This window comes from Rhinolophus sinicus, chromosome 3, assembly GCF_057876585.1.
Source record: "Rhinolophus sinicus isolate RSI-liver-muscle chromosome 3, RSI-T2T, whole genome shotgun sequence".
In the NCBI taxonomy this organism is placed as follows: domain Eukaryota; kingdom Metazoa; phylum Chordata; class Mammalia; order Chiroptera; family Rhinolophidae; genus Rhinolophus; species Rhinolophus sinicus.
This window is the reverse complement of record NC_142503.1, coordinates 178,445,819-178,569,232: the sequence shown is the minus strand read 5'-3', so window position 1 is coordinate 178,569,232 and position 123,414 is coordinate 178,445,819. Positions and strand designations below refer to the sequence as shown.

Below are 123,414 nucleotides of genomic sequence, written 5' to 3'. Positions count from 1 at the left end.
TAAAATACCCCTCCCAATTTAGAACCCCTCACGACTTGCTTTACTGACCCCTCACATTTATGCAAAACCCTACTCCAGCAAGTAAAGGCCATTTTCTCCTTTCCTTTTACTTGCAGTTGGACATTTTTCATAAAGCTTCTTTCCAAGAGTCGACCTGAAGTGCTTTGCACATTCACTGGCTGGCCTCTTATTCACATGCATTTCCCCAAAAAACAGGTAACTTGTCAGTGAATCTATACAAAGTAATGGTTCCCAACATTTGAGTATAAATATTTTAACATAAAAAATGTCTTATTTCTCACTGATATTTTACTTTTAGAGAACATAATGAATAAATTCAGCAACTTGACAAAACGAACTTTAATAATCTCAACAGTATCATATATTTGTTAAACGGTAGTACATGTTTTGCCAATTATTATTTGTTCAGTCTGCAGCAGTGGTGTCCCACCCGCGTAACATGAACCACCCCGTATAATTTTACATTTGTAGTACCACATTAAAGTAAAACTAATTTTAATAATATATTTTGTCTAATATATCCAAAATAGCATTTCACCACGTAGTCAATATAAAAATGAGATGTTTTATTCTATTTTTTCATAGAAAGTCTTCGAAAAGCATTTTATAGCTACAGCACATCTGCATTGACTAGACTTAATTCAGGTGTTCAAGAGCTGCATATAGCTAGTGGCAGCATGCCATATCGGACAGTGAAGGGTATAGACTTGGGTAGATTCTGTCTTTATAGTAACTTATGGCCCCTGGGGATCTGCCATTCATTCACAAGTGGGAACTTCTGTTATGTAGCATCTTAACTATTCACTTGTTAAAATATAACATGGAAATAACTTTTTTGATGAGAGGCAGTTTAAAAAATCAGTTATACCTTTAGTATTTCTGGACTTAACTAAGACTATTCAAAGGTCAGATATTTAGTTTAATTTACATCCAGTATAAAGAACTGAGCATGAGTGTTTCTGTTCTGTCTTCCCTAAGATGGAAAGGGCTGTTGGTTGAGCTTCTATCTATGCATACTATACTACTAAACAATTGGCAGTACCAGGCTAAGTTACAGAAAACTATCTAGTTCCTCATTGGAAAGATGCCAGAAAATGAATTTTTAAGCTTTGGCTGATTATTCAGTTTCTCTGAAAGTCAACATTTCTGATTTTAAGTAACAGCTTTTTCCATTCTTTTTAACTCAAGAAAGCATTTATGGAATATCCTGTTTAATATGCTGAGCTAAACTCTGGAGTAGACCCGAATAAATAAGCAATACTTATCCTCAAAATGCCATCTAATTAATAGGAGGAGGTAGATGGAATGGCCTCTATCTGGAATGATCTCCCTACTTTATTTAGCCATTACTGACAATATTTTAGATATTCCTCCAGGAAGCCTTCACTAACCCAGCAAGTTTGGCTGGGAAAGATGCCCCTCCTAATAATACTTGTACTTTCTTTATAATTATCCTGTAACTTATGCACCATTATCCTTATAATTGCCTCATCTGTCTGTTACATGGACTGCAAGTTCCATGAGAGTAGGAACCATGTTTACTTTGTTCTCCCTTGTAACCCAGCACCAGCACAAGTTGGTACTCAGTATGTGTTGAATGAATGAAAATTCAAAAATCTCTCCACAATATAGAACTTGAATGAAACCAACAAAATAAAATTTAATGGGTTATCAGTCAAGATTTCCATTTAGGTTTAAAAAGTGTTAGATATATATAAGATAATGACCTGATACTCATTCAACAGATCTTTTTTTTTTTTTACAAGACTTTATTGGGGAACAGTGTATACTTCCAGGACTTTTTTCCAAGTTAAGTTGTTGTCCTTTCAGTCTTAGTTGTGGAGGGCACAGCTCAGCTCCACGTCCAGTTGCTATTGCTAGTTGCAGGGGCGCAGCCCACCATCCCTTGCAGGACTCGAGGAATCGAACTGGCAACCTTGTGGTTGAGAGCCCACTGGCCCATGTGGGAATCGAACTGGCAGCCTTCGGAGGTAGGAGCACGGAGCTCTAACCACCTGAGCCACTGGGCGGGCCCCAACAAATCATTTTTAAACCTATCATATCAAGCACTTTTCAAGGCATTGGTGATACAGAACTGTGTCCAAGAGTACAAAATTCTCTCTTGGAGCTTATATTCTAATGAATGGAGATAATTAAAAAAGTAAACAATAAACAAGACATCCATATTTTACAGATTAGCATTGTGAAGAAAATAATGCATGATGTGATCTAGTGGAAGGGCTGTGTTACTTTGGATTGAATGTGAAAACAGTTAAGTACAGGGAACAGTATAAGAAGACCATCAGTATGAAGGCTGGTGCACTAATAAAATAGAAATATTGGATCTAGATCAAAGAAGATACAAATTTCCCTTGTACTCTCCTATTCAGACCTGATGTGGAATGTTAGGCACAGTGTGATGTCATACTTTAAAAGGAATATTTATGAACTGTGAAGAAGTCAGAGGAATGTGAACTCCTTAGTCCTCACACCCCTCACCCCATTATATCAATTCTCCCTATTTGCTATCACTATCCACCTAGTAAAAACCCTGCAAGTGTCTCCTAGAGTCTTACATGTACCACACCAACCACATCCCAACTGATCATAAAGTCTAAATAAATGTTCCTTAGATGGAGTTCTTAAGTCTGGATCTTCTCTCCACTAACAGAGATAGTACCTCAGTGCCTGTTCTTTTTTTAGCATATAAATTGCCTCTTAACTGGTCTCCCTGAGTCCAGTCTTGTTCTCCACATTGTCGTCAGAGTTCTTTGTAAAATATAACTTTGTTCATCTGTAAGGTGATCATATTGTTTATTGTCTGAGCTGGGCACTTGAGCAAAAGAAGGCTCTATTAATTATGCTGGGGAGGAAAAAGGGGTAAACCGGGACTTCCCCAGCAAATCGGGACAGTCACCCTAATCATATACTCCCCTGCTTAAAAACCTCCCATAATTTTCCATTGCCCACAGGAAAAGCCAAACTATGAAACTATATCTGAGGACCTGTCTTCCTTCTACCTAGCATGTATCTTGGCCTCCGGCTACATGATCTTCTCTTCGCCCCAACACATCCTGCTCTAGGAAAGGTGTGGAACCAGATTGCTGGGTTTGACTCCCAGCTCCCCTTCCCAGCTGTGTAACACAGAGCAGGTTACTTAACCTCCAGTATTTCAGTTCCTTCTATAGAATGGGAACAATAGGATTAAGTAGGATGATACATGGAAAGAAAACATTAGCATTGTGCTAGGAACACACTATAAATGTTTGCTGTTATCTCTGATCAGATTCCCACAATTTTACAGATTAAAAAAAAAGCTTGGAGATGTGAAGTTGCCTAAAGTCGCAACTAATGGAACACGTTTTTCGACTGTATTGCAATACTTCCAGTTACTTGAGGGCAAGGAGCATCTTATTGCGGATTCTCCACCCAGCAAATACAGTGGTACCTAGCGCTCAGAGAATGTTCCAGGAGATTAAATGGTTACAGATTTGGAAAGACGCGCTGAAGAATAATGTTAAGTCTGGAAAAAGAGAAGAGAGAGTTTCAGGGGAGTTGACAAAATATTTTTGGAGTTGTGTGTAAGAGGAAGGGACCTAGGGTAGTTCTGGGAGAAATAAGGCCCACTGACAGACGACAGGAGGCAAATATTCCCGCTTACTAGAATAACTCTCTAAACAAAGAGCGCTGTGCAACACTGGAAGGGACTGCTTGCCCAGTCACTGCCCTTCAGATGGACCTGTCGCCAAGATGAGACAGGACGAAATCTGGACCTGGAAGCTGTCTGGGGACCAGGCCAGGGATCGGGGAAGTGGTCTTACAGACCCATCGGTGACCTCCTTGCTCCTGCCAGAGCCCTTCGGTTCCACGTGGTCGCTACCACGCACCCGCCAACCCTCGCGAAGGCCTCACTTTCCACGCGGGTGGAAAGCGAAGAAAGCCGTGGCGCCCGAGACCCAGCAAGTGGGCCAGCGGAGGCGGAGAAAACCCTGCTGGGCCGGAAGTACCCAGAACCGCTTCCGGGTCAGGGGGAAGGCGCCACCATGGAACCTCGCCGGGTTGCAGGGCCGACGGAGAAGCGAGGCATCTGAAGCAAGAAGAGAAGCACAGCACGGCAAGAGCCACCAGGGACGCGCAGGCCGGTCCTGCGGCCGCCGCCATGTCCGTGCTGGGCGAGTACGAACGACACTGCGATTCCATCAACTCGGACTTCGGGAGCGAGTCCGGGAGTGGCGGGGACTCGGGCGCGGGGCCCAGCGCCAGTCCGGGGCCGCGAGCCGGCGGCGGCGCGCCGGAGCAGGAGGAGCTGCACTACATCCCCATCCGCGTCCTGGGCCGCGGCGCCTTCGGGGAGGCCACGCTGTACCGCCGCACGGAGGTAGCGGCCCCCGCTTCCGGCCGCCCCAGCCCCTCCGCAGCCCCGCGTTCCCCGCGTCTTGCGACTGGTCCTCTCGTAGTGCTTGGGTGCCCGCAGGGTATACGTCCCAGGGTCCGCTCCACCACTCTTCCAAGTCACCGGCACTAGGGATTCGTTACATCACTGGTTTTACTTACTGGTCGTTTTTGTTTAACCCGGGGAACTGAGCAAGTCATTGAACCTTCTCTTAGCCTTAGTTTCCCCATCTATAAAATGGGATTAGTAATAACTACCTTAAAATAATCTTTATTCTTAAAGGTTATTTTGAGACTTAAACAAAGGTGCTTTGCAAACTGTAAGTTATAAAGTGGTCCATGTTAAAGTGTTGCCAAAATTATTTCCTCTCAGCTCTCCAAGGTCATGGTGGGGAAGACGGGCATAGCTTCAAAATTCCCACATCAGTGGCAATTCTGCTCTTTGCCATTGTCTTTAAGTTCAGATGTGAACACTCAATTGGAAATTTTTCTTGAAGAGTAGGGAGATCGTTTACCCAGCAGCGTTTATGCCTGGGAAATACTTCTTTGGTATATTCTATGCCGTTAATTCTTAACTTTAGAGGGCACAAGGACCCCTTTGAGAACCTAATGTAAATATAATCACCCCATCCACATTTTCACATATACATATCCTTTGAAGAGATTCATGGATAGCTGACCCCCAAGTTCAGAATGAAGACTGATCTAAAACCTTGCAGTGGTGACTCTACTTGCAAAAACTAACCATAAACTGATTTTGGTCATTCACGTCTTAAAACTTTAGCTTTAGAATAGTTAAGCATTTAATGAGAGAACATGCTGGGGTTATTGAACGTGATTCATCCATCAGTGAGCCATCTGGAGTTCTGGTGTGTGTTCCAAACTAGCGTAGTTTTAAGGCTAAAAGATGGAGGTGGTTGCAAGAGAATATCTTTAAGTGTTCTTTTTTGTCATAATGCCACATTAATGTATGATGTTAGTGTTAGTATTCTGTTTTCTTATTTGTACTCAATATGAGAAAGGAGATAAGCATTAGTATTCCTGTTTTATAGTAAAAAAACAGACTATATTCAAGTGACTTGCTAGCTTAAATTAGAAGTAAGTCTTGGACTAGAATGGAGTTTTACATCTCCTTGCCCAAGCCTTTTCATTTTTATGTTGAACTTGATTACAGAGATTTTTTTAAGTGAAATTTGGTTACACTTCCCCAAACTGCGTAACATCCATATCACCAAATATTTTTAGATCTATGAATTTACGAAGGTTTAATTAGAAGCAAACCTTTCCCTCAAGAAGCTTGTATTTCAGTGGGAAGACAAGTTGGCTCCGTTAGTAAACAAATAGCATTTAAGTTGTATGTGTATATAAATGAATGCACAAGTGTCGTTTCAGTGTATGAACTCGGAAAATTAAGGGAGTAGTTGCATTGAATAAATGTACAGCAGAAAGCTCATCAGGACCTTCCCAAAAAAGTTCTAAAGTCCTAGCAGAGCCATTCTAGAGGATGGGGAGAGTAATTTAGGTGGGGGTGCTCCTGATCTGGGGAGCAATATCAGTAAAGAATTAGAGATATAAAAGTGAATGCATATTGGGAGCTGCAGGTTGAGTTTTCATGAATAGAGAAAAACATGATGCATAAAAGTGACAGGAGATAGAGTTACAAAATGGGCAGCATGAGTTAAGTGAACCCAGAGCTGTCAGTCATGACTTATTTTTATCCAGAAAGGGTAAATGAAAACCACTTGAGAAATCTAATTTTATAAAATTAGAGGCAAATTTAGTATTTCTATTTTACAAGCATCTGTGGTCAGCTGTAGGTAACCACTCTCCAGTTCTCTATTTCTCCAACATTCTAGCCCTATTACAATTCTCATCATGACTAACAATCTGTCTTAATGTCCCTCAACATAATCTTTGAGATCTACTTCCATCCCACATTTTTACCTGGAATTGACATAATGCATATTAAATGTAGCAACAATGTAATAGCATCTTAATATCCTACAGTAAATAACGATGCTCAATTGTATACAGAACCTTTAAAGTCTGTTCATGTTTTGTTTAAAGAAAAAAAGTAAAAGCAGTCAGTCTCTGCCCATCTAGGAAGTTTTCTTTCTAGGTTTACAGATCGTGTGTGGATTCATTTGCTGCCAGGGAGGAGAAAAGCACGATACCTCTATTGCTGTGTTGTAGGATGACTCATTGGTTGTGTGGAAGGAAGTTGATTTGATCCGACTGTCTGAGAAGGAGCGTCGTGACGCCTTGAATGAGGTTGTTATTCTGGCGCTGCTGCAGCATGACAATATTATTGCCTACTACAATCACTTCATGGACAATACCACCCTGCTCATTGAGCTGGAATATTGTAATGGTAAGGTGGAATTCGGTGGGACTTCCTCTGGCAATACATTCTTGTGCCCTTACTTACCTTGAGGCGGACGGAAAAAGAAAAGGCATACACAGTGATAAAAACTTTAAATGAATGTCTTGAGTTTAAGAGAAATAGTTCAGGCCCTGGAGAGTTTGTACAAAATGTGATGTACAAAATAAAAGGAGTGATTTCCCCCCCTGCATACTTAAATTATGCCTTGTAATTATAGTTCCATTTTCAAATTACTTGTTCAGTTGGATTTTCTATTCATTTTTCAAGTTTTTTTCTTATGAAATGGCGTGAGTTAGTCGTTAAAGGCGTAGTGTGGCTTGATGTAATAGTTAATGAAATCTTACAGGTGATATTGATTTATGTTGACTTCAGCCAAAGTTATCCTATTAAAAAGTGGTCCAAAGATCATAACTGAATGAAAATGATAGCATAGTAAAGCATGGCCTTATTTATCTAGTCTCTGATTTCTTTGGACCTAATTGTTAAGAAATAGACTCTGAACCCACATCCGAGCTTCACAACTTTTTAGCTCTGTAACATTGCACAAGAAACTTAACTTTTCTGTGTCTCAGCTTCCTCCTTTCAATATGAGTTTGTTGATAACAGTACCTACCTCCTAGGGTTATTATATTACATGACTGTAAAGCTCTTCACATACCAAACATTTGGTAAATAGCAAATGTTTGATACATACTGTACTAGCTATTATTCTTCTTACTACATAAGAGAATCCCCAAAGTTCTTTCTTACGTTGCATGCTAAAGAGGTCCCAGCTATTCACTTAAATCTCTAAGAGAAAGCTCCTAGACTCTTAACTTTCTTGTCTAGACTCTTGTATACCATGATTGTGCCTGGTTCTGATCAACCTTCAGTGTACAAGATTATAGTAGAGATTTTTGAAGTAGCAGAAGCTTTAAGTAGTTAACTTCCTTTGTGGTCAGGAGGATATAGAACAAATGGTACACTTACTGAAACTCTGAGTTACTAAATTACGGGGGGAAAGAAGCTGTGAAATATAGCCAGGGCTAAAGTGTTATAGTTGTGGGTAAGAAATAAAATGAACCATGATCATTTGCAATCTGTAGTACTTGATAAAGGAAAGAGAAGCAAATTCAGATTTACTACACAGGAATGAGTGAATTAGTAAAGGGAGTAATGACTGGAAACATTCTAAGGTGTACCCTAAATTTCAGGAAACCTTTTCAATGTTAAATAGAAGGAAAAAGAAGTCTGATATATACCTGTATATACAAAACAATGCATCACAGGTGTAACCCAAATGTTCTAGTAGTCACACTGAGAGTTAAAAAAATATTACAATTCCTTTAAGAGGAGTTTCAAAGAAAATCATCTGATTTTAAAGACAGTCAAGATAATTTCTCTGATTTCCTAGGAATGGTCTTTACTCTCATCTTTTCAAAAATGTCATACTTCCTGTTTTTGTATTGAGCCTCTTCTAGCGAGGGGAATTTTTGAAGAATATTTCTAATACAGTCCATGAGCGATGGGAAGAATTTTATACTCATGTGAAGAGCCAAGAGGGAAGAAATAGTTTCCTTTGGAGAAGAAGCAGAATCTTTCATTTCCTTGTGATACCTGTTAAAACCCTAGTAGATTCAGGAGCCAATCTTTTATCTGTTAAGTAATTCAAACCTGTCTCTTGTTTAATTGCAGGAGGGAACCTGTATGACAAAATCCTTCGTCAGAAGGACAAGTTGTTTGAGGAAGAGGTAATTCACATTTCTATGGAAGGAAGCTAAAATTATAATGTATTGCATTCTGGTTCTGTATTAACTCTTCCAACAATGAAGAGTGTTTTTTTCCTTTTGTTCAGACTCCTTCCAGGCTCTGGTTGCTATTCATGAGAAAGGAAACCTCTAACAAGGAAGCTGTCTATAGCTGCTTCCTAAACGGTTTATCTCCACATGATTCTCTATGGGCTTTCTTTCCTGGTTCTATTACTGCATACTGGTACGCCCAGTTTTCTATACCTTTGCATTCTTCCTGGATTTCTTTCCACAAGTCTGTTTCATCATATTATATTTTATAATGACATTGGAACTATTTTATGTGACCTGCTCTTTCTTTTTGCCCCTACCACTTTTCTTTGCCTACTCAACCTACAAGCAAGAGATGTCAAATCATGTTGAATCATAACCTCTGGTTGTAGCTTCCTTTTTGTGTGTGTGTGTGTGTGTGTGTGTGTGTGTGTGTGTTTAAATGGAATTTTTTTGTTTGTTTCCAGTCCAGATATAATTTATTCTCTCTCTCCAGATGGTGGTGTGGTACCTATTTCAGATCGTTTCAGCAGTGAGCTGTATCCATAAAGCTGGAATCCTTCATAGGTAATGAGTTAAAAACTATGGGATGGATTCCTCCCCACCAATCCAACCCCCACCTTGGGTATCTTCCATCACCACTGTTATTTTCTTGATTAAGCAGTCAAGGCTTTTACATTGGTATATTTTAGAAAGGAAATAGTGAATAACGAGGGGTGTTAGTTTTACTTCCTGAATTTAAACCATGTTTGTGATCTAGGAACAATTTCCTCAGTAGCTAAGTACTGCTCAGTCATTTCTTTAAGAGATATTTTAGAGTTCATTTCATTACATTAATTCATCAGTAAAGTCTAGAAGCCACTATGAGAAGTGGTATTACATTGGTTGGAATTCATAGTAAATGCTTTCTCTGAGCAATAATACTTGGCAATTATTTTTTAATTCTATAATTAAGTTCTTTTAATTTAAATAAAAAACCTCTTTAGTTTGTATAATTAGCTGTGCAATTTTACTAGATCTTTGGGAGGGGAGAAACAGCTTTCTATTCATTTCTAGCTATAGGAGAGAACTATTATAAACATTTCCACATCGTTATATCCTTCTTGAGTCATTGGCCGTTGCTAGAGATTAATGTTGAAACTGTTAGTATTTCTTTTTTTGTTGGTCTGTTGTTAACATATTTCTTGATTGCTATTGAATGGCTGCTGTTGCATATTATTTTCTTTTCACAAGTTACAAAAAATATTGTTCTGATTTTTTTATTCACCTCTTTCAATAAAGGAAGCCAGAATGTGGACCAGGCACAGTTTATTTGTTTTACATATGGTCAATTCATCTTGAGAAAAATAGCCAGTGATTTTATTTAGGTGATCTACACAGCCTTATCATGTTGCTGTGGGGACATATAGCCTCTTCTCTTTTCTTAAGAGATTTGAAACTTTGCAACCAAGTGTTAAAATTGCCTGACTACCTCTAAATTCCAGGCATAAGTGGTAATTGAAGAGGCAGTGCACCCTATAGGAATTATAATTACCTGGGACACCATTTGTTTGTCTGACATTCTCAACTTTTCCTAATGGGCTTTGGTGGTGTGGGAGACTAGGTGTGCTGTGAAGCCCTGGAGGAGGATTTAGTTCTCTGCCTCCACTTCTCCCAAGTGTCCTTTTTAGTGTTAAAGTGCGTGTGCAAGTGATGGCCACTCTTTGAGATCCAATAACAGTCTGAGCAGTGGTGACACACTCATTTTTATTCTGTACTAATCCTGGGCATGGTGGGGCTAAGACAAAATAATTGACTATATGGGCTTACTGTGCAGCATCTTTTTTTTTTTTCCAGAGATATAAAGACATTAAATATTTTTCTGACCAAGGCAAACCTGATAAAACTTGGAGATTATGGACTAGCAAAGAAACTTAATTCTGAGTATTCCATGGCTGAGACAGTAAGTATGTGTTGCCCTTGTCGTACTTTTTTTCTTTCTTTTCCTTTCCAGCACCATGAGATATAACTGTACTCCCTAAATTTCACATGCTGTTTTCAGTATTCCTGCCAGTTCTCCATGCTTACAAAGCAAGTCTTCAGGAGTCTTTTTCCTTTGGCTCGGTAACGGGCATTTATATGCTCAGGTGTTCACTCAAGAGTCATTGTTCACATTACAGTTCTGACCTCATGGCCCTTTCTAGCACTGACTAGAATCTTTCAAGCAATAAAATGCTTTACCTTTCTCTCCAGCCTAGGATCTTAAGTAGATTTCACTTTATCTTTTATTTAATGTTTGAGCTGAGGATGTTAGACATCTCCTTTGAATTCTTCTGGTTCAGAAGCCCTGTATTACAAATAAAGGCTGATGCCCAGAGAATAGTCTGATTTTTGATATCACACAGTCTTAACTGCAGGGCTCCTTTCTCACCTGATCCTAAGAAATACCATTGGTGAAGAGTGGACGCAAGTTGGTCTTGATATATAGTGATAACATCCTGTTAGGATAGTGATAACATCCTGTTAAGAATTCTAACACCCAGTCATTACTCTTCTGGTTTCACAATGCTCTGTTCTTAAAAGAACTTGAAAATATAAATTAATGCAGTTAATTTTGTTCTGATGATGTTTTTCTGATAGTGTTGAGATAATGCCCCCAAGGATGCTGACAGCCAGGCTTGGGAGTCTCTGCTTCAGGGACTCTGTCTGCATTTATATGATGGCACCAAATGGAGCTTCTGAGAAAGCAGTCCTGTCCGTATATGAATTTTTCTCATCAAGAATAATCTGACAAATCCAAGATTTGACTTTTCTTAGCCAGTTAAATGCAAAGATGGAATTGATATGAAAATTTATAAATGCCATGTAAGCCATCTGAAAAAGTATTTGCTGATTCAAGATGGCTGTCAGTTTTCTTAGAACTTCTGGGGCCCTCATCTCTCTTGGGAGAGACTTGACCTCCATTCAGGACATTTTTTATTTCCAAACCCATTTTTGAATTCAAGAAACCTTTTCCATATTTGAAATAAATTCACTAGCTTTATTAGTATTACAAACGTCAAATTGAGCCGTTTAAAAAGTTTCATTACTATGCATTTCGATTAGAACTTTTAACCCCTTTATTCAGCTATCTTTTCCCCACTGCTGGTTTTTTGGGTTTTATTTTTTTTCCCTTGGGGAACTTCTCCTCCGTATGTCTTTATCTGTATGAAGTCTTCAGTGGGCCTTGACTGCCCATAGCCTCTGTGATCTAGGCCTCACAGAACTGTCGCGGCTCCCAAATTACCATAGTGCCTTTACTATAGAGATTAAGATTAAAAAGAGATTGTTCCTTTCTAAGGGGCCCAAGAAATTTGATGCGAATAAGATTTCTCCCCATTGTGGCATCATCTCATAAAAACCACTATGGAATATGCTGATGAATGCTTTATGGTTGTTAGTACTAGTTCCTGGGAAATTGAACTTAGTTGTTGAACTATTAATATGGTTACCTCAGAAAAGAAGTTACTCTTTGTTTTCTTTGTTGTACAGCTCGTGGGAACTCCATATTACATGTCACCAGAGCTCTGCCAAGGAGTAAAATATAATTTCAAGTCTGATATCTGGGCAGTAGGCTGTGTCATTTTTGAACTGCTTACACTAAAGAGAACATTTGATGCTACAGTAAGTTGATGTGTTTTCCCCACATTCTCCTTGTAAGTGGTACAACTTGATTGAGGGAATCAACTTCATTTATCCCTGAGTTTCTTGAACTGAAATCAAGTGTAGGCAAAAATAACAACTTTAGTCGTGTATTATTAAAATACTGTAGACTAGATTTATCTCCAACTTGAATTTCCCTTTGAAATAATCATAAGCAGTTTGAGCACTGTACTTGAAATTTGTTAACTATAATTTTAAAACTGGCTCTAGGATCAACGATGTGATGCTACAGTTTAGATAAGCCATTTCCTTCCTGTGCTTCAGCTATATCATTTTTTAAAAGCGAAGGCAAATTATGTAATATTAAAGTGTTTTGATCTTTTTTATGAAAAGTTATTCACTGACTCTTATTAAAGATTATTATTGTTTTATGGATCCCTTTAAATATTTTTTCTTCTTAAGTCCACTGTAAAGCAGTGCTTCTCAAACTTTAATACATGTAGGAAATCACCTGGGCATCTTGTTAAAATGCTGACTCTGTTTTAGTAAGTCTGGGGTAGGGCTGAAAGCTTCCAGCTGATGCTGATGCTACTAGTCCGAGAAAAATGAGTTTTGGAGTCATATTTTCACTGGAATTATAGCTCCTTTTTTTACTATCTGTAGTCTTGGACAAGTTACTTTACATCTCTGAATTGGTAATGATAACAACCTCTTTCTGTGGTGTTTGCAGTGGTTGAAAAAGATCAAATATATAACATGCCTGTCTAGCACATAGTGTTCTCAATAAAGGTTTTGATAGTATTATAATAATATTGTCATTATCATATTATTATTCACTACCTTGTCTGCTGGAGCAGAGTATCACCTGTATAACCATTATTAGGAAATATAAATTAGGAGGCAAATTAGTTGGCAAAGGAGGTACTTAAAGCCAAGAAGCATGGCTAACCTTACTTTCCTTTTTCTTGGGATTCAGTTGAAGGGTCAGATTATAATATATTCTGAGTATTATGCTATTAGCACATAGTCGTATCTCCATGTTGGCCAGTTGGCTTCATTCCGTCTGATAGCAGCAGTGCATCCCTAAGCATTGCTTGCTGATGCATACTAATAGTTATAAAAAAAGTCAGACCTAAGGCAGAACCATTACCACTTCTTTAAATACTCACAGACATCTCAGAGCCCCGGCTGGTAGATTATAATAATGTCTTCTTTGTAAAACCAAGAACAATGCAATCATTTTCTCATAGAATCCACTCAACCTGTGTGTGAAGATTGTACAAGGAATCCGGGCCATGGAAGTTGATTCTAGCCAGTACTCTTTGGAGCTGATTCAAATGGTCCATGCGTGCCTCGACCAGGTAAGTGTGACTTACGTATTGATTTCAGTTTAGTGTTTTCCCTCCCAGCTTTAGTGTTTGGGGTCTGACATAGGAGAACCTGCACAAAACCACATCCACGCCCCAGCTAGGATGTATTTGTGGCTGTACCCAGAAGAACGGGCGTTGGCAATTGATAGTTGTGTGCGTCAGCCAGCAAATTCTTTACTAATTTGTGAAAATGACTTTACCATTTAAATTTAGCTTCATTTTTGTGATGATTAATTTTTGTAACTTGATTTTATAAAAGTATAGTCATAGGTAATTTAGAGTTCTTAATGTGCAGAATGTTCATAGTTTTCATATTTCACAGTCTGCCTTGCACTGTAGCTCTAGGTCAGTATTCAAAGTATGGTCCATGAACCACAAGCATTAGAATCGCCAGGGAATGGGGGAGGGGTTTACAAGTAAAAAAATGAAGATCCCTGGGCCCCACCCCAGACAGACTACATCAAAATCTCCGTGATCAAAACCCAGAAATCTTTATTTGTAACAAGCTTATTATGTACTATGTATATATTGAAATTTAAGAGCTACTGTCCTAACTGAGCAAATGAGTAAAGCACATTTTCATTCACGTACAGTGTTGGTGATAATGAGATAAGCATGAAACATGACTTAAGAAATTATGTTTTTTGAAACAAAAGGGATAACAAATGGTGGTCTTTGAATAATTAACCAACAGCCTTCTAGAGGAAGTAAAATGCTTCTTTAGATCCCATTTTGCCCATTCCCTTTAAATTAAAACTAGCGCCATTTGTACTTTTTAGGATCCTGAGCAGAGACCCACTGCAGATGAATTGCTAGATCATCCCCTTCTCAGAAAACGCAGGAGGTAAAATACAAAGAATTTGCTCTGTTGTCTTTCCGTAGGTGGTTAACTGTTAGAGGCTTGATCAGAGTACCACAGAGAGGGTGGTGTTTCCTGACTTGGCCATTCTACTTTCTACCGACATCTCCGCTTGCATTGTTTGAGGGTAGCTTCTGAATTTTACTTCCTTAGCCAGTGCTGTTTTGTTCTAAATTTATACTGATGAGACCCTAGGTTGCGGTGCTCCCCTCGTCTGTGAGTTTTACTCTAGAGTTGGGGCAGTAGAGTGTATTAGTTAAGAGAGGGGGGCTTTGGACTGAAACATCCTTAGGTTTGTATCTGAGTTCTGTTATTATCTTTGTCAAGTTATTTAACATCTCTGTTCCTTAATTTTCTCCTCTCTAAAGTGAGGTAGGGTGAGGATTAAAGGAGGTAATTCAAATAAAGTGCTCAGCCCCGGGCCTGGCACAAGGTACTTAACAATTGTTAGATAGTGGTATAGATTTGGACCAGGCCTTTCTTTTTTAAGGTGTTCCTTTAGATGGTAGGTTAGAGCTGGAGGGGTCCTATTCAGATACCTTTTGCCCATTTCCCAAAGTCGAGCTTGATTGAGCCCTGACAAGTTGTTTCCTGAGATTTGTTCTGTGTTAGAGGGCTCTAGAGGTAGGAAGGAGGCCCTTTATCCCTCACTTCCTAGAGGAGGCTTCAAACCCTAATTTGTTTGAAGAAGTGTTCTTTAACCTTTCTTAAATGTTCTAGTCAGTATTTGATCCTTTTGTACTATTTTTGTCTTACTTCCCTTCATCCTTCCCTACCAGTTCTTTGTTTCTATACCTTCCCAATATTCAAACATTTACTATGCTCTTTTTCAAGTCTTGCCCTTTAGATTTCCACAATCTTTTCTTTTTCATTAGTACCTTTATTCTATTGTGTTGTTTAATTCATCTTGTCTGGTTCATTTTCAGAACAGCGTTTAGTGCCTAGAATTATGTGTCATATTCCAGATAAACTACTGTGCATGACCTTCCTTTTATGATCTGTGTGTATATCCAGGCAGTATCACCCGTTGGAGCTGAGGAAGCATATTTAAATGTTTTATCTGACTTAATTCCCAAGAGTGTAATCACTACTTTAATCTCTTATTTAAATATTTCCATTGATAATTTTTAATTGCAATTTGTATTGAGATAATTGTGTATTTACATGCAGGACTTTGTTAGAACTTTGTACTTTGATGGAAAAACGTAAGACAAAGAGCTTTCCAGGTAAAGCACAGGCACGGAAAGTTGTAGAACATATTCCGGAAACACCAAGTCCTGTTTTGCTAGATTAGTGCTTCTAGACTTGGGGCTCTCAAGAGCAACAAACACGTCAAGAGCTTTCCAAAAATACTGATGTCTAAGTACCACCCCAGGAATTGAGCTACGATTGATTTAACCCTGGGCTAAAACATGGGGTATAGTAGAAGGAAGGCAAGCTGGAAAGGTAGGCAGAGAATCTTGAGTACCAAATGAAGGAATTTGTGCTTACTTCAAGAGATAGTACAGAAGTATTGGATGGTTATGAGAGGACTGTTCATGTGATGAGAGATAAGCCTAAGTTATTTAGCAGTGCTAATATCAGTGTTAAGTCAGTATAAGACTGATTAAAGTAGATTGGAACTGTGCTGAGACCAGTTGGGAGGTGCTGCTATAGGCCAGGTGGGAAGTAAATCTGCCTAGATCGAAGGAGGTGAGACTGGAAAGGAGAGTGGGTATAAAGGGCATTGTATAGGTAGGATCTGTAAAACGTGAATATTGAAGCAAGAGAGAGAACTGAGTCAGAGATGACTGGGGTTTCTAGCCTCGCTCACTGGGAGACTGGAGGGTGGCAGTTACAGAAATAGGAGAGTCAGGAAGAAAAGCTGTATGGGAGAAAGACAATGAGCGGAGATTTAGAGATGCTGAGTTTGGAGAGTCAGTGGGCAGACTAGATGGAGATGTTGCGAGGAACTCTAGAAAGTGCGTCAGAGGTCCTCACGGTTCTCTGTTCCAGCCTGGGACATTTCTTGGCGATAGAAAGCAAATGGCCCCAAACTGCTGGCCCCCTTGTATTTAATGAATTGTCTAAAGCCAGGCCTATATAACTGTTTGAGTTGTACTGAGATACTTTCCTTAAGATATTATAATGTTGTAGGAGGCATATGGTTTATAGAGGATTAAATCTGTGAAATGTATTAAACAGACACTGGTGCAATGTAGGAACCTATTATTTCGCTCATATCTTTGCCTTTCTTTTGGTAGAGAGATGGAGGAAAAAGTCACACTGCTTAATGCACCTACAAAGAGACCAAGGTATGCTCAAGAGACTCTTGAAAAGTAATATGTCTTAAATTACCACCAGGGGATCTTTCTTTGTTGGGTCTGTGCATTGTTTGATCCCAGTAATTAGCCTTTGGCATCCTTTCAGAAGCCAACGTCTGCGTAAATGTCAGATAGTCTTTTCCGAGAAAAAGAAAGCTGTAATTTCACCCTCGTGCTAAAGTGGACATCATCACTATGATGGATGGTGAAAAGTTGAAAAGTGTAGGTGTTATGGACCAGACTGGAATCTGATCTGGCTGCGCTGTGATGAAGCCCTGAGGCAGGCATTGCGAAGCCTGCTATGATAGAGGGTTGAAATAAGTTGTCGAGAAAGAACATACTTTCTCATACCATAATTGGCAGTTCTTCTCAGGGAAAAGACTGGAAGCATTTTTCTTTGGTGCAGTTTTGATGTTAAATGTGTCTTTGTTCTGGGGGTTGTTGGCAGGTCAAGCACAGTGACTGAAGCACCCATTGCCGTGGTAACATCACGAACCAGTGAAGTGTATGTTTGGGGTGGTGGGAAATCCACTCCCCAGAAACTGGATGTCATCAAGAGTGGCTGTAGTGCCCGGCAGGTGTGTGCAGGGAATACCCACTTTGCTGTGGTCACAGTGGAGAAGGAACTGTACACCTGGGTGGTAAGTGAAAGCTAAGTACTTTAGAACAGTGACGTAAGTGTAATTGTTTATTGGGCCCTGGATGTCTAAGTATTTTGTCAGCTGAGCATGTGCTACGGCAGTGGGAGCGGGGGTGACGGAATGAATGTAAGCTCTTTTGAGAGAGTGATTTTGTTGTTTGTTTAGAATTCACTGATGTGTGCCCAAAGCCTGGTACTTATTAGGTCTCTTGTAAATGTTTTTTGAATAAATGAATGAACAGGAGAGGGACAGAATTAAAAGGGCGCTAAGTTTGGACTCAGGAGACTAGACTCTCTGGTTTATGGCTCGGTGATTTCAGAAAGTCACTTAATTAGTCTGTTCTGTTACCATGAGGTTCAGAGCAACTAGTGTCTGTGAAATAGCTTTCCAAACAAATGAAGCAGTGTACCATGTCAAGAAAATGCCAAGACCTCCATCAGTGTTTGAAGGTGGCTAGGTATATCTTGAGTAGGATATTCCTTTGTTCCCCTCTAGATTCCACCCTATCCCTCGTCGTCTTGAACAGATACCTGTATTTGCTGTCTATTTCATCTCCCACTCATTTCTTATTCACATACAGTGCAGCTTCCATCCCTGCTATTCCATTGAAACTACTCTTGACAAAATGACCTATAAATTGTGGAAACTAAGATGCTTTTTACAAGCAAGTTCTTACCTTGCTTGATCTCCCAGCAGCATTTGATACAGTTGACCACTCCCTCCTTGCTGAAGCTCTGTCTTCCCTTGGCTTTCCTCCTGTTTCTTCAACTGTGCCTTCTCAGGCTTGTTTTAGGCTGCTTTTCCTTTACCTGACCTTGTCTTAGGCCCTTGGTTTTCACTCTTCCTCCTCTTCCTGAGGGAGCTCATTTTTTCCAGTAATTTCAGAAAACTGCTCCATGAGGACAGGCTTTATTTTATCCCCAGTGTATGATAGAGTAGAAAACCTCAATTGATGATTGAAAGAATGAATGGATGGCTTGGCCTCTATTGTACAGTGTTCCCTTGTTATTTCCTAAAATACTGTCCCTTAAGGAACTGGCGCCTGGGTGGGCTGCCAGACATAGGGTGAAATGAGTGCCTAAAAACCATTTATATAAGGACTTACAGTTGAGTTACTGAATGAAAAGAAAGACTTACCTCTATAAATTGTTGGAAAGTCATTTAGGACTGTTCTCAGTGCTATATAGCAGCCTCTTTGAGGTAGCCAGATTCTTTATAACTGTTCCATATTTCTGGGCAACTGTTACCAAAATTTGTAAAACATCTAGTGAAGATTCCAAGAGACTGTACTCCTGCAGAAAATAAATTAGCCTATATAAAGAATTTTTTTTTTTCACCATCACCCATAATTAAATGGTTTACCTTAGACTTGAAGGAGAAAGAAAAATTGGAACTATGTCCTTTTGAGGCATGATGGATATCAATCTGGATACTTTTTAAATCTTTACCTGTTGGCAGGGGTTTTATACTACCTGTCATCAAAAAGTTTAATTCCCTTACCCATTGTTTTTTTCATTTCTAAATTTCCAGCTGATTTTTTTCCTACTGTTTTCCTTAATGAGAAGTTATAATGATGATTAGCTTCTGGCATGAAAAGTTAAAACTTCACAAGATCTCTTTATTTCACAGAACATGCAAGGGGGCACTAAACTCCATGGTCAGCTGGGCCATGGAGACAAAGCCTCCTACCGACAGCCAAAGCATGTGGAGAAGCTGCAAGGCAAAGCTATCCATCAGGTGTCGTGTGGTGATGATTTCACTGTCTGTGTGACAGGTAAGCCGTCAGCAGAGAGCATCCAAATGTATTGAATGTGGGGTATTGTACTTAATATTGTGCAGTTTTACTTGGGATTTTACAATAAAAAACAGTATTCAAAGAACCAAAGACAATGATCAGATATGCACATTAATAACAACAATTTGCTAGAGTATTAGGGGGTGATGAGCAAGGAGAAGGCAGGTTGATAACAGAGAAGAGGTGGGATCAGGAAAAATGTGTTGTATATATCCCAGGTGTGGGGAAAAATAACCTCACCACCTAGTCAAGTATGGATAACACTAAATCAGGAATCAAGAGCTAAAATTTAGTTTTGGTCTGAACATTACTCACTTTCTGATGCCTTAGTACTTCTCTTTTTCTCTATACAATAGAGATGGCCCCAGTAAAAGTGTAAGCCTTTCTAACATGTTAATACCGTGTTTCCCCGAAAATAAGACCTAACCGGAAAATAAGCCACAGCATGATAGCATGATTTTTCAGGATGCTTGTAATATAAAATAAGCCCTAATGTGTTTTTTGGAGCAAGAATTAATATAAGACCCGGTCTTATTTTTGGGGAAATACGGTAGGGCTTATTTTAAATTATGAGCATCCTGAAAAATCATGCTAGGGCTTCTTTTCTGGTTAGGTCTTATTTTCGGGGAAACACAGGTACTACCACTTTTTAAAAAACTTATTAACAGTACGCACGAACCCCTAAATGCGAACAGCTCTAGACCTGCACAGTCTCTCCTCTGGAGACCCCTGGTGTAATCATCTCAGAGGAGATCTTTGCCGGAGGGCGTCCTCATTCCAGTCCTGCCTCGCTTTCTGATTGGATGAAACAAGTCATTCCTTTGATGGGGTCTGCTTTCCTTTTGCAGATGAGGGTCAGCTTTATGCCTTTGGATCTGATTATTATGGCTGCATGGGGGTGGACAAGGTTGCCGGCCCTGAAGTACTAGAACCCATGCAGCTGAACTTCTTCCTGACCAGTCCCGTGGAGCAGGTCTCCTGTGGAGATAATCATGTGGTGGTTTTGACACGAAACAAAGAAGTCTATTCTTGGGGCTGTGGCGAATATGGTAGGTGCAGTCCTGTCTCGGTCCGCGTGTTCCCTGGCACACAACCTGCCTTCAAGTGCGTGTGCATCTAAACACGTCATGCAGCCTCTCCTTGCGAAGTGTTAATTCAGTACAAGAGAATCTTATAGAATGTTTTCATTGGGAAGAAGATCCTCATTTTAATGATTTCCTTTCTTATGTGTGTCCCAGGAAGACTGGGTTTGGATTCAGAAGAGGATTATTATACACCACAAAAGGTAAAATTAGAAGCAACTTCTTCCTAAAGACTATCTAGGTCATGTAGACTCCAGTAATATGTCTTCTTTCCCTGACTCCTCATTTCAAGGCGTTTGTTTCAGAAATATTTCCTATGTGGGACATTGACAATCCAGGATTCCTGTTTCAGCACTTGTCATCTGACTAAATCATAAAAAGTTGAGAAAGGATACAGCCACTGTGAACACTGGAGTCACATCTTACTTGGGGATGAGAGCTAAAATCAGCTAGTACAGTGTAAAAGTCCCATCGAACTAAAACACCCTGGAAAATTCTTTGGAAAGATACTGAAAAGCAATATACTACCTCTTAACCCAACACAGCCATTTTCCCCTCCTGTTTCTACAGGTGTACACCATATGAAATAGTTTGTATTTAGGGATCATGTATGAAACATAATAGCTAATTACTCTCATCACTGTGAGAGCTGGCACTGCAGGAGCTGGCACAGAAGCTGAAACCAGCTGAGGGAAGAGCACAGTCACATCTCTCACGCCCACCGTAGGGTACAGGCTTGCCCACTTGAAGGTTGACTGTAACTGACTATACCATTCTCTGTTAACAATGTTTATTTACATTTAAAAAAATTAAATATTTATGGGACCATTCTCAATGGGATTCCTGGCTATTCCTGTTCTCCTGAAAAGGCTGTAGTAGAAACTTTGAGGTTTGAGTTTTCAGGTATGCATCACATTCCCCCATCATTCTCTGGCCCTGTCTAGTTAGCTGCAGAGGGACATGAGCATCGGGAAGTCCTGGCTGGTACCTCAGTACTCTGTCACCTCACTTATAGTACGACCAGACTGGGACCCCACAGGACTACTGAGTTTCTTTTGTAATTGTCCCGGGGCCTTCTAGCTGAGGACAAAATCAGCGATGGAGTGAAGCTTCTCCTTTCCCAGTGTTATCTGAGGAGTTCTGAGTAGGACCTATTGTAAAAGAAACTTGGACCTGACTTATCTGTTTCGCCGACCTGGAATGGCTTTTTACTTTATTATAAAACTTGAGCTTCCTCTTGAAAACAGCGGCCTCTAAGCTATTGTGCGAATCTGAAGCAAATAAAGCAACCTTTACTTCCCTGTAGTCATTCTACTAAATGTAGGATGTCACTTTTGAAAGGATCTGAAGGTTTTTTCCTAATAGAGGTTATGTGTGGGGGATTTTTGTTTTCTTACAGGTGGATGTTCCCAAGGCCTTGATTATTGTTGCAGTTCAGTGTGGTTGTGATGGGACATTTCTGCTGACCCAGTCCGGCAAAGTACTGGCCTGTGGACTCAATGAGTTCAACAAACTGGGTCTGAATCAGTGCATGTCTGGCATCATCAACCATGAAGTGAGTACCTCCTTTGGTGTCCTAACCGCATTGTCAGAACTTCTTTGGGAATGCGATTACTGGTTAGTGACTGTGCAATTTGACTTAAGAATAAGGTGAGGATCTCACAGACATTATGTTCAGCAAAAGAAGCCAGCCACAAGAGTACATACTATATAATTCCAATTATATGAAGTTTAAGAGCAAGCTTTTAACTTACAATGTCAGAAGTTAACATAGTGGTTACTTCTGAGAGGAGAGGCATAGGTATTAACAGAAGTGGTGGGAGATGGATTCTAGGATGATAGGAATGGGGTGTGGGAAGTAGTTTTATATGCATACAGAAAAATGTATCAAAAATGCATACCAAAAAAAGCTATGCAATATTTTACAGTATGTTATACTTCAATAAATAAATTGACTACAAAGGATCAAGTAATAGAATTCAGGCTGTATCTTATCACTGAACTAGGTACAAGAAAATCAACATAAAAAGAAACACCTTTCCATGCATCACCTCCCTGGAGAATTTTTCAGGTTTATTCCTCCTAAATCACTGATCCTGTACGTGTTTATTAAATGTAATTACCATTCACCTCTTACAAGGATGTCATGAAATTCACCACCATTGTTAAGTCTTAGTCTTCTCTTAGTGTTAGTATGATGAGTTTTTATCATTTTTTTAAAGAATCAAATTAAGAGACAAGTTCCCTAACTCAATGGAAAACATAATTAATTTTTAAAGCACTCTGAAGTAGTGATTCTCAAATGGGAGAGTACAAATTCGGAGCATGTTTGGGAAGGGTGTCTGTGTGGTTTGAAAAGGCATTTTCAAAATTACCTTTATAGTAGTCCTCCCTTATCCACAGTTTTGCTTCCCGAAGTTTTGGTTACCCAGTCAACCTCGGTCCAAAAATATTAAATGGAAAATTCCAGAAATAAACAGTTCATAAATTTTAAATTGCGTACTGTTTTGAGTAGCATGATGAAATCTCAAGTTTTTCCACAATTTGTTTGAAAGGCCTTTGGTCACCATGATAACATTCTGGACCTGTTACCCCTCCATTTTTTATCTCATGAGTCCCCACTTTTGTTTTACCTTGTCTTAGGCATATCACGAAGTTACCTACACGACCTCCTTTACCTTGGCCAAACAGTTGTCCTTTTATAAGATCCGTACAATTGCCCCAGGCAAGACTCACACAGCTGCTATTGATGGTGAGTAGACGTACGTACAATCGTATGCACAGGGTCTTAGTGGTTCAGGCTCCTTTTCCTATCAAGTATTAACTTTTCTTAACAGTATATACGTTATCCTCATTTACCCCTAGTACCCAGTGTGATCTTATTAACAAATTAAGGCATTCGAGTAAGTGTTTTGTGGATAATCATTATAAATGCATGATCAATACATGCCTTAATGAGAATGCCACACCTGTAATTCCATGCAACTATTGTCTCTAATTAGCACGTCTGTAAGTTTTCTAAGTTAGGTAGTACCCATTTTCTATATTTAAATACGGTAGTAGAAAGAAAATACAATATTGAGTCACTTCCTGACTCTAATTGGTCTCAGTCTTAGATACCGTAGCTGCCCTATAGCCAGGCTCGTGTGGCTAGCTTCGTGTTTCTATACATGTATGCCCTCTCACAGCCAGAAATTACTTCATGGAACTCTGCATTGGCTGCGTTTTCCCTCGGTTCCATGACCCATTTGTGCCTGGTTATTTGTTTTTGCTTTTCTCTCAGAGCGAGGCCGGCTGCTGACCTTTGGCTGCAATAAGTGTGGACAGCTAGGCATTGGGAATTATAAAAAGCGTCTAGGAATCAACCTGTTGGGGGGACCCCTCGGGGGAAAGCAAGTGATCAGGGTCTCCTGCGGTGATGAGTTTACCATTGCTGCCACTGATGGTGAGTCCGTACCCATCCTTTCAGGCTTTCTGGGTGGATGGCTGTGTTTTCATTTTTGGTTGGGAAAGAGGTGGACCTATTACTTGTGTAGCTGGATCATATGTTTATCTTTTTCTTTGTATTAAATTGGTGGCTCGTTGTGCATATGGAGCTTCATTAACTTTTCATGTATCTAACATGGTGATTGTTTTAAAAAAGTCAGATTTCTAGATAATGGCAGGTTAATATTCTACGTCCTAACTTTTTTGATTTTAACTTTTTTTTGTAAAATGTTTTAAGAATTACTACGTGTGTGCGTGCGTGTGTGCGTGCGTGTGTGCGTGCGTGTGTGTGTGTGTGTGTGTGTATACACATATATATACCTTGTTCAGCAGCACGTGGGTTTCAGTAAAAGTTGGCTAGGCGGCTGGAAAGGAGAACAACATGACTTAACCTTGCCCCTTGGTGGGGGTCAGCTGCACTGCAGTGATGCGCATGGAGACGGCTGAGGTGTGAAGGGCCGTGTCTCAGCCTTCTGAACTGGTCTAACCGAATTTTCTTCTCTTTCCTCTCATAGCTATTTCTTCTCCACAGCATCTTCTGCTCCCATCACGGCTTCTCTTCTTCACTGCCACTTCTGCTAGTCTACATTTCCTTCCCTCCTTCTTTTTTCTTTCTTTCTCTTTAGCACTCTCTTTCCTGTATCCCCTTCTGAACTTTTTTGATTTTTGTAGCTACTTCTTTCTTGTGACTGGTGAACAACAAATTATATTTCAGCTTATCTTTTGACTCATTTTAGCTCTTTTTAGTGTTGCTCATGCTCAGAGATGTCTTTGTTTTCTTTTGGTCTGTGCCTATTGTATACACACGAGGGATCTAGGGATGGTGCCAGATAAGTGAGCTGTCACCGTATTTAATTAAAAAATGAACCAGCTTTCAGAGTGGCACATTAACTTTCCCTCCTTGTCCCAAAACAAGGGATTTTAGGAAGTAAACTGTTTATATCAGACTAGACAAATGGAAATGTTACCTAGAAAGACAGAGTCATGATTTCACTGAGGACCAAATTTAGTGCAGCAAATTCAGTAGCACTTTCTGACAGGGCTCAAAGAGGTCCTGTTTCTTCAGTAGATCTGTGCACTTCATGAGTTACGCTTCAGAGTAAGGGATTATAAAGTTGGATTCTGTGGCTGGGCATAGAACCTTTTTTTTTTTTTAACTTCTATTTATTTTATATTTTTCCAAGACCCATCAGCTCCAAGTCAAGTAGTTGTTTCAGTCTAGTTGTGGAAGGCGCAGCTCACAGTGGCCCATGCGGGGATCGAACCGGCAACCTTGTTACGAGCACCACGCACTGTAACCAACTGAGCTAACCGGCAGCCCCAAGCATAGTACCTCTTGATAAATGTTCCTGTACTCCTCTGAACTGTACTTGGTCACCTCCTTCACACAGCAAACAGTGCCTGCTGTGCTCCTCTTTTAGGCTCTGGGAATATAGACGTGAGTCTCAGAAACCCGTCTCCTCAGGGAGCTCATAGTCTAGCAGGGTAGGGGAGACACACGTAAACAGACTAGTACAGGCAGGTAGATCAGGTGCCATGATGGCAGGATCCAGCTCCTCTAAGCCCTGGAAGGCCCAGAGCTCAATCCTTCTATCTCTCCACTGTCTCCCTTCATTCCTCACCTTAAATCCCCCCACACACTGATAGCTTTATTACCACCCTTCCTCTCCACACTCACATACTCCACAGCCCCACGACTCAGATGTCTAAACATAGGGTGGCTTTGTAGCCCAGTTTTCCCAGGTCAGTCCTGATTCATGCCTACTATCATCAATACCTTGTTTCCCCGAAAATAAGGCCTAGGGGGACCGACCGTCAGCTCTAATGCGTCTTTTGGAGCAAAAATTAATATAAGACCCGGTCTTATTTTACTATACTATACTATAATTAATATAATATAATACTGGGTCTTACATTAATTTTTGCTCCAAAAGATGCACTAGAGCTGATTGTCCAGCTAGGTGTCTTATTTGCAGGGAAACGTGGTAGCACCCCATTTTCATTTGAAAAATGTCCTCATTTGGATAAGAAGTTATAGGCATCTCAAATAAACTGACTGTATTCAAAATCAAACTTCTAATTTTCTACACAAACCTGTTCCACCGGCAGCCTTCCCATCTTAGTCGTGGTAGCTCCATACTACACCCCACATCCCACCCACCAGCAAACCTATTGATTGTCTTCAGAATATATCCAACTACTTCTCAGCATCTTCAGTACTATAACTGGTCTCCTTGCTTCCACCCGTGGTCCCCTGCAATTGATTCTCCTCATGGTCGCCTGAGGGGTTTTTAAAAATGCGTACCGCTCAGAACCTAATGGTTTCCTATCTCATTCAGTAATAACCAGTAATTACAATGGCCTGCAGAGCTCTACATGACCAGGACCCCAGCCACTTCCTGACCTCTTCTCTGACCACTGTCCCCTCTCTTACTTTGCCCAGCTCCAGGGGCCTTCTTCTTCCTTTTTTGTGATGCTCACGTTACCTACACAGGACCTGTGCACTTGACATTTCTTCTGCCTGGAAAGCTGTTCCCCTACATAGCCACGTGGCTCTCTCTCACTTCAGTCAGGTCTCTCTCTGCCAAGTGTCAACAAGTATTTCTCTGACTTCCCTATCTAAAATAATAATACCCCACTATTATTTTTTATTTCCACTTACTTTTCTATACCATTTATCTTCCTTTCTAGCACTTATTACTACCTGTAATACTATTTTTTATTTATCAATCTTCCCACGTTAGAATGTCAGTTCTAAAAGGGCAGTGACTGTTTTGTTCACTGCTCTGTCCCCAGCACCTCAAGCAGTGCCTGTCATGAAGTAGATGCCCCAGAAATATTTGAATGACCAAAAAAAGTTGTTGAATGAGTGAATGAATAAATGAATGGATGGCAGTATGTAGGAGCGGTGGTCACTTTTATCTGGGTGGCATAACAGCTTTTGCTTATTTTGTACATAGTAGGAAATCTTTCTAGCTCTAGGGCATAAAGATGGGGAACCCAAAGAGTTGGGAAGCAGTGTTCTGTTAAACTGTCTGCTGTTTAATTTTTCTCTAGATAATCACATATTTGCCTGGGGCAATGGCGGTAATGGTCGCCTGGCAATGACGCCCACAGAGAGACCTCATGGCTCTGATATCTGTACCTCATGGCCTCGGCCTATTTTTGGATCTCTGCATTACGTTCCAGACCTATCTTGCCGTGGCTGGCACACCATTCTCATTGTTGGTAAGGGTTTCATATCTGTGGGTTGGGGTGGCTTTGACAGAGGATAGACCCACACCTAAGGTACTGAATGGCCATATTCTTGGAAACAGAAGTGTCCTGAAGAAAAGAGGTTATTTCTGTAAGTCTTAACAATGTCAGTGATGCCAGCTTAGTGAGAGGAACAAAACATTGTCACTTCCTGAGCTTTGTCATTTTCTACCTCTTCACCATTTTTAAAATAACTTAGGACTCTTCCCCCTTGCCAGAAATTTATAACTTCTGGTGCTCTACTAATTTTACTGTCTGTGTTCATGCTGTTGTGAGAAACATTTAGTATACCTTTAACAAGAAACTAAATCATAACTGCTTTCTGCATAAAGATGACTTTGTTTTGAACTAAATTATAAAGGCCTGTGTGGGGTTTGCAAGTCCATTCTTTTGGATCAGTGGTTCACAACCTTAGCTGCACATTAGATTCCCCTGAGCAGCTTTTAGCAATCCCACTGTCCTGACCAATTCAATCAGAATTTATGGAGTAGGACCTAGGCACTGTTACTTCCTAAAGCTTCCCAGGCGATTCCAAAGAACAGTTAAGGTGGAGAATTGCTATTTTACATAGTGAATATTGTGAGAGTAGCTAAGGGTCCTTGGCTTATGACACTAATACCTAAAACAGTAAGTAATTTATCTGGAGTGAGGAATAGCGGTTATCTCCTAGATTAACTCCCTATCCTAGTCTCCTCACTTTGCCTGCCTATAGCTGTGTGTAATGCTTACCTACTGAATATTTTTCCTCAGAGAAAGTGTTGAATTCTAAGACCATCCGTTCCAACAGCAGTGGCTTATCCATTGGAACTGGTAAGTAGCAATGTCGCAGATACCGATAGTTTTGTGAGGTATGGGTCTTTGGGTTAGATTCTGTGCAGTCTCCAAAAAAAAAAAAAAAGGAAAAGAAAGAAATATGAAATATCTTTGGGAAATGAGGAATACAGTGATCATCAGAGGGAGGATCATATTTTTGGTGGATTTCACAATAAGTTACGACTTTTACATTGTGGTCAGAGGGAGAGTACATTTTTGCCATCAAGCATATGGAAGTAATTAAGTGGCTTGCAATGGGACTTATGTATTGTTCTTTTCCTTGCTATGTTAGGGACTATGGATTCTGTCCACCCTGTACTTCCATGGTATTCCCAGGGTATTTCAGTCTATGGAAATAGTTCTTCAAAACAGGCCCTCAGGATTAAAAGTTGGTTAAACTTTCAAGTGGTTAAGAAAATCAACCCAAGGCTCTCTGATAATTTTCCTTTGGCTGCTTGCTTCATGGTGCTGTTACTTGGGACCATGCCAGGAAATTGAATCTGTGTTCCTTTTTGGTTTTCCATTTGCTAGAGTACCTGTGGTCTGATGTCTCAGAACCTGGATTCTGATATTTTGTGGAATCAAAACAGATAAAGACCCAGAATAAAAGCAAATTAATCCTCCAAAAAGAAATAGTTGAAAATCTGATCTAGACTTGTTGAACTTTAGTTTACATGCTCACACACATCATACCTCTTACTGGTTTCCTTTCGTAATCCATTGCTGAGCATCTATTTGTGCATATTAATATCTGTCACAAATGATAAAATATCTTTTTGCTAGGTATAGTTGTTCTACTAGACCTTTGTTTTGTTGGAACAGTATTTAAAGGAAAAAATAAGATTAAAGCTTACATCCATTGGCTAGAAAATGTAAACTCCATAGGGGCAAGGATTTTTGTCTTTTATTCATTGATTTTATCCACATTACCTAGAAGAATACCCGGCAAATAGTAAACGCTCAATAATTATTTGTTAGTTGAATGTGTTATAACCATCCAATGGAATATTATACAAGTGTGAAAATGAACATCTACAAATATTTCCATAATGTGAAATGTAAAAGGCAAGTTGCAATAGACTACATGCCTCTTTATAAAGTTCAGAACCCAGCAAAATAAACAATATATTGCTTAAGGGTACATAAATATGTGATAAAGCTCTTTTTTAAAAAAAAAGAAAAAAAAGAAATGGTGAATACAAAATTAAACAGTGGTTAGTTACATCTGAGTAGGAGGCCAGAGAAGGAAGGAATTCATAGGACAGATAGAGCGATATAGGTAATATTCTAGTTCAGTACTGTCCCGTAGATCTTTCTGCAACAATGGAAATGTTCTGTATCTGTGCTGTCCAATATGATAACCACTAGCCACATGTGGCTATTGAGTACTTGAAAAGTGGCTACTGTGGCTAAAGAACTGAATTTTTAAATTTTGTTTAGAAAGCCATATATGACTGGCAACTACCATATTGGAAAGTACAATTCTAGTTCTTCAAGTAGTAGATTCATGTATGTTTATTTTGTTAGGCATCAAAACTTACACGTGTTAAAAACAGTCTTATATTTATCTCAGATATAACATAATTTTTAAAAGCCATTTAAAACCAAAAGCAAGCTTCGGAGCTTACTTTGGCACTATAGTTGTGCTGCTTCTGTAGGATGGCATTGCACCATCCATCCTTAAGCCAGTATAGCTGGTGATCATAAACAGTTCTTTACGTTTAACTTTAGAAAGAATATACCATACAAATTTTTTTTTTTTTTTTTAGCTTTGGCAAATATTCACTTTTTCTTTGGCCCATATTAAAATTCAGTTTCATTTATGACAACACATCAGCTAGTCTTCATTAAGGTAACTTGGAATATACTGCATGATATGAAACAACCAGGCATATTTTTAAAATTCTTACAAATAGTCATCAAAGAATTTAATGAATTGAATGGTTGAAGACTTCTCCATTTAAATGTTTCCCCAGAAAGGGAGTTAGTGGTGTGTTTGTCTGGCAACTTGAAGTGGTGTTCGGCTCAAACGTGAAGGAGCCTTGTATATAAAATGAACCTCTGTGGAGGAGTCTGTATGTGTCTGAAAGGACGGGTGCTAGGTTTGGTGAGCTGTGGTTGTGGTGATTGTTCACTTATGCTTTAGAACATTGATCATTTTCTATGAACACAGGGATAAGCAAGTTTGGAAAGTAAAAGCGAATTACCATGAAGATGCTGACCTACAATACCTGGTGTAAAAACTAAAATTTAGTCCCCAATATCCGACTTACACTGTTGCTGATCCACTTCATGCAACAATAGGAACCTGTCCAAGGGTCAGTGAGGCTGTAAGATGGTGACTCCTGGCTGCATAGCAAAGCTCTGTGTTTCTGTGTTGTGTAACTCTCAGCGGTCCAGAGCTCCAGCCCGGGTGGCGGTGGAGGCGGGGCAGAGGAGGAGGACAGTCATCAGGGATCTGAAACTCCCGACCCAAGTGGAGGCTTCAGAGGAACGATGGAGGCAGACCGTGGAATGGAAGGTTTGGTCAGCCCCACGGAGGCCCTGGGCATCAGCAGTGGGGCCAGCAGCTCCTGTCCTGGCTGGCTTCGAAAGGTAATTCCTTCAGTAGAGGTTCCTTAGATAAAGTATCCGGCCCTGTGCAGGGACTAGAAAGCAGTTGTCAGAACCGTAGTGTCCTATGTCCTAGTCCCAAGTTTGGCAACAGGCATCTAACTTCTGATGTCTACCTGGAACAGAATCACCAAATCTAACTCTTTTTTCTTCCTGACAAGAAGAGATACAGAATGTTCTCATACCTGTATTACTTAAATGAATGTAAATTAATACAGCCTTCCTTGACAGTTTTTGTAAAGCATGTGTGCAAAGATTAAGCTTACAGATTTTTGCAGTGTTTTGTAGAAGTGGCATGTTGGGGCAATTGGAATGTCTTACAATAGAGAAATGGATTATGAGAGTTGAAATGCAGAGAGTTAAAAAGGCTGGAGTATATTGAGTTACATAGAAAGTTGGTTATAGCATATGGTTATGCAGAAAAGGATGGACTATCTGTGCAGTACGGTCCCATTCTTCTAGAAAACACGGAATGCATAGAAGACTAACTGTGGAGACTATTGATCATTGTATCTGGTTATCTATGAGTGATGGAATCGATAGTGATTTTTATCCACCTTTGCCCATCTGTGTTTTCTCATTTTCTATAGTGCACATTTATAGTTTGTGAAATTTTAAATTTTATTGTCAAAAAAAGAATATAGATTTATAGCTCCCTATGTAACAACTTGATAACTAAACTTGATAGCTATCTAGGAGTATGAATGGAGGAAGCAGCAAGGCCAGCTGTCTAAAACGTCAGCCTCAGCCTTCAGAAGCCTGGCAGCTGGCCTTGCTAACATCAACGTAAAGCGCCCCAACTCGTGGAATAGCCTATAATAATAAGTGTGTTGGGGAAACATGCCAGACACTCCAAACTCTGTTCTTGAATTTGAATTCATATCACTGTAACTCTTCCGAAAGAGGGATGGCAGGCTGTGGACAGGTAGGGTGAGTTATGTTGTAAACACAACTGTCCTGCTCCACTAGAGGGTGCTGATGTCACGACAGAGTGAAAGCTGTAGGAAGAACGGGATTTGGGAGAAATTAAATGGCTCAAACAGAACTGATGAGATTCTTTCTCTTGAACACAGGAGCTGGAAAATGCAGAATTCATCCCCATGCCTGATAGCCCATCTCCCCTAAGTGCAGTTTTTTCAGAATCTGAGAAAGATACCCTGCCCTATGAAGAGCTACAAGGACTCAAAGTGGCCTCCGAAGCGCCTTCGGAACACAAGCCCCCAGTAAGAGCCTGGGTAACTGAGCTTTTTGCCTTTGAATCACAACTAGGTAAACAGTGGCTACAAACTGCCCAGTTCTCTTGGCCTCACTGTCTCCTCTAGCTTCACTGGTCTCCTAGCTGCCCTGTATCAGTTCATTATACTGTCTATTCAGTAGTGCTTAACGCTTCTACTAGGGGATCAACTGACTTGTCCTGGAAAAGTGTTTACCCTTTCACATTTCTGACAGGCTGGCACCTTTCTACCCCAGAGGGCTGTCTTTCTTTTATATCTGCCTCAGAAATTCCAAAATTCAAATCCAGCTTTTCATGACACTGCTAGGGTGGGTTGGGGGCTCTAAATATAAGAAATAATGCTTGTAGTCTGTCTAGTAAGGGAGCAACAGTGTATACCTAACCTTGATAGAAATCAAACGTAAATACCTCAATAAAACTAAACCAGGGGTCATCAAACTTTGTTCTATAAAGGGCCACTTGGTAATTATTTCAGCCTTTGTGGACCATACAGTCTCTTTTGCAGCTACACACTTTGACATTGTACCACAAAAGAAGCCATAGATAATACATAATGAATGAGCATGCTTGTGTTCCAATAAAACTTTATTTACAAAAACAAGTAGTAGGCCTGATTTGACCTATAGACTGTCTTATGCTGACCCTTGCTATAAACAAAGTATAATAGAAAAAGAAAAATTCAGACTAGGAAAATTGAAAAGCTTCCCAGACGAGGTAATAAAACCTTTGAAACTTCAAGGTGGACCTTTTAATTCCTCTGTCAGTTAGCCTTCTTGAATTGTTTTGGCGATCCTGTTTACTGAACACTTCTCAAATCTCTTCCAAAGTGTGATCCACCACATTTCATGAATATTGACCCTTTGGGTCCGTGTCCTCACTGTGATCAGAAAGACATGTTCCAAACTAAATCATGCTTTCCCCCACTTCAGCATTTTAAATGGGAAGATATCAGTATACTTTAAGCTTTTTCACAAAGTCTTCCAAAATAGATGATCTTTTACCTTAGATCACAGACTGAGGCACTGAGATTTTTCTTGTCCTGTTTTCTTAGAGCCAGCTGCCCTTGTAATCCTGGTAGTTTCCTGTTTCTCTTGCGTTTACTTCAGGTGTATCTATGTTTTATCTTATTCTGGCATCGGGGGAGAACCTCCTGTGACCTCTCTCTTCACTCTTTAGCCACCTCGGCTGAATCCTGCAGGAACATGTGCTGGGAAGGGAACCCCACTGACTCCTACCTGTGCGTGCAGCACTCTGCAGGTGGAGGTTGAGAGATTGCAGGGTCTGGTGTTAAAGTGTCTGGCTGAACAACAGAAGCTACAGCAAGAAAACCTCCAGATTTTTACCCAACTACAGAAGCTGAACAAGAAATTAGGAGAGCAGCAGGTGAGAGCATTAAAAGAATAATTCAATTTCTAATTCTGTTTTGAAGAATCACAGAAACAAAACACCAAGGACTGAAATAGACTTGCTCCTTTTCAAGTACTTACCTTTTAATGTTGTAACTTTTGTAATTAATCCCAGAAGCCCTGGGCCTTGTTTAGGCACCTGGATTGAATTATTTTTATCACCTAACTTCCATTATTTTTGTTATTCTTTGTTTTTTCTTTGCTTCTTATTATGAAAAACTTTAAACATTACAGTTCACCCGTATATCCACCATCTAGATTCAACAATTGTTAACATGTTGCCGTATTTGTTTCAAGTGTGTGTGTGTGTTTAGAATACTTGTGTGTATTTAAAATGTGTGTGTTTATTTTGCCAAATCATTTTCAAGTAAATTATGAAAGTCATGATATAGCCCCCTCCTAAATACTTTATTACACATACACAAAAATGAAGACATTCATTCTCCTGGATAACCACAATACTATTATCACACTTAACAAAATTAACACTAATCTCTAGTCTCATCCAGTACCCAGTTGATACTCAAATTTTCCCAGTTTTCCCACCAAAATGTCCTTTGTAACTGTTTTTATCATATCAGAATCCAGTCAAGAACCCCACATTACATTGTTATGGCTCTTACTTCTCTTAATCGAGAACAATTCCCTCTACTACCATCACCTTTCTTTTTTTTTTCCTTTCCTTTTTTAAAAATTTTCATGGTATTGACTTGAAGAAATGGGGTCAGTTGTTTAACAGACTGTCCCACATTCTGGATTTGTCCTGTTTTCTTGGGACATTGCTTAACTTGTTCTTTTGTCACCCTGTCATTTCTATAAATTGGAAGTTTATAAACTTACAGCTCTATTAGATTGAAGTTAAACATTTTTGGTACAAACACTTCACAGGTGATGCTGCATGCATTGTTTTTAAAGAGCCATAGAATTGCTCTATACAGCATGAATTAGGATAGGGAAATACGGTTCAACCCTTGGCTTTCCCATATACCAGTTTTATGTGTTTAGACAAATTACTGTGTTTCTATGAGCCCTGGTTTCTCACCTAAAAGAAGAAAATACTACTACCACTTTGTATGGTTGTTTTGAGGATTAAATGAAATAATGTCTATGAAAATACTTTGGAAAATAGTCTACACACTTGACGTAAACATGGGGAATTGGCAGCTGTAGCCAGCAGAAGGATTGATTTGCCCAGATTGTTTGTCTCAATTTTAAAATAGAGAGTTCTGAATCCCAGAAAATCCTGCAGTCCTGGGCAAATCAGGAGTTTGTCATCCTACTGCAGGAAATGTAAAGGTGTAGACTTCACCTCAGGTAGTATTATGAGCTTCTCACAAACATGTGGCCACAAATCCTTAGAGGCTGACATTGAAAATCTAGTCCTGAGCTGCAGTGAGTAGGCAGCAGCATTGTTAATGTGGAACTGTGTTTTATCTGGACAGGTGGGGATGCATTCCAGAGGAACTCAAACAGCAAAGGAAGAGATGGAAATGGATCCAAAGCCTGACTTAGATTCAGAGTCCTGGTGCCTCCTGGGAACAGATTCCTGTCGACCCGGCCTCTAGTCTCCTGAGCCTGTATAGCCCCCAGGAAACTGGGATCCAAAGAACTTCACAGCACACTTACTGAATGCAGAGAGCGCTTTCCTGGCTTTGTTCACTTGCAGACAAGGAGCGCGAGGCGGAGGCTCTGAAGCACTTTCCCTGTACACTTGGAGAGTGGCACTGCCTGTTAGGATCTAGGAGTGGTTTTGTTTTGGAGAATGGAAGGGCCCCACGGCCCTGGCTTTGTCCTCAGTGACTGCCATAGCAGCAGCAGCAGCTCTGTACCTCAGCGGGTGGCCCCACCTTTGAAGAGGAGACACAATGCTCACCTTAATTTTGCTGGTAGCAGCTTATATCCCATTTATCATTTCACCATTAATTGGAAGCTGCCTTGGGAGTTCAAAACCAGGCATTGCACCTCTGGGTGGAGGAGGGAAAAGTGTAAAGCTGGAGTGGGCTGCACCCAGGTGTGGCCCGTCCAGGGTCACCTAGAGAGTGGTGAAGTGTGCTGAGCCCTCTCCGGAGCCCTGAGTCCAGGAAAATACATCTGGTAGAGTCAGTCGAGGGCTTATTTTCAGAAAGTTCAGTTACTTCGTGCAGCTAAATGCATTAGGAGGAAAAGTGGGCTTAGATTGCTTTTCCTCTGAGGATTAATTTGTTCAGTGAGGAGTAGAGAAGGAAGGGCAGGTCCCTCCTCATCACACAGCTGGAGTTTCAGGATGTGGCGAGGCAGGGTGGGCTCTCCTAGCTTTGGAAGATCCCGACTGCCAAGAGATGAGGTGTCTCAGAGAGGTTCGAGTCAGTGGGGCGGTGGGAATGGCCTTAAGAGAAAACCACAAGGGAGAAGAAGTCCTATAGCTGCCTCTCCGTGGTGTCGGAGAGGGGCCTAGAGTGACCGAGTCTTCTGCCTGTGAGAAGGCTTCTTGTGCCTCTGCCGTCATGGCGCTTAGGGTTCTAATCCTGGCATCAGCAGACCCACCACTCCCTTTTTGTATGTCTAGGCAGTGTTTTTTCCCTTTTTGGTGTTTTATGGAGCCGTATCAGTGAATCTGGACCATCTTTCCTACTTGAGTGGCCCAAAGCCAGCGCCAAAACCTGGGAGTCCCCAAAGCCTAACAGAACAGGTAGAACCTGCCAAGTGAGAAGAATTTGGCCGAGAGCTCCTTCTGATCCTGTAGTCATCGTGTCCTTGTAGACAGGAGCGAGCTCACTTTCCCAAAGAAAGTGGCCGAGAAGCGTCTGATGATTTTACTGAAGGATGAGGCTTTGTGTTTCCACCTAGATTCATGACAAGGTCCTGTAGTATTTTGGGTCACAGGAGCTGCCTTGATGAGCCTCACATCCTACCTCCCTAGAAACAGCTACATTAATTTTTGGTTTTCCCTAAAGCAAGAAAAAAAAAAAAAGAAAGAATGATGTCTGTTTAATATTCTGGAAGGACCTGTGCAATGGAAATTTTGCTGTTTCCCTGAAACTGGTGATGTAAAGGCTGATGCTCTGGGAAAACCCCATGTCTGGGACGGGCAACTCTGTTCTATGGGATCTTCTTTGGTTTGATGTTCCCATTGTTTTCTCAGTTCTGGGAAGGACAGTAGTGCTAATGTCATCACTGAAGCCTTTTTCTTAAAATACGGGAAGGGGCCAACCCTGGACTAAGCTCCAAGTTCTAGGGACTTGGGAGTTTGCTATAAACCCCAACAATGGGTTTTGGTTGATCATGTAAATGCAACTTTGCTTTTTTTTTTTTTTTTTTTAAGGACTGACTGGCCTTTCATGCTCCTGTGTCCTCACGCTCACCATCTCAGCAGGCCTGAGAGGCAGGGTCAGTGTGGGTGTTACTCATGAGTGTGGCTTCTGCCGTGGACTGAGGAACATGGGACGTTAGGGAGACTGTGGGATGGAAGTAAGCATTGAAGGGAGGGTGAGAGCCCTGCTCTAGTCGGAGGGGAGTTGTCCTCTAGCAGAGGCTTGCTATGGTTTTCTCTAGCGTGTTCCCTCGGGAAGCGTAGTTTTGCTATTAATCTAGCTAAGATTCTAAGTTCTGTGCCTTAGAGATAATTTGCACTTTCCTAAATTGTGCCTGGGACAGCCGTATGCGTTTTTCCCTACCAAACAGCTATGCAAACAGAAACCAGTTCAAACATGGCAGCCGTGCATTAGATAAAAAAGTGAAAGGTGAGGCAGCAGAAATGCCTTTGAATGATTTTCTGTAGCTAATTCTCTTAAGTTTTGTCTTTTTTTTTTTTTTTCTATGCAGTGCTAGGTATATTTCCAGTAGTATTGCTTTTGAGTTATAGTATAACCTGAGTTACTCCTCTGCTCTGACACTGTTGCTGAAGAACTAGCTTATTGTTAGTCAGATGTTTGAAAGGTTGAGGGTGGAGTGGTTTGGCATTTCTGTTTTAAATAAACATTTAAATTCTCAATCAGTGCTATGCCTCAGTAAGTCTGCACATGGACCTTAGTCACTGGGGATAAAACACTCAGATGCTAGGCCTTCATGAATCTTTGATTCAGTGAGCCTCTATATAAACAAATAAGTGGTCGTAACAGAATGCAAGGGACATTTGCACAGAAATCATCTTTGCGTCTTTCCAATTTCTTTTTCTTGCTAACAGGATCATTGCTGCTGCTGCAGCGTTTTTCCCTCAACACTTCTAAAATATAGTGCTTAAAATGAGAGGGAGAAAAAAATTAAAATTAAGAGAGGAAGAATCACTTCTGGTACTTAGCTCCCCAGTCACAGGGGGCTTTTTCAAGTGATAATACCAGTTTATGTTGATAAAACTTTTCCCTCAAAGAGGTTGAACAGTATTTGGTCCCCCGGGCATACAGGGCACAGCCAAGTCACAGCTTCTCCTGCCTGAGCATCTCACTCAAGTTTAAAGCAAAAGCAGCCTTAAGCTCACACTTCATTAGGTTTGCCATATACTTGGAAACATTCATCATCAGGAGAACAAATCTGGAGCAAAGATGTATTGTAAATAAATTCTTCCAATTGAGTATTCCTGAGCCTCCAAAGAAGTATTATTCATGATAGTGTCAGAGCAGAGTGGGTTGTAATCAGGGCTACAAAACATGTTCCTTCCTGCTGCAAAGCCAAAAATCATTTATTGTTTCAGTGATTAACTATGGAAATAAGCATACTGATCACTAAACTTCACAGAATCGTAACTTTAGGGAGAAAAACAATATCACTCTCTGCTACCTCCTGTGTAGTTGTGAAGAGGGATAAATCGATGACAAAAAGAAAACGTTGGCCAAAACGTACTGTGCTACATGAAATACACCCGCTGTTACGAAGCACTGTGTCAGCTACGCTTCTAAATTAAGTGAGTTTCACCATGAGATTTTCCCCACTGCTTAACCTTCTGAACTTTAAAATTTATAACATTTACTTGCACTAAAGGTTCTTGGATAAAGTAGTATATAATTCATGGATATTAACAAGCAGCATTTATTTATCCACCATCATCTTCTGCTATCCAGGAAGAAACTTAGAAAAAGGTTTCTAACCTCTTTCCAAAGATAAGATCAAGCTAAATTTAGAAGACTAACAGATATTCCTGATATAATCAAGACCTAAGCATGTTGAGATCAAAGGGAACGCTAAGACACTATTTTATTTCTCTTGCAGCATAAGAATGAATGACTGCTTCCTGTGTCTGTAGAAAGCACTCCCCCCTGCTCCCCACCCCCCCCACACACATTTGTTTTCCCTGGAGGGCCCTGATCTGTGACCTTAATAACATCATCCGGGGATCCCAAACCCAAGTGCCCATGGGGGCCAGGCAGATGAGGCACATAAGTGAAGCCGGCCAGGTGGGGCTGCAGTGCTCTGAATGCTCCCCCGGTCTGACAGAGCAACTGCTCCTGAACCTCACTCAGTGCTATGCAGGGTTGCTGGCCTGGTGTTTCCAGAACTTCCAGATTTTTAAGAGATGCTCCATATCCCAATTTTAAAATGCCAGATTGTATTTTGGGTGCTGTGCCAGCCAAATAAAACACCTGTGAGGCAAAGCAGTCCACGCTACCACTTTGTGACCTTGGCCACAGGTCATTCTTGCCATCTATTGTTTTTACCATCAAGTGTGAAACAGTGTATACCTCATTAAACTTGCCTGGGGAGTGTATATATTGGGTTAAATATCCACTGTGTCTGTGTGAGCTTTCTTTGAGTGGCCAAGTAAAAGCCCTGTTATGTGAGAACTCTTTTTTTCTTTGCAATAAGAAGAGCGTAAAGCAATTCAATATATGCTGGGTTTTTTTTTTTAAAGTGTTTTTTCAGCCTAGTGCCCTGCAGCTTCACAGCTAAAGCCTTAACTCCACATTTCAAATTGGTCGGGTCTGTTAGCTGAGCCATTTAGCAGAAGCTACAGAAGAAATGGAAGAAGAGTGGCCATCTTTTGTTTAGTAAAACATGGTTTTGTTTCTGCCCAGTCCCCTTTGCCCAGACCAGGTTGGGTGATTTTTTCCAGTATGTTAAACTAACAATTTGAGTAATGCTCTCAGGACAATAACCCTACTAGTGTTTCAGCTCTGTTCTGTTATGCTAGCTTCATCCTATGAGAACTGATAGCATCCCCTTCAGATACTACCTTAACACTGATCCCATCTGACAAGTCTAGGACTCACTCATTTTATTATTTAATTTTAAATCTCTAAAACCCACCTAATTGACGGCCTAATTATAAAGATTACTTGCACTAGGCATGATTCTGCATAGAGAAAATTCAAAAGATCTGGTGTCTTTTCCTTCAAAGTTTACTTTCTAAAGTAGAAGTTTACTGTGGTATAATCAGCCAGGGACATGTGACACGGCAATGTCCCAGCTTGCTTTGATGGTACATTTTGCTGCCTCATTTAAAAAGCCATCCAACCAACCTACCAACCTAATTTGAAAGCAGAGTGCTAGCAATAGGTGAAACAAGTTTCTTCCCTTTCTTTGACATTAGAAAAGAAACTACAGAGATACATAGTGTCATTTGTCCCATCCCTACCCTGTGAAGTAGATACCATGAGGGTTCCCTTTGTTACAAGGTACACCATAGGGAGGGTGTAGGATATACTGGCACCCTAACCTCACATACTTGTGTTGGCTTTTGGCCAGGACCATGCACCAGGGAGGTCAAGGATAAGCTTCCATTTGCCTTACAACAAAATCGTATTATCTTTTATAGAGGATACCCATCTGAGGGACGGTGATCCTGACACAAACATCCTAATGAGTCAACTTCTTGCAGGAGCAAGAAGAGTTAAGAGGAATCAGACAAACATGCAAAGCCAGTGGCAAGAGGGCAGAGCAAAGGCAGGTACTTAACTAGCACTAACCACAAGTGAGCTTGTGAGAAGAGCGTTTTAATGTGGCCTGCTTGCTACTCCTCAGTGTCTTCACCCATCACTTAGGCAATAACATAAGGCACACCAGCCCAAGGTGGTCATTTGGTGGGAAGCCGAGGCTTCCTTTTTGCCCCCTGATGCTTAGCAGTGGGTCTCGCCACTGATTTCAGCTCTGCAGACAGATCTGGGAGATGTGGCAAGTTTTCGTTGCTTCTGCATTAACATCAAAGTCTCCCATTTCCTGCTGAAGAGAAGCAGAGCTTTCTGAACTACTGAGGTTTCCGCTGTTGTCTGCTCAACGGCAATGCTTCCTTGGGGGTGGAGGGCGGTTCTTGATGGTCTTACACTTGGGAATGTGCCTCTCAGCCACCTTAGGAGCAAAGTGGCGGCTACAGTGAGGACACTGAATATAGTCTGGATTTTCTGCAGGCAGGATGGGAGGCAAGTCTGAGTGGTTGCCACCTTTGGCAATTACCTGCTGGACCTCTCGAGCCTGACGGAGGGTACGTATGAAAGATTCATGCTTCTGTCTCCAGTTGCTCTTCCGAGGAGGTTCAGCCTTTAAGTAGAAGGAAGACCGATCATTCAAGCTGGCATTTATCTCATCGCCTGAGTCTCCATTAGAATAACAGTAAGGAAATAAAAAGGGTGTTAATCCACAAGGTCAAAGAGAACAGGCATGGAGCAACAGTAATAACTAACTTGCCAGCGTGGAGGTAACTTAAACTAGAGGCCTGCAAAGGGAGAAGCAAGCCATTTTCCCCAGCAGAACCTTTGAGAGGCTCAGTGGAAGTACGAGGTAGTGGAAAGGGGGGAGGCACAGGGCTGAAAAGTAAGTGGGATCCCAGGGCTTCCTATCCCAACTTGCACATCCAAGTATCCAATACTTCCAGCTCCCTCACAGGAGAACAGGAGTTTATTCTCTGGAGAAATTGAACCAGACAGGTTTCAGACTCAGGAAATCCAGGCACAGTGAAGAAAAGGGTTAGCCTTCGTGATGAATTGTGGGGCTGTCCCTCTTTCCCCCCTCTTCTCCTAGAGTACCAAGCACATTGGCACCCTGTTAGGAGACTGAAGGGTTCTCTGGATGCATCAAGCAGGCGAGAGAAAAGCCATCAGACACTGGTTCTGGGGGACCCCTATTGAAAGACTCTCTTTGATAACCCTAATATGAAGACCCTTAGTCAACAAGCCTCACTTAAGCTTAAATATGAATGGACAGCCAAGTATCACCAGATATTTGTGTAAAGCTCTAAGGAGAGAGACCAAAACACACACACACACACACACTCAGGAAGCAGCAACAAGGCAGGTAGCAGAAGATTTTTTTAGTGAAAAACCATAACATCAACAAAGGAGTATTAGAAGAGATTGTGTCCATAAAACAAGAAGAATATATATATAATGAGAAAGAAACAGCCAAAGAACCAGAAAGAACTATTATAAATTAAAACTTTGATAGCTAAAAATAAAAATAGAAATGTGAAGTAATAGCAAGAAAATAACTCAGAATGGGAAAAAAGGTCAAGATGGAAAGTAGAAAAGCAAATGTTAAAAAATTAGTCAACCCAGGAAGTCCAACACCGACCAACATGCATTCCAAAAAAACATAGAAGGCAAGAGGAGGAAATTATTTAATAATACTATAAACATTCCTAGAGTTAAAGGTAACTTACTCTTGATATTGAAACAGCCTACCAAGTGTCCAACATAATCATTGTAAAATTTCAGGATTTCAGAATACAGAGAGAATCTGGTAAGCTTTTAGAAAAAAACAAAATGGTTTGATACAATGGAGCAGGAATCAAAATAGCATCAGATTTCTCAACAATAACATTGAATATAAAAGCTAACAGGAAAAGGATTCAAAAGTGCTGACGAAATAATTTTCCACCAAGAATTCTGTACCTGGCCAAATCATCAATTAAATATTAGGGTATTATATAGATATTTTCATTCATCCCAAAACAAAAACATGCCTCCTGTGCATCTTTCTTAGTAAACTTCCACAAAACAAGGAGTAAAGCAAGAGAAAGGAAGACACGAGATGTTGAAAACAGGACACCCAACACAGAGGCGAAGCAAAGAGAGGTCCCAAGACAACAGGTGTGCACCAAGCCCAGAGAATAACCAGTCCAGACTGAAGCAGGAGGAAAAACAATGGTTAAAGGGAGGGTTCCAGAATTTAAAAAATCAAACTGATGGATTATGAGAGGTGTTTGACCATTTGCAAAATCTTTTACAGATCAGACAGATAGATCATCTAGGAAAAAAAAGTTATAGAGAGAAGGTATGTAAGAAACCGAGTAAATGAAAACATGAATCATGGGGTGGCCGGATGGCTCAGTTGGTTAGAACGCAAGCTCTGAACAACAGGGTTGCCGCTTCAGTTCCCACATGGGCCAGTGAGCTGCACCCTCCATAACTAGATTGAAGACAACGAGCTGCCACTGAGCGCTGGTGGGTGGCTGGATGGCTCAGTTGGTTAGAGTGTGGGCTCTCAACAACAAGGTTGCCAGTTTAATTCCCACATCGGATGGTGGGCTGCACCCCCTGCAACTGAAAATTGAAAACGGCAACTGGACTTGGAGCTGAGCTGCACCCTCCACAACTAGATTGAAGGACAATGACTTGGAGCTGATGGGCCCTGGAGACACACACTGTTCCCTAATATTCCCCAATTAAAAAAAGAAAAAAAGAACAAGAGATAACAAGTGTGGGCGAGGATGTGTGAAAAACAGAAGCCTTGTGCACTGTTGGTGGGAATGTAGAGCCACTATGGATGGAATACAATATGGAGGTTACTCAAAGTATTAAAGACAGATCTATCTTTAAAAAAAAACAAAAAACGTGAATCAGTTATTAACTCCCAGGTACATATGTGGTCAGGGACAGAATTTGTTCACTCATCAGTGCACAAAATTTGTGGTTATTATAATGTAAAAGCTGACCACCGGTTTAACCCAAAAGTGTGATTGCACTACAATGGAAGGATGATAATAAGGGAAGGAGAAAAGTAGGAGGAGAAGGGATATGAAGAAGAGCTTAATCTGCAACATCTATAATATGAGGAACTCAACAGATAATGTACAAAATTAGTAAGAAAATAAGAATACTATTTAGAAATACGGAAATGCATACCAGAAGAGTCATCTATTAAAACTAAAGACTGGGCTGGCCCAGTGGCTCAGGCGGTTAGAGCTCCATGCTCCTAACTCCGAAGGCTGCCGGTTCGATTCCCACATGGGCCAGTGGGCTCAACCACAAGGTTGCTGGTTCAACTCCTCGAGTCCTGCAAGGGACGGTGGGCTCTGCCCGCTGCAACTAAGATTGAACATGGCACCTTGAGCTGAGCTGCCGCTGAGCTGCCGCTGAGCTCCCGGATGGCTCAGTTGGTTGGAGTGCATCTTCTCAACCACAAGGTCGCCGGTTCGACTCCCGCAAGAGATGGTGGGCTGTGCCCCCTGCAACTAGCAACGGCAACTGGACCTGGAGCCGAGCTGCGCCCTCCACAACTAAGACTGAAAGGACAACAACTTGAAGCTGAACAGCACCCTCCACAACTGAGATTGAAAGGACAACAACTTGACTTGGAAAAAAGGCCTGGAAGTGCATACTGTTCCCCAATAAAGTCCTGTTCCCCTTCCCCAATAAAAACAAACAAAACTAAACTAAGACTGCCTCTGGGGGCCAGATTAGGACCTGGAGATGGATAAGGTAGGGTACTGCTGCTCCGTGTTATAGGTCGCTTAGTACTACATGATCTTAAAAATGTATTCAAATATTATTTAGATTAAAATTAATTTTAAAAAGAAGAAAAAAGAAAGAAGGTAAGTAGCTGTTTGGTGATCTGATGCCATTAATGATGACTGACAGAAAGAGATGTCATCGAAGGAAAAGGAAGTCTCCATCAGGAGAGTCTTAGGAAACAGACAAGAAGGCAAGAGAATCAGTGTTAGAGATGGTATCCAGGAACCTTTAACAGAACTGAATGAGGAGAAAGTTCCTCAACTATATGATACTTATACTTAAATTATTCATCATATTGAAATGTTATTCAATTAACACAATCACAAAGGGGTCCCTGTGTTCAAATGCTTAAGGTCCAGTAGAGAGACAAGAGGTACTATACTGAAAGTTACGTGACTATTACAGGACATAAGAAAATTTACCCATTCTGAGTTCACTAGAGGAATGAGAGGGAGACACAAACCACTTAGCTTCCAAAAGCACAGAGCTTTGGAATAAGACTTGGGACATTCCAAGTTGGGGAGTGCATCTCAATCCAGATCTTTTCCGCCTTGGTGTCCTCGATGTAATATAGGCCCACAAAGCAAATTAGTTTCCACAAAGCAAAGGTGCCTGATCTCAAGAAATCCAATTCTTTGGCTTCACCGCTGTGTTTAGGAATTTAAGAAACACAAGATTCTTTTAGGTTCTGGCCAGAAATAAACCGCTGTAGTGGGACAGAAAATACCCAGTGGATTATGGGGTTGACCAGAAAGAAAACAGGAAAGAACAGTAACTGGTGATCATATCATTATCTGTAAGAGCAAAATGTTGACTTCTTGTTGGAAACTGGATTTCAGGGAGATTCTCCCTAAACATGGAAAGGACTTTCATGTGGTGATCTCCCAAACTAGACTGAAAGAAAGAATTCTAACTGCAAATGACTCCTAGCAGCCATCACATAAACGTGAGTTTTTAAGGGCCACAGCAAATGAGCACATAAACTATAAAGAGCTAATGGACAAGAGGTGCTAGCACAGCAGCGGGAAGGTTGGAAAGATATGAAAACAGAATGATGCTAGAAGATTAGAGCTGGATGGGGCTTTGAGATCGTGTGGTCTAGGCTTTCCCAAACTTGGACCACTTGCATACCACTTTCACGTTATCTGCCTTACTATTAATTACTTTGTTTTTTTCTTTAAATTCATGATTCCTAGAAATCAAGGGCTTACCATGGTGTTAGATTTTTTTAATATACACTAAAACTACTGAAATAAAAAGTGTTTGTCACTTTGAGAAACACTCATTTACAAACCAAGCGGCATAACCTTGATAGGATGGTGGACGTATTCATTAGACAATCTTCTCCAGATCTGATGGGCCAAGTGTGCCGATGAAGTTCCCCTAAACTTACCATGAAAGTATTTCGAAGTCCTTCCTTTTCACAACCTAGTTTTTCTGCAGCTAGGAATGTTAATCAAAAATAAAATCCTTTAACTTTTAAGGTGTTTACACTCCAAATTGGGGGAAGAATTCCAAACTTAATTGCGTTTCATGTATTTATTTAGAAGGTGTATCAAAACTGAGCTAGCTTTGAAAAAGCAGATATGGTTATAGGAGTGGTAATAGAGCCTTATCTGGGGAGGTGGCAGAGAACAAAGAGCAAGGAATTCTCTCAAGATGGTGAAGTGCTGAATAGCTTTTTTTCTTTATATTTTTCATGTCTTTAAATTTTCTATAGTAAATGTGTATTACTTTTATAATCAAAAGGATATATATTTTTTAAGTCTAGATTTTGGAGTCATTCCGACCCAGATTTAGATGCTGACTCTGTCATTTAAAGCTGTTTGTGATCTCAACCAAGTTAACCTCTCTGAGACTAGATTTTTTTAATTGATAAGAGACAATGAAATCCTAACTTGGTTGTGGCGAGGATCACATGAAAAGCTCCAGTCACAGTGACTGGCACACAGTAGTAATCAATACATGTTAATTCCCACTTTCTCCCTACATGACACTTACATTTTTTTCTTTACAAAAATCTGATGATATATAGAGGATGCCCCAAAAATGTATACACATTTTAAGAAAGGAGAAAACTGTATTAAAATCGTAATACTCAATAGATACTGATAACAAAAGATGAATACAAGTCGTGTATATACATTTTTTTTTGGTACCCCTGGTATATAACAGGCCCTTACAATGATCCCCACTCAAAGTCAAATCCATAAGGCCCTGTTACCTTAACTGAGGCTGGTCCCTTCCAGTTCAAGTACTGCTCTAGTTCTGTGCCCTTGGCCCGGGCCCTGGAGGAGTCAAACACTTTCCTCTTGGAACCCTGCATCCTGCTGCAGACGTTGGAGTGTCTCTCCAGCCTGAGCAAGAGAAACTTGCGTCCACAGTGGCTGCACTTGCCAAGTTCTGGCTCTTGAGTGGAACAGCTGGAACCTGAAGAGTCCAGTGCCTTAGACAAGCTAGAATGGCTTGTGGATCCTGGCAAAGCACTGCCCGGCGCTTCTGAGGGCTGAGAAAAGTTCTGCTTCAACGGCCCCGAGACGTGGGCTCGGATTTTGTTATTGCTTGCCATTAGTCTTTCCCTTTTGAGCTTCTGTATACCATAATCAGAAAAATGGAATGGACTAGAATTTTCTTGAGACTGTCCCCAAGTTTCATTCTCTCCCCTGTCTCGACCGAAGACCTCCTTAGACCTGTTTTCCGGGGAGAAGATAGGTTTGTACACAGTGTTGCTATTACCTTTGCCTCTCCTCCTGGGAAATGTCATTCTCTGTGGCTCTATTTTTTCCTTTTCCTCAGCCTGTTCCTTTTCCTTCTGGATCCTTCTGAGTTCCTCCTCTGTCTTCTTCAGCTTTTCCCTTAGGAGGCTCTCTTTTCTTCGGATTTCCTGCTCTAAACTTTCCCCAGCAGCTTCTAGTCTTTGGATCTGTGTCCACTCAGTCCCATGGCGGTTTGCCATGGCCCTCTCCTCCTGTGTGGCAGCAACAGTACCAACCACAGATGAACTCACCCAGTTCCTTGAACCCAAGCTGCTGTATGAAAACTCTCTTGGCTCAGGGGGTCTGGGGGAGACATTATGGTCCCCATCAGTGCCAGTCTCACGTGTACTATAAGACTTCCGATGGAATACGGGTTTCAGCGGGTATGCCCGGTCCACTCCAATTCGTTTCTTTGTAAAGGGGATGAATTCCTGGTTATGTGCTTTGGGGTATTGGGATTGAGAGCTTGATGAGTAAAACAAACCCTTTGCTTGGCCCCAGAGATTGTTTCTTGGATCTTGCTGGCTGATTCCAGCACAGTGGGGATGGTAGTAGCTCTGGGCTTTGGTGCAGGCGTTCCATTTGGAGTGAGTGTACAGATTATCCAGCACCAGCTCATTGTTGCTCAAAAGCTTCTGCTGGGAATTGTTCCTCAGGTGCTGCATCGAGGACTGCTGGGAAGAGCCATCTTTTTCATAGTGGTGTTGCTTAGCGGAAGGGTTCCCTGGGGCATCCGCCTTATTATATGGGAGCATAACGCCCACAGGCAAGGGTGGAGCTAACTGGAGACCAGCCATTCAGGGCCTGGACTGAAGCCTAGGAGAGATGAAATATATGTGAGAAGATATATGTGAGAAGTTTGTCTGAGGTTCACCCTGGTTGCTTAACTCAACTGTTTCTATCATACATTTGTCCTACCCACATTTTCCTTTAAACTTTCTAGGGACAGTGGTGCTGGGTCTGCCAGAGCTCTCATTCAATAAGCAGGTGGTGAGCGCTGATTATGTCCTGGGAGTGCATGTTAGGTCCTGAGGATAGAAAAACGAATGTGATACAGGTGTTCCTGCCACCTCGCTTTCCTTTACACTAGTACCAGCCTCTGCCACACATACAGGGATGCGCCTGCCATACACAGTACACGCCGTAGTGGGGGGAAAGAGCTATTGGATTGGATGGGATTGGAAGTCAGGTTGCAGGCCTGTGACGCAAGACGAGCAACTTCCCCTTCTGGCTCCAGTTCCTTCACCCGTAAACTGAGTGGTTCCCTCAGAGTTACATGACTGGAATTTAGGGACCTCAGGATTCCAAGTCCAGCCCCATCATTTTACAGGTGGGAAAACTGCGGCCTAGAGGTAAGTGCCAGGGCTTCCCTCCTGCTGGAACCATGCTTGACTCCAAGGAGCACAGAGGCTGCCCAGGGCCTGCAGCAGGGGCCTGGCTATCAAACCCTCACCCAGCGAGTCCCCGCGGCTCAGAAGGCCAGGGGTTGGTAACTGAGAAGCGGGGGCCACCTGCCTTGGCCGCCGCGGGTTTTAGGTCCGGAACGCGGAAGTCACGTTCTGTTCTGGAGGATCAGGCGGGGCGCCCCACTGGGGACTCTGCTTTGGGGACAAGCCCTCGCTTTTCTGTCTATCGGGCCTGTGGGAGGTCGAGGTGCTGACCCCACGTCTCCCCGTCCTCCCGCCTACCTGAGGCTCTCCAGGACAACTCCTGCTCAGGGGCAACCCCAGGACTTAGTTTTCTTGACCAGACCCCTACCAACCAACCGACCGCCGCGCAGGCGCTCTCAGCTGGCCCCTGTTATTCCCGTTGCCGAGGAACGGGGTCGCGTGCGCTCCCAGCCCCGCCTCTCGCCTGTGGCCGCGGGGGAAGCACGCACAGGCGCAGTCCCGCGACCCGTGGGGAGCCGCCCCGGAGGGAGGTGAGGCGCGCCGGAGTGTCACTTGACCCGGTGTCCGGCCAACTCTACAGCTTCGTCCAGCCCAGCCCTTGGGGAACAAGGGAGGGGACGGGAGAGCTTTTTCTGGGGCTCCATCAAAGAACTTGTATTTTTCTGAGAGCGATGACCCCAGACCCCGTGGTGTGCCCTTCTCGGGCAAAAGACGGCGCCCCTAGATGTGCCCTGGAGTCGTTCAGCCGCAGGATTGCGATGTCCGCCCACACAGCGGCAGTGAGCCTGCGGGTAGTCTTGCTTAGCGTGCTCGGCTGCTTCGTACGCGCCCCAGGTACGGCTACACTGTCTCTCCGTGCTTTCCCTCACCCATAGTTTGGAGCTGGCGGTCAAATTATAGCAACTTGGCTAGGTTTTGCTACGCAGTATCTTTCTGGGATAGTTTTGTAGCCAGTGTAATTATTTTGATATAGTGTCTTACTCTCACGTGGTAACTCTGGCCGTCTCTTCGTAGAGCCCAAAAATGACTCAACCACATGTAATGATAATAAAGTTAACTACTAGATCGAAAATAAGCAGTATAGCCTGGCTTCAACAGTAAGTGATACTCTGTGACCTGTTAACATCAGAAGAGTTTATTTGCCTTCATGCTTCAGTTCATTTGTATAAGCTGTTTGGAACCGGCAACTGACTTTTTCCTTATAACTACTTAAAAGATTCATGCACATGGACAATAATATAGACAGCAGTAGTCGGTGTTAATACTTCAATATATCATTACAGCTTTTACATATTACAAAGCAAGTCCTTGGTGGCCCCCCCTTGTTTTCTTTCCTGGTTGACTTCCTATTTGCTTTCTTTATAGGACTCCTATATGGAGTTCCAGACATTTCCCACTCTTCTCAAGATTCCAGTTATTTCAGCAATCCGCCTGCCTGTCAACTTCCACAGCTCCCCTCCAGTCTGGCCGAATTTCCTGGAGTGCTTACTTCCATCTTGTTTTTTGAGGAAAAAGAATCTTTCTCTTTCCATTTGTTCTATTGAATTAGTCCCTTTCAGCATCCTCTAGGAATGGACTCCATGACTTTACCCCTCCATCTTGTTAACGTCAAGTTGTATTAATCTTATACTCTGGTTTTAAAATATGCTTAACTTCTCCTGCAAAACGAACCTCATTTCCCTTGACCTGTGGCCCCTTACCCTAGGATCCCATTTATTTCTCCTCTGTTCCTCAAGACTTCTTAGTAGAAATTTTACATTTGCTGCCGCCACTTCCTCATCTCCTCCTCACTGTTCAGTCCACTGTGGTGTGGCTTCTACCCTTTCCACTTTATGTAACTGCCAGGCTACCAGTGACTTTCCAATGACCAAAGACAAAAGCTGCTACTTCTTCAGCCTACTCATTTAACATTACTGATTTTTCACTTCCTTGGAACTCTCTTCTCACTTGATCCTGTGCCTTCTTGGCTTCTTTTTTGTGTTCTTGCTCCATCTTCTACAGGGCTGTGTCTTTTCCTCACCTGTCCCCCAAATTTAGGTGTTCTCCAGAGCCCTCTTATTTCTCGTATATATGCAGTTCCAGACTGCATATGGTTTCAACCAAATACTGAAATTTCAGGTCTCATCTATGTTTAAATGGTATCTGGCTTTGCTCTCTCTCCTTAGTTACAGACTCAGATTTCCAACTGCCCATTTAGTTCCTCAGGAACCTCAGACTCAGAGTAACAGAAAACAAACTCATGATCACCTCCCCACTCCCCCAACCCAGTTCTTCTTCAGTGTTCCCTCTCATACTAAAAGCATCAGTCACCTTCTACATCTCCCTCTTTGTCACACTCCCTTCTAACTGGTCAGCAGGCTCTGTTGAATTTATTCTGTAGTGTCTCTTATATATGACCCCTCCTTTACATTTCTACGACCCTAAGTGAGTTCTTGCTCACTTCTTACTGGGACGGCATGCATCACTCACCTAACTGCTGTTCTTCCCTTCAACATCTGCTTCCCAAGCCCATCCTTTATGCTGCTGCCAGAATAATTACCTAAATAGTAATATTATTGTCCTACCCAGTGGCTTCTACTTTACCTATAGAATAAAGTTGAAACATGTAATCTGACGTGGTATTTCCACCTACCTGATTAGGTCCAGCCTACCTTTCCAGCCCTGCCTCCCCAGAGTCTAGCCCAGTGAATCTCAACCTTGGCTGCACATGCTGTGCGTGCTGTGCATGCTGTCCGTGCTTTAGCACTACCTGGAAGGCAATTTCTGGGGGTAACATCTGTATATCAGCATTTTTTTTTTTTTTTTACCATTGTGAGCAATGCTGTGATGATCATTTGTGGAATACCTATTTTTGTGACGGGTATCAGCATTTTTAAAAGCTTCCCCTCAGATCCTAATGTGCAGCCAGGGTTGAAAACCCCTGATCTAGCCACTCCTGACTAATTGCACTTTCTTACCTCAGTAGTACTACCTTACCCCAAGCTCCACATACTGGGAGGTGGTAGACATAGAATTTATGGCAGTGGGCTCTGTGCTCAGACTGCCTGCAACTAAATCCCAGCTCCATCACTTACTAGTGGTGGTTGTGTAACCTGGATAATATTTCCTCCAAGAATGTTTTCCCCATCTTCCCAGTCAAAATTAATCTCTTTGTTCCTTTGTGCTCTCATGATATTTTCTGTTCTGGTTACAGCACAGGCCTGGCTTATGAGGAGCTCTTGATGGGTGTTCATGGAACTGAATTAGCATGTTGTACATTGTATTGTCTTTATTTGCATGCATGTTTGTTTCTTACAGTAAATAAAAAACTCTTTGAGGACAAAGATTATATATCATTCAGATGATCTTTATATACCCTACAGTGTCCCATAAATAGTAGACACTCAATAGGTCTTTAATTCTATTGAGAAACTAGTTTTTTTTTAAAATGAATTTTGGAGAAAGAACACCAACCAGTTACACTGTTTAGCATTATTTTCAAATATTGCCAAGCATAACATCCAATCCAGTTTCCCCCCACCCCCACCCCTATGCCAGCACTAAGGTTATATTTTCCAGGATCCAGAGCCTGACTTCGTAGTGGGGAACTTGTGGAATGATTCCATTGCAAATCCATCTCTCCTTGCCAAGTCTGCCAATGTGGCATATTCACATATGGAGTCTTACATCATGAAGGGATGTAATGTATACAAGCAGTCCAAAGAGGAACAGTAAACACAGTTTCCCTCCATACACATTCTTAATCACAAGGGTAGCTGGATTCAAATGCCTACAAGGTGACCCTACTTTAAACAATCATCGTGCACAACACCCCTTGACAATTCCCTTTGCCCAAAAGAAATTTATGCAATTTGGTCATTTGGCTTACATTGATTGATTCAATTGTGATTCTGGAGCCATGGGTTATTTTGTTTGTGCTTGGGATTGATTGATTTAGATAAGCGTTATTTGGAATATTCTTAATAAGATAAACTCTGGTGAGCAGCTTCGAGAAGCACAGAAAGAGAAATAACCACCCCTAGGACCTCTTACACACTTATCCCCGCTGCTCCTAATTCCAGACTTAGGCATGACTTAAAATTTGAGAACTGAAAGAAAAAGTCAATGCAGCAAGGTTGCATGTATTCTATTCAATGTATTTGTTTATACTGTTTAATGTTTATTGCCCGTCTCCCATCTCCAGAATTTAAGCTCCTCTGGGCCAGAATCCTTTTTGTTCACTGATGTATGTCTACCTAGAACTGCGCCTGACACACAGAAGGCTCTCAGTAAATATTTATTGAATGATTGGGTTTATCTCAAGTGCTTCATCGTCTGTATCTTTCTCCCCATGAGAAAAATGAGAAAAGACGTGCTCTTGGTGACTGAGAAGGGTGAGGGCTCGGTCCGTAGAATCCGAGTTGAGAGTTCCTGGACAGATCCCCAGCCCTAGGCTCCCGAGAGGTCCCAGACAACCGGCCTCGAAATCCCACCCTCTGGGCGGGCTCTCGGCAGACTCTGCCGTCCCTGATTGGTCAGCAGACGTGATGGGCATGTGAAACAGCGAAGGAGGAACCGCGCCCTGAGCTTCCGGGCGCGGCGGTTACGCGCCTAGGAGAACCGTTGTGGTGGTGGTCGGGGTGTTGTGCCGGACCGAGAGGGTGAGCGTAGGACGGGGCCCGGGGCATGCCTATCAGTTCAATTGGCCCTAAAATGTTACTAGAAGGAGATTCTGGCGGCCACGTGAAAGCCAGGTCCGTGGGAAGAGGAAGGGATGGAGAGGGAGCAGGACTGGTGTCGGGAGGTATTTGGCTAAACAGGTAATTGTCTCAAAAGAGGCCTCTGTGGGCAGTCGCGACCCGAAGCTCACTTGCCCAGGTGTCTCCCTGTTATTCACACACCCTCGCTTACGCGTGTCCACCAGCGTACTCTGGAGTTCGGGGACCTTAAGTCAGGGAGAGGTCGCAGTGGTTAACAAGTGTGGATGTGGCCCTTTCTGCCTCAGAATTGGGGTTCCTGACATAGGATAATGAGTCCTGTTTCCTTTTCTGCTTTTCTGGTTTCTGACAGGTTTGAGCATGAGTATGGCAGACGGGGACACCCTAATATCTGTGGATTATGAAATCTTTGGGAAGGTGCAAGGGGTGTTTTTCCGCAAGTACACTCAGGTATGTGGCCTATAGACTTTGGGGACATGCCTAAGTTATTTCCTGACAGATGTGCATTGGGAGAAGCTGGCTGTTTGGTAGCTGCATGGCAAAGAGGTGGTTTGTAGAGCAATGGGTATGAAAATGCTTTGGCTAAAATACAATGCTGTTATTTTTGGTCTCTTCTAACAGTGGTACTTGAGTACCTAGACACATATTAATAAGCTTCTCTGTCTTCCAAAGGGGATTAGAGGGCTGCCCCAGTTCGCCCTGTTATGGTATCATCAAATCAAGTTATAATTCTTGCAGAAAAACTAGTGATGGTCAAGAAGATGGTGTTTAGATGAACTCATGACATTTATGTAATTGCTTCCTCTATAGCTGCTGCATTTTCTTCAGAACTCTTTCTCTTCTTCAACCTCCCTCATCCCCTTTCCCCCAATTAATACATTTCTACTCATTTTGACTTTGAAAGAAGAACTGCCTTTTCCAGCTGCAGCTTTTCTGATGAAAATACTTAATCCATTCCAGGATCAGTAATGGTAACTCTGAACTTGGAGCCTGGTGTTCCAACTAGAGGACTAGGGAGTGATTGAAGGGATGACACACTATTAACAGCCTCTACCTCTGCCTTAATGTCGTTAATCTTCCTTCAACATGCACACACAAATGCAATCTCAATTTCCCTTTTGTCTTCTCTAGGGGAGTATCTGAGCTAATGTCTGCCAAGTGTGTCTGCAACCTCAAAGATAATGAGTTAAGACTGCAGAACTCTCCAAGTGTCACATTCCTGGGACTGTGGTACTTAAAATTCATCCCGAGTCTTTGAAATATGAATGTTAAATGTCACTACCTCTTTTTTCCAATTTCTTACAAATCGTTTCCTCCTGTTTCACACTCATATAAGAAGTGGCTGTTGAAAACAAGAATTGATGAACATCATAGCAAAAGAGCTATGTTGCAGCTAGTTTTGCTACCAATTATGCAAAATAAGTTCATGTGATATAGTAAATGGAGGTGACAGCTTCAAAGATTAAAGTTGTTGAGGGAAAAGGACCAGATGGTAATGTAGCCCATCTTTCTCTACTCTCCCCACCCCCGACCCCCAATTTAGAGACAGTACAAAAAAAAAAAAGCAGAAAAACAAATATTGATTTGGAAAACTCCAAGGAAAATGCCATTTTTTCCCTCTTAACTAGACTTGTAGCTTATTCTTTCTACATATAATAATTTAAATATATATGGTCATTTTAACAATTGTTTTGTATTACTACAGTCTGTTTGCATGTTGGTATCACCTAGCCTCTTAATGAAATTATGTCACTCCTAGAATGAGTGATGAGAATACTTGAAGGGACTTTTTTGTTTTTAAGTTGAAATATAATTCAGTCCCATAAAATGAATCCCAATTCATCCCATACAATTCACCTTTTTAAAGTGTAAATTTCAGTGGGTTTTAGTATATTCACAACGTTGTGCACTAATTCCAGAACATTTCATCACCCCCATAAGAAACCACATACCTATTAGCACTCACCCCTTATCCCTCCAGCCCCTGGCGATCACTAACCTCATTTCTGTTTCTGTGGATTTGTCTATTCTGGACCTTTAATGTAAATGGAATCATAAAGAGTGTGTCCTTTTGTGTTTGGTTTCTTTCACTTAACATAATGTTTTCAAGGTTTATTCATATTGTAGCATATGAGTACTCCATTCCTTTTTATGGATCAATAACATTCCGTTGTATGGATGTACCACATTTTACTTATCCATTCATCAATTGATAGCTGTTTAGATTGTTTTCACTTTTTGGCTATTATGAATAATGATGCTGTGAACATTTATGTACTTGTTCTTATGCAAACATTGTTTTCAGTTCCCTTGGGTATATATACCTAGGAGTAGGTTGCTGGGTCATATGGTAACTCAATGTATAACTTTTTTGAGGAACTGCGAAACTATTTTCCAAAGCAACCGCATCATTTTATATTCCCACTAATGATGTATGAGAATTCCAATTTCTCCAGATCTTTGTCAACAATTGTGTTCTTTTATTTCTTTTATTTATTTTAAGTGTGTTTTTCCAGGACCCGTCAGCTCCAGGTCAAGTAGTTGTTTCAATCTAGTTGTGGAGGGTGCTGCTCATAGTGGCCCATGTGGGGATGGAACAGGCAACCTTGGTTTTAAGAGCACTGCGCTCTAACCAACTGAGCTAACCGGCTGCCCCAACAATTGTTATTGTCTGTCTTTTTTATTAGAGTCATCCTAATGTGTGTGAAGTGGTATCATTGTGGTTTTTTGTTTTGTTTTGAGGTATCAGTGAATTTAAAAGGATTGATATCAGACAAAGCATGTTCTCTAACCACAGTGGAACTAAACTGTAAATCAATAACAGAAAGATAACTGGAAAATCCCCAAATAATATGGAAACTATATAATACACTTTTTAAAAAGTGGTAAAGTATGTATAATGTGGAATTTATCATTTTAACCATTTTTAGTGTACAGTTTAGTGACCGTAAGTACATTCACATATGTTGTGCTACCATCACCACTATCCATCCACAGAACTATTTTCATCTTGCAAAACTGAAACTCTGTACCCATTAAATAACTCTAATTCCCTTCAGCCCCAGGCAATTACAGTTCTACTTTCTGTCTGTGTGAATTTGACTACTCTAGGTACCTCATATAAGTGGAATAATGCAGTGTTTGTCCTTTTGTGACTGCCTTATTTCATTAGCATAATGTCCTCAAGGATCAGACGGGTTGTAGCATCTGTCTGAATTTCCTTTTTCAAAGCTGAATAATATTCCAGTGTATGTATATACCCTCATTGTGGTTTTGTTTGCCTTCCCCTCATGACTAATGATGTTGAATATTTTTTCATGTGCTTATTGGCACATGAAAAAAAAAAGATATTATATACCTTCTATGGAGAAATTTTCTTAGGAAAAAACACTGTTTACTTGTTTAGACAGATATTCAAAACTGAATGTGAGTCAGCAACTATGCTATTAATTAAAAAATAAGAACAGAATCGAGAGTACACAAATAAAACCTATTCAAATCCTTTGCCCATTTTTTTTTTTAAGATTTTATTGGGGAAGGGGAACAGGACTTTATTGGGGAACAGTGTATACTTCCAGGACTTTTTTTTTCCCCCAAGTCAAGTTGTTGTCCTTTCAGTCTTAGTTATGGAGGGCACAGCTCAGCTCCAGGTCCAGTTGCTGTTGCTAGTTGCATGGGGTGCGGCCCACCATCCCTTGTGGGACTCGAGGAATCAAACTGGCGACCTTGTGGTTGAAAGCCCACGCTCCAACCAACTGAGCCATCCGGGAGGCAGCTCAGCTCAAGGTGCTGTGTTCAATCTTAGTTACAGGGGGCACTGTCCACCATCCCTTGCGGGACTCGAGGAATTGAACCGGCAACCTTGAGGTTGAGAGTGCACTGGCCCATGTGGGAATCGAACCGGCAGCCATCGGAGTTAGGAGCACGGAGCTCTAACCGTTTGAGCCACTGGCCCGGCCCCTGCCCATTTTTTTTTTTTTTTTTTTAAAGATTTCTTTTTGTTGTTGTTGGGAAGGGGAACAGGACTTTATTGGGGAACAGTGTGTACTTCCAGGACTTCTTTTTTCCAAGTCAAGTTGTTGTCCTTTCAATCTCAGTTGTGCAGGGTGTCATTCAGCTTCAAGTTGTTGTCCTTTCAATCTTAGTTGTGGAGGGTGCAGCTCAGCTCCAGGTCCAGTTGCCATTTTCTAGTTGCAGGGGGCACAGCCCACCATCCCTTGCACGAACCGGCAACCTTGTGGTTGAGAGGATGCATTCCAACCAACTGAGCCATCCGGGAGCTCAGCGGGAGCTCAGCGGCAGCTCAGCGGCAGCTCAGCTCAAGGTGCTATGTTCAATCTTAGTTGCAGGGGGCGCTGCCCGCCATCCCTTGCGGGACTCGAGGAATTGAACTGACAACCTTGTGGTTGAGAGCCCACTGGCCCATGTGGGAATCCAACCGGCAGACTTCGGAGTTAGGAGCATGGAGCTCTAACCGCCTGAGCCACCGGGCCGGCACCCCCTGCCCATTTTTTAATTGAGTTGTCTTACTGTTGAATTATAAGAAGTTTTTATATATTCTGGATACTAGTCCCTTATTACGTATATTATTTGCAAATACTTCTCCTAGTCTGAGGATTTTGTTTTTTACTTTTTTGATGAAAACTTTGAAGCCCCCAAATTTTTAATATTGATGAAGTCTAACTTATCTATTTTTTCTTTTGTTGCTTGTGATTTTAGTGTTATACCTAAGAAACCTTTGCTTAATCCAAGGTCATGAGGGTTCATGCTTATGTTTTCTTCTAAAAGTTTCTGCTAAGGGTTTTGTAGTTCAAGCTCTTAGCTTTAGATCTTTGATTTAATTTAATTTTTTTTGTGGTGTGAAGTAAGGAGTCCAATTTTACACTTTTAAAGCATGTGGATATCCAGTTGTCCCACCACCATTTGTTAAAAACACTATTATTTTCACCATTGAATCGTCATACCACTCTTGTCAAAAATCAATTGACCATAGATGTAAGGGTTTATTTCTGGACTCCAATTCTATTCCATTGATCTTTATGTCTAGCCTTATGGCAGTACCACATTGTCTTGATTACTGTAGCTTTGTAGTAAATTTTGAAATCAGGGTGTGGGTGTGTGTGTGTGTTTGGGTTTGGTTTGCTCTTTTTCTAGTTTTCTGTTGATTTGAGGGGACTTTCTTTTTATTCATTTATTTATATTATTATTATTGGAAAGGAGGAAGCATAACAGCTCCTCAGCTCTTTTTTTTTTTTTTAAAGTTTCAGGTGTACAAAGCAATGCAATAGACATTTACACCCTTCACAAAGTGAAAACCGCCCCCCCACCCCAGGAGGGGACTTCTTTTTAGATTGAGACTAGAGTTGGTGATTATATTCCTTAAAATGTTGCCAGAATATGATTATTAGGGAGAATTATCTTTTTGGAATTTCCTTAGGAAAAAACATTGTTTACTTACTTAGATTTCAAAACTGAACATGAGTCAGCAACATTATGCTATCATTTAAAAAATAAGAACAGAATAGAGTACTCAAATAAAACCTGTAGGAAATTACTGTTCTCAACACCAGTCAAACTTGGGAGTGTTTTGTTGAAAAGACAAGTGTTAGGATAAAGAAATTCAGATAAATCACATTGCAATTTAAAGATCTGACTGTTACCTCATGTTCAAAACTCAGTACAATTATTCTTATAGTTAGATACCGTATAAGGTAACTAAGAACTAGGGTTAGCCAACTATCCCAGGTTAATTTGAAACAAAAGAGCACGATTGTTATACAAAGTCAGTTGGATGTGGCATCTTCCTCAAAATCCATTCTCTGCATTTTTTTTTTATGCCATCTCCACACTTAATGCACGCTGTGGGTATTTCCTATTTTTCTTCATTCCTTAATTTCTTCTGTGTCCCTTAAACTTATTTGATTGCAGTCTCTTTTCATTATGCATTATGCCTTTGCTTTGAACATATGACTTGATAGATACTTCATTTCCTCATCAAACATGGTTTTGCTATGCATAACATTTTCTTTGGCGAACTCCTACAATTTCCCACATTTACTACGTCACTCCTCTGGCATTTGAACATTCAATCATGTTAGCTCCATTTTCTTTTGTAATCCAACCCCTTCTATTTAGATAGATTACTTTAACAATAACTTTTATAACACCCTTACTTGGACATTTTACAAAAATAAAATTACCTCTAAAACATTGGTACCTTTCCAACTTTTCAGTGATTCCACGGTTTAATGACTTAAAGGAAAGAACACTGGACCAGCTAAGAAAGCAACTATAATGATTAGATGGTCTTCATAGGCTTATTCAACTTTAAAGGTGTGATTATTTACACCGAAAAAAGGAAAGTCAAGTGAAAACCTGATAGTATGTAGTCTCATGAAGCTTTGATGTTCAGAGGCTGATCACCAGCTGTTTTTTCCTTCTCTAGGAGGATGACAGAAAGTGGACTTTAGATGCAATATAAAGATCATGGGTTAGACAGTATCTACAGTGAGAACAATGGAGTGAGTTGCCCAGGAAATTGTGAAATACTCTCTAATGATCTTTAAAGATAAAATGAACACGTATCCATCTGGATTTGTTTAAGTGTGGTCCCAATTAAAGACAGAGAGAAGGATCAGATAACTTCATGCTTTTTCTATGTAACATACCGAATAGATTCTTGAGTAGGAGAAGGGAAAATAAGGACAATACAGCCCAGTATCCTAACAACAGTTAGCCTTAAGGAATCCTTTTGAAAGTATCTGATCTCGTCTGAAGTCTTTAGTACTTAACCAAATTGACTACATAGTGAAAAATTCTAGTGCCTGGATTTTATAGGGTAGAAAAAGGAAATGGACTCAAGTAGCCAACGCTTCCTATTAAAATCAGCAGTGAGATTCTTCTTGGTGTTGTTCTGTTTTGACTGTTCTGGACAATATCAAATTAGTTTCAGTGGCTTGATTCTAGGCCAAGGTTCTGGCAACAGATTGTAGTCTCACTTTGTTTTGTTCAATCTCACTGGATTTCTCTCTCGTTTTTGTGTTTCCCTTAGGCTGAGGGTAAAAAGTTGGGATTGGTAGGCTGGGTCCAGAACACTGACCAGGGCACAGTGCAAGGACAATTGCAAGGTCCCATCTCCAAAGTGCGTCATATGCAGGAATGGCTTGAGACGAAAGGAAGTCCCAAATCACACATCGACCGAGCGAACTTCAACAATGAGAAAGTCATCTTAAAGTTGGATTACTCAGATTTCCAAATTGTGAAATAATGACCTGAATTTAAATTTTCCAAGATACTCTCAGTGGTTTTGTTTTTTATTGTTAATAGAGATAGAATTATTCTGTTCAATATTAGAATTTGTCAGTAAGTTATTTTAGTATCATATACTTGAATATTACTGTGTATTATTGTATGTATGATAGAAGGATTACAACTGTACACAATTCTAATTAATAAACACACATTAGAACCTTCTGTGTAGGGTACTTTATTTTTGGTCAACTTAATTTTTGGCAAAATAAGAGGTATTTACTCAGTAAACATCTGTGGGAAGATAATTTTGAGGTAATTTAAAGAGGTCTGAAAGAAAAAGTTAGCAGTTACTTAGAGTCATTCCTTTAAATGGCTTCCCTGAAGTTTTCTTCAGGAAATTGCACACCTAATAAGAACAAATACCACAAGTTCAATTTGTTAGCTGTTCACACGATGTTTTAGACTCATTACTTTTAGTTTTCTGGAGTTTCTGCTGTGATTCGTTTTCTCTGGGTAGGGAATTCACAAAAAGCAATGTTATGGGCTAAATTATGTCCCCCCGCAAATCTATTTGTGGAAGTCCTAACCCCCAGTACCTCAGAATGTGACCGTTTTTGGAGATAGGGCCTTTAAAGAGGTAATTAAGGTTAAATGAAGTCATTAGGGTGGGTCCTAATCCAATATTCCTCAGCATCCTTATAAGAAGAGGAAATTTGGACAGAGATATGTGCCTGCACAGAGGAAAGAACATGTGAAGACAGGGAGAAGACAGCCATCTACAAGCCAAGGAGAGTCCTCAGAAGAAATCAACCACTTTGACACCTCAATCTCAGACTTCTAACCTCCAGAACTGTTGCAAAATAAATGTCTGTGGTTTAAGCCACACAGTCTGTGGTGTTTTGTTGTGGCAGTGCTAGTAAACTAATACAAACAATACTCAGGATTTTGCTTCATCAGCCCTGGAAACCTCCTGATTGGTTTGGTCATCCATGAAGCAAGTATATGTCAGACGCTTCCTAGGTTTGACAAATGTGTCACAAATTCCAATTTTGAAAAATACAAGGTTTCAATGAAAATGAGACAAAGCAAAAACTGGTTAAAACACCCACTTTCACAGTGTTCTTAGCGTTCCACTCTCGTTCTGTTAAAAAAGAAGCTGTAGTGGTATTGGGAAGGTACCAAAAAAGGTAATGGAGTCTTGGTGTCCTCACCTGTAACTTAAGAGTTGAGCTAGTTAAGACTCAGATAGTTTCTCAGTCTTTCCATCTCTTAAACGTTATAGTTTGATAAAATGGAAGGCTCTGGATTTAGTCATTCATTGAGTGCGTAACATAAGCCAGGCACTGTTCTTGGCTACAGGGATACCGCAGCAAACAAAATATACAAAATCCCTACCTTCATATAGCTTACATTCTAGTGAGAAGTCAGACAATAAGCAAATAATACGTATATTGAATTAAATGGTAGTACGTGCAAAGAAGAAACGAGAAAGAGGGAAAGAGTAAACAGGAAAAAAAAGTAAAAATTGCTAGAAACAGTTTTTAACATCATGCTAAATGAGACTAAAGATTGGGAATTCGGGGTAACGGTGCGAAAAGACCTTGGGACGCAAAGAGTGCGCGTGCCCACTGAGGTGTCACAGACGAAAGGGACTTCTCGGCGAATCTCAAGCGCATGCTCCTGGCCTCGCGCGTGCACGAGCCTCGCGAGCCAACGAGCGCGCGGCCGGCGTCCGAGGCGGTTGGTATCGGGAAGCTGGTGAAGCACGATTTGAGGTGACTTGGGGGAAAGCACGCGACGAAAGGATGATTCCGGGAGCTCTTCTAACACCAGATGGGTCGTGGTGCCCACCACGGGCCGGCGTCCCGGACCCAGCAGCGCAAAGGCTCGGGGAGGCCTCGCGGCCTTCCTTAAGCGCCGGCGCCCGCGTCAGGGCGGGCGAGTTGGGGGAGGGGCGGGGGTGGAGCCGGAGCCTGGGGGCGGGGCCTGCGGCCGCGGCCCAGCCCTCAAAGCCTTAGTTCAGGACCCCGGCCTAATTGTCCGGTTTGTCCCAGGAGCTGTGGTCCTGAAAGGACGGGGACGTAATCAGGAAATCGTTGAGTTGGGTAACAATCCGAATACTTATTGAACGTTTACCTCTCGTTTACTGCTGACTGCATTGTCTTGGAAATCGACAAGTCTGCAATTATAGCTCTGATTTTCCCGGGTCTGGAAAACTAGCCCCACCACCTTCGAGAGGTCGAGCCCGTGCTGCTCTTTCTCCTACTATGACCAAGGGGGGGGGGGGGGGGACCTTTAATGGCACTGTAATCTTAATTTTGCTTTTTTACCTGCAAGAAAACTTAAACATCAAGTTCCGTCAGCCCCTTGCCACCATGATTATTGCCAAGGGAGTTTGTAGCCATTGTAAAGAGTATTAATCCAAAAGAATGGTAAGAACCTTCTGAAAACATTTTATCAAAGTAAATACACGAACAAGATTTAAAAATCAAATGATACAGAAAGGCTTATAATGAAAAGAAATTTTCCTCCCTTACTCTTTCCCTTTCCCATTCTCGTTGCCGCGAGGTAACTACACTTAACCATAATAATAATGGTTCACAAAAATGATCTCTTAATGCCCATGTCTTCTTGATACAACAATTTGAATGATTTCATTTCCTCCCGTTTAACCTTCATCTTCTTCTTACAGTGTCTTAGCACTTCATTAGGAGTTTTTTTCTTAAAGTCATGGTTATTGTGTAACGTATAAATGTTAAACTAGCTTGGACATTTTTTTGTGAATAATTTCTAGCTAATGTTTCTTAGCAGAATTTAGACATCTGTTTTTGGTGAAGTGATTAGAATTTCAAACACTGTCTTTATGGGTCAACTTCAAGTGTGATTATGATTTCACTTTAGGGCATGTGGGATTTAGAAAGGATCAGTGAAAATTATGAAATTATGAATGCTGCTTTGGATGTTAAATCCATTACATCAAACATGAACTGTGTGATCTGCCCAGAGATCAGAGCTATATAATTTGTTTTGTTTTGCCATGTGGTTTAATAACAGATTTCGTTTACCTCACATGCTATTTTTTCATAATACTTGAGAGAAATGGGGAATGCTATATAACTCTGAAGCTTTGATAGTATGTGTTGTTGTTGTTTTCCCCTCCCATAGGCAATTATTTCTAGTCAGAGAAGGAAACCAGTGCCTGGCATTCTCACCAGCTTTCTACCTGCCATGATCAAGTGCTTGTCAGTTGAAGTACAAGCCAAATTGCGTTCTGGTTTGGCTGTATGCTCCCTAGGCCAGTGTGTGGAGGAGCTTACCCTCAACAGTATTGATGCTGAAGCAAAATGTGTGGCCGTCAGGGTGAATATGGAAACCTTTCAAGTTCAAGTGATAGACAATGGCTTTGGAATGGGAAGTGATGATGTAGACAAGGTAGGAAATCGTTATTTCACTAGTAAATGCAACTCCGTACAGGACTTGGAGAACCCAAGGTTTTATGGTTTTCGAGGGGAGGCCTTGGCCAGTATAGCTGACATGGCCAGTGCTGTGGAAATTTCATCCAAGAAAAACAGGACAATGAAAACTTTTGTGAAACTGTTTCGGAATGGAAAAGCCCTGAAATCTTGTGAAGCTGACTTGACTAGACCAAGTGCTGGGACAACAGTAACAGTATATAACCTATTTTATCAGTTACCTGTAAGGAGGAAATGCATGGATCCTAGACTGGAGTTTGAGAAGGTTAGACAGAGGATAGAAGCTCTCTCACTCATGCACCCTTCCATTTCTTTCTCTTTGAGAAATGATGTTTCTGGTTCCATGGTTCTTCAGGTCCCTAAAACCAAAGACGTATGTTCCCGATTTTGCCAAATTTATGGACTAGGTAAGTCCCAAAAGTTAAGAGAAATCAATTTTAAATATAAGGAGTTTGAGCTTAGTGGGTATATTAGCTCTGAAGCACATTACAATAAGAATATGCAGTTTTTGTTTGTGAACAAAAGGCTAGTTTTAAAGACAAAGTTGCATAAACTCATTGACTTTTTATTAAGGAAAGAAAGTATTATATGCAAGCCAAAAAATGTCTCTGCCAGTAGGCAAATGAATTCAAGTCCTCGGCATCGGTCTCACCCAGAGCTCCATGGGATATATGTGATCAACATGCAGTGCCAGTTCTGTGAATATGACGTGTGCATGGAGCCAGCAAAAACTCTGATTGAGTTTCAGAACTGGGATACGGCTTTGGTGTGCATTCAGGAAGGAATAAAAATGTTTTTAAAGAAAGAAAAATTATTTGTGGAATTATCAGGTGAGGACATTAAGGAATTTAGTGAAGATAATGATTTTAGTTTACTTAGTGCTACTCTTCAGAAGCATGTGTCCTCTGATGAAAAGTGTGACCAGGTCAGTTTCCAGGAAGCATGTAATAATATTTCAGATTCCTATGAAATGTTTAATTTGCAATCAAAAGCTGTGAAAAGAAAAGCTACAGAAAGCATAAATACACAGAATTCTAGAGAGTCAGAAGCTATCAGAAAAAAGACAAACGATTCATTTTTGTACACTTATGAGTCAGATGGCCCAGGCCATGGTAAAATGACAGAGTCATCTTTACAAAACAAAGATAGCTCTTGCTCAGAATCAACGATCTTAGAACAAGAGAGAGCTGAAGCATCAGAATCAGGAGAAAAGGAGAAACATAAAAAATCTTGTTTGGAGTTAAACTCTTCCGAAAATCCATGTGGAACCAGTTCAGAAATGTTTGCAAGCCCTTTTCAGACATTTGAGGAGAGTGGAGAAGATCACGAAATACAGAGTGTAAGTACTGCTGTTAATGGCCTGCCTGCCGCCGACATCCTGAAAACTAATAGAATTCAGAATCATTCAGAACTAGAAACATTTAAAGATCCTACTGAAATGGCATGCCAACCTCTGCCTTTTGAGACAACATTACTGAGAGTACATGGTGCTCAGAGAGAGGAAGAGAAAAGAAGAAAAGAACCTAGTAATTGTGGAAGAATAAACGTTTTTAGTTATAGACAAGTTAAATTATGTTCCACTGGCTTTATAACTCATGTGGTACAAAATGAGCAAACTAAGTCAACTGAAGCAGAACATTTATTTAAAAATTGCGTTCGACCTGGTCCTGTGAGTGCCAAAGAAACATTTGGAAATAGAACACGCCATTCACTTGAGACCCCAAACATCAAAGATTTAACCAGCACTTTAAGTAAAGAATTTGCTCAACTGCCCAACGAAAAATTGTGCAGAAGAAATATAAGTTATGGGCTAGGGAACAAACCTATAGCAACTTACAAAAATTTTGCCACTTTTCAGGAAGGTAGTGAAAAATCACACACAGGTTGCTTATTACCTGACACATCCTCTTTCTCTTGGTGTAGACAGATTTCAAATGGTAGTAAGAGAACAGATAAGTTGATTGGTTCTTCCAGACCCATAGCCCATAAGAAGCTGAACTTAAGATCACAACTGGGATCTTTAGAGAAGTTTAAGAGACAATATGGGAAAGTTAAAAATCCTCTGAATACAGAAGTGGAGGAAAATAATAATTTTGAAACCACTACCAATCTCGGTCCTCCAGTTGAACCTGACATGCCACAGAGAGACAAAAACCACTTAGACAATTCTAGTATTTGTGAAATCACTGCTATGAAAGATAATGATTCAAATAGCAATTGTCAACCAGTAAGTCACATTCTTTATTCAGAAAAGTTTCCATTCTCCAAGGAAGAAGACTATTTGGAACCACAGATGCCTTGCTTAAGAGAAAGTCCTATAACTCTAAATGAGTTACCACATTTTAACAGAAAATCTTTGGATATTGAGAAGTCACCTGAATCACTAGCTTCTAAATTATCCAGAATGAAAGGTTCTGAAAGAGAGACTCAAACAATGGAGAAGATGAGTCATCTTGAACTTCCACAATCAGATTCCGGTAGGAAAGGCAGTGACTTGTGCAGTGGGTTATCCCTAGATTCTTGTAAGTTACTTAAAAACGAGCAGAAAAAACCAGAGAGTATCATCATCCCAATGTCAGACACTGTCACGCAGGATAATTCTTTCAATAAAGATAGTGAAACATATTCAAAGAACAACATAACAGAGGACTCTGAGATACCAGAAACTCCTTTGGTATTACCCCAGAATAATCCTGCAGTTATCAGTAAAGGCCCAGATGTTCTTATAGCTTCAGAACAACAGATAGGAAGTCCTAACTCTCCCAGTAGAATGTTAATGAGTCGCATGGACGATTCGACAGCCAACCCAAATGGAACTTGTTTTCAGAGTGAGGAATCTAGAGCAAGAACTTGTTCTGCAAATGAAGAGTCAAGCACAGGTTCTTTGGATTGGCAGCAGCACTTTGACGTCGCCTTGGGAAGAATGGTTTACATCAACAAAGTAACTGGACTTAGCACATTCGCTGCTCCTCCTGAGGACGTTCGGGCTGCTTGTACTAAGGACCTGACAACTGTGGCTGTGGATGTCATACTTGAGAATGGTAAGTAGATAATGTTCAACGGCTTGAAATGCTTTTGAAGATGGGAATGATGGCCAACGAGTAAGATAATCATTGTTCAAAGAGATGATCGCAGCAGATAGAACATTTTGAAGTTTAATTATAAAATGTGTTTTATGGTATATGAAGATTCTCTAGCTCCAATCCTATTTAAATTTAGAAATACAACAACAGACTGTTAAAGAATGGAAGTGTACGGATATGTATCTGTGTGTGTGTGTGAGGGGGGCGGGGTGAGGCAGCTTTTAATGAAAGAGTACTATTAACAGTTGAGAAGACCCACAGCGCTTCCCTACCCTGCTTTCCCCTCTCTCCCAAACACATAGCTCTTCTAGAAAATTGTCTCTAAAAGCACCTGCAATGCCAGTGTAGTATTTTTCTGGAAGTTGCTCTCTGCAGCTCCCAGGTAAAGGGCAGAATGATCCTGTAATCATCCGAGGTTTCCCAGTGAAATCTATGGCTCAGTGCAGTACTGTGTATATGTGTTTTTGTTTTTTTTAAAATACAGCACTTGACCATAAATTTTTTGGAATATGGGTTAAATATGTACTTTCATAACTATACTTTAAAAATGTACATTATTATGATACACATGCTAATCCACTTGATCTGTTTATTGTATAAGTAGCTTTTATTCAGGATGACGGTAAGGTGGCTTTTAGATCACACTACAAGGCTACATCAGAGCCTAGACGCTACTTCTCAGTTCTCAGTCAACATTAACAAGGTGACATTGTTTTGGCAGTGTGTATAGAGCCAGATGTTGGGAGATGGTAAAGCTGATTTCCATATGGCTATAATCTTGGTTTTGCATCAGGAGGATAAACATTAAGTGTGCATCCAGATTGAAAGTCTTGAATGTTGTAAAAAAATGTAAATTATATGAATGTAATTGCCAATTAACTTATAATTTCTCTTTAGGATTAATAACTGTAGCAGGAGGCTCTGATTTATTTAAGATTAAATAAGACCTTTATTTTTCAATGGTTTCCAGTTTTTTTCATTGTGAAAAAAAAAAAAAATCACTGTAGTAACTTTCAAATAGGAGAAAACCCTTGTCTTTCAGTGTGCTCCTGAGACTATCAAGTTGCTCCTAAAGACACATGTGTTTTTCAGTCTATGTAGTTTTATGTCCTGATTTATACTGAATGCTTATCAGAGGTACATCTAAGGAACTGGCACCTCATCTTCCTGGAATGCAACTGCTTCTGATATGGTGATAAAAAAATAACTGGATTACATTAAACTAAGATGGCAGTTGCTAAACAGAGGGGGAAATCTTGGCTGCCATACTCAGCGTAAACATCTGCTCCTGTTAAATAATCTAGATGTTTAAAAAACACTTGAACCTACTTAACTTTCTGGATTAGCGAGTTTTATAATGAACTTTTGGGGGTCATGTTAACTCAGAGTTTCATAATGAAAAATAAAGCATTTTGGGTATAGAGACACGTTCCGTGAAAAGATGGCTTCTAAGCACCTTCCATTCACATGGAATGTTACCTCTCTGGGAATGGCTGACGTACAGCAGGACGTTAGGAAATGTTGAACCATATAAAACCATTGCATAAGATGAATTATTAAGAGCAAATTTAATTGTACAGAAGAGAGGATATAGAAAGGTAGTTTTAAGGAGTCGTGTCAAGTCTCCGAGCCCTGGCATATTATTTCTTTAAAATGTCTTTAACTCTGTCCTTTCTGTTACCAGTGATGCAACCTTATTTCACCCCCTACTTTAATTTTATCATTCTGCATTAATCTCTCAACAGTTTTTGTTCAACAAATTTATCTTTTTGAAACAATTGTTTCATCATGTTTTTCCCCTGTTCAAAAACTTTCAAATTCAGCATTGTTTCTAAAACTGAAATCTGACAATGATCCTTCAGAGAGGAGAGTAGACTTTGGGCCAGGTCATACTGGACTTTGGAGTTTTAAATTAAGAACTTTTTATTCATTTAGTCATTAATTTTTTGATTATTAATGCTGTGGTAGGTGCTGCCACATTGCAGATTAACTGATTTTGCTTTCAGGAGTTTACAGTCTATTAGGGAAGACAGCTATCTAAATGTAATTATCACATGATAAGATAAATGTTATAATAGACACATATATTGGTTATGAGACATATAAATTGGGGACTTGTGAAGGTTACACCAGTAGTGAAGGCTGATAATTAAGTACCACTATATGTCTAATACAGGCTTTCTCAACCGTGGCACTATTGACTTTTCAACTGTTGTAGGGTTTGTCCTATACATTGTAGGATATTAGCAGCATCCCTAGCCTCTATCTGCTAGATGCTAGGAGCACCCCTCACGCAAGTTGTGACAACCAAAAATGTCGTAAGATACGGCCAGATGTCCCCCATGCAATGCCCCCGTTGAGAATCAGTGATCTAGTTTAGGTCCTCTTTCTGGCTGGAATAGATGGATAAGGGAACTAAACATTAATGTAGATTCCTAAGTTTAGCAGAATAATTTCATTAAAGAACTTTTGACTCTTAATCTAGTGTTTAGTAGTCTGCTTTGTGTCTTGAGTCAGTTTGTACAGAAAGAGATTTTATGTAACTTAATTTTTAATAGTTTATTTATATTTTGAGTTCAAATGGTTACGTTTTTCTTTTTTATATTTAGGATCTCAGTACAGGTGTCATCCTTTTAGAAGCGACCTTGTTCTTCCTTTCCTTCCTAGAGCTCGGGAAGAGAGGACTGGGATAAGACAGAATAACAGAGGTAGGGTCGATAACAGATTGCTGGAACACGTAGTACACACTGTACCACCTAACTCAAAAAAAAAAAAAAAAAGCAGGGTTGTATTATGAAGCTTGATTAGTGCCAGCTGTGCCTTACTGGAACTAGAAGTTCCCCACGGTCCCATTTAACAGCAGAACTAAGTAATTGAGTGCATGCATTTAAATCAGAAATTACTTTTCCAGACGTGGCGGTCAACTGGGTGATAATGCACAGTCTGTGGTGTCTTGTGATTGAGAAAAGGTTTCTTATTTTTAAAGATTGGAGTTGTTCTCCATATTGCAGTAGTTTTGTGTAAGCAAAACTCATCTTCAACAAAAGCTACAGACGTTTATTATTTTTCTTTGTTTCTAAAAATAGATAAGGTATATTTTTTACTAAAGGAAGTGAGGCTACTAATTTGAACCAGTTTCTTCTGGGCTTGTATTCTGAAATTTCTCTTGAACATAGTTTGGAGAAAAAGCTATAATACCAAAAGATACAGTCATCAACTCTACTTTAAAAAGTAACAGGTCAAAACAATGTAGAGATACTGCAAACACTGAACATTTGTAGAATATTGGAACAGTGTATCTGATCTTTGGTCTTGGCTGCACCACACCAAATATGAGAAGCCACTCCTCTTTTTCCCTGAGGCTCTTCATGCCACTTGACCTCTCCACTTTTGCACTAGATACTGTGGATGACGCGGTTGGTAGCGAATCACTTCAGTCTTTGTTCTCAGAATGGAACAATCCAGTATTTGCCCGCTATCCAGAGGTGGGTCTGCAGCAATTTTTCTTTGCTTGTTATTTTAAAATTTGAAATTTCATTTAAGTTGCATGTAGGCATGACTGACTGTGCTAATTTGTAATTATGAGTGGAGAGTAGGAATGTTTCCAAATAATTTATTTGGAAATTAATGTTTAATATAGAGAGGAGGAATCAGAATTCATAGCATTTTGGGAGCTCAGCTTTAATTTTGGGTTAAACATATGTGATCAGTGTGTGAACAGTGAATGTGTTTTCCACTCTTAAAAACTCTGACTTATAAGGGCATCCCAGTTTCGGGTATCCCCTCTCGCAAGAGAGCTGTACTTTCGCTTTAATAAAAATGTTTGCTCCTTGACCTCTTAAAAAAAACTCTGACTTATAGCTTTGGCAAAGTACTTAGGGTAGTGATAATAAAAACTGTCATCATTAGAAAAAGTAGAGAGTCTTCTGTTGGAGGAGCAGTTCATCATTGGACCTGAGTGTATGTTCTTTCCTCAGTGGGTTATCACAGAATGTACTTTGTGTGTTGTAATAAGGGTGTAGAATGATAGATGAGCAATTAATTATTGATTCTTCCGTTAAGATGTCATTAAGGACTTGATCATGGAGCCTAGACAAATTGTTATTCTGAAGCAATACTGGTTTTTGTCAGTAGTTTTGCTCATAAGCAAAAATTATTATTGAAGAATAACAATTCATAAAGGCTTTCGAATTTCTATAAGTTCTCTGAATTCAACTCACCTCTAGTAGGTTCTATGAAAATGAATGTTTTCAAAGCACTTTCAGATCTTTGGTAAAACAGTTCCACAGATATAAAACATTTGAATTTAAGTGATGTTTGTGCTGGGTCTTTCTAGGTTGCTGTCGATGTAAGCAGTGGTCAGGCAGAGAGCCTAGCAGTTAAAATTCACAACATCTTATATCCTTATCGCTTCACCAAAGAAATGATTCATTCGATGCAGGTAACTTTGAAATCTCATACAAGATCTAAGCTAGACTAACTCTTGTGAATTTACTTAATGATACAGACCACCCTGGTCAAGGCATATGTGTTTTCAAAATCTTAATGGAACTTTATCATCAGAAGGAAAAGCAATGGACTAATTATAATTACAAAGAAAAAAATGGCCTAGTAAGCAGTGTGAACAGGTTTGGAGGGATGAGTTATGGATTCAGGCTCACAGTTTCAAGGATTATATATTGACTTTATATTTTGACAATAATATATAAACCAACTAAGTACTCTAGAGACATTGTCCTTAAATGTTTAACAATGCCCATTTTTAAATGACCCTCTATTGTGTGAGGCTACAAAGACATGGTTTAGGAGACTCTAGATTGAAGAGTTCCATTAACAAAAGGGAGCTCTTGTCTCATCTGCTTTTCTAGATTGCCCTCTCTCTGCACCACTCTCTGGCTGTCTTCGTCTCCTTGTCTTCAGTATGGAAACAAATTAAGAGGTTAGACAGATCTAGGTAAACTCATATCCTGGCATTGACCTGGCACCAGAGCAAACACTTGATCCAGAAATGGACCCTGGGGCAGTGGTGTAGATGAGGGGATGTGGGGGGAGCCTTTATCAGTATCTCAACAGAGAGGAGTCACCAAGGCTGAAAGCCACACGTGGCTTTTAACTTACTGCTTTAATGGACTGGCTCTTCCAAAATGGTTTTCCTTGCTTTTGCATAATTTTTTCAGATTTATTTCAGCTCTATTTGTTGGCAGTCTCTGGTCAATTAATAATTCTCTGGTCGTATTACCCATTAACAAGAATCGTTCTGTTGGGAACATTTCAGTCTACTCTAAAGGTTTGTTAGCACATCCCTCTCAGCTGCCCCAGTCTGTTCCTTGTGTGTCTTCCGATCACTCGACTTGCCAGTTCTTTTGTCCTGCTTAGTGACTCCCTCAGGTTCTTCAGCATCTGCCTCAGGCTTCAGTGTGAGTGTACAGTGCAAGCAACTCTGAATTAAGTACAGTTTTGTCTCTTCCTATACAGATAATACTTTGTTAATATTTATTTAGTGTTGTACCCCTTATTTCAATGGCAGGTTCTCCAGCAAGTGGATAACAAGTTTATTGCCTGTTTAATGAGCACTAAGACTGAAGAGAATGGTGAGGCAGGTAAGAATGGAGTTTTAACTTTGACTAATAACCAGCTGCTTTTCTCACAGGTTATTTTTTATATACAGTATAGTTGCAGTGGTTTGGACAGATGAGGGAAAACCAATCTAAATTAATACTATGAAATGATAGTTTTAAAGTACATTTAGTTTTGTATACATACTCACAGGCATACATATATAAGATACATGGTAAACCATTGACAGTATTTACTTTGGGAAGGAGAATGGGAGTGGGCAAAGGGGGAATTTCATGTTTTACTCTTTAAAATATTTTATATTGTTTGACTTTTAAATCATGTTTTCATGTATTCCCTTTATAATAATAATAGAAAGTTTACATAATGAACTATACTAAGTTTACCAAGAGTTAAATACAATCTCTTGATGACTTGCTTTAATAAAATAATGATAGTTTATAAATAATATGAACTCACTCAACAAATATTGAGTGTCTCTTGTATGCCTGGGACTGTCGTAGGCGCTAGGGATAGAATGGTGGGAAAAAATATACATGGAGAAGAAACAGATAATTACACAAATGTTAAAATTTTAACTCTAGTGTTATGGAAAACAGAAACAAGATGCTGTCAGAACCTGTACTGGGATATTTGATTTATCAGGAGGTCAGGGAAGCTTTCTTGGTAAAGTGAGATGTGAAGTATGAGGAAACGATTGGGGAGGCTGTGAGGAGTCTTCTTGGCAGAGAGAATAGCATATGCAACGGAAACTTTTTGTTTGCTCTCATTGTTTGCTTTCCGATGTTTTTGCGGTGGCACATGTTACATCGTACTTGCATTTTGAAAGTATTGCTCTGGTTGCAGTGTGGATAATGGATCGGGTGTGAGGGTGCAGTCCCAGTAACTGCAGAGAGACTGTCAGGAGGACATCTAAGAAATGATAGTTACAGAGACCAGGGTGGACTAGAGAGAAGTGAATGCATTGGAAAGATATTTAGGAGATAAAGTCACAGGTTTGGGTGATGGATTGGCTATCGGGAAGGTATATCAAAGATGACTCCTGGTTTTCTGACTCCCATAACTGAGGGGATGGTGGTGCAGGACCAGGTTGGAGGAGAAGCAGGCAGAGGGGGTGAAAAGCAGGAATTCAGTCTGAAATCTCTTTGAAATGTTCAAGAGGAGATATCAAGAATGTGGTTGGATATTATAGGTCTGGGACTAGAGAAGCATCTGAGAGATATAAATCTGAGTTTCAGCACACAGTTGGTCATTGAAAGAGTGAAGAGTGAGGAGGAGAGAGATTCTGAATCGAGAGTAATCCCAAAATCTAACAGCTAGTTAGAAAAGGGTGAACCAGCGAAAGAGATTGTGAAGGAACAGCTAGAGAAATAGAAAACAGATGAAGGTAGCGTTGTGAAGCGAAGGCTACGAACAAATGCTGCCAAGAGGTTAAGTAAGATGAGAACCAAAAATATCCTTTCAGTTTAGTGACAGTGGATGTCAGGGACTTCCAGTGAAAACTGCTTCTGACGTGAGGTAGGAGCAGATGTTGACAGAGGCCACAAGGAGAGACTCAGAAACCCATGGTACAGAAGAGGGGGACTGAAAGGGGGGCAGGGGGAGAGAAGGCCTTTTTCCTTTAAACTGGGAGACTCTGGAGCACATTTACAATGTTTGATACTGTAAAGTTCCAGAAAAGACCTGAGTGGCTAAGAGCCCTGAGCACCAGTGGAGGAGTTGGCTTTAGACGGGTAGACCTGCAGGCAAGTGCTTCTGACATTTTAAAGCAGTTCATTCTCTTTGTATTTTAAAATATCCCTTTTTGTCGTGTTTACAATGTAGGTTTATCTAATAAATGTCATAATAGATCAAAGGCAAATTAATTAAAAGTTCTGTCATAATTATCATAAATTGGTATTAGTGAAAGTCAAATTATAGTAGTTTTACTGTTTCTAGAAAATGAATAGATTTTTATAAAGTTTTGATTACCTGGAATTCTTTGTGAAAATACCAAAATCACTACTAATGGCACCTTAAGTGGGTGTAGCCACAAAATCTACAGGTGTTCAAAGAAGTAAAAGGGGCCTGTTTAAATTTCTCTCTCGAGATTCTATATTATTGTATTGGCTAGCTGCCACCAAAGAGTACTCTTCGATAAATACGTTTTTCTAAACCAAAATGTGTTTTACTGTTGCTCATGAATCCCAAGAGCAATCTATTCCTATAATTGACTTATTTTAATATCTGCACATATTTTTGTAATGGACAAAGATTGTCTTAAATTATAGTGAAATTTATGTCATGTATTGACATTTTTTATTGCTTATTTCCACCTACAATAAAATACAATTATTCAGTTATCATACCCTAAAGAATAAGGATTCGTTCATTTATTCTGTAAATAATTATTGAGTGCCTGGTGCTGTTACACATGCTGGGAATATAACAGACAAAAATCCTTGCCCTTATGAAACTTCGGTTATGTGGGACTAAAAATACAGCTTTTCCCTTGAAATGATATAAAATAATATTGAATGTCAACTATAATTTATATGTATATGTATAGCTTTTGACATTAGTAAATTACCCCCCTATATTCTACTTCATTCAAGGAATGCAGAATGTCTGAATACCATGTAGTATAAGCCATTCCTCCAGAGTCAGGTACAGGACTGATTTTTCTAGGGTCACTGACCCTTGGTAATTCACATTGGCTCTAGTTTCAAATTTGAGGTTACTCCCTCACAATTTATTATTTATTCCATTGTCTTGCCCAATACAGGATGTTAGTATTCATCACAACCAGCTGCCACTCCTCCTATCCTCAAAGGAGTTCAGCATTCAGTATTTTGGGGCCTGTTCCTGTGGTTGAACATACTGTCGGAATAATGCTTTCCTTTTTTTCTTTAAGTCTTAAGCTCTCATGCCATGAATTTGATTGTGTCATAGAAACAATTTTTTAATCTTTAGTAGAAACAGGAAAACCCGGCATTATCTATTTTGATCAAATTCAAGAGGAGAACTTTTATTTCAATATAATCAATAGCAATAAATCTTAACCCTTTGGCCAAAAGTACTAAATTTACGAGCTAAAAAGATGTAGTAATGTGGTTGAGAATCAGTCTTCCTGTCAATGAAAAAAGGACTTCCCTGTAGTTTTAGCTTTTTGGGTCAGGATATTCTGCCTCCTCTCTTGCATTTGAGAGTCTAAAGCCTTGCTGCTGAAAGTCTGTAAATAGCATCATCACCTAGGAGTTTGTTAGAATTGCAGAATCTTATGTCCCACCCCTAACCTACTGAATCAGAATCCGCATTTTCATAAGATCTCCAGGTGATTTGTATGCCCATCAGAGTTTGAGAAGCCTGAGTCTAAAGCAAGGCAAACTATGTCTGGTGGGCCTGATCCAGCTGTCACCTGTTTTTGTACAGCCAGGGAGATAAGACTGGTTTTTTACATTTTTTAATAGTTGGGAAAAAAACAAAAGAAGAATATTTCTTGACACATTAAAATTATATGAAATTAATATTTCAGTGTTCATAAATAAAGTTTTATTGGAACACAGCTACAATATTCACATATTGTCTATGGCTTCTTTGGTTCAAAATGAATAGTTGAGTAGTTGTGACAGAAACCATGTGTTCCAAAAGCCTAAAATAATTACTGTCTGTCCCTTAACAGGAAAAATTATCTGACCTCTGATCTAAAGTGTAGTAGAATTACATTCTTCATGGGTTCCAGAGTAGCTTGCAAATCAAGGTCAGCTGATTATAATAATGTATTGTTTAATGATCCTTCATTGTATCGCATTTGAATTAATAAAGCAAAATCAATATTTAAATATTAAGAATGTGGGGCTTTAACCTTGTTTTATAAATGAAATATTAATGAACTAAAGAGTTTTTCATCTGAGATAAGTTTGTTTTAGCTTTCCCCATAATTTCATTTTTTTTTCCAGGAAATAAAAGATACAGTTGTTACTACTCTGTATGTTTGTTTCTCTTTTGCTCATGTTGGTTTTTTCTCCCTCAGTACAATAATGATTATTTTAGTCTTGATTTGAGAATTTGAAACTCCAGTAATCCTGGCTAATCTTGTAGGTGGAAACTTGCTAGTCTTGGTGGATCAGCATGCTGCCCATGAGCGTGTCCGTTTGGAGCAGCTTATTATTGGTAAGGATCTGTTTGGGATTAGAAAAGATTTGAGACTCCCCAGCACAATTATCATATTTTGCCGTGTATAATACGCACTCATGTTTTTGGCCCAAACATTCAGGGAAAAAAAAAAATCTTTCGTTTTAATTTTTTAATTCAAATTTTTATTTGTTTACATGTAGGTACTTATTTTTTGTATTATAAAGGAATTTTAGCATTTATTTTTCAATATTATGGTACAAGAAATTTTATGTAGCAAATAATTACAAAACACAAGAACAGATACAACGTACAAGAAATTTTATGTACTGGTAACAAGTTTTACGATATTTACACACTCCAGAAGGCCAAGAACTCTTCATTGTTGCAAGTTCATTATAAATTCAACAAAACCGATTATTGTATTCCAAGGTATTATTTTGCATACGGATCTCATTATTGATTTCTAGAGTTACATTTTTAACTCATGAGCATAAGTAAGAGAATTAAAAACATTTATATACAGAACTAGTACTACCCATGTATAATGCACATCCTTATTTTTCCCTCACAAATTTGGGGAAAAAAGTGTGCATTATACATAGCAAAATACAGTAATATACCTGACAGAGTTTTTCTAACTGTGACTATTGTGAGGAAAGATGAATTGTATGTTTAAAAAATTAAGCTGAAGTCCTCTGGTTTGGCTTCTTTTATAACTGAAAGAATGTAGTAGTTCACTCTACTAAATTCAAACATGTGAGTCTTACTTACATTGTGAAGGACATATTTGCTGTATGTTTATCATCAACCCTAAGGATCGGGGAGCTAAGGATTAGGCTGCTTCATTATGACACCCGCACAAATATGTGCCCCTCCATGTGCCCGTATTATCTTGTTATACCTTCTTCACAGTTCGTCAAGCAGAGACCACCAGCAGCTCAGAAGGCCCAATAAATTGTTTTATTTTAAATTTTAACTTGCGTTTGAATAGGTAGTAGTATCAAATCAATTCAAGGCTGAAAGGCAGAAAAGGGATATAATAGTCTTTCTGCCCTTGCCCTTCATTCCTCCTAGTCTCTCCCCCCCAGAGGCAACCAGTATCACTGATTTGTTATGTATCCTTCCAAAGTTGTTATGTGCTTTTTAATCTTTGCTACCCTTTTTCCCCATCCTGACACTGTGTTCCCCAACAGGTAAAATACCAAGAAAATCTTTACTCCTGTGGTCAAGTAATAAAGAAAACCCCTAATGTCAAAGAGTTAGGTGAGGACCTAGGGAGATATTTCATGGACTAGAATGGCAGTGTTACTTCCACGTTCACGTTTCCTCATAAGATGAAGACATAATTGTTGGAAAAGATACAGTAAAAACAGCATCAGAAGGAGTTACTTGCTATAGGCCCTGGACCATTTGAGAATAGTACTACTGACTAAGCCCCTTCAGAGACTGGGAACCCTTCTGAAGAAACGAGGAAGCCTTCTTGAGCTATAGGATTGTATACATAGTAAACCCATTTTATGTCCTCAGTAATCCACATTATTCACCTCTGGTATTAAAACCATTTATTGACTGCAGGAACATTGCATTGTTCATTTGAATGTAAGGTTTAAGTCTTAGATTTCTATTTGGTAAAATACTGCTAAAATGAATAAACAGACTGGATATTTACTAGTTTGACTTTAATAATGGAAATCCAAAGCCTAAAACTGAACATTGAACACACTGCTAAGCACTACAGCAATTACATGACTGTGCCTTACCAGGCTTCATTGTTATCTGAATCTGGAGGACTTCACTTCCTACTCTTAACCCATTCATCTTTCTCCCACTAGATTCTTATGAGAAGCAACGGCCACCAGGCTCCGGTCGGAAAAAGTTATTGTCTTCCACTATAAGTCCTCCACTAGAGATACCAGTGACCGAGGAACAAAGGAGACTCTTATGGTTAGTACCACCATGAGGATGTGATGTTGATAGTGTAAATTCTCACACTAATTCTGTGAAGTATACGCATAACAATCATTCCTTTTTTCAGATGAGTCACCTGAGACCAAGAGAGGTTACATGACTTGTTCAAGGTCATAACAACTATTAGGTGGTGGAGCAGGCACTCACATGCATGTCTCCTGACTCCAGATTCTGTTCTTTCCACTATATCACAGCTGTTGAGTATAGGATAGAGTTTCCCTGATAATTTTTTCCAGCAGTTGGCTTAGAATGCTCTTACCATTTCTTGGAACAGTCAGTGTTTATGCTGTGCTGTTTCTGAAAGCAAAGTTACTGCAGTAATTACTTCCATTCTGCTTTGTCTTGATGCATTCTAGATTCTTAGTTTTCATTACCATCATCATACCGGGAAGAAAGTAAAACACTGGGCCACAAGAAGGGGGCAAATTATATAGTGAATCACAAGATAGGACGTTTTCCCACTTTTGGGCAGCACAAATTATTGGAAATGAAAAAGAGTGAATTGTCTCTGAATTTATTTCAGGTTTGGGAATATGCCACTGCCAATAAATCTTTTCCCCTGGGGCATAATTTATATGAGAGGCAGATCCATTTATTTACATCCCATTAATCTGGACTTCTCAGTTCCTGGGGCTGTTAATCACCTCCCTGCTTTTATGCGGATTCAAAACACTCTCAGCCCTTTTATTTGTGCCAAACTCCTTTAAGCGCCAGCAAGAGAAGTTAGCAATTCCTTAGTGAAGAATAAAAACTTAGGAACAAGACTGAGAAGCAAATTGATTCTCTCAATGGAAAAGAGAAGAAAAAGAAGGTTACTGTAATTCAAAACGGAAACTTGATAATAAAATCCTAAACAAATACCCATATGTGTGAGAAAACCAGTATAACTTATGAAGCTTGTAGCAGCTTTTGAGAAACTATCAGGTATTTGGAACCAGTACTGAAATGTGAATGAAGTAATACTTTTATATTTGAGGTTGTAATACTTTTACATTTGAGGTTATCTCTTTAGGTGTTATCACGAAAATCTGGAAGATCTGGGTCTTGAAATTATATTTCCAGACACTAGTGATTCTCTGGTCCTTGTAGGAAAAGTACCACTCTGTTTTGTAGAAAGAGAAGCCAATGAACTTCGAAGAGGAAGGTCTACTGTGACCAAGAGTATCGTAGAGGTAAGACATAGCTGCAGATGTTGACATTGATAAGTGATAGTAACCTCCTATTTTATTTAGAAACTCTATATTCATCCTTTATTCAATAAGCATTTGTGAAATGCTTGCTGTGCGCTAGGTACTAGACAGTGAAAGATGAATTAGCTCAAGATGATGAAAGACATTTAAACAATTATAATATAATGAAATTTGGGCAGTAGAAGTATGTTCAAAAGTGCTATGGAAATACAGAATGGTTACTGTGCCCAGGAGAGTGGAGGTCAAGGAAACTGTCACAGAAGAGCTTTTTTTTCAGGAAGAGTCTTACAGAACAGCAGGAGCCTACCAAGTACAGATGAGGGGAAAGGGCATTCTGGATAGAGCAGCAGATATTAGAGAATTGATGCAGATCCTATGTTTAGGGAACTACCGATATGTATGACTCAAATTAAGATAGGTATGGGGCAGTGGTGGGACCAGATGAGGCTGGACAGGCTGTCAAGTCCAAGGCATAATGGATTTAGCATATTCTGCTGAGTAGTTTGCATTTCATCCTGAGAAGACAGATACGTGTTAGCTCTGCATTTTAAATACGAGGACATGTATATGTTTGGGGAAAGGTCTGGAAAGCTGCTGTTGGAATGTGGCATTGGGGGTGTTCAAGAGGACTATTACTTATGTGTTTATTTTTTTACAACAAACTATTTTGTTTTTGTTGCCTTTTCTTTCCTCCTTTCCTGTTTTCTATTGGCCTTTTATTTCTCTTTTTTTTTCTCTCCTGGTTTAGAAATTGAATTTTAGTCCGCATACTTAATAAAGTTTAAAAGTAATTTGTTTCTGTTTTCTTCCTAAACTACACAAGAATCTTCCATTACTCCTCTCCCATCTTCCATGTTGTTGCCTATTTTAATTACATGGTGTATTTAATCCCCCTGTTAGTCATTAATTTTATAGTCAGTATTTATTTCGATTAACCACAATGTTTAACAGAGTCTTAGTTTATTGTTGCTTCTTGCATCCTACTTTGTGTTCAGTTTTTTTTACTGAAGTAAATCTCTTAAAACTTCTCTTTTAATACATTTCATTGGGGAATATTGGGGAACAGTGTGTTTCTCCAGGACCCATCAGCTCCAAGTAATTGTCCTTCAGTCTACCATGTTTCCCTGAAAATGAGAATAGCTGGACCATCAGCTCTAATGCATCTTTTGGAGCAAAAATTAATATAAGACCCAGTCTTATTTTAATGTAATATAAGACCGGGTCACAATACAATACAATACAATATACTGCACTACACTACACTACATACCTGTATTATACCAAATTAATACTTGTATTAATTTTTGCTCCAAAAGCTGCATTAGAAAAAAAAAAAAGATGCATTAGAGCTGATGGGCTGGGTAGGTCTTATTTACGGGGAAAATGGTAGTTGTGGAGGGTGCAGCTCAGCTCCAAGTCCAGTCACCATTTTCAATCTTAGTTGCAGGGGGCACAGCCCCCCATCCCATGTGGGAATTGAATTGGCAACCTTGTTGTTGAGAGCTCCTGCTCTTACCAACTGAGCCATGCGGCCGCCCCTCCAGCAGCTCAGCAGCAGTTCGTTGTGGAGGGCGCAGCTCACTGGCCCATGTGGGAATCAAACCGGCAACCCTGTTGTTCAGAGCTCACGCTCTAACCAACTGAGCCACCCAGCCACCCCTAAAACTTCTTTTATTAAGAGTCCATTAATGATAAACTGTCTTTGAAAATAACTTTATTTTGCCTTCACACTTGCATGATTGTCTAGCTACCATACTGTCAGTTATCTCTCAGCATTTTGAAAATATTCTATTACTTTTTTTTTTTTAATTGGGAAGGGGAACAGGACTTTATTGGGGAACAGTGTGTCAATCTTAGTTGTGGAGGGTGCCGTTCAGCTTCAAGTTGTTGTCCTTTCAGTCTTAGTTGTGGAGGGCGCAGCTCAGCTCCAGGTCCAGTTGCCGTTGGTAGTTGCAGGGGGCACAGCCCACCATCCCTTGCGGGACTCGAGGAATCGAACTGGCAACCTCGTGGTTGAGAGCCCACTGGCCCATGTGGGAATCAAACCAGCAGCCTTCGGAGTTAGGAGCATGGAGCTCTAACTGCCTGAGCCACTGGGCTGGCCCCTAATGACTATGTTTTTTATTTCTAGAATTTTTATTTGGTTCTTTCTCAAATTTATCTATTCTTTACGGTGTGCCATTTTATTCATTATGGTTTCTTACTCCTTCATCTCTAGCTCTTTCTGTTTGGAGCACAGGCAAATCCACATCATCTTAGTGTACTGTTTTTCTAGAAATCTGAATTACTTTAGTAGTATCTAAAAATAAAAATTAGAAGACAGATTTAGTAGATAAATTGTGGGATAGATTAATATGGGAAAGATTCGAAGTAGGGAATGCAGTTGAGAGGCTATTGCATTGGTTCAAATAGGAGAGGATGAGAGTTGGACTAAGTCAACAGCAATGGGAATGGAGACGAGGGACATATTTGGAACATAATTTGGAAGGTAGAATGAAGAGGACTTTGTAAACAATAGAATATAAAAGGGATAAAGGAGAAAAGATAAATAATGATTCTGCGGGTTCTATCTAGAATGACTTGAAGGATGGCAGCGCCATTGACAGAAAAAGGAAATGGAGGAGGAAGACTCCACCTGGCTGGGAGGTAGATTCTGAGCCTGCATAGGTGTAGACACATTGAATGTGCCTTCAAGTGGGGACGTCTAGTAGATAGGCAGACGTACAGACCTAGCCCTTGGGAGAGAAGTCTGGGCTGTACCTATCTATTTGAGAGTTAACAGTGTACATATTTTGATGATATCAGAAGCTGGAGAAGGGTCTAAAGGAAATGGGATTGTCCAGGGAGAATCTGAAGAATAAAAAGAGAAGAGAGCAAAGGGTGGAGCCTCTGGAACACCAGCATTCAGGGTATACATGTTTTGCAAAAGGTCTGGAAAGCTTCTGCCGAAAAGAAGAAATGTAAAGGATCATTGAATATATTTGGCCGGGAGGGGGGGGCGGGGGGGAGGAAAATGGGGAAAAGGTAATATTGCCAAAGCCAAGGGAAATTTTAAGCAAGAAGTTAATGGTCAACAATAGCAAGTTGGATCTGGCTATCATGAGGACATTAGTTACCTGTGGAATCATTTCCTGGGAATCAGTGAGGCAGAAGACAGACCAGAGAGGGTCAGGAGTGAGTGACAGGAGGGGAAGTGGAGCTGAATAGACTACTCTTCCAAGAACTTTGACTGCAGAAGAAGACAGGGTGATAGCTAAAGGTTAGGGGTCGTTGCGAAGTGTAGGGCAGGACACAAGGTTGAGGAAAGATTTTTGTTTCAGGTGGGAGAGACTTAAGCATGTTTGTAGGCTAAGGGTGAGAAGATATCCCAGAGTATGAGGCAGTTAACAGTGCCAGCATTTGGATTACCTTGATTTTACCCTTTCCAAAATTGCCCTTTGATCAGACAAGCTTTGTTATGTTTTCAACAGCGCTCTTTTCTCCCAACAGAGCTTATTTTTTCTAATGCTCCTCCTCCAAATTGTCTTAAATCCAAAAGATAGGATCTGTTAGAATCTTCTATTGTAATTCAATCCCTAAGTATTTAACTAGAAAGTTACAATAAAAACTTTTCCTAAATAAAAACTTCAAAGACTACTGGTCAGGAGTTTACTTCAAATTGAAACAAACCTTATGGTTTCAGAAAATCTTGATTATGTTAACTCAGGCTGATCAGGAGAGATTTTGTTGTTTCTGGAAGAAGCTAGAATAGTTTTGGTGTCTTGAAGAAAAAGTAACTACTTGGATCCTAGCAGTTTTGAAAGATCACTAATAACATCTTTCTATAAAGTTCTGTCCTCTAGCCTGATGAACGAACCTTTGTACTATTACTTAAATTATTTAGCATTAATCAAAACCATTGAAATATGAAATGAACAGAGAATAAGATCCATCTCCCCCTCACCAGGCTTACAACCTGTTGTTTTACAAGTCCCAGATATACAAGCACAAGACAGAATAGCAAAGAAGTTAGATTCGATCTGTATCCATACTAAGTTTTGTTAGTGGGTCAGGTATTATGCGACATCATTCTGTTTGTTTGGGAAAATACATGGCTTTTAAAAAATACATAGTATCTGCCACCTAGCTCCGGTAACTATGCTTATTTATCAGCATGGTGGACTAGAGGGAGGAGAGAATTTTCTGAGTCTGATTTAAAAAAGGAAAACTTACCTTACCGTGTTGTAATCTTAGGAACCTAATTTATACACAGCCATTTCTAGGAGTAAATAAATCCTGTGTTTTCTTATAAAGTATTAAATGTGCATATCTCAAAACAGTTTTTTACCTTCAGAGATTAAACAAATTGGTGGCCTGAAATAGAGCCTGCTTTACATTTCTTTAAAGTCCTTTTGTAAATATTAAGATCTGCTGGGATATAACCATTGAAAAGGCTGCCCTTGGGACAGAGATATGCTAGTGAGGAGAAACTTCTCAACAAAATGCCTCAGAAAATAAGCTTTTTGACCTGAGGGGAATTGTTCAAAAACAGAAAGCCTGTGGGAACTGAAGTGACTACTTATGTTTATGACATTTAAGCAGGTGTTATACTGAGGGCGCAGTTGGGTTGATGATTGTTGTGTATTTATTCTGTTTCTGTGTAATATTACACTTGTTCTGGCCGAGATTACAAATACAAACAGCCTCTCAGTGAGACGCCTCCCTGATGTTTAGAATCAGTTGAATCATCAAGGCTCTCCACTCACCAGTTACATAACCTCATGAGTTGATGAGCTCTCTCTGGTGGATGTTTGAGTAGCTAAATATGTTCTCTGTTCAATAAGAGTTCTATTCAGTTGTCTTGATATTTCATATTCAAAGCACCTTACAACAAATACAGCACTTAGGTGCTATATTGCTAGAACTCTGTCTTTCAGGAAGCATATTTTAAAGAAGAAAATTGGGATATTTCGTAAACTGTCAAAGGGAAAGTATAACATAGCAGTTGATTAATGCCTGTTTTCCTTTTTGCTTTGTAGGAACTTATTCGAGAACAAGTGGAGGTAAACCTTTCTCTTATTTTGGGGCTTCACACAGGCACTACACACAAAAGGCTCCAGTGCCCCATTTCCTTTTCCCATTAATAAAGCGTGTATTTATGCCTTAGCTACTCCAGACCACAGGAGGCATCCAGGGGACTTTGCCACTGAGTGTGCAGAAGGTGTTGGCATCCCAGGCCTGCCATGGTAAGACCGACACCCCAGCTATTGAGTGCGCTGCCCGGGGTAGAGCAGTTATGAAAGCAGTAGAAGTCACATTCACTACTCACCTCATGGAGGGTACAATTTAGATCAATAAACTGAATATATTAAAAATGAACACTAAAATATTACTATGACAAAGCAAAATGCCAACACACATATTTGTACATAATGCAGAACAACTTATATGTGTGGCGATGCACCGAGAGTGGAGTTTTGAATGAGCCGAGGGACATGATTCATAGGAGGGAAGGGAAAGTTTACTGCAGGGGGAGGAAATGGCCTGTAGAGACCCAGAGGCACAAACAAATTAGTTCTATGAAGAGCAGCAATGAGTATCAAGAAATTAGGCTGGTAAGAAAGAGTAGAAGCCTCGAAAGTCACAGCAAAACCTTTGGATTTCATACAGAAGGCATTAGCATCTTTAAAGATTCTTGACTCGGGTGATATGATAAAATATAGAAAATGGTATTGAAGGAACTTACTTTAGGGATCATGACAGCTCCAGAATCCCCTGCAACTATCATTTGACCACAATGGGGTCTCCGCTCTGCTGACACCCTCCCTGTTGCATCTCTCCATCAACCTTCTCCCTTCACTTTCTGTCTTTTCCAGCTTAGTAACCACAGTCACTCATTAATCTGTCTCCTGCAAATATCCTAAGCTCCTTCACCCCTTTCTCCTATCTTTACTCATATCTACTCCATCACCAAATTTCATCATCTCTACCTTCAGAACGTATCTTACATCTGTCTGATGTGATCTCTTTCCACTGCCACCTCCCTAGTTCTTGCCACTATTGAGTCCTCTTACTTAGTCTCTTCCCCATGTCCATCCTGGTTCCACTTCAAGCCATTCTTCCCTCAGCATCCAGAGGAATCTTTTTTAAAATCTGTGATTTTGTTTTTAATTATCTTAAGTCTAAGGATCACATAATTTACAATTTTGTGCTGATGGTGGTCTGTTCTCCTCTACTTTAATCCTTCTAGTGAGCTGGCAAAAGCACCATTGCTAAGCATACATATACAGTAATTACACAGTTGTGTTTTTGAATATCTGTTTAAAAGACAATCCTGAATTGTAATTAGTCTGACTTAGTAATTACAGAATTCACAAGCAAAGTTTGCTACTATACGAGCATCTTGCCATGCTGAATTTTAAAAACTTCTGACCTTATATAGATCATCTATAAAATGTGAGAAGTGTTAAATATTCTTTATTTGATATTCTACATAAACCACACTAAAATGCCTTTCATTAAGTAAAAGGCAACAGTGTAGATCCAGGGAATTTTAATTAAATTGACATAGTTAGGACCAAAAAGATAGTGGGCACTGCCCCCTTTTCTTCAGCCCTTGCCTTTAACAGGCTGATGAATACAAGCTGAAACACAAGTGAGTCTGGCTGTTCTATGAGACAGTGAAGGGATTTCCTCAGTATTTAAACATATTCATATAACTAGTAATAGAAATCTGAATATAAAACCAGCCTTCTTCAGGTTTTGAGATAGCATTCACCATCTCTGTGAGAAGTTGAACATGACTAATCACGTCCAGTCGTACCTTTAGAAGGGAAAACAGTGATAGCACTTGCTGAACCAAATTACCATCAAAGTTCGAATCCATTTAACCACAAGCCAATCTTATTTAAAGTAGGAGTGTCCAAAAGAAATGTTCTATCAGCCATTCATGATCTGAATTCTGGTGTATGAGATCAATTTAAACATAGTACACATAAAAACAGTCATGAGACATTTCTGTTTTGTAATAAATAAGGCAGTGGCCAACCGTTGCTCCTTAGTAGGCTTTTTGAGATAAGCTATCAAGTCTGCCCTTTCCACAATCATCATCATCTTCTTCTTCTTCTTCTTCTTCTTTTTTTTTTTTTTTTATTTTTTTTTTTTTATTTTATTTTATTGGGGAAGGGGAACAGGACTTTATTGGGGAACAGTGTGTACTTTCAGGACCTTCATCCAAGTCAAGTTGTTGTCCTTTCAATCTTAGTTGTGGAGGGCACAGCTCAGCTCCAGGTCCAGTTGTCGTTGCTAGTTGCAGGGGGCACAGCCCACCAGGCAACCTTGTGGTTGAGAGGATGCACTCCAACCAACTGAGCCATCTGGGAGCTCAGCGACAGCTCAGCTCAACGTGCCGTGTTCAATTTTAGTTGAAGGGGCGCTGCCCACCATCCCTTGCGGGACTCGAGGACTTGAACTGGCAACCTTATGGTTGAGAGCCCACTGGCTCTCCCATGTGGGAATCGAACCGGCAGCCTTCAGAGTTACAAGCACGGAGCTCCAACCTCCTGAGTCACCGGGCCGGTCCCTCCGCAGTCTTCTTAATGTCAGTAAAGATCATTTTTGTCCCAGGGATGTTCTTCTTGGCATTCTCCAAATGCTCCATCAGTGTCTCCTCTCCCCACGTGATGCCTTTGTTCTTGTTGTCATCCGTGTGAGACAATCCAGGGGCCAAGCAGATCATGGACATTTGGCCCCGTCTTGTGCTTGCCTCCCTTTTCCACAGTGCGGCACCGGGCACACTTCTGTGCAAAAATCTGCTTGCCCTTCCCAGCATCACTCATTGTTAAATCGCTCTTTCGTTGCGCCCAACAGAGACTCACGCTCACAAACCAGATGTCACACTCTTTGCAGAGGAATCGTCTTGAAACATCCCTCTGAACATGTCATTCTAACTAAAATGTGTCAAGACTATTTATTTATTGTCCTTAGGATAAAAATTTTATTCTTTACCATGGCAGGCAAGGGTCTTCATGGTCTGGCCCTGCTTGCCTCTCGTTTCATCCCACAGCACGCTCCACTTTGCCCTACATTCCAGCCTGCTTCTCAGTCTTGTTCTGGTGTTTCTGCACTTCTGCATGTGCCTTTTTCCCGTCTGAATGCCTTTCTACTCCTTCAATTATCATGTCTTTCTTTACCTAAGGTCTCAGATTAAATATCATTTTGCCAGGAAAGCCTACCCTAACCTCCTAAACTGGGTTTGGTTTTCCTATTATATATTCATTCTTATCCTGTGTTTTATAATACTTATGTATTTAAATATATAATACAAATATATAACTTAATTTACAACTTAAATTATTGTGTAATTATCTGCTTACTGTTTGTCTCACTTATTAGACCTATTAGATCATAAGCTTCATCTGTCTCATTCACTGCTTGGCATAGCACCTAATACAAAGTATATACTTATAAATATTTGCTGAGTGAGTGAATTAATGTGTGCATAAAGGCAGGTGCTGACAGGATGAGAGTCGAGATTAGGAAGGTTATTATGGAAACAGAGAAAAGCAAATAAAATGGACATTATAGTGAACAGAGATCTTGGTGATAGATTGGCTATGGACGAAAGATGACCTTGATTTCACAAACCTGTAAGAAGTAGGCAGAAATACTGCTCTTGTCTCTTTGAGAAAAACTCTGACAGCAGAATCCTAACAAGTTAAGGAATGCCTCTGACGTGGATTAAAAAGACGAGGGCTCCATAAGGAAAAGCTGAGAGACGGGTCAGTCCGGAGGCTTTAGTTGCATCCATGGCCAGTAAGTGCCAATTTCAAGCAGTATTAAAGTCACATGAAAGAAGCCTAAGAAACATCTTACTTTCCCTAGATATTTGGCCCTGACCCAGGGTCAGCATTGGTTTCCCACCATATACACCATAACCTTCTTGTTTCTGTCTTTCGTTTAGGGGCCATTAAGTTTAATGATGGCCTGAGCATAGAGGAGAGCTATCGCCTTATTGAAGCTCTGTCCCGGTGCCAGCTACCATTCCAGTGTGCTCATGGGAGACCGTCCATGCTGCCATTAGCTGACATAGACCACTTGGAGCAGGAAAAACAGGTACAGGAATGACTCATGGGAGAAGAGGAAACAGAGTTTACCTTCTGTTTCTTTTCCAGCTCCTGTTATCCAAATGTAATCTCTCTTAATCCTTTCCAAAATACGAGATTTTTGAAAAATGTGCATTGGGAGTTTTATATAAAGTCTCACCATTTCATCTTCTAGCTCAAATTCAAAATGAAGGTTAGGCAGAACTGTGAGATTATACACTTGATGCCTTTGTATTTTTTAAGCTTAACACATGTACAAACTGAACATCTGTTGCCTACTAGCTCTAGGTTTGATAAGATGCAGAAGTTCTCTCTGGGGCTACGGAATGTTGGTAGAAGCACAGCAAATTCACTGCTGGCTAATGGAACCTGAACAGCCAGTTGCTTGATGCTACTTGCTGGAAATGGTAGCCATCCCCAAGGGTCTTTAGAGTTAAGATTTGGGGATCATCAGGCAGGGAACCAAGCTTAGGAGATTTCCACCTTCGGCTCTGGCCCTGATTACTCAGCAGCCCGGGAACAATGATGTGGATAATACAATAAAGGCATAGAGTGGCTTAAATTAAAGAACATTTTCTGTCCTTGTTAAAATCTTAAATGAAACAGAACATGAAGGCATAATTGGAATGTTCATGTTACTGCTTTCCAAAATCTTTTGCTTATCTTTCTTGCTAAGGGCTATAAAGTCTTCTCTTGCATGGAGCTTTCAGATACTTGTGTTTTCTGACTCACCCAGTAGATTTTACTCCATTAAAAACTTTTTGTTTCACATGACAATGTCCCTATTCTTGAGGAGATGAGAATCTCTTATCCTACGGAAATCTATAATCTTTTCTGAAGCAGGAAATTAGATCTCTAAACAGATTTGAATAGTCATAATTAGGAAATATTTATATGCTACTTGGCTTTTTATACTGGTAATTGGAATTGTTCTTTCTTCCCATAGATTAAACCCAATCTTGCAAAACTTCGTAAAATGGCCCAGGCCTGGCGTCTCTTTGGAAAAGCAGAAGGATGTGATACAAGGCAAAGCCTGCAGGCATCCATGCCTCCTTGTGAGCCACCATGAGAACAGGATTATGGGTCCGTAAGGAGCCAGAGGGATGCTAAGTGTGTGCCTCTCAGCAGACAGCATGGCCTGCAGGCCCCGTGGAGGCGTGACTGAATCAGCCTGTGCACACGGGCAACGCACCAGGCTCGCTGGAGCAGATGCTGGAGCCAGTCCAGGAGCCAGATGGAATTCAAGCTTAAAGACAGTTCATTCATTTGCATCCATGGACAAGGGAGGTTGCCCTATAATATCAATTTTTCGGTATCTTATTTAGGGATAAAATTTAATGATTGTCTTCCTGTCTGGTTAGTTGGTTTGTGGTTTTCTTGGGGGTAGAGTGGGATTTTTTGGTTTTGTTTTGCAGTTTTTTCCAGCTCATAGTTTGCACTGGTGTGGTTTACCTGATGCTGAGTTCCCAGGGATCAAGTTCACCTTCGTCAACTGCCCACAGCCGTGCTCCATTGGTCTCCTCCTTTACCTCCAGTCTTCTTCGCTTCCCTCTGCGGCTTCTTTACATCCTAAATTTTAGGCTTAAAGAGTTTCTCTACACTCAATAAAAATGCTGTCTGCCGTCTCCCATCAAGTCTGTAGTTAGATTATTTTAGGGATAAAAACTATTGATAAAGAGAAACAAGGACAAGGATAGAATAAGGAAAATGTAAAGTCCTCCTGGTTTTTCGTTTGTTTTATTGCCTTTATAAAGACTCAGACTGATGTTGTTTATATCCCAAACCAGTTAAATGGTGAAAGTACTATGAGCTAGTTTCTTAAAATATGATTTTTTTGTACTTTATACAGTATCTCTTTACGTGAAAGCAATTTTCACATCAAAATGCAGCATTTATTCTTTCAACCTAACCAGATGTGTTCTCCACATTTTTTCAGGAGACAGGGTTTTTTTGGTCCCTTTCAAATTATATCTTGGTTTTATTACAATGTGCCTATCTAATGGCCTCATAATTTCATTTGGGACCAGGACTGAGCTTTCTGCAAATGGCACTCTTAATCTGTATTTCCCCCCATCTATTTAGATGACTTGATTTCTGGTTAATAAAACTTAACAGACTAAAGTCCTATAGAAGGAAAACAAAAAAGCACAAAAAAAAAAAAAAAAAAAAAAAAAAAGAAAGAAAGAAACAGCTGGTCATGTTTGTTGCAACTGGGATGCTATACAATGAGAAAGATGCTGCAATGAGAACTTCCACTTTTGTATTTCCTGACCAGCCTGCTCAAATTGGCCTTTGTATCAATGGAATTATTTTCCTCAGTTTTTAATACAGGAAACAAATTTGTGCTCATGGAAGAAAAGTTTGTTTGCCAGAAGCCCTGCAGTGAATCTTACAGGAGCAATGAAGTATTGCATTCATTAGTGTGTGCCTCAGAGAAGGTTCAGGGAAAGCCTTCAATGGTTTTCAAGGGGATCCTTGTAGAATTACGTAATTGGAACCCTGAAGAATAGACACCACTGTCTAGAAATGGTCTCTATTGTTCTAAATACGCATAAACGGTTTCATAGACAGGGAGACATGACCTTAGAAAGGAGGGTGTTTTCAGGGGATTTGCAAGGCTGTCAGGGGCTCTGCCTCCAGGCCCAGTGGGGTGCCGTGGCCTCTGGACCTCTGCCTCCACTCTCCGGAGCTACACGGAGGCCAGCTGTCTGGGGAGTTTCAAAAATCTTTTTAGGTCAGACCAATTTATGGGATTAAAAAAAGTGTCACAATACCTCTTACATTAGGATGATGGGGTGCAGCTTCAAAAGGTTTTGCTATAATCCTAAACCACTGTTTTCTTGAGAATAGGATTAGAAAAAAATTGTCCATAAATTATGTAACCAGTCTTTCTAGCAAACCTGAATCAATGTAAGAGATAATTATCCTATTTTAATAATTTATAAACTCAGTAGCATGCATCAGCATAAAACCAACCTATTAGCCAACAATATCTAAATTACTTTTATTATTGCCTGTTAGGGTTTTGTTCTGTTTGAACGTAGGTGCCATAAGAGCAAAGATAATGTTTAGTTTTCTAACACAAACAGTAATCTTTAACACCTATATGGTCGTTTTAGGTTTATAAAATAATTTTTACATACCTTATCTTGAATTTCTTGGCAACGCATGAGATAAGGTGGTATATTTTCCCCATTTTACAAAAGGGGAAACTAAGGCTGAAAATCATTAAGTGGTTTATCTAAGATCACACAGCTAGCAAGTAAAGCTGAGAGGTATCCAAGTTTTCTAGCTCCAATAACAAGAATAATAGTTACCATGTTACACATTATTAATAATCCTTACAATAGTCCTCTTAGGAAGCTAGTATCTCTCTTTTATGGTGAAGACTACTAAGGCTCAGAGACGTTAACTCGTTTGCCAAGGGCCTAGCGATGAAAGCCAGAATTCAGACCCAGGTCCGTGTGACTTCACATTGCACACTCCTTCCCATTTACCCCAGGTGTCCTGTATAATACATTTTTAATTTATTGGGGATTTACCCACTTGTAAACTTAGTAGTTCAATTTTATTAGATTTTGGTTGGTGGAGGCTTTGTTAACTTGAGAGTAAAACTTGAAGCCATTCTGGAGAATTCCTTTTTATAACATCCATCAAAATTTTACTGAGAAGTAAAGCTGCATACCTTCAAGAAGCTTAGCTTTAGTCAGGAAGAGAGGCAAGGAAATTGATGGTAGAATAATAACTTCCTCTAGGTTTAGGGAGCACTGAGTGACAGCTATGTCTATTAGCTGAGGTAAGAGAGAGTTCTGTCAGAATTAAGGCTATAGATGGCAATAAGGGCTAGTATCAGAAAGCTTAAGAGTGTAGGCTAGCAGGAAGGCGAGAGACGAGGAGGGGCTAGGGCAAGGTCCAGAATTCTTCCTGGGGATCTGGAACTCCAAGAGTAGTTGAGAAAGGAGAGATTCTAGCCATCAGACGTCAGGGCAAGGCAAAGTCAGAACAAAGGACAGCCAGCATTTGGGACTAACAGACAGTGAAAAGAACACAGCAACCAAAACACGCAGAGGAGGAGGGGGCCAAGTTCTAGGCTGAGGAAGCCACGCCTGGTGAGAACAACAGATGCAGCCCATCAGTTCCTAGAAAGCACTGACACCAAGCTCAGCTGAAGCGGCACCAGAAACGGCAGTTTCTGGCACAAAGAACTCCCCCAGTCTGCCACCTGAAGTGCCACCCATTCAATCAAAACCCTTTACACTTGCTGGCTAATGAGAACGGATGGGTATTTCTACCGTTGTATGTCCTGCCTGTTTTCACCCTTTCTGAGCTGAAGCTGCTCATCGACAGTGAGATGACAAAGGTGGGCTCAGGAGAGGAAAAGGAAGTCTGGGAAACCAAAAATCTGGGTAATCTGCACCAAATAAACCCTCCCTTCTATCCTTCCATTAATTCATTTATTCATCATTCAGTAACTAGTGAGTCCCACCTAAATGTATTGCATCAGAAATTGTGGGGGATTTAAAGAACAAAGAGGCTATCCTATGGCTTAGGATTTTCCAAACCCTTGGATAATTTTCACCTGTGGGAATCTAAGTATCTTACACAGTGGCATCTGTTGAGCCAGTAAGCTAGTACGACACAAGCAGCAGTCAGAAGAAGCTAGATTTGGCCTGACTTGATTCTTCACAACTTGCTTGACTAAACAACTACTCATGTTTACTGCAAAGAAAGGAGTACCCAAAGATGGTCCCCCCTCCAAAAAAGTGATTTAGAGTTGGCTACTGCTATTAGTTTATCATTATTCAAGGTATTTCATCACCTCTCTTTTATAGTAGTTAACTGCAGAATTTTGCATATAAATTATGAATTTTAGGAATCTTGTCAAGTTTTTTTCTAGGCAGGTCTTAATTTAAATGTAACATGCCTGAAAAACCACTACTGAAAGGCTCCTTTTCAGCACAGTTTTAATATAAACATCAAACAACATCTCAAGTGTGGTTAGGCTTACAGGCTGCCCTTTCTACTGTGTAAGTGTTATGAAGAAGACTGAAAGCTTAGATATAGCTCTTAACAATAATTGCACAGCATCCTGGAACAGCTGTATGGTGAATGAAAGAATAATTCAGTGCAAAGAAGGCCAGATATAAAACCCTTCCAAACCACATTTCAAAAGAGGTCCTTTGTGTCAACTAGGTGCATGTCTGCAGTGGGAGTTTTTGCAAGGACAGGTGAACAGTATGGGGCCTTTACAATAATTACATCACCATCTGGTACTATCTTGATGGCAAGTTCTGATGTGCTGAGTTTTCTACATGTGTGGTATTATAGAGCCATGTAGCTCAGCGACGGAACTGTGACTGGCAGCCTTCATTAACCCAAAGACTGAGGCAACAGATTGCTTGGAGAAATGGTTTTGAGCCCATCTGTATTTTTCTTTCTTTGAGGTATCACTTTACACTTAAGGTTTTCTCGGTAGAGCATTTTTCAGACTTCTCTGAGGCTAAATTAGGAATTTCAGTTCCTTATTGGAGTTCCAAGAATGGTGCCTTTCCTGCTCTCTGCCCAAATTGGAAAATACAAACAGTGAGAAAAAGTGTCTTTACCAACTATATTGAGTAAGTTTTATCTAACTTGGTTTATTTAGTACATTCAGAAGCCTTTCACATCCGTGGAATCTTCTGTTAATTCTCTCCAAGCTAAAAGTTGTTTTTTGTTTTTCCTAATGAGTTTCTGGGTTCTGCTCGCAACGGTGGTGAGGGACGCAGGCCAAGGCTGATAGGTAGTAAGTTGATATGGAACCCCTGTCTCCCTATTCAGATCAGGTTCTCCCTTTCCAATAGTTACTCTTCCTCAAATAGGAAAAGGGAGAGAAGGAACTAGAAAAAAATAAGGCCTATAAATAGCTTTCTGGGATTTACTTAACTGAGGTCCTAAAGATTCTAAAGAACATGCATTTATGCAGTTCTTCTGTTCTAGGTACTGTAAATGACCAAAAAGAGGCAGAGCATCTATCCTGGTAACCGTCATCCATCTCAGTTATGCCTGGAAAGGATGTTGGTGCTAATTTTAGACCCAGAGACTAAGATGTACAAAAGACAAGTATCACAAAGCATTTCTGGAGCCAGAAACAGATTTAAGTTCCTTGACTCACTGCTGCTTTTACTCCAGACCACACAATTATATCCAAGTGAATTGCTGTTAGAATTGGTGCCTTCAGAGGAGACAATTGCTCATAATTGGTAGCTGTAAGCCACTTCACTGAGAAAGCGAGGGGTCTTAGATGCTGGGAGAAATAATTGACAAACTGAGGCCTGAGTGAGTCAGGCTTTTCTGAGTCATAGAACTTTGGGGTGTCTTTTAGACTGACCCTCTCGATCTGGTTTTTTCCCTCCCTCAGGGAAGACAAGAGCCCTAAGGCAAAGATCGATCTCAAGGAGGTATCAAGAGTAGAGGCCTTTCCCTCACAGCCTGCCTCTGGCCAGTGTTTAGCCAAGAGTGGTTCCCAAACCCTGTTAAAATCCCTTGCAGGGGCTTGTTAAACATGCAGGAGGCGGGAGGCTGGCCTTTGTGACAAGCATTCCAGGGGGTTCCCTGCACACTCAGTCTGCTTTGGACGAGTACTTCCCAAATACATAGACCATCTGGATTACCTGGGGAGACATTTTAAAAACATAATCACTGAAACAGTACACAGAAAAGATGGAAACAATATGCAAACAAACTAAATAAAATTCGATGTCCTCTTGCTTACAAGTTTGGTGTTATTCTTCCAGACTTTTATCCTATGCATGTACATGTTTTGTTTTCCTAACGTGAGGGTCACGTTATGCATATTGCTCTGCAGTTTGGTTTCTTTCCCCCTGTTTGTTTTTAATCAACAGAATATAAAATGGACTTCCTTACAAATCTATCCCATTCGTTACCACAAAGGTCACAGATCAAATGCCTACAGGGGCTAGGCAGATAACATAAATAAATTAAGTGGACCTGGGAGGAACTGCAGAAAACTGGAGGTTTTCCATCTACTGGGATCAGAAGCTACCCAACTCCAGCCAGCTGCTGTCATTTGGGAATGTGGGTCCAGAACCGCCAAGCCTTCTGAGTTCTCAAGAGAAGCAAGAAATATAAATGTGTTTAATGTGCAGTCTCCAGATTTTTAAATAATGGTAACTAATTCAAATTAAATACTGAGTGAATCAGCCAAAATCCTGACACTGTCCTCCAGCCACCCTTTTGAAACCTCTACTGCAGTGGATACAAAATGTTCCACGGTAGGTCACACTTATTTAAAAACCTTTCTTGCTCTTAATGAACAGAACACAAATGTTATTGCAGAACACTCGGGCTGTGACGTCACAGCTGCTACGATGGACATTCTTGTCTGTATCTCTGTGTGCTTGTACCAATAATTCTAGAAGTGCAGGTTCAAAACTGCCCTAGAAAAGACTGTACCAATCTATAATCCTATTAACAGTAAATGAGAGGGTCCTTTTTCGAGGAAGCTTTAAACAGATTCCCAAGTGCCACTCCAGAGATCAGATGCAGTGGGTCTGGGATGGAGCCCAAGAATGTTTATTTTTTTAAGCTCCCAGATGATTCTGATCATCAGAGAGGTTTTGGAACCACTGTCTTAGATGACTAACAAGTTGTTTGGGACCATTTCCAGTGAATTAAAAAGGAAACTGTAAATACTTTCATTTGTACTTCTCTGTTTTAGACTGTTACCTCTAATTACAGCCCTCTAGGAAAACAGAAAAGGGCGCTGTTGCTGATGTTTCAAGCAGTTCAATCAGAGCAGAACAATAAATAAACCAACTCAGGAACCTTCAAGCAGCTTTTATTGGCATAGCCTACGAAAAGGTGTGGTAGTCATTTCTGAGCAAAAACCTGGATACCAGCAAGCTATTCAGTGTTATGTTTAACACGCCACTGAACCAGAAAGTTTAAGTTCCTGAAACAGACGTCCCAGGTCACCAAGAGGGTCCAAAATCAATAGGTCAAGCCCTGCTACTCCGTTAAGACCTGAATGGCAAAACGAAAAAACAAACAAAACCAGTCCTGGATATGCATCCTTGTTACGGGATGATGGAAAAGGCAGGAGACAGTTTCCAGTTTATTTAGGTTGACTGCAGTTCACTCCCCCATTACAAGGGGGATGCATTTCCGCAGTGGCACTCGGTCTCCTCTCCATTCCGGGTCTGCCTCGGCAGCTTCTGCTTAGGATGAGTGGGGTCATAGGACATGATCATCAGGATGGTAGAGTTCACTCATCAGGCGGTAGATGTAGGAAGGTGCATTCCCACCAATGTTGGAAATAAAGAGGGTAATGAGCTCTGGGGGAACGTAGTCAAACACAGGGCAATGAACGCCGACCTTCTCCAGCATGTCCCCTGAAAGGCAATCACATGTGCTAAAGATAAGAGGGTCCCGCTCTAACGACTAAGCAGCATGTAGATTCCAGGTTCAATGATGCAGGCACACTTGCCACCCTGGGAAGGGACGCTGCCACAACATGAAAACCAGGAGATGACACCATGTCATGATACTCCCTGCTGCAAACTCTCCGATGCCTCCACAGTCCTTGCACAGAATTCAAACTTGGGGTTGCAACCTTGAGGATCTGGCCCTTCCCCACCGCACTACACCAATTACAATGCGTACCACTCTCCCTCGTGCTCGTTACTCTCCAACCATATGGCCATCTTTTTCCAACTGGCTAAGCATGTACCCAACTCAGGCCCTTTGCACCAGCACCTGGAACACTCTTTCCTTAATCTTCACGGGGCGGGTTCTATTCATTCAAAACTCAGCCGCAATGTCATCATGTCATTAAGACTAAGGTAGTCTCCTAGCCACTTTCCATCTCGTCATCCATATTGTTGTCCTAACACATGCCAGGCCCGGACATTTTCTTGTCCATCTTTTGCAACAGAATGGAAGCTCTGTGGGGGCGGGGCCTGTCTGTACTGTTAACTGCTGTACCCCTAGTGCCCAGAATAGTGCCTGGGACATAGTGGGTGCTCAGTAGACTTAACTATTTCTGAAAGAATGAATATTTAAATAAGTGGAGGAAGTTATTCAACTTCCAAGAAGGATCACCACCGCAAGTACTAAGCTTTGCTCCCCGAGGGTGTTTAGGGTCACAGGGAACTATTGATGAGGCTCACTGAACAAAGCTGCCTTCAGAAGTCAGAGAAACGGACCCCAACATACAAAGGTACCCAGGTGACAGGCAAGTATTCTAAGTAGAGCCTGCTTCCTTTGGCAGCCAACAAAATGACTCCTTACAGCAACTGAAAACAAGTATATTTTCCCATTGGGTTGTTGCCTGTGTCTCAAACAATGCGCAAAGCCAAACCCAGTCAATGCTGGGTGATCCAACCCACCATGGCCCAACAACTTCACTAAAATATATTAGTTTCAGAACACAATGAGCCTGAGCTAGATCAGGGCTTCAGGCACTCTAAGCTGCTAAAGAGAACAAGCCCCACAACAAGTATGATTCAAAAGTACAATGGGACAGCATTCAATCTCACTGACCGCCAAACAAAACAAAAAGACCAAAACACACACACGTGCATACACACACACTTCTGTACCTTCTGTGAAGGGCAGGACTTCTTCAGGAGTCACAAACTTGTGAAATGAATCCTCTACATTGGGGAACTGGAAAATGAAAAATTAAAAAATTAAAAAAACAAAAAAACACAAAAAACCCAGAGACCCAGCAATTCTATTTTTAGGTCAACACCCATGAGAAATAAAAACATATGTCTGCATAGAAACTTATACCCACATTTACAGCAGCATTATTCACAAAAGCCAAGAGGTAGAAATAACCCAAATACCCATCAACAGATAAATAGATAAACTGTGGTACACCCATACAGTGGAATATTATTCAGCCATAAAAAGAAACAAAGTACCATGTCATAACTCAGACGAACCTCAAAAACATTACGCTAAATGAAAGAGGTCATAAACAAAAGGGCATGTACTGCACTTCTTTTATATGAAATATCCAAAGTAGGCAAACCCAGAGACAGAAAACAAATTAGTGATTACTAGGAGAGGGGGAGAAGAGGGGAGAGGGAGTAATTACTTAATGGGTACAGACTGTTTTTCTGGGATGATGAAACTAGAGAGTGGTAGTTGCACAATGCTCTGAATGTAGCAAATGCCACTGAACCGAACACTTTAAAATGGTTAATTGTGTGTTATGTGAATTACACCTCAACTTAAAAAATAGAGACCTATAAATAGATTGATATTTTCAAAGCAAATAGCTTCTATCACTAATGAAATGACTCTTCACTTAGTAACTGTTTGTATTCAGGCTACAGAGGCCAGGCCCTGGAACTATGACAAATAAAACAAACTCTATGTTCCTAGTGTTAACTTGCTTGGCATTTTCAGAAATGGTCAGGGTGACGAGGAGTGGTGGCAATGTAAACAAAGGGCCTTCCCCAACTATGTATTGTTCTGACCTTACAATTTCGACTTCTTAAAGCTGACAGATTGTAAATATGATTTGTTTTTCCTGGAGCAAGACTTCTGTGGCTTTTCCCAGCCTCCACTGGATCTAATCCATTGAGTAAATGAAGATAAAGAGAAGCCTCAGAGTAAGTAGATTGAAGGCCCAGAGATCAAGCCCATACTTTGGCTTCCTTCTCCGTTGGTTAGAGACAGACAGACATACCTGGGGGGAAAGCTTGAACATAGGAGCACAGACGATCAGTGGGGTGGAATGGTGTTTTGCTGCCAATGCTAGAGTGTGAGTTCCTGTCACAGCTCTCAGGGCACCATTGGCCAGGACGGTCTTTGTGCCAATGATCACCTTTGGGACAGGAAGAAAAATGTGAGCCATCCTGGAGGTAGAGCCGCAAAAGGGCCATTGGGTACAACAGCCTGACTGCTCAGACCTGCATCTTGGCACCCTGAGGGTCACACAGCAGGAGAGGGAAAGGAATTCTAGGCTCAGGACTATAAATTCTAGTTTAAAAGTGGGTTTCCAAGGAAAGAATGAACATAGCACAGGACAGGAAACTGCAGTGTCTCCTGCTTTTAGCCTTGTCTTCTGGAAAACTATATGCCACACCTCCTGAGAAGCAGGAAGCCTTTCTATGCCCACCGCCAAACTCTCTGAGCATATGGGGGGAGCCCTCTACTGGATCCCTAGCAGCTGACATGCTTAGCTTAGTCCCACTTCATTCTTTCAATGCAGTAACCAAAAAGAAGCTAATCCAAATGAAAAACAATGATACAGACAAAGGGAAAAAAAAAATTCAGTTAGTAGAATAAAAAGGCCCAAGTATGCAATTTTCGCATGGATATTGTAGGAAGGAGGGAAAAGGTCAGCATTTCAGAAGTATATAATCTTCATGAATGCAGCATAACGTAACTCCAAATACACCCACCTTGTTGACTCTTGACATAACAGCAAAAATGGCAGCGTCGGTCATGACAGTTGTCTCAATACCTGCTTTGGACAAATTGACTGCCATTTCATGACCCTGCAATAGGACAGAAAAGTTGATGCTGGGACAAAGAGTGAGAGATAGTGAAGGACCTCTCAAATGTAACTGGATATGGGGAATTCTGTGATTCTGGGCTTATCAACACACAATTTTCAACACATAACTAACTCATTTTTCTACCTGTGGCAGGTATTCTCTGGTAAGCTGCAAGGAAGCCCAAGGGAAGCTAATAAATGTTTAATACTCCACAGCAGCACTAGAACAGCCAGAACTGGAAATACTACTTGCCTGCATAATCAGGCATAGCTGACGAGACAGCTCCTGGCTCATTATTTTACAACATCCTGCATCCTTACAGAAGAAACCTACTATTTACCTAGGGATTGAGTGAGGTCACACCAAGCATCACTCATCCCCAAGGTAATTTACCCTATTTTGATTCCTAAAAGAATCAATTTTTATCTTTTCTTGGACCCAGCAGTTCACCCAACTTTCTCCAACCAATGTTTGAGAACATTCACAGGGTGAACAACTTGAAAATCCCCTTCGTGTTTTGACTTTCTCTTCTCAATGTCTTGCTTATCAAGTCAAAGTTTGTCCTTTTTCTTAGCAACTCCAGCAGTCCCCCTACCTGACAGAAAGGAGCACACTCGGCCACGATGACGTGGAATTTCCTCTTCCGGGCAGCTTCTTTGAGGAAGGCCTCTACTGTTCGGGAGAAGCCAATGGTCATAATCACCTCATTGGAGTGGATGTGCTCCAGAGCCTGGGCCGCAATGTTCTCTGTTGTCCCTTCTGCAAGAACAGGCAGTTTTACAAGCAAAATACGAAACTGCCGCAATATGGACAGACATGACAGAGCACAGAAGAGAATGTGTGCCTGTCACACAGACTGTCCACCTAGCAGACCCTGGTAACAGAGGGTTAATGAACTTAATGTGAAATGTCACGTTTTCTTAAAACCCTGCTCCTCTGGGATCTTCTACCTGCCCTCTTTCCCAGCAGTACGCTCATCATCAACTTACCCCCTGCCTTGCCATGACAGCAGCTCCTTTACAACTGATTTTGAAGACAATGAATCAGGTAAGAAATAGCCCAATCTGGGAAATCTCAGCGTGGTAAGAGTGGGGTAAACAGAACTCACCCCTAAAAAAAAAAAAACTCCTCTAGAAGATGGCCACAATACCGCCACCTGAGAGGGAGGCCACAGAAGAAAAATAGGGGAGGAATTTGGAAGCAGCAGCTCAGTGCACAGACAGACCCAACTTCTTCCTCCCCTGAAGAACACTGATTGTAATGAGTATCTGCAGGTCTCCTAGGTCACAGGCAACGTGGATGGTGTGTGTGTGTGTGTGTAAAAAAATTCAAGAGAAAGTTTAGTGAAGGAGGGTCTATTAGCCATAGTTTTAGGAACTTCATCTTCTTTAAAATGAAAATAAAGCTGTGTCTTAAGAAGTCTCTGCCACAGTGGATTTGCAGTCTACAAAGGGTTGGTCTGTACGGAAATGAAGAGCGGGTTATCTTAAGTCCTACCACCTGTTGCTCCCCTTCCTAATCAGGATGGAGGACAAACCTCTGAGCGCCAAGAGTACTGGTTCTCTCCTGCGTCTGCTTATGAACAACTTCCAGGGTCTTCTGTTGTTCCCTCATTTTTCTGCAACCTCTCCTGTCCACTTAGGGATCAGGACTCTTACCCAGTTCCACAAGCAGCTCATTAATTGCCTCAATGATGTTGGACTGGAGTTGGGGATAAGGGTGGCTGAAATCCTCGCTCAGGCCTCCAGCTGTCAAGAGTTTGTGCAAGGACTCCTGCTGGTCGCTCTCATCGTTGCGTCCGTGGAGTCTACGAAGGCAACAAGACCAAAAGAGGGAGGCAGTAAGGAGGTGTGATGATTTAAGTAACAAGACCTGTTGAGCTCCCATAAAGGCTCCAAGTGGGGAGAGGGGCTCGTGCAAAAAGCGTCACTGGGTCCAACCCCGGGGCCCAGGACGTGGGCCTGACCTGCCATACTCCTCCCGGATGATCCGCAGCACTCTCCGCACCATGTTGCCCACGGTGGTCTCGGAGGGCTGCGCGGCCGTCATCCTCCGGCCCTCTCCGCGGATCAGTTCCATTAGCTCCCCTGCAGTCCGAGAGAGACAGGGTGAGCAGAGCAAGCGGGCGGGAACGGAAAGTGGCGAGGGACGCGACGGGGCTAGGTCTGCCATACCTGCGTTGCTCCAGCGTTGGTCGGTGATGATTCGGCGCAGCAGCCCCAGGGTCTCCCGAGCCATATCCTCAGAGCAGCGTCGCCCGCCGCCCCGCTTCAGGGCCTCCACGAAACTCTCGATCCTCTCGGATAACTCCGAGCTCTTGGCTGCGGCTCCTGGCATCTCGAAAGAAGCCGCCTTGACGGCGGAATCCACACCTGCACGGCCGCCGGGTTTGCACTTCCGGGGTGGACGAGGTCGGCTTCCGCTTTGCGTGAAAAATTCCAGTTTGGGAGACAGCAGGCCACGCCCCTCGCTGCCACCTCCCGCCCCTTCCATCTGGCTGAGCCAATCAGAGACGTGGGGCTCCCGTTGAGTTACAACCAAGAGCCTGAGCGCCTTAAGGCACGAGGACCTGGACTGGCCTTTCCTGGCTCCTCAGACGCTGAAGAGGTGACCCGTGAGGCCTCCACAAGATGACAAATCCCGTTGCCATGGGAACATCCAGTCTAAGCCTGCCACCCGGTTCCGAGGTCGCGCTGGAGAAGTTGCCTCCTTCTTTCCCGGTCCGGCGACTGCCCGTCTCCTGACAGAGACCCTCAGAAAGCACGTTCAGGGCCCGCTGCCCCTTGTGCAGACAGACTCCCTTTTATATTGCTGTTATATTGCATGGTACTGGTTCCTTTGTGCTATGGCCTCGCTAACAGAGTCAGCTTCCTGAGGGCAGAGACCATATCTTTCTTGCCTTTGCGTTCTCAACGCCTAATATAAGACAGATGAATCAGGAATGAGAGGACCAAATACCCCCAAAATAAGGAGATTTAAAGTGGGAACTAATACGGGAGCAAAGGTGATATCCTTACATTTGGACAGACTGTAGAGGCTGGACAGTGTAATACCAAGAGCTACCATTTACTTAAAGCTTACTAGATGTTGGACACTGTGTGAATTGTCTCATGTATTGCAACTCTGTGAGGTAGGTCCTCTTATCCCCACTTTACAGTTTAGGAAACAGCCACAGAATTTAAGCAGTTAGTAAGGGGATGCGTTTATATTTAAATCCAGGTCTATCTGAACCCAAAGTCTGTGTGTAATGAGAATCTCTAGTGATTTCCTTTAGATAAATTCTTAGAAGTGGACTTCTTGGGCACACATTTTAAAGACTTGTTATAATGGACAAATTGCCCTCCCAAAAGATACCAGGTCTGACAATCAAGTTTGGGAACTCATCTTAGAAAAAGTGCCTCATACCTCATTGCTGAATATCACTATGGTCACCTTTGAAGGACTCCCCTTGGGAAACTATGCACTGATGCCAGCGCCTACTCCACCCTTCAAAGCAATTTTGAAACTCTTTCTGGAATGGCCATCAGAGCTGTCGTTGTATTACCCTTGATGTCCTGAATGTCATCAAAATGTCTTCCTTTCAATATTTCCTTTATCTTCGAATAAAGAAAGAAGTCATTGGGGGCCAGATCAGGTGAGTAGGGAGGGTGTTCCAATACAGTTATTTGTTTATTGGCTAAAAACTCCCTCACAGACAGTGCTGTGTGAGCTGGTGCATTGTCGTGATGCAAGAGCCATGAATTGTTGGCAAAAAGTTCAAGTCATCTAACCTTTTCATGCAGCCTTTTCAGCACTTCCAAATAGTAATCTAATCTTGGTTAACTGTTTATCCAGTTGGTACAAATTCATAATAAATAATCCCTCTGATATCAAAAAAGGTTAGCAACATCGTTGCAACAAGTTCACAAACATGTCAGACCTCATATATGTAACAACATGGATGAATTTCAGGAATGTCAGTGAAAAGCAAGTTGTAGAAAATTATATTATGATACCATTTGTAAAGACTCAAAACCAAGAAAAACTAAACAGTATGTTGTTTATGGATTGTAAATATATGATAATTATTTTTATAGAGCAAAGGAATATCAATCAAAATTTAGTCTGGTTATCCTTGAGTGTGGGAGAAAGAGAGAAAATGGGGTAGAAGAAGAGCACACACATCAATGAGATGGTATTGGCAGTATTTTAGGGATTTTTTCACATATACTTTATTTAACTTGTGGTAAAATAAATATAACATAAAATTTACCATTTTAACCCTTTTAAGTGTGCAGTTCAGTGGCATTAAATACATTTACATTGTTGTGCAATGTTAAGTGCACATCCAACATCCAACATCCATCTCTAGAATTTTTTTCATCTGTAAAACTGAAACTCCTTACCCGTTAAACAATAATTCACCCCTCCCTCCAGCCTCCTGACAATCACCGTTCTACTTTCTGTGAACTTGAGAATTTTAGTCTTTAAATTGAGAGATGGGTCCATCGGTGTTTATTTTGTTGTTATGCTTCATAACTTCCATATATATTACACATATGTATTATTGTATGTACATAAAATAGTATATACCTTATTTTTTTAATGGCTTGATTCCTGGAAAAATAAAGAACAGCAATATCCAAAATTGGCCAGAACCTGGTAAGTGCTAGAAAGCATGTAAATTGATGTAGTTTTTAAGACATTTTTAACTCAATATGTAGTAAAATTGACAAATATTTTACGGCTTTTGGGAGCTATAGTGTTTTCAATTGTGGTTTCAGATCATTCATTGCTAGTATAGAGCAGTATGATTGATATTTGTATGTTGGCCTTGTATCCTTACTAAATTTCCTTATTAGTTCTAGGAGTTTTTTTTGTTATTGTTGTTGATTTTTTGGGATTTTCTACGTAGACAATGATGTCTTCTGCTAACAGGGATAGTTTTCTTTCTTTCCTGTCTGTATGTTTTTCAAATTTCCCTTTCTTGCCTATTGCAATGGCTAGGACTTTGAGTGTTATGTCTAATAGGAATGGACATCTTTGCCTTGTTCCTGATCTTAGGACGAAAGCAGTCTTTCACCATAAAGTATGTTACCAGCAGGTGTAGGATTTTGTAGATGCCCTTTATCAAGTTGAAAAAGTTCCCTTCTATTTCTAGTTTTGTGAGATTTTATTTTTAATTAAATGGCTGTTGACTTTGTCAAATACTTTTTGCATCAATTGATATACCATTTAGTTTTACTTTTTAGATTGTTAATGTGATTTATTAAATTGATTGATTTTCAAATATTGAAACAGCTTTGCATTCCAGGTTTAAATTCTACTTGATTATTAGACATTATGTATTAATCTTTTTACATACTTTCATAATTTGATTTGCTAATAATTTGTTATAGATTTTTCCATCTGCTGTTCATGAGGGATACCGGTCTGTAGTGTTCTTGAACTACCTTTGTCTGACTTTGTTATTCATGTAGGAGGTTAGACAATTAAATTAGCAAATTGTTGCAACAATGTTGTAAACCTTTTTTAATATCAGAGGGATTATTCAGTATGAATTTGTACCAACTGGACAAACAGTTCACCAAGTTTACTATTTGGAAGTGCTGAAAAGGCTGCGTGAAAAACTTAGACAAAAATGATCTGAACTTTTCATCAACAATTCATGGCTCTTGCATCAGGACAATGCACCAGCTCACAAAACACCGTCTGTGAGGGAGTTTTTGGTCAGTAAGCAAATAACTGTATTGGAACACCTTTCCTACTCACCTGATCTGGCCCCCAATGACTTCTTTCTTTACCCAAAGATAAAGGAAATATTGAAAGGAAGATATTTGGATGACATTCCGAACAGCAAGGGTAATACGATGACTTCTGATGGCCATTCCAGAAAGAATTCCAAAATTGCTTTGAAGGGTGGACTAGGCCCTGGATCGGTGCATAGCTTTCCAAGGGGAGCACTTTGAAGGTGACGGTAGTGATATTCAGCAATGAGGTATGTAGCACTTTATCTAGGATGAGCTCGCGAACTTAATTGTGAGAGAGCCGTATGTGTAGTTCACTCATTTTCACTGTGGCATAATATTCCATTGTGTGACTATCCCACAATTTAAGTATTCATTTTCCTTCAACAGATGTTTGGGTTGTTTCCAATCTTTTTTTTTTTGGGGGGGTGGTGGTGAATATAAATTATAAATGTCTATTTTGTATATTTTGGCATACTTAAAGTAGAACATTATAAATATGGAACAGCTTTAATCCGGTGAAACGGCTGAGTCATAGGCTGTGTGAATGTTCAACTTTAAAAATAGTGCTCGTCTTCCAAAGTGGTTCAATCAATGTATACTCTCTTTGGAAGGACTTAAAGAGTTCCAGATCTGCATCCTTGCTAACACTTAGTATTATCAACTCTTTTAGTTTTTGAGAATCAGGCGAATATAAAAGACCATTTCATTGTGATCTTAATTTATTTTCCTGATTACTAAGAGGTTGTTCACTTTTTTCACGTTTGCTGGCCAAGTCATTTTCTCCTTTGTGTCTTTTGCTTACTTTTTTTGGCTTAACAAAAAATCTTTTTCTACTGTATTTGTAGGAATTCTTTATATATTCTGAATACTAATCATTTTCAGTTATTTGTCTTATAAATACCAACTCTCAGTTCATGGCTGTTTTTGTACTTGCTTTGAAATGAGTGAACAGAATTGTCGGGTTTAATATGGTCAGATGTATAACCTTGTCTTTTACACTTAATGCCTTTTGTGTTTTATTTTAAAAAATCCTTTCCTTATCCAAAGTCATGATGATAATCTCCTATGTTTTCTTTTAAATATTTAAAAATGTTGTCTTTACACATAATTTGGAATTACTTTCTATGTAGTATGAGAGGTGGGAGTCCAATTTTATTTTCTTTTTCCATTCTTTCTCCATGATTTTCAGTGGTACCACAGTATTGTATCAACTTTCTATAATGTGTTGAGTCTGTTTTGGGGCACAAACAAGAGTTTGTGCAGAACTGTTGCTGATTGCTCTCATCACTGCATCTGTGGAGTCGTTGGAGGCAAGAGCCAAAAAGGGACGTGGGGAGGAGGTGTGATGATTTAAGTATCATCACAAAATTGTCCACAAAAATTTTAATCCACAGAAGTATCCACAAAAATTGCTAAATTTTCCTGTCCCTGAACCAGTATCACATTATATTAACTACTATTGTCTTATTTTTTTAAGTCTTGCTATCTAGTAAAAAAAAAAAATTCCATACCTGCCATATTCCTTTCTATAAGAGTGTCTTGACTAGTTTTGGGCCCTTTCTCTTCCATATATATCTTAGAAATAATTTGTCTATTCCTCAAAAAAGAAAAAAAAAACAATCCACAATATTTTGATTGCTTTAAATCTTTAAATCAGTTTGAGGAGAATTGACATCTTTAAGATACGGAGTCTTTCTATCCATAAACATGGTATGTACTTCTATTTATTTAGGTCTTCTTTAATGTGTCTCAGTAAAATTTTATGATTTTTTCCATATAGGTCTTGCACATCTTGCGTAAGACTTATCCCCACACACCTTAGTTATATTTTTGGTCTTATAGATGATTATTGCTTTTATTTATCATTGCCAAATTGATAGAGAGCATTTTAAAAACTCATTTTAATTTGCATTTCTCATTAGTCATTAATCATGATGAACATTTTTCATGTGTATTTCTTCTCTTATGAATGGCCATTGCATATGATTTGCCCATTTTTCTAATGTGATGTAGGATAGACATTCTGGTTGTCCGCACAATATGCATTTATTTCTTCCTTATTAAAAGAACTGATTTTGTTTGATTTCTACCCAGAGGGAAAGTGGTTTTAGCTTATGAGTAAATCTGGGTTGGTCTAAGCCAACCATGGTACTTTCATTCTTCTTTTTTTAAAGATTGGTGTATTCTAACCCGTTTTGTAGCAAGTGGGATATGAGGGGGTTCCATTCGGGACTTCCTAGAAAGATTTCTCTGTTTTTAAGAAAGAAACAGGAAAACTACTTAGTCTCTTCTATCTTTGGTCTTCTCGGAAATGATGGCTAGAGTCACTGCAGCTATCTGGTGACCATGCCGTCTCAAGACTGACGATAAATTAACATGCTGAGGATGGCAGAACAGATACACAGAAAGAACCTAGACGCTTGATAATAGCAACATTTAATGGGTATTTTACAAATATAAATCCTTTTCAGCCTTAACAACAAAGAGATAGTACTCTTTTTTGTTTTTTTCAAATGAGTTGGTTTAATTCCAGGCAGTACAGAATTCGGGATAGAACAAAGACTGAAGGATCCTGCGTTGAGTTTCCTCTGACCTCACAGCTAAGGTTGAAATGGCTGAGTGAGAAGAACTAAACAGATGAGCCACTGCATGATTATTATTATTATTTACAAAAGTTTATTCTCAAATGTACAACAGACTCCAAGACAACACTTCATTCTAGCTATAGGTGGCAACAGGTCTTACGGCAGGGAATCCAGATGTTAAAACTGGAAGGGAATTAAGGATCACCATTGCCCCAGGCACAAGAAACAGCTCACTTTCTGCCAGATTTCTTAATTCCATGTGTGGCCAGGGGCCCTTTCCCCGCGGCCTTCACTTTTAACTCCCAGAGTTTCTTCTGCTCCTCTTTTGGCTTCTGCTTGAATGCCTTGTCATCCTCGTCCATCTCCTTGGCCTGCTTCTTGGGCTGCTTCAGGGACTTCTTTTTGCCACCTTCGCGGCGAGCTTCTTCTTGCTGCCCCTTCCCCGGACCCTGCCACTGGAAGCCGAGATAGTACTCTTAATATAACCATTTTCAAAAGGGGAACAGGAGGCATAAATAGGATAAGTAACTTGCTCAATGTCACACATCCGGTAAGTGGAAGAGCTGGGATGTAAGTGGAAGAGCTGGGAACAGTCTAGTTTAAACCCAACAGTCTAGTTTCAGAGACTGCACTGTTACTCCGTGTACTGGGGTGTCCTTTATTAAAGTCATTGTGTGAAATCAACAGATCCAGAAGTGGCCGTACCTTTAGATTTCTTATTATATAAAATAATAAGTTTTTTTTATCATTTATATAATTTTGAATGGAGTTTTCTGACACTTGCAGCCCAGAGCATCTTGATATTGGGTATTTGTCTTTTTCTCATTGTTTTGTAAGATCTATTTATATATTAAGGATACCAACGGTTTGATTGCAGTTTGTGTTGCAATAGTAACATGTTTAGAAACTTTGCCCAATTCTCATATGTTGCTATGGGATTATAAATTGAAGTACCTTTCGGTGGAACAATTTGGAAAAGCATAGCAAAAGACTTTAAAATATTCGTTCATACCCCTTAAACCAGCATGTCCATGTCTAGAAATTTATCCTAAGGAAATAATCAGAAATAGACACAAAGATTTATCCACAATAATATTTTTTACTTTATTATTTATAACACAAATATCTCTTAAATATTCTAAATTAGGAAATTGGTTGGAATTATAGTACAGCCCTACAATGGAATATCATGTTTTAGAAGAATGTTTAATGACATAGGAAATGCTTACTGATAAGGAGAATTGTTGGCAACATATTGTTAAGTTTAAAAAGCAGGTTGTATATAGTCACTCTGGAAAATAGTTTGACAGCTCCCTTAGAAACTAAAATTGGATCTATAATACAATCCAGTAATTGCACGCTTGGTCATTTATCTCAGAGAAATGAGCGCTATGTCCAAAGGGGTACTTGTATGTGAACGTTCATAGCAGCTTTATTCATAATAGCTAAAAACTGGAAACTTCCCAAATATCCTCTAATTGGTTAATGGTTAACCAAACTGTGGTACATCTGTGCTATGAAATATGGCTCAGCAATCAAAAAGGAACAACCTATCGATACATGCAGTAACTTAGGTGAACCTCAAGGAAATTATGCTGAGTGAAAAATGCCAATCTCAAAAGTATACATACTATGTAATTCAATTTATGTGACATTAATAAAATAACATAATTATAGAGATAAAGAATAGATTAGTGGTTGCTGGGGGGTAGGGTTGAGTGGGGGCATGGGATTGGGTGTGGCCATAAAGCAGTGATACAAAAATTAGTATAATTGAGTCTCTTGATTGTGGTGATGGTTATGCAAGGCTACGCATGATAAAATTGGATAGAGTTACACACACACACAAGTGCATGCATAAGTAGTGAAATCTAAATTAGCTCTATGGATTTTACCAATGCCTATATCTTGGTTTTGCTATTGTACTTAGTTGTATAAGATGTTATTGGAGGAGGCGGGGAAGGGTGTGTGGGACTTTGGTGTACATTCCTTTCACCTTCCTGTTAATCTATAATTATTTCGAAATAGTTAAACAAAAACTTCATAAACCAGGATATATAAAATACAAACATCTATTTAAAAGAAAATTATAAAGTATTACATTACGCTAGCTATAATTGTTAAATGACTCAGTGTTAAAATAGATAATAAAAGAGATTTTGTTTAAAGTCTGCAATTTTTTAAAATAGCAGGATGCAAAAATAATATATTTGGTGGAATCTCAATTTCATTTAAAATATTTATATGTTATTCATATGTATTACATACAAACATATATAATACATATGATTGCATATACTCATACACACACCTATATATTCACATATAGTATGCCATAGATATCTATATACTGTATCTACATCTATCTATCTCTCTCTCTATCTACATAGGGGTGGGTGTGTGGATGTGTGTGTATAAATGACATACAAGTATACTAATAGATATACACTATCTCTAGGTAGTGTGATTACGGGTTTGTCAGAGACCCCTAATTGCCTCTAAAATCATTCTTCTATAGTAGAAGAGTTTTAACAGGACACATAGCTACCCAGAATAAAGATATTTCCCAGTCTCCCCAGCAGGTAGATGTGGCCACATGACTGTGTTCTTACCAGTGGGATGGTGTAGAAGTGTTGTGTTGCTGCTTCTGAGAACTTTCCCTCGGAAACAGCTGGCACGGGTGTTTGGCCTCTTTATCCCTGTCTCTTTCCTCTGCCAGCTTAGATGATGAGGATGAAGGCCACACTGCAGGCCTGGCAGAGTTATGAGCTGGGAGGGGAGAAGGAGTTCTCTGTGGAGCAGAACTCCCGTACCAGCCTGCACATTTGGACGTCATGTAGCTGTAAGCAAAATAAGCTTCAGTCTTGTTCAAGCTACTGTTATCTTGGGGTTTCTATCACTTACAGTCACACCCAATCCTAACAAATACAAGAGTGATTTTTATTTTCATTTGTGACTTTTCTATATTTTCCAGAAGTTCTACAATAAATACATCCCATTTATAATCAAAAAGAAAATTTATTTGGAAGAAAAAGAAGAAAAAGAAGAAATCCTTTATCAGGCCCATTCTCTCAACCAGGAGCGTGAGTATATTGACCAAATCTTCCAGAGTTTCCCAGTTTCAAGCATTCTGGCTATTGTCTGCCTAATTATCAAATCATAGTTTCCAGACTTAAATTTGGAGAATAAGGTGATTGTGATGATAATTCTCAACTGGGGGGAGGGAGGCTGACCAAAATATTTGTGTCTTTCTCCTCTAGTTCTAAGGAATCTCCTTTAGGCCATCGGATCACTTCCTTTTCCTGAAGGGCTTTGACTCAACACTTGGGCATGTGAATGCACGACTGTTTTTATCCTTCTCTGATTGTTTTGGTGGATAAGTCATATCTCTACGCAACCTGAGAACAAGTGCTATTGTAGTGGACACCTGTTGTTTTTGTCTGTGTGCACACTCCCTTTCCTTTGGGAACTGCCCCTACTCATTCCGTGTCATTCAGGTGAAACTGTCAATTCCAGTGCCTCCTGATGCCCCAAGTGGCCCCTAACCACAGGCATGGCACACCATTCAGGTCTGGGTAGCCATCCCACTTCCAAGACAATTGGCTGTGCACAGCCATTTAGTCCTTCCCTGTGATTTACTATATAGACCCTGGAAGAAAGCAGGTTTCTTTCCTTTAAATCATCTGCTGTAAGGAAGTCGACTTGGGGCTATCAGTGGCCAGCTTTCCCACCTCATGGAGAAAGCTTGTCTGCAGGAGAAAGTCGGGTAACTCCTCTAGGAGAAGAAGAGCAAGCAGAGCCAAATTCTAGAACAAGAGGAAAAGAGCAAATACATTGATGATTTGGAATGAGTTGATGTAGGCCTTAGATCTAGCTAGGCCTAAAGGTAGAGCTACCCTTGGACTTTTCAACAAATTCCCCCTTGGCTTAACTTTCTGAGTTGCTGGAGCCTTGACTAAGCTTCTCTTTTGTCTTCCTGGGATGGGAGCCCAACCCTATTTTCAGCGAAAGTAGGAGTCCATTATTATTTGATTGATTCTGCTAGACTAGAAGCTAATCTTGGTCTACATGTAGGTTTGTATTTTTGCTCTTTATAGATCAACATACTCAATATGCAAGAAGTATTTATTGAGCATCTTTATAACAAGCACCATATCGCATATTGGAAAACAGCCCCTGTCCTAGGGGAAACTCAATAATAATCATCCTTACACTTAGAGGGTTTTGCCTTTTGATGGAGGACTTTCATATTCCTTACCTCTTTTGGTCTCTGAACAGCCCTGTGAAGTTCTCTGGCTCTGGTCAAGAGATCAGTTATTCCACAATTGTTAGGTCAGTCCTAAGTGAGAATTGTGCCAAGCACATAGGTAGACAACAACAAATAGCCTGTGATTCTGAAAAAAAAATGTGGAGACCAAGGTCTACTAGCCAATTGTCCTCTGGGCCATGGTCACAGTGTAGTTGAATGTTAAACCATTGAAAAGCTTGGGTGTGGAAGTCATGTGGATCCCAGTTCAGATCGTATGTCTACCCCTCCCAACCTGTCTGTCAGTGGAGATGATAACAGCAGTGACATTTGGTAAGCTGTAGTGATGGGAAAGAGTTACAGACATCGTACTACTATTGAACTTTAAAGCAGTAGATCTGGATAACCATTAATCAAGAGAATTTTTTTAAATCTCCCAAGAAGGTGATTCGAATATAGTTAATAAGGATCTGGTTGTAATGTTGAAGACTAGATAATCCGGAGAAAAATAACACCAGCTTTTATTTCCATAACTCCTGTCTTTCAAGAATGAATCAGTTATTGTACCTACCTGAGAGCATTTAGAACAGCACCAGGCCTTGTGTGAGGGGCGGCCCAGTCGGGAAGCCTGTGTGCTGGGTCCGAGCAGCTTCCTGCCATCTTGGTGCAACAGTGACAGTCGGTGACTAACCTACAGACAGAGGCTGCTGGTGGCTCCCAGAGACCAGGCGCCCCCCCCCTCCCACCTGGCTCCCCTCCTTCCCTGGAAGAGTTTCTATCTCTGGGTTGATGCCTGGGCCAGGAACGTCCCTAACAATAGGCAGTCATTGTCTAACTTCAGAGGACAGTTTGATTAACTGGTTCCTGACCAGAGTGCAAAACAAAAAGGTGGGGTTACTTCTCAAGCGTGCTCTCTACAAGCATGGAATGGAGCGGGAGGTGGAATGTAGTGGGTGGGGAGAAGCTAAGAACTGAAATCAGAAAGGTCTTTCCAATCTCTGCTCATTTCACTTTGGGGGGCTTGAGTAATAAGAATCACAGTGTCCTCCACTTAGTAAGCACCTGCATTGTGCCAGAGACTTTATATATATTACATCTAAACCTTGCAAGACTCTACAGGGACATGCTAACTTCTTCGTCACACAGTGGAGGTTAAGTGACATGCTCCATCATACAGCCAGGGGGGCAGAGTTTAGGATCAGACTCAGGTTGCCTGTCTCCAGAGACTTCCAGACTGCCTCCTAATTCCACGATGTCCACACCTCCATGTTAGAGTGGGAAGAATGGCCTTAGGGGTCAAACAGGGGCCAGGCTTCCTCAGACCTTCAAGATCTTGGTGATACAAGCTGTGTCTCTACCTTGTCACATGAGTAAGGAGCCAATGGATGAGACTAGAGGCAATGCTGAGAAGGCTGAGTGGCCGCCTTCTGAGAACTGTGCCCTGGACTTGCTAGGATGCCCGGCACACACCTGCCGAGCTGGCAGGTGGACGGGGAAGAGCCCTGCTGGGCTCCGAAAGGCTCCTGCCAGCCCCTACCCCTGAAGGGAAGACGGAAACCAGCTGGGGCTCACTGGCCCTAGCCTAGGGTGGATGGCTGCGCGGAGCCCAGTGACCAGTCACACCCCGTGGGAAAGCCTTGGCCCTGGCCTGCCTGGGAGCCACTGTGGTGCCGCCTCCTGCCCACGGCTTGGCTCAGCGGGTTCCCAAGTGGCTTGACTTCCTCCTCCGTCCCCTCCCCCACCTTCTGAAGTCTGCAGGGAGTCAGGGAGGCCGCTGGCAAAGTTGCGTCTCAGTCCCCTGGGCCTCCCCAAGCCCTTCCACATACACCTTGGAGCCAGGTTTCCCCAGGGAACATGAGGGGACTCTCCAACCTCCTGAGCATGCCCCTTCCCCTAGGTCTGTCTAGGGCTGGCAGGCCCCACTCCCACTCCTTCCACTGCACACTGAGGCCCCACTCTGGGCTGCAATCGCAGGGCTTTGGGTATGGGCTGTTTTTGCAGCTGGGCTGGGGCGGAGCAGCGGGAAGGCGTGTCTCGGGTACTGATGTCTGAGAAAGCCCTGAGCCCGCATTCCCACTAGGACTGGGGCAGCCCCTTGAAGCTAGTGAGTGTCCTGTTCCTGGGGAGAGGCCCCTGGGCCAGAGCCGGAGTGTAGAGGAAAGGCAGAGAAAGAGTCCACCGAGTAGGCGCGGGAGAGCTTATGGGAGACCCCAAGCCTTCTCTGAGCCTCCCCCCCCCAGCAGCCCCAGCTGCTCCCCTCATTTCCATTACAGCTGGACAGAGCCACCTCCCCCTCCCCCACCCCCACGCACATCTGGGAGATCCTGGAGCAAGCTTCCTTAAAACAAACAAAACAAAACAAAAAATCTCGTTTACTAAGGGCAACATGCTAGAAACTCAAACGAATAAACATCACCCATAATCCCTTCACTCAAAAGTATTCATTAAGAACATTTTGCTGTATTTCCCTATGACCTCATTTTTTATTGTGTTAAAAGATACATAACACAAAATTTACCATTTGAACCATTTTTAAGTGTACATACAGTTCTGTGGCGTTAAGTATATTCACATTTTTGTGTAATCATCACCATTTCCAGAACTTTTCATCCTCCCAATCTGTCCCCATTAAACACTAACATTCCGTTTCCCCAGCTCCTGGCACTCGCGGTTCTACTTTCTGTCTCTATGAATTTGACTCCTCTAGGTACCTCGTGTAAGTGGAATCACAGTATTTGACCTTTTCTGTCTAACTTGTTTCACTTAGCATAATGTCCTCAGAGTTCACCCATGTTGTGGCATGTGCCAGAATTCATTACTTTTTAAGGCTGGATAATATTTATATATGCATATATATATATATATATATATATATATATATATATATATACACATACATACATATATATCATTTTGTTTATCAGTTCATACACTGTTTTTTCACATAATTAAAATTATACCATGTCAACAGTTAGATACCCTGATTTTTTTACTCAGATGTTGCCATGCCATTAAAATTTTTTCCTAAATATAATTTTTAGTGCTTATGCTTTATTTCCTCACGTGAATGGATATAGCATAATATACTTGACTAGTCTCCTGCCATTGGATACTAAGGCATCTTCTTTTTTTTTTTTTTGCTATAATAAACAACACTGGAAGGAACATCTCTGTAGAAATTTTTATGGGCCCTCCTGCAATTCTGTCTGACTTCTGGCATTTCAGATTATTTCCCAAGGACAAGTACCAAAAGTAGAATTGCTCATCAGGCGATAAACACTCCTCAGTCTCTTGATAAACATCACCCCAAACTTTCTAGAAGAATTATGCCTTTGCGCCTCCCGTGAGCAGCGTAGGAAATCCAGAGCCTTTTCCTTCCTTCACACATTTAGTATATTTCTGAGCACTCATGTGCCTGCCACTGAGGAGCCAAGGGATGCTTGCACTGTGCCTTCTCTTTCCTTGGAGAACAGTGGAGACCTCCACAAGCAGGGATTCAAGGTACCCAACCATCCTTCATGGCCTCCTGAGGCTGCTCTGCCCTCGGCAGGCTGGCCTGTCCAGTCGAGGGCACAAGTTCTTAATGGCCATAGGACCGAGTGGCTCATGAGAGAACCAGCCTGGGCCTGGAGCCGACTCAGAAAGAAGGCCGTGCAGAGCCAGCTGGATGCAAAGGAGCAACTAGTGTGGTAGGGGTGGAGGGCTTCCCTCCTAACTGTGGCCTACGCTGGGCCCAGGACCACTCTGCAGGCCCCTTCGTGACTGTGCTGCCAACCAATGCAGACGACAGCTGTCAGTGGTAGCCATTTACGGAGGGCTTACTACAGGTTAGGTCCATTGACTGCTTGCACAAACTCTCTGCTATAAGTACCTCTATTTTCCCATTTAACTCGCAAAGCAACTGAGTTTTACAGCCATTTGATATCTTGGTGAAGGCACATCGCTGGTGTGCACAGGAGCTGAGATTCTTACTCAGGTGTCTCTAACTATAGAGCTTGTGCTCGAGACTATTCTCATTTCCTGCTTCTTCTGGTGCCCTGAGGCTGGGGAAGAGAAAGAGCTGTGCAACAGTGATGGTCTATAGGGTAGGATTTGGCTCTGCCTTCTCTGCCCAGCCTTGCCAAATCCTAGGCTAGAGACCCCAGGCCACTGGGAATGAGGAGTGCTTCGTGTCCCCAGGGGACCTGGCTGGGGCAGGGATGGAGGCAACCGGGGAGGGGGGCGGCTGGGGACCGAGCTGCACACAAAGGACCTGATTGTGTTACAGGCTCTGCTCTTTGGGAAAATAAGTATCACGAAGTCATCTGTTTTGGACAATCTGGTGTCCCAGAGACCAAAAGCCAAAGAAAACATGGGCTAAGGAACCGGAGCCAGCAATGCCGTGGCCTGCAGGTGAAGAAGGCCTTCCAGGGTTGGGGATAGGCGCTCCCGCGGGTTCCCAAGCTGGAACCCAGCGCTGATGCCTAAAGCAGCTTCCTTGTCCGCGGCTCCTTGGGTGCAGGCAAAGGACAGGTCTTAGGGCTGGAGAAATTATTCCACAGACAGATGGGAGCATGAGACCAGAGGAGCGCAGAGCCACCCGCTAAAGCCTGGCCTTGCGGGCCTGCAGGCAGAGGGGCCTCAGCGCATCCAGGAGGCTCAGAGACCTGCAAATTCTGTGGGCTCCACTCCTGAGCCTGAGGAACACGCATTGAGAGGAGCCAGGGTGGGGGCTGGCCAGGCCACCCTCAGGCAGTCAAAGTACCCTACAAGGCAAAGGAAGGCAGCTCAGTGGGAACCCAAGCAGGGAGGGGTGATCTTTTTTTCCGGAACAGGATTCCCTGTGGGGCGCAGAGCAGAAGTCAGTGGGCTCCAGAGTCTGGGACGTGCCTGTTTGACTGGCTAAGGTCAAGAGGGCGGCCCACTGGCCGGGCCTCACCAGCCAAAGCCAACACAGGAAATGCCTAGCAGACCTCAATGTCCGGGCACCTAATTTGTTCTGGCTGCCAGGGAGCTCCACCTCCCAGGCTCAGCTGTAGGCAGTAGTGAAAATTTGGAGGTTGCAATGGCATCAGTGCTCAGGATGCGCAGTCCCCAGCCTGTCCTGATGGGCCCTCCGACACAGCGGGAGAAGCGGCGTGGAGCGGGGGTACACACAAGAGGCCAGCAGGCCGTGCGAGAGGAGCCAGGCGTTACCCTGGACGGCGGCCACCAGCGTGTTGTTGGGATCTAGTTTCAAGCTCCCGCTCCTTGGAGGAGAGCTGCGAGGGGTCATCCCCTCCCGACGCCCCAGCAAGGAGCCTGATGGGCAGACAGTTGTTAACACCGCCGCCACCACTGTGGTGATTAAAGCGCTGTAATTGGCCTCGCAGCCAGGCAGGGGCCGGGCCTGCCAGCCGGCAGCCACCATGGTCTTCGGAGCAGGGGAGGGGCCTGCGCTCGCGGGGAACAGCGTGTGCTGTAACTATTTGCGCTGATCCGATTAGTTTGTGAATTGACACTCAATCCTCCTTAGTGATTTCCTTTCTGGGGCCTCAGCGAGGGCCAGAACTATGTGTGGGGTGGCGGCAGGGAGGAGACCTCGGCCTTCCCAGGCTCCTTGTAAGCTGGGCACTAGGTAGCTGGGCGGACCAAGGTTCTCTATCCTAGGTATGACCTCAGCTTGGCCAAAGACCTCTCTGCTGTCCCACGGTGATGGCTCAGCCAACCCCAGATACAGGGGCTGAACCATCTCTTGGTGGTAGGGACCCTCTTTCCCACGTGCCCCGTGGTGCCTGGTACAAGTTGAGCTTTGCAGGTGCCAGTGCCAATGTACTCCCAGGCCCAGCATGCCTGGCACAGAGGAGGTTTGCCAAGGACGTTGGCAAAGTGAGGGCATCAGTGTCCTCTTCCCCAAATGGCCTGAGTGAGAGATTCTGTGATCCCCTCCAAGGTCTAGGTGGTCCTGATGGAAGCATTTTTCCAGACAGTCTCAGGAAGAGAGAGCTCTCCAAAAGCCCCCTGGTCCATGCCCCTTTGTCTACGGGTGGCATCCCTTCAGCCATCTCTCTTGGGCAGCAATATGATACTTCAGCTGCACTCTCCCTTTCCGCATTAGCGCGTGTGCCTGGTTGAGAGTACCTGTGTCTGCCTGGAAGGAACGTGGTTCATTTTCTTCCCTGCCCTTCCTCTATGTTCTTTCAGTTTCCTGGGTTCCTTCCCTCGGAAGTCCCAGGCAGGGAGGAAGAAAGCTGTGTGTCTGGCATGGAGGCCTCTGGGTCATGACCTTTGCAGAGCCTGTCTTGTTTACACTTCAGGCTGAGGCATAGGCTGGACTGGCCTCCCACCTGCCTGTTCCCTCAGTCCCCTCCCTGAGGGGGTGCCCCAAACCCTCTGTGAGTAGGAGCTGGTCCTGGCTGCTCAAGGGGTACCCCCTTTAGCTGGTGCGTAGGCTGGAGGCCAAGTAGCTGGGAGGCTGCAGGGTAATGTAGGGTGGTAGCCCTAGAGGGAGAACACAGGCCTGTCTGGTCAGCATTAGCAGGCAGGGACAGTAGCCAGCACCCAATGGTGTTAGGCAAGAAACGCCCCTGGACGCCGAGGGAGGAGGCAGCCAGAGGAGGAATGGATGTGCCCCAGGTACACTGGAGGCTGAAATGCAATCCTTGCTTCCTTCTTGCCAGGTCTGGTTTGAAAACCCCTCCACTACCAGCTGACAAGTCCTGCCCAGCCCAGGCCTCTGGGGCCCCAGGCCCTTGGGCATGAGTACAGCATGGGCTCCTGGGGGACACTGTAGGAGGGCCACTGCACTCCAGGCAGACCCTGCAGCTCCTCCCCAGCCTGCTGCTTCCTTTTCGTTCTCTGCCCCTGTCTCCCATCCCAGCTCTCCCTCAGGGTTTTTCCAGCCTCTCTGTACCATCCTATCTACCCTCCTAGGGAAGAAGCTGGAAACTGTGGCAGTGTGGAAACAAGGTCTGGGTGTTCAGCCTGGGACAGCTATTCAACCTTTCTGAACCTCAGTTTTCTCATCTTTAAAATGGGAGTGAGGAATATCTACACTCTGATTACTGCCTTGGAAGGATGTTAATGAAGTATTGTTGAATGAAAACAGCAGGATATAATTCAGAATGCATTGGATAAAATGTATTTATCCAATAAATTTTAAACAGACCTTACCCCTGGAATATGGGAATGGTGAGGAACGGACAGCGTAATGGGTGTTAGGAAGGATAATTTTCATTTTTTACTTAATATTCCTTGATATCGCTTGAATTTTATTTCAACAAGTATGAACATTTTTTTGGTAATTGAAAATGTAAGGGTTCTATCTTAAAGGGTTGTTGCCAGCTTTAAATGTTAATGTCGATTTGCTGAATGAATGAATGAATGAATGAATGAAGTCCCTAGTGCTTGTCTGGCTCAGGACATGCTTCTCTTTCCTCCTGTAAGCTAACTCTGACTCATGTTTTCTCTCCCCACTTATCTGCCTTCTTTCCCCGAAGGGGTTAAAACAGCAGCACTTCCAAAGCAGAGTCAGGGAATCCAGAAGCCCCCAGTGCGGCTGCAGTGGGAGCTGTGGGGTGGCATGGAGGCAGCATCCCCCCACCCCCACCAGGGCCAGCCCACTCAGCTCGGCTCAGGACCTGCTTCCAATTACCCATGAAATCTGAGCTGGAAGAGACCTATTAAAGCCCCATTTAGTTTGATCCCCCTGGAGGCCTGGGATCTTTTCCGGCGACATCCCCCTCCTGGTCTGACTGGGACTTCAAGCCCTTTGGATGTTATCTCCTCCTGGGTCAATATTGTGACAACTCCAGCTGTGACCCGGGCCACCCTGGAGCCAGAGCTGATCTGGGCCTGTTGTGATTCAGGGGCCCCCAAACCCAGCTCCCTTCCTACCTTGGGTCTCCCGGAGGTAGAGGGGGCAGTCCTGATAGACACGACCCACTTCTAACCAGAGCTCAGTCTGGCCTGCACCCCTCTTTCCAGCCTGGTCTGCAGGTTGCCTGATGACTCTGGGCCCACCTGGCCATCCCTTGGGCAGCTCTTACTGGGATGGACCGACTTTCACATATTCCCAGTCGTGCCTGGTACAGGTCCCATGTTTCATAATAGCCGTTGCATAAGAAATAATAAATAACGGTGATTAACGATCTCCTCCCCTCGTCCCTGGGCTCGTCTGGGTCAGACCTCCCAGGGAAGGCACAGGAGCTCCAGGAGGAGGAGGAGGAGGGGAGCCCAGGGTGTGGAGGAGCACCCACCCTCCCTACACATGCACCCAAAGCACCTCTGCAAGTCCTCTTCCACGGCCACTCCCTGAGGAGAAAGAAGAAGCCACCAAGAAAGGCAAGGCAGGGGCCCCAAAGTCCCTCAGACAAGGGGTCCCCAGCACCAAGGTGGTGACCCAGAACCCCTCGGACCCCAGGGCACACTCTCACGTCCGGTGGGCCTCAGCTCCCTGCAGACAGCCGTGGTGAAGGATCGTGCCCACGGGACCGCCGTCTCCCTGCCCTCCCCAAGAGCCCCTCCCGGTTCGGGCCTCTAGGCACCTCTCCTGTGAGTGGGAGGCCCAGGCTGTACACCAGGGACCAGGCGGGGCTGGGCTGGGCCTTTGGGGTGGTCTGCTTGGAGAATTTGTGCCTTCTTTCCTGAACTCTGCAGCAGCAGGGAGGGAGTGAAGAAGCCACTTTAGGGGCAAGGCTGGGGCAGCCACTTGGAGGTGAGAGGAGGGCAGCAGGAAATGGCGGATAAGAAGGTTCCAGAAGGAGGAGTGGAGGGAAGGATCTTGGGAGAAACACAGAGTGCGCCTGACTAATACTCTCCCTGCATGCCCCTCTCGGCCCCCTTAGGGCTGCAGAGGAGAGGGGTGTGGAGGGGTGTGCACCTCTAAAGATCATCGAGGCCAGTCTCCTGCCTCCAACCCCCTCCCCGCTGTGGGTGGATATGGATCCTGTTGGGATATTGCAGACAGAGATTTTATGGCCTGGGTCAATGAAGGATGCTCCTTTCTTACATGTAGCCTAAGCTTCCTTGCTGTACTTTAAACCAGTATCTCATTATTGCATCTAACGTGGATGCACATAAATAGCATTAACCTGTGGCTTTGCTCCTCCAAAGTTCACTCCTGAGAGGAAAGAGGACCATCGCCCTGGCATTCTCTGGGTACCTTAGTCCTGTCACCATCCCCACTGCCAGGATCCAGTACATGCAGCTCCTCACAGGCCCAGAGAGGTCTCCTGTTGCCTGGGGTCCAGGACAGCCATTGTCTCTTGCTGGACCCCTCGTCCTGTTTGCCAGTTCAGTGGAGGATGGGGTGCTGTAGCCCGGGGCCAGCGATCAGGTCACCGTGGGGCCAGATCCCTGCCACTCACAGCTGTTCATCACCGTGGCTGAACAACCTCCCAGGAATGCTTCATTTATCTCTGTCAAAAGTCAGGATGCAGTGTTCAACCCCTTCTCACTCCCCTGGCGGTGGCGGGTGGGTGTAGAAGGCAGATGGACTAGCCTTGGCCTTCCCCTTACCCCAGGGCTGGGCAGAAGGAAGTGCGCCAGGACACGTCAACTCATGTGCTCATGCAGACCCACCTGCGTAAATGAGCACACACCTTCAACACACGCAAACACCTATACAGGTTCATTTTACACACATGCTTTGGCACGTGGGCACAGGTTTACCTACACAGGCTTACATGCACACACCCACTTTCACACATTTCCACACATTTCCAAACACACACGGCTCCCCGTGCACACACTTGCTTATATCTTCTTCCTTTGAACACATATGCGAGGTCTGACAATTAAGATCACAGACTTGTTGCAATGATGTTGCTAATCTTTTTTGATATCAGAGGGATTATTCGTTATGAATGTGTACCAACTGGACAAACAGTTAACCCAGTTTACTATTTGGAAGTGCTGAAAAGGCTGCATGAAAAAGTTAGACAACCTGAACTTTTTGCCAACAATTCATGGCTCTTGTATCACGAAAATGCACCAGCTCACACGGCACTGCTGTGAGGGAGTTTTTAGCCAGTAAACAATTAACTGTATTGGAACACCCTCCCTGCTCACCTGATCTGGCCCTCAGTGACTTCTTTCTTTACCTGAAGATAAAGGAAATATTGAAAGGAAGACATTTTGATGACATTCAGGACATAAAGAGTAATATGAGGACAGCTCTGATGGCCATTCCAGAAAAAGAATTCCAAAGTTGCTTTGAAGGGTGGACTAGGTGGTGGTGTCGGTGCACAGTTTACCAAGGGGAGTACTTTGAAGGTGACCATAGATATTCAGCAATGAGGTATATAGTACTTTTTCTAGGATGAGTTCACGAACTTAATTGTCCACCCTCCTATATTCATCCACACACAACGACACACTTTGCATGCACTCACATAGGACATTAATGGGAGGCTGCCAGCGGCTGCTTGGTTCTAATGATGGAATATATGATGGGAGTTGTTCACAAGCCATTGGCTCTGGAGAGTAGGGGAGGGGAGGAACCCTGGGCCCCCAGGGGAGGTTTCTCTCATGCCCTTCAGGGAGCCATCAGCCTTCCAGGGAACCAGGAGACCCAGACCTTGCAGAGTGAGTAGGATTTCAATAGGAAGCATGGCAGCAGTGAGTTCCAGGAAGAGGGGACGGCCTGAGCAAGGGAGTAGAGAGGGGAAGTTTCAGGCCACGTTGGGGGGAAGGCTAGCAGGCACAGCCGAGGGGATGGACGATGAAGCAGAAAGTACAAAAGGCCTTTTTGCAATGGGGAGCCATGGAAGATGTTTGAACAGGAGAGTGAGCTGAGAACGGCTCTTTGGGAGGCTTTATTCTCCCAGTGCTGTGTGCGCAGGGAGCACAGAGGGGGAAAAGAGCGATCCTGCCTGGAACAGATGGGGAGGAACAGAAGCAGCTTGACTTCTGATATGGGCTTCAAAGGGTGGATGAGAGTTGTCCCAACAAGGAAGGACAGGAAGGAGAACCAAAGCTGAACCTGGCAGCTGGGGGGGAGGGGAGGGGCAGTGCTGTGTAATTATTCACGTGTACTCCAGAGAGCCAAGCACAGGTTGTCTGGAGGAGCTGAACAGAGTGTCTACCCCAGAATCGGAAGTCAGACAGCTA

The 123,414-nt window shown here is 41.5% G+C and overlaps 4 protein-coding genes across 20 annotated transcripts; 2 read left to right on the top strand and 2 right to left on the bottom strand.

Annotated features, from left to right (window-relative positions):
- The first annotated feature begins 4,033 nt into the window (after positions 1-4,033).
- Positions 4,034-38,745, top strand: NEK9 (NIMA related kinase 9). 2 transcript variants are annotated; one of them, XM_019733565.3, is made up of 22 exons: positions 4,034-4,399; positions 6,607-6,784; positions 8,471-8,526; positions 9,071-9,141; positions 10,411-10,516; positions 12,085-12,216; positions 13,446-13,556; positions 14,345-14,409; positions 16,668-16,718; positions 17,176-17,368; positions 18,998-19,142; positions 20,012-20,212; positions 20,402-20,448; positions 21,645-21,800; positions 22,889-22,997; positions 23,529-23,690; positions 26,789-26,959; positions 27,737-27,796; positions 30,192-30,394; positions 31,486-31,635; positions 32,823-33,029; positions 34,495-38,745. In XM_019733565.3, the coding sequence occupies exons 1-22, from the start codon at positions 4,181-4,183 to the stop codon at positions 34,615-34,617; spliced, it is 2,916 nt and encodes a 971-aa protein (XP_019589124.2). In that variant the 5' UTR covers positions 4,034-4,180; the 3' UTR covers positions 34,618-38,745. The 2 variants fall into 2 exon arrangements, with proteins under 2 accessions (XP_019589124.2, XP_019589123.2); XM_019733564.3 differs by having other exon boundaries at positions 31,486-31,647.
- Positions 38,746-39,938: 1,193 nt separating this feature from the next.
- On the bottom strand, positions 39,939-48,278 carry ZC2HC1C (zinc finger C2HC-type containing 1C). The gene is made up of 3 exons (XM_019733566.3): positions 48,131-48,278; positions 45,911-47,258; positions 39,939-40,495 (listed from the first exon to the last, which is right to left on the bottom strand). Exons 2-3 carry the CDS (start codon positions 47,237-47,239, stop codon positions 40,232-40,234), a joined length of 1,593 nt encoding a protein of 530 aa, XP_019589125.3. The 5' UTR covers positions 47,240-47,258; positions 48,131-48,278; the 3' UTR covers positions 39,939-40,231.
- On the top strand, positions 47,661-89,905 carry LOC109448346 (acylphosphatase-1). Of its 16 annotated transcripts, none has more exons than XM_088797414.1 (14): positions 47,661-47,794; positions 52,883-52,980; positions 62,947-66,295; positions 68,947-69,045; positions 69,737-69,822; positions 70,674-70,778; positions 71,865-71,937; positions 75,995-76,066; positions 77,863-77,974; positions 79,011-79,170; positions 84,207-84,230; positions 84,335-84,413; positions 88,130-88,281; positions 89,218-89,905. In XM_088797414.1, exons 2-14 carry the CDS (start codon positions 52,891-52,893, stop codon positions 89,338-89,340), a joined length of 4,524 nt encoding a protein of 1,507 aa, XP_088653540.1. In that variant the 5' UTR covers positions 47,661-47,794; positions 52,883-52,890; the 3' UTR covers positions 89,341-89,905. The 16 variants fall into 16 exon arrangements, 15 of the variants coding, with proteins under 15 accessions (XP_088653540.1, XP_074183304.1, XP_088653535.1 ...); XM_088797409.1 differs by lacking the exon at positions 47,661-47,794 and adding an exon at positions 48,355-48,667; XM_088797411.1 differs by lacking the exon at positions 47,661-47,794 and adding an exon at positions 52,351-52,473.
- Positions 89,906-96,092: 6,187 nt separating this feature from the next.
- Positions 96,093-102,292, bottom strand: EIF2B2 (eukaryotic translation initiation factor 2B subunit beta). Its single transcript, XM_019733697.3, has 8 exons — positions 101,959-102,292; positions 101,751-101,871; positions 101,443-101,591; positions 100,380-100,543; positions 99,689-99,784; positions 98,971-99,108; positions 97,871-97,937; positions 96,093-96,661 (listed from the first exon to the last, which is right to left on the bottom strand). The coding sequence occupies exons 1-8, from the start codon at positions 102,275-102,277 to the stop codon at positions 96,504-96,506; spliced, it is 1,212 nt and encodes a 403-aa protein (XP_019589256.2). The 5' UTR covers positions 102,278-102,292; the 3' UTR covers positions 96,093-96,503.
- Positions 102,293-123,414: the final 21,122 nt, after the last annotated feature.

Coding starts and splice junctions, on each gene's coding strand:
- NEK9 (XM_019733564.3), top strand. CDS start 4,181: ATGTCCGTGCTGGGCGAGTACGAACGACACTGCGATTCCATCAACTCG. Junction 14,410..16,667: donor CTTCTCAGAAAACGCAGGAG/GTAAAATACAAA, acceptor TTCTTTTGGTAG/AGAGATGGAGGAAAAAGTCA. Junction 23,691..26,788: donor TACCATTGCTGCCACTGATG/GTGAGTCCGTAC, acceptor ATTTTTCTCTAG/ATAATCACATATTTGCCTGG.
- ZC2HC1C (XM_019733566.3), bottom strand. CDS start 47,239: ATGGCTGGTCTCCAGTTAGCTCCACCCTTGCCTGTGGGCGTTATGCTC. Junction 40,496..45,910: donor AGGGACCAGCCTCAGTTAAG/GTAACAGGGCCT, acceptor TTCTACTTAAAG/GCTGAACCTCCTCGGAAGAG.
- LOC109448346 (XM_088797409.1), top strand. CDS start 48,505: ATGACCCCAGACCCCGTGGTGTGCCCTTCTCGGGCAAAAGACGGCGCC. Junction 48,668..52,882: donor CTGCTTCGTACGCGCCCCAG/GTACGGCTACAC, acceptor GGTTTCTGACAG/GTTTGAGCATGAGTATGGCA. Junction 76,067..77,862: donor TTTGGAGCAGCTTATTATTG/GTAAGGATCTGT, acceptor TTCTCCCACTAG/ATTCTTATGAGAAGCAACGG.
- EIF2B2 (XM_019733697.3), bottom strand. CDS start 102,277: ATGGAAGGGGCGGGAGGTGGCAGCGAGGGGCGTGGCCTGCTGTCTCCC. Junction 99,109..99,688: donor TTATGTCAAGAGTCAACAAG/GTGGGTGTATTT, acceptor CCTGTCCCAAAG/GTGATCATTGGCACAAAGAC. Junction 97,938..98,970: donor TGTTCAAGCTTTCCCCCCAG/GTATGTCTGTCT, acceptor TTCATTTTCCAG/TTCCCCAATGTAGAGGATTC.